At 45.3% G+C, this 144,179-nt stretch overlaps 2 protein-coding genes across 3 annotated transcripts; one reads left to right on the top strand and one right to left on the bottom strand.

The window, feature by feature from the left end:
* Nucleotides 1-84,291: 84,291 nt before the first annotated feature.
* On the top strand, nucleotides 84,292-115,216 carry CCDC90B (coiled-coil domain containing 90B). The gene is made up of 9 exons (XM_073569193.1): nucleotides 84,292-84,496; nucleotides 84,748-84,870; nucleotides 103,586-103,689; nucleotides 105,788-105,889; nucleotides 107,518-107,559; nucleotides 108,335-108,406; nucleotides 109,200-109,253; nucleotides 112,156-112,270; nucleotides 114,911-115,216. Exons 1-9 carry the CDS (start codon nucleotides 84,430-84,432, stop codon nucleotides 114,964-114,966), a joined length of 735 nt encoding a protein of 244 aa, XP_073425294.1. The 5' UTR covers nucleotides 84,292-84,429; the 3' UTR covers nucleotides 114,967-115,216.
* Nucleotides 115,217-115,371: 155 nt separating this feature from the next.
* On the bottom strand, nucleotides 115,372-141,580 carry ANKRD42 (ankyrin repeat domain 42). 2 transcript variants are annotated; one of them, XM_073569191.1, is made up of 12 exons: nucleotides 141,397-141,488; nucleotides 138,454-138,623; nucleotides 137,802-137,909; nucleotides 137,604-137,723; nucleotides 137,355-137,490; nucleotides 124,991-125,191; nucleotides 122,703-122,828; nucleotides 122,496-122,601; nucleotides 122,243-122,412; nucleotides 121,897-122,023; nucleotides 120,303-120,444; nucleotides 115,372-115,650 (listed from the first exon to the last, which is right to left on the bottom strand). In XM_073569191.1, exons 1-12 carry the CDS (start codon nucleotides 141,416-141,418, stop codon nucleotides 115,549-115,551), a joined length of 1,530 nt encoding a protein of 509 aa, XP_073425292.1. In that variant the 5' UTR covers nucleotides 141,419-141,488; the 3' UTR covers nucleotides 115,372-115,548. The 2 variants fall into 2 exon arrangements, with proteins under 2 accessions (XP_073425292.1, XP_073425293.1); XM_073569192.1 differs by lacking the exons at nucleotides 115,372-115,650; nucleotides 120,303-120,444; nucleotides 121,897-122,023; ... (1 more) ...; nucleotides 122,496-122,601; nucleotides 122,703-122,828 and having other exon boundaries at nucleotides 125,107-125,221; nucleotides 141,397-141,580.
* Between the last annotated feature and the right edge of the window lie 2,599 nt (nucleotides 141,581-144,179).

Genomic DNA, 144,179 nt, shown 5'->3' with positions numbered 1-144,179 from the left:
CCTGGCCTTATCTTTACCTCCACTGCTCATATTAACTTTCATTTCTTAATTACATTTCAAACTGAGGAAAGGGCGACTTGAAAACGCTTTGTTATCTTCTTGTAGCCTCCTGCTTTGTGGGCCTCCACTATTTTCATTTTCAGAGTGCTAGGCAGCTGCTTAGTAAAACCCATGGCTGCTGTTTTTTTGGGAAAGCGTTAGAGGAGGCTGGGTTTTTATAAAGCTGTGAAATTTGCATCACCTGGCCTTTCCTAATGATGATAGTGAGCAAGCAGCACTCTTACAGGCCAATTAATGTCCGAACCTTGGTCAAAGTTATCTGAGCACACAAAGTTCCAAGGGTGCCCAAACTTTTGCATTTAACCATTTTCCTTTTTGTCATTTTAAAATGTAAAAAAAATGACAACTTTTTTTGCCTAAAATACAAAGGAAATGTCATGTTTAACTTTTGACCTATTTAAAGACCATTTCATCTTATAATAAATAATCTTTATTTTTATATAGCGGTAACATATACCGCAGCGCTTTACAGTTTGCACACATTATCATCGCTGTCCTCGATGGGAATCACAATCTAAGTTCCCTATCAGTATGTCTTATGAGCATACTTCTTCCAATGAAATGAGTGCAATGCTATTTGGTTTCCACCCGCCATCCTCAGTAATAGGCCGAGGTCACACTAGAGAGGAATACGGACGAGTGAGAGGCGTTAAAAGCACGCATTACACACGGACCAATGATTCTCTATGGGTTTGCTCCCAACAGCCGCATATTTCTCGTCCGTATTCTACGGTCCGTGCCAATCGCAGCATGCGCCCGTAATGCGCCAATGCAAGTCTATGGGTGCGCAAAAAATACGGTTTACACACGGACCACACGTGTGACTTGCGAGAAATACGCAGGTCTTTTGGCTGGTGACAGGAAATGGGCCAATCCATCATCAGGAAGCCTAGACATGCAAATGAGCTCAAAAACCGCTCCAGACATCCAGGAAGTACGCCTCCACGGAGTACAGCAGCGTCATGGCGCCATATTTCCTAAATGTGGAGATGCTCATTGTACTGATGCAGGAGCGTCCCGAACTCTGGGACCAACGTGATGCCCATTATGCCAACCGGGCAAGAAAGGAGGCGTCATGGAGGCGCATATGTCGGCAGATGTTCCATGATTTTGGTGATCGCCCACGTGAGGAGCAGCAGAAACTGAGTAAGTACAAGGCCAAAAAATGATTAAAATTACCTCACATCATAAAATGCATACAGAATCAGCCCCCTCCTGTGCTTCTACTTTTTTCCTCATGAGGCGGTTATATTTTGATGTGACACGTGGTTTGACACTGACGTAATTTTGCCCAGGCCACAAGCTCCTCATCCTCTTAGCCAACCAAGTTATTAAGTGTAGTTACTTGATACGTGAACTATTCTGACCCTGTATATCTGGCCTGGATGCCCCAATTAGATTTGCCACCCTGGGTAGAAAGCACACCCCAGAAGGCCACATGCCTAGACTACTGGTAGCAAATGTGACCGATCAGATATGTAAAATTGATAATATTTCCTGTCACATTGCAGTGGAAGATGTGATGAAACGCTGGCGCAGCATCCGCGATCAGTACAGGTGGGAACGTCAGCAGCGGTCCAGGAGTGGTGATGAGGGCTACGTCAAAAGAAAATACATTTATTATGACCACCTCTCCTTCCTCACCCCTATTCTGGATCTGAGACCGTAAGTAGATACCTCACACCACAATACACAGATACTTTACAGGGTCAAAAATATTAATGTATTTTTGGCTCTGTTCTCTTTCATAACAGAACTCACTCCAACCTTACGGATAGAGGAATGAGCTCAGATACAGAGCCCATAATTGACCCTGTAGGGGATGAGGTGGCTGGCCCATCTTCTCCCCCTACAAGAAGCATGGGTGAAGAATCATCTCAGGAGAACCCATTGCCTGTGCCCCAAACCCCACCACCAGGACCGTCTGCTGCTGCAACATCACCCATACTGGAGGAGCAGGGCAACATGAGCAGCAGCCCAACTGCCCAGATCTGGGGCTCCCCACAGCCTGCTGGAACATCCCGGCGAGGACGAAGAAGGTGCCAGATCCCTGCACAAGATACCAGGACCAATGTGGACACAGGGGTCCTAAATTATCTGGCTAGAGTGAATACAGATGATGGTGAGGAGGCATACTTGTGAAGCCTGGCCCTTTATCTCTGTACCCTTTCCCGTGAGGTGAGGCTCCGTATTCGAGGATGTTTTCAGATCCTGCTTGATGCAAGCACACCCCAGAATACCCCATATGAGCTGTTTGAATATCTGGAGAGGTGGCAGCATTCCCACCGAAATCTAATGTGCATGAGACCACCCACACAGATGCTTGCTCAAGAAGGGTCTGAAGATACTCAAATAGGTGGGCCTACACCTAACCCCCTTCCTCCTCCTACCCAACCTTCACAGCAGCAGCAACATATGTCTGCCTCTAGCCAACCCCACCAATATGGCCACTTTTTCCCATGCAGTGCTGGAGGCTGGTCCCAACCTGGTTGGGGATGACATGGCTATATTGGTGGGTACCAGAGCCACCAAGATGCCCCTCATCATTATTACTCTGGCCAGTACCCCCAACAATCACATGAGGAAGGACACTACCCACATCATGGGCAACAGTATGCCCCCACACAGGGCGATGTTGCTCAAAGTAGCCAGCAGCAACCACAGGCTGCTCTTCCGCCTTCTCCTTCCCCAACTTTCCCCAATTTATAACAGCATAAAAACATGCAAATTGTTTACGCATACTGTACATCAGTGTCCATGAGCGGTCTCATGGCAGGAGATGCCCAGTGTGGTTCAACTGGTGCTCAAAATCCCTATCCAAAGGAAAAAAGAGGTGGTTTCCATCACCAATTTTAGATAAAAAGCCTAAAACTCACATTTCTTAGGAATGTTTGATAATCATATTAATAAACCACCATGACAGCCAAGGCTACCTTACGCGTTTCTGACACATATTACATGTCTGTAAAAAAGACTATATTTCACCAAGCTATACTGGGAAAGTCAAAGGATCAAAACAGACTACTCACTTGATAATACATAGAGAGAGCGTGATGTTCTTGAGGCTGTTCGCCTTGATTCTGGAATATATTTAGCAGGCAAAACAGTGACTACTTGAATAAGGGCAGCACGCCTTTTCTCGGCATTATCAAGTGAGTAGTCTGTTTTGATCCTTTGACTTTCCCAGTATAGCTTGGTGAAATATAGTCTTTTTACAGACATGTAATATGTGTCAGAAACGCGTAAGGTAGCCTTGGCTGTCATGGTGGCTTATTAATATGATTATCAAACATTCCTAAGAAATGTGAGTTGTATCTTTTTTATATAATTTTGTTGATGGAGAACACATCTTTTTTCCTTTGGATTCAAAATGTCTAATGTAGCAAGTTTGTTATAACATTCTGTTTGTTTTGGAAATGTGTGCAAATTTTATACTTCAAAAATGTTCACATCTGCAAAAAGGGCAATTTGGCCCATTGCCCCAGTTATCATATGGCACAAATATGTTTGCCTTTAAAAAAAGAAACAAAAAAAGGCAAAAGTAAAAATTTGTCTACTACAATTTACGTCTCTGTCTCAATTATCAAAAACTGTATCAGCATACTAACATACGCTTAACAATGCCATTAAACAGACATAGAATCAGAAGGGGTAGAAATATATATATTTAGACACACATAAAAGCAAACACTATAACATAGATACAGCATGCTCTTGCCAAGAAGTTTCCCCCTCAGGTGACATAAAGTAATTAGTGAAAATATCACGCACTTTGAGCCCAGAGAGCGGTCTACGTTGAGGGTTGATAGGTGGTCTCACCCTACACACATTGTCCGGCCTATGCACAACACCAGCAGAGGAGGAACAATCATGAATCCTGGTGAAGTTATGAAGAACCACACAGGCTTTCACTACTTCATTTACATTTTGCTCACTCAGCTGAATGGCAGACTGGAGTACCCGCCATTTGGCATAAAGAATGCCAAAGGAACACTTCACCAGTCGCCGAACACGTGATAGGCGCAAGTTAAAAATTCTGCGCCTGTGGTCAAGGTTGCGCCGGGGATATGGCCTCATGACATTGCGTGTTAACTGAAACGCCTCATCTGCCACAAGGACATAAGGGACTGATTCTGGAATGGAGCCTGGTAGCTGGCGTGGTGGTTGTAGATCCAGCTGGTTGGTGCGTAGCCGCCGAGCCATAATGGAAGTATTGAAGACTCGAGAGTCTCCCGTCCTTCCATAGGCCCCAATGTCAACAATTATAAACTTGTATTTAGGGTCTGCCAGAGCCAACAATACAACAGAAAAGTATTGTTTATAATTGAAGAATTGGGAGCCAGAGTTTGGCGGCTTACGCACCCGGATATGTTTGCCATCAAGAGCCCCAATACAATTAGGAAACTGGCATTCCTCCTCAAAGTCCCTTGATATCCTCAACCAGTCTTCCATCCTGGGCTCGGGCATGACGAGTTGATGGAGTCTTGTCCAGATTTCAATACACGTTGACCTGACTATGCCTGAAATGGTAGATCTTCCAATGAGAAACTCATGGTGGAGGGCGGCATAAGACAGGCCAGTGGACAGGAAGCTGAAGAACAACAGAAAAGGAAGATTTTAGAATGCCCAAATTACAAAAACACCAGGTACATACATACCAAACTTGTTAGGAATTCAGAGCGAATAACACACACATCTTTGTTTGCCCAATTACTAAGTGATATTCAGTACATATTACACATAACATTCTGGTCTGTAAGTTGAAACATATGTGGACTAAGATGAGGGCATTAATCTTAGTCCAATAAGCCAAAAATACATACTTTGGCCCACACATTATGAACATAGAGAATATGGTTGTGTAGTACATACCGTATTGTGAGCAAAAGTCGCTCCTCTGCAGATATAGCTTTGCGCATCCTTGTGTCCTGAAAGGTTATCCCAGGGCGCACTGTCTCCAAGAGTCGATCAAATGTTGCAAGGCTCATGCAACAGTATTGGTAGAATTTGACAGGATGCTCCCGCATAGAAGAATAGAGGCGGTGAAAATGACCTCTTGTGAGTCGTTGCCTCAAAAGTGGATGGACCCACATGCGTCTCCTCCTCCGTGGATCCACTATCACTGGGTATGGTTGGCCAAAGAGGCGTGACAAAAGCCAGTTGAAGAGAACCTGCTCAGTTGTGTTGAAACTCAGACTGTTTGCCATGTTGCTCATACAACAGCAACACACCTAGTGAATGCAAGGTCACAAATGGACAGAATGGAGGCAGCCACCTGTTCCTGAGGCAATAAATAGGGTGCAGGCTAATGATTTAAATAGTTAGCAGGCCTCAAAACCGTTAAATGTCCATTTTGCAAGGCTGCGAGAAAATCTCACCATACGGATTGCATACGGATGCCACACGAATTACATACGGATGCTGACATGCGCAAAATACGCGACCACACCTTGCTTACGGATGACCTACGGAGCACTATTTAGGGGTCATTCATCCGTATTACGCATGTAAACTACGGACCGTATTTTTCGTCGGTTAGTGTGACCCCGGCCATAGGATCAGCTACACATCTTGCTACCTATTAACAACTGCTGGATCAATTTACTCTCAGATTGGAATCACTGTATTGCAATGACCAATGCAATATACCAGTCTAATAGTTTGATGTTACCTGAAAAATTATTCCTACCTTTTACAGCAATTTCCCTCCATTTTTACATACAAATTGAGGCTGTTTCGGCCATACTTAATGTAATGTAGAGACCTCCAGTATGTGAATAGAAGTGGATTCCTAGAACTTGTCACCTTGTAAGTCCATCGGGAAATATACAATTAGATGGGGAGAAAATTACTAACCGCAGAAAAAACAGTATAAGGGCTCATACTCACTTGTGAGAGACTCGCACCATTCTCGTCAGAGCCTCTGGCATGAAAACCTGGCACTGCCGCCAGCACTGGCACTGGAGCGTGCGGCGGCGGCATAGAAATACACGTAGCCGCACGCTCCAGTCCGAGTGCCGGTGGCAGTGCCAGGTTTTCATGCGAGATACTCGCATGAGAATGGTACGAGTCTCTCACAAGTGAGTATGAGCCCTAAAGATGACAGTAATATATATAAACCTGGGGCTGTAGAGGAACACAGTGCAGGATTTTTGCACAATCTTTTCTAAAGTTCAAAATTATTATGTTGATTTAGACTTATATTACTATCCTCTTTCGTTCCTTTGCTGCCTTTATAGGGATTCATAAAAGTGTGTTGTAATGGACCTTGTTCACTTAGTATGTTACAAATGCTATGTGTGATTTATCATCTAAAGAGGTGTGTGTATGTGTATACATACAGCGCATGAAATAAGTATTGAATACATCACCATTTTCTAAGTAAACATATTTCTAAACACATATTTGTCATATTTGTCGTTAACAACCCATTGAACCCACAAAGGCAAAGAGATCAAACCACAGATGTCCATAAATTATGTGTAAGAATGTAAAAATGACACAGAAAAAAATATTGAACACAGGAAGAAAGAGAGGTGCTAAAAGCCATGGAAAGCCACGACACCAGCTAAAATCTATTGGTAATTAAAAAGCAATCCTGCTAGTGAAAAATAATATCAGCTGGTTCAACTGATTGCCTAAAAAAAGGTGTCTCATTACCAAGGTGCCACACAAGAAATAGCTCATAATGGGTAAAACAAGTGAGCTGTCTCAAGACCTTCTCAACCTTATTGTTGCAAAACCTACTGATGGCATTGGTGACGGATGACTTCCTAAACTACTGAATGCTCCAGTGAACACTTTTGAGGTCATGATCTGTAAATGGAAAGTAGATAATTTCACTATAAACCAGGTAAGATCAGGTGCTCCTTGCAGGATTTCAGAGTAGTGAAAAGAATTATCAGAAGAGTTGTTCAAGAGCAGTGGAAAACTACAAAATGGACTTGAATCAGCAGATACAATTATCTAATATATAAAGCTCAAAGTGTGTATGTATGTGTGTATGTATGTGTATGTGTGTATGTCCAGGATAGGCATCCGCACCGTCGCAGCTACAGCCACAAAATTTGGCACAGTCACACGTCTGGACCCCGAGAGCGTCCTAAGCTATGTTGTGAGGCGAAAATTTAACCCCGCGCGTTCCAATTCACCAAACAATTTTGCCCCTATCTACATACTGGGGAAAAAGTGTGTACCCGTCAAGCCACGCCCCTCATTATGATGTCATAGTGGTTGCCATGGCGACGCTGATGTCATCATAGGTTGCAAGACCTGCCGCCTCTCATTATGATGTTATAATGGTTGACTATGGGATGGAGGATATGCATGATGGGTATATGGGCATGGGACTATGGGATGGCGGATATGTATGATTGGTATATGGGCATGGGACTATGGGATGGAGGATATTTATGATGGGTATATGGGCACTCGACTATGGGATCGTGGATATGCATGATGGGTATATGGGCACGGGACTATGGGATGGAGGATATGTATGATGGGTATATATGCACGGGACTATGGGATGGAGGATATGTATGATGGGTATATGGGCATGGGACTATTAGATGAAGGATGTATAATGGGTATATGGGCACTCGACTATGGGATCGTGGATATGCATGATGGGTATATGGGCACGGGACTATGTGATGGAGGATAATTATAATTTGCTATAACTAGCCACAGTTAGTTACTATGCCCGGGCAGCGCCGGGCACTTCAGCTAGTTTTAAATAAAATAATAAGTAATGCACTGAACCTCCATGGCCTCTATGCACGCTCACCACACAAGACTCCATTGCTGAATAAAAAGCATGTTCAGGCATGTTTAAAGTTTCCTCCACAACATTTAGACAAGCCTGTGAAATACTGAGACAATATAGTCTGCCTAGATGAGACCAAAATTGAACTCTTTGGATGCCATAATGCACACCATGTTTGGAGGTCAAAAGGGACTACATATCACCCCAAAATCACCATACCAACAGTGAAGTTTGGAGTTGGGAACATCATAGTATGGGGCTGCTTGTCTTTATTACATTTCACTATAGGGTTAGTAATGGGGGTGTAACCTATGTCTAGTCACCTATGTTTTATTGCTGAAATGTTGTGATGCTGTCACATGTGACCGCCATGCCTGTGCCTCTGTGTAAAACCGAAGATGTGAAAAGAAACTTTGTACCTGATGCCTGCTGTATATATGTTTCACCAGTTCCAACAGTAAAGTTCACTTTATTTTTATAAAATGGCTTTTTTTTTTATAAAACATGTCGGCTCATATACACCTTGGCTGGAGCGTATTGGTGGCCCCATAAAGCTCGAGACTTCAAAAAATTCATTCGGGCATGCACGTTATGTGCTCGGGACAGTCTCCCCGAATGGAGGGTGGTGACGGCCGTCGATACACGGCGGCGGTCTCCTAAACCTTCCGCTCCTATTGTCAACAGGGTATCCCTCCTGAAACCTGGTGACCTGACCTCCGCTGATACCATCCATATGTCCCGGTTTTCAGTTTCACCTACTAGGACATCAGGTTCGCTGTTTGGCGAGTCTGAGGTCTGTGCCATTGCCGGGCACAGGCTGGTGGGTCGGAGGCTTCAGGGAGGGGGGGCCCTAGGATGGGGGTAATGTTAGGAATCTGGTTCCTACAATACCTATGCAGGAACACAGATCCTCACATTTGCCACCAGAGGCTAAGTCCTTCGTCCCTTCTTCTGAGCATGCTCATGGGATGAGCTCCCATTGGACTTCAGGAGTCAGGTGCTCAGGTCCTGTTCCTGATTCCATTGGGTATGCTCAGGGCTCTGGAGATTTTCGGCAGGTCCCGAACGCTAGAAAAAGTGCGCATGGCCGTTCCGCCATGCGCTAGTATTTTCATACTGCTGCTGTGTGTATGGTAATGGATGCTTGGACTGGTGGATGACTTATTATGAAACCCCTTCCCTCTGATATTGCGATTGTGTGAGTGATTGGGCAGCCGCCAGTAGCAGCGCTAGCGCCAGTGCGGTCCAGCCATACCTTTTGCAGCAGCTAAGTGTCCTGCATTGCGCCAGCGTCCTTGCAGCGCCTTGCTTGCGGCTCTGTTCACGCCGTGCTGCGGTTGCAGCCTCCCGGGTGTTCGCAGTTGCGACACCTCATACCTTAAGTTTTACGGTAGGTCTAGAGGGGATAGTCCTGGTGTTTAAGGCTATTTCTGTGAGCTTTAATACCGTGTCCACATCGCTGAAGTCTGTGACCCTAAACAGAATCAGCGGTATTTATGTTTTGTTGGCAGTTCTGTGCATATAACAGAGTCTGCTTTAGTGCACTGACTGCAGCTAAAGTCCTGTGCACATCTCTGCCTGAGTGCCCTGCCTCTTTCAGCAGCGGTTTTGTCATCTACCGCACGGTGGACCCCGAGCGGTGAACGCACTTTATTTTAATTTTATTTAGTGCGTTCCACCGCTCATAACAGTAGCCTTCCAGGCGTTCCGTAGACAGACCATGACGCAGGCTCAACACCTCCTGCCTTAGCTGCTATTGTGTTTTTGCCACTACCAGCAGATGCACCACCACCACCATCAGCACCAGCTGGCCCCCCCATGCCCACGTCCGCGGCCTCTTCCACCAAACTTCCAAATTTAGCACAAAATAGACACAAAATAACATCACATATATGGCACTGTATCAGAAGCGTACAGCTCTATTCAGTCAAAGGATAATTGTCAATCTCACACTGAAAACAATGGCAGGCAAACACAAACACATAGAAAACAATTACAAAATACCTTAAAAGGTGTCCCAAAGCCGACAAAATGCTCAGAAGACAAAAATAACATATGGAAAAGGGCAACTACATTTACAAAAGAGGTGGAGGAGTAAAAGGAGGAGGTGGAGGAGACACAGATATAGGCTTGTCATGCCCTTATGAAGTCAAGAAAGGCTGGAATAAAAATGTAAAAAAGAAAACCAAAATCTGAAAATGAACACGATCATATACCGTTGTTCTTCCCACCAATAAATTATGGCAACTGGCGATCGGGCGGCGTTATTCCCACGAACCTCAAAACAGCGTCCATGAAGGCAAAGAGTTTGTTTCTAGGGGCAGTATGGATGCAAAGCTGAACCTTAAAGGAATGTCCAATAGGGCACCACCAGGAGTGGAGCCTGCGGCTTAATTGGACTCCACCCGAGAAACCACAACCATGCCACTTCACAAAAAGATGCACACATTGAAAGCTTTGTCGATTCTGTGTGTGGTGTGGTTTGTCCGTTAGTAGTTGTGCTAGCGATTTGTCCGCTTTATTACGTTAACGAACGAGACTCCGGCATGCCCCCGCGGTACGCGTAAAGCTTACTAGAGGGATACGCGAGGCTATGGCATGCGCGATCGAGTAATAACAGGGTTATCATGGCCTTCCATGTCCGGGGCTACATGCGCGCTACACTGAAAGGACCAGCTTTTGTCGCTTACAGGTGCAGATAACCCGATGAACACCGTCAGTGATGGGGATCTGGGATTCCAATTATTCTCCGCAAACGATGATTTCCCAGTAAGTGCAGGTCAACAGCAATTCCTGATTTCGGCCTAACCACCATTCCAGAAAAAATGCAAAACATTACGTGTCCAAACCACAGGTGCTGTAGCTTGCTTAACAGCTCTGCAGCCATTCTCAGGCCCAGTATGGATTCTACAAGATTCGAGAAAGTTGATAAAGGGTACAGTTACAACGGATAACACGTATATATGTTGCCTAGTTTACACATTAAAAACCTATGTGTATCAATCAAGAGGCAGGCTCAGACGGTCTCAGGCCCAGTATGGATTTGACCAGATTGTACAAAGTTGAGATACGGTACATTATCACTGGATAGCAGTTATATAGAGCATAGTTTAAACATTTAAAATCTCCATGTTCTCTGCATGGATTACACAACAATCTAAAAATTAGAAAAAAGGAAATGTATTTCAAGCGTACACCATGATACACTTTTGGTGGTATTTTTAAATCTTCATTTATATTTCTGTCTCAGTAAGACAGCCCAGACTCTCTGCAATAGGAAATGAGATGCATACAATTATTGACCTAAAGTCTAGTGATTGCAGAAATCTACAAATTACTATTCACGGGAACAACTTCCGTCACAATTCTCAGAGGCGATGCTGACCCTCAAATAATTAGTGTGTGGACACAGCAAAAACCTTTCTTTGTGAAGAAAGTGTTGCTGTATTGCAGCACTGTTGATCCCATCACCGTTACTCATATCCATCCAATTTTGATCACAGCGACAGATGTAAACATGGTGCTCATTGCCTATCATGATCTCTCACGTAACTTTGGAGTGCAAAACACAGAAGCCACAGGCTGAAGGCGATTCAATTGGATTGGCATGAGAGGGAGGGCACATTTAAAAATGTGCGCTGGAATGTCACATGTCTGTGGGTAGGAAAACTGTTAAAGCTGATGAGAAACCACCACTGCATCTCATTGTAAGTCGACGTCCATAAGAAATGGAAGCCATTGATCATCTGAAGCTAGATCCCGGCCAGCGGGACAGGGCATAGCTACGTCTTAACCATCATCTTGTATCAGTTCACCAAATTTGAAGTGGCAGTCCCAGTGATGGATTTGACAGCCCAGACTACACAGCGGAGGAGCAGGGAGAGGAAAACATTGCAAATGCTGGGGCCCTGCCCAAGCAAGGGGGGCCCACTCGTGGAGGTCAGCACTGGCACTGGGCCCCTCATAGTACGGTGGTGTGTCTGATGGCGGGTGTGCACCCCCACCATCAGAGACACTTGATTGCACTATGAGGGACCCTGTGTCAGTCCCGAGCCCACGAGTTGGCCCACCCACCTGTCCAGGGCAACGGCACTCGCACGGTTGCATGCGCTCGGTGGTGACCCCGGCCCAGGAGGAGGAGGTTGCCCAGTTAGGGAGGTTTACAAAATGCCATATGTTGATGTGGGACATTCACCTGCTGCTAAAGGCGAAATTGGTCAAGTCCCAGGAACAGGCGGACCAAAGAAAGCAATTTTTCTGGCAACCTATGTGTCATCAGGGTAAGGTGGGACAAAATCCTTGGAAACCCATGCATGGTTCATTTTAATGAAGGTTAGATCATCCACATATTGGGTCGACAGACGGGTCCTTTTTTCTGTCAGTATTGATCCAGCAGCACTGAAGACTCTTTCCGATAGCACACTTGCAGCTGGGCATGCGAGCTCCTGTAAGGTATATTGTGCCAATTCAGGCCAGGTGTCCAGTTTAACTGCCCAATAGTCAAATGGGAATAACCTGTGAGGGAGAACATCGATATGGGAGGAAAAGTAGTTTGTAACCATACTTGACAAGTGCTGTCTCCTGTCACTTTCAATTGATGCAGTATTACCAGTCGTGTGAGCGGGACTTGAAAAATCCATCCACAGCATGGTCATGAAACCCCTGTCTCCAACGCCACTTCTGATGTGTGCACCACGAACACCTGTTCCAAGTTGCACCCGGCCCCTACGGCTTGTGTGAGAACCTTCACCGCTGCTGTGTGCTGGGAATGCCTCAACCAACCGGTTTACCAGAGTAGCTTGTTTATTAGCCAATATTAGGTCAAGGTTCTCCTGTGGCATGATGTTTTGGAATTTGCCTTTATAGCGTGGATCCAGGATGCTGGCCAACCAGTAGTCATCATCGTTCATCATTTGGGCAATGCGGGAGTCCCTTTTTAGGATCTGCAAGGCATAATCTGACATGAAAATAGGGGGGGAAGCCAGCACTGCTTAAGGTTAGAACGCATAAATTGGAGTGCATATGCACATAATGTCTAGCTGTATTCAAAAATGAGATATTTAGCAAAAAAATTGATCAATTCAATTGAGCCACCCCGCCGCGCCAAGGCAATCTCATATGGGGGGTCCTACTCTATATATTTTTAATAAATGCTGTGCCATTACGGCCTCCTAAATACACTTAGAGCATGACCACATCAAGTGCAAACTGTACCTGAACATTACTGGATCGCTCCCATGAAGCCAGATGAAGCAAGTGCAGATGAAGGCCAACCAGGTCTGAACACAGACATATCAGGAATGGCCTCAATGTGGCCACATGTGGGTCAATGTTCCAGGTGTCAATGATGCACTGCGAGTGCTGGGTGGAAGAGCACTTTCAGGCAAATCCACATCCCTCCAATCACGCTCAAACCCAGTACCAGACCTTGCAAAGCCAATATTTTCTCTTGCCCCACGAGAAGCATCCTCCTTCCCTAAATAATTATCCCCATCATCTTCCTCCTCCTCTTCCTCTTCTTCCTCCACCTCGTCCACGACAGTTCCCTGACCAGACAATGGCTGACTGTCATCAAGGCTTCACTCCTCGTCTTCCTCCTCATCAACCTTGGCTGCAGACGCCTGCTCCTTAATGTGCGTCACAGTTTGCATGAGCAGATGCATAAGTGGGATCCACATGCTTATGAAGGTGTCGTCTGCGCTTACCAGCCGTGTGCATTCCTCAAAACACTGAAGGACTTTACAGAGGTCTTTCAGCTTCGACCACTGCACACCTGTCAACTCCATGTCTGCCCTCAAAGTGCCTGGCCGTGTATCCTCCCACAAATGCATTACGGCCTGCCTTTGTTCGCACAGCCGCTCAACCATGTGCAGGGTGGAGTTCCACCTTGTTGCAGCGTCGATAATTAGGCGGTGCTTGGGAAGGTGGATCAATCGCTGCAGCTTATGCATTCGACTGGAGTGTACCGGCGACCGGCGGATGTGCGAGCACAGTCTTCGAACCTTCTGGAGCAGGCCTGTTAACTCCGAATAATTAGTGAGGAAGCACTGCACCACCAGTTTGAAGGTGTGAGTCAAGCAAGGTATGTGTCTGAGTTTTGAAAGGGCTATGGCTGCCACAAAATTCCGGCTGCTATCACTAACTACCTTGCCTGCCTCAAGATGTAGACTGCCCAGTCAGTTTGTCGCTGAAAGTAGTCGGCCAGTACCTCCGTGGTGTGTCTGTCGCCCAAACACATCATCTGCAACACAGCCTGCTGACGCTTTCCACTAGCTGATCGATAGGGGGACACCTCGTTTGCAACATTGTCAGCTGCGGATGCAGTGCTCTTGCGACTGCGCTCTGTGGACCAGCTTTCGAGGAGGAGGAGGGCCGAACGCCTACAGCCAACTGTTTCCTATACCGTGGGCTAGGCAGCACTGTTCCACCACCGCTGTTCCCTGTGGACCCTGCATACACCACATTAACCCAGTGCGCAGTGATGGGCACGTAACGGCCCTGGCCATGCCTACTGGACCATGCATCAGTTGTGAGGTGCACCTTTCCACTCACTGACTGCTTGAGTGCATGGACAATGCAGTCTTTCACATGAAGGTGGAGGGCTGGGATGGCTTTGCGAGAAAAGAAGTGGCGACTGGGTAGTTGATAGCGTGGTACTACGTAGGCCATTAGTTCGCGGAAAGCTGCGCTTTCAACCAACCGATAGGGCATCATCTACAACGAGATTAGTTTGTCAATGTGGGCGTTCAAACACAGTGTACGCGGATGAGAGGATGAGTACTTTTTTGTCCTACTCATAGTCTCTGTAAGGGTGAGCTGGACTTGAGAGCTGCATATGGTGGAACTAGCGGTGGACATGGCGGACTGAGAGAGGGTTGATGATGGTGATGGAGTTGGTGTTCTTTCTTATGGCCTAGATTCAATCTTTCATTGCAATAACAGTGTGATTCCCTGACTGATTAGCCCTTGCAATGACAACTCAACATTTGCTGCTGACGGTGTGCTAACCGGTGGACTTATAGTGGGGGAAACAATGTTGCGTTGCTGACTACCTTCTTTGGGAGCAGCAGCACATGTGGTACGTGAGTTTTGGTAGTCCGTCCACGCTTGCAAGTGCATGGTGGTTAAATGTCTTAGCATGCAACTGGTATTCAAATTTCTCAGATTTTTCCCTCGGCTAAAGGTCTTTACGCACTTCTTACAGATAACCTTTGCCTGATCATTACGATTTTGTTCAAAAAAGTGCCACACTGCACTCTTCCTACTAGGGAAAACAGTTTGAGGCCTTGCACGCTGTGCTATTTGGACCATCTGGCCAAGTTGTCCAGCAATTTTTGGGGTTTTTGTAACCCGTTTTTGGACTGCTCCGGGCCTGCCAGATAACAACTGTTGCCATGTCGATGCCCTCTGCGGATGCTCCTCGTCCTCTTCTGAGCTATTGGCAGTGGCACACTCTAGCCCCAATGGATGCCAATCTGGGACAACAACTGGGTCATCCATCACCTCCTCTTCAATGTCATGTGCACCTTCCTCTGTGGCACCATGTATGGTGGTATAGTATGCGGGAAGAGGCACCTGAGTTTCATCTGGATCAGATTCTGTCTCAGTACACAGCGAGGACAATGTAGTGCTCTGAGTAAATGTACCAGCAGAATCATCTATCAGTGGCTGTGCATCATTGCACTCCATGTCAGATTCATCTTTGCCTGGGTAATTCACGATTTGACTTGATAACCCAGGCATGGTATGTGAAAGCAGCTCCATGGAGTAATCTGTAGTGTGGCCTGCCGCATCCTTCAATTTTGGTAGGGGTGAAGGACACAAGGAAAGGTGTGGTTCATGACCATGAGCCTCCAATGACGACTCAGTGCTTTTATTTTTTAAAACTTCAGAAGAGTAGGCGATAGAGCTGGAGGCTGAGTCAGCAATGCAAGCCAAAACTTGTTCATGAAGCTCTGGCTTTAGAAGCGGTTTACCTACACAGAGAAAAGGGAGCCTTCAAGGCCTTGTGGAGCCAGATGATGACGCAGCCTCAACACCTCCTGCATTAGGTGCTATTTTGCTTTTGCCACTACCAGCAGATCTAACACCAACACCATCATTACCAGTGACTCTTCCACCACACTTCCTCATTTTTTGGAAAAATGTACCCAAATTTCCACCAACTCTCTGGTACTTTAAAACAAGGTACAAGGTGTATAGAGGACTGTGGAGAATTGGAATGTCTCTACACTTCAGGACACTGTTGGATTCAGTCAAGCCCTGTTTATTTAACACCACAATGTGACCAGCAGAAATTGCCTAGTGTATGACAAACTACAAGGTGTATATAGAATTGGGCAGAACTGGAATCTCCCTAGAGTGTAGGTCTGTAAGAACGGAACAACTCCTCGACTTATCCTTACAGAGTCACACACAGATAGCTTCACTGTGGCCGTGATAACAGCCGTTACACGGTACTGTGTGAGGAGCGTACACCGCTGTACGGTGTGTGAAAAATGAATGCTCAGTAACTCACAAGGACAAAACAATAAAATCTGGATTGCTTTGAAAAAAGCAGTTTGCTCAGCAGTGTGCACACAGCAATGCAGCTACCAGGTGTCCTTAAAAGGCAGCCTATTAATCAACAGAGCTGAGGCACCAAAATATAGCCTCCCCTTGCACTGCACAGTGACTGGTGTGTTGTACAGGCAAAGTCTCTAGCAGCAGAATCAGTTTTTGGTATCTTCTTCCCTGCCTAACGCTCTCCCTACAGAATCACCAGCAGCAGCTCTCCCTATTCTGAGATCAGCAAGAGTAACATGGCGGTTGGCATCCCCACCCTTTTATACCCCTGTGATGCCCCACAAAGCAAGCCAATCACTTGCATGCCCTTCTCCAAGATGGTGGTGACCGCTGCCTATGCCATCACGTTGCCCACAGTGTCCGTTCTTCATGATTGGCTGCAAAAAGGGCGCTCAAGCATCTTTTGAAACGCGACTTTGGTGCTAAAGTCGCCGACCTCGTGGCCGACCTCACGCTAAGGTCGGGTTTCGTTTCATGAAACCCGACTTTGCCGAAAGTCGGCGACTTTTCAATTTTTTCGACCCGTTTCGCTCAACTCTAGTGCAGAGTGTACATTAATGAGAAAAAGAATGAACTTTTTTGAATTTGCCAAATGGCTGCAAAGAAACAAAGAGTGAAAAATATAAAGTGGTCTGAATAATTTCCATACCCACTGTATAGTACACCTACAGAACCCAGCAATTACCGTAACAAAACTTGAAAGCAATTTCCCTAAAAAACAAAAACTCCACAAAAACAGTGTTGGATACCTCCTCCCGTGCTTCTTCCACTTACACTGCCACATCCATCTACACCTCTTCACTTTGGCATCTGCCTCCTGGTTCAAGATAATTATTATTTTTTTTTTTTATTCTCTGTAATTTTAAGTGAAATTGCTATCCACATTTGTTTGCAGCTGTCCTGCTCCTAACCCAATTTTACTTCCTTTTGCAACCCCCAACCACTTTCAACCATCATTTTACAGCAAAAAAGTTCAGGCCTACACTGGCTTATACTGCAAGTGAGCTGGTCTTATTATGCTGGGAAGGGCCCAATAACTATGGTGCTTCACATCCTATTAATTTCAGCTCACAGTTGTCTGCTTTGCCTTTTCTACTTATTACAAATAAGGTGGGACCCTAAATAATAAGAACAGCTCACGACTGTCTGCTTTACATTTGCTGGTTATTAAAAATAGGGGAATCCACATTGTTTTTTTTCATTTATTTATTAACAAATACAGTAAAATACACTCACAAGGAACTGCTCTACTTCTCAACTTGGACTTCTGCCTTTTGGCTTAAGATTTTTTTTAAATATTTTGTTATTTTAAGTAATTTCTCCATCTACATTTGTTTGCAGGGCAATTGTCGTGCTCTTACCCCCATTTTGCCTACTTAAGTGAACCCGTAGCCCTTACTAAAACCATTTTACAGCATCAAAGTTCAGGTCCTCATTGACTAATATGAGGTTCAGGTCCGGGGTCAAGCTTTGGTCAGGTTCTGGTACTCGAACCAAACTTTGGACTAAAGTTTGTCCGAACCCGACAAACCCGCACTCCCATGAGTCCTGCTCATCTTAATATTAACCTACATTATTATATGATGCCATGCATAAAGCAACCCAGGATAATAAATGCTCCCTCCTATTCATCTGACTCCACAGGCTCCATGCACATGAAAACCGCACTTGATGTCTGCATTTAAACATACTGGTTGATGACCGGATCGTGCAGCTTTATATGAAAACCCCTATCTATTATAATGGCTGGACCTGAAATAACAAGTGCTTCTCACCTATTGCGCCCCTCCCAATTCCTTGTAGGTTGTAAGCTTGCGAGCAGGGCCCTCACTTCTCCTGTATTAATAATTAATGACGTGATAGAGTATATGCATAATACAGACCAAGTGAGCATGCCACAAATCCAGCACGCGTTTCGCTTCCGCTTTGACAGGACGTGTGGTGGAGGGGTATCGGCTGGCTAATAAAGTGCGAATACAGCTGCTGCAAATGGGTCATCAGGGAAAACGTCACCTTATTGAGCGCTGCCGCGTGCGCATGGGCATGACATCTGCTGCCGGCCGGCAGCAAGAAGCGCGTCAATGAAGTGCAACAATATCACGGCTCATGATGTGGGACCAGCTAGCCAGTCAGGACAGTGCACAACAATCATGGCCGCCATCTTTACCATTGGAAAAAGAGTTGGTGAAGATATTTTGTGATAATATGGCTGTTGATGACTATGAACAAAGGGGAATAGTGATATTTAATGGGAAGGGGAATTGGGAGAAAGATATTGAGGAAAAAAAGAAAAATGTGACTGTAAGTGATAATGATAGTGAAATAACCTAGTAAAAAGGTAGAAAGGAGAAAAGCTTCTATGTGAATATGAACCGTATTTGCAAATGAATAAAAATGCAATTAAAGTGGAAAACAAAATAGTGAAAAGAAAAAATGTGTAAAGAATGTTGAAAAAAGTCAATGACTGAAAGTGAGAATGATTATTCTCCCAAATGGGAACACATTTCTGTTGTATAAAAGTACATAAAATATAATAAATGTGAGTATGTGAAAAAAAGTGTTCTTTCCTTTTTGAGTTATTTATTTTTCTTCTTTCCTTTTCTTTCTTTTGTATATTCTTATTATATACATTGGGAACGTTTAGTGGATGAGCCCCAATTGTGACATCACTCATGTGTAGCCCCGCCCACCATGATGTCACTATTGGGTTCCAGCTGTGATGTCACGGAATGCTTGGTTCTAACCAGCGATGTTGCAGTGAGACCCTTTGTCTGGAGAAGCTGATTGTGCCGCACACAGTAAGCGATATTCCTCCAGGCTCCAATGCTGTTTAGACTACTTCTAGTTCTCAGCGTGCTATTAGCACCCGCGGAAGGTGCTCCCATCTTTATCCGCAACCCTCGATCACTAGAGCAGATCAGGATTAACGAAGGTAAGCGCATTACCAGATATACTCTGACTACGGGGTTAACCCCTTCCCTTCTGCAGCCAATTTTCGTTTATGGGCTTTTTTTCTCCTCTCCTTCTTCCAAGAGCCATAACTTTCTTCCCTTCATATGGCCGTATGAGGACTTGTTTATCTTTTTGCTGAACGAGTTGTAGTTGTGAATTACATTCTTCATTTTACCATGTAATGTGGAATTGGGGAAAGATGCCGTTTGGCTTCCAGGGTCCAGTCTAATAACACATAGAGGAGACTCCGAGCATTAATACTGTTCTCTCCGGGCTGGATGCACCGACTACTACATGTAGCAGAAGGCGCCCACAAGAGACAGGCGATCAGCAGCTCAGAAATCAGATCTGTCCCTCACATGGAACATTTCACCTCCGGCCCCAGACACTATTAGGATCCATGATTAGGGCCCGGTGTATGAGCGTCAGGCTCCGGGTCATTAGGGGTTCTGTCACTTCTGTGACTGGAGATTTAGATGACGTCACATCATACATGGAATGGGGGATTCTTCATGTGTTACTTGTAATTACAGGTGTCGTCTCCCATCATGTGTTTGTTCCCTATTCCAGAAATATAAAGGAGCAGATCTCTGTTTTGTCCATTATATATTGATATGACATAAAAATAATCCATCATTTTCCACACTAAATTCCCCTCTGTTAATAGTCATACTTGGCTCCTCAGGCCGCCCGGTCCAGGGTTTTGGTTTCCACTTCTGAACACATTCCAGCTCTGGTTACCTGATCACTTATGTTCTTTCTCTTTTTAGAGAATGTCACCATGCCTCCAAAACCATCTGAGGATACAGTCTATAGGATTATTATACCTGCCGCCATTCTCTTCATCCTTGCAGTATTCATGCGTCCCATTGCTATCATCTATGGGTAAGTATAGGAAGTCATGATTTATGGGCTACACAGGAGTCTGTAGAGGAAATGTCACATCTTCAGGTTACTCCAGTAATGGGAATACTTTAGTGTAGGCCTCTTGTGGCTCACACACACGTCACCCTGGAGCTGTGACCTGCGGGTAACTGATGCGCATATATTAGACTTTGTAGGGATTCACGCTCTCAGATAGGCATTAGGTACCATTCACATAGTCAATGCTGTTTGAGTCAAACCGGTGCAGTTTTATTGCTTTCAGAAAATTCCAAGGGATTCCAAACCAAAAACATCCTCTTCTAGGCACAAAGGTGTCAGAGCAAATAATTCATTTAGCAGGGCCCATATGTCAGTGTGAGCTCACCTGAACAGATTACAGTCCGTTCTCCAAAAGCAAACTTCATACATAGAAGAGGCACAATCCCACCAGTCTTGGTATGCCCTTCAGTACGAGTTCCAGCAGCCTCCACTGCCAAACAGAAGGGTTCAACTCCTGGGGACAGTTCACACTATACAGGCTGCAGCTGATGAACGGTTCTCTGCCGCTCCTGCACACAGACTGCTCAGCTTTCCTAGCTGACCCATGCTGTCTCCATTCACAGAGAGATCCCGGCACATCTTCCTCTCAGCTATAGCTCAAATGTTGGCTGAACACTCACTAGTTCCAGTACACTCGACTCTGCTTCATCTAGCAGACAGAAATAGTGAACAGAGGTCCTGGCTGTAGTAAAAAAAAAAAAAGCTAAGTGGGTGCATCTAATCAAATCCTGCAAAGCTCGGACTTAACCCTGTCCTACCTGGCTCTGCTACAACTTGTATATACTTTATTAAAATAACTTGTTGATTGTCCTAGACACCAAAATGACTGACTGGTGATCTCTCTACAGATAGGACTAGATAACATGTTTCATTCTTACATTCTGCAGAATACAGACATGTTTTACTTTGTAATTTACAATGTGATTTTTATTTTTTCATTTTTATAGTTGTCTGAAAAAGAAGAAACCAATGAAAGACGTTGAAAGTCAAAATTGTGCCAATGACTTTAGAGAGAACAACACCAATCTAAATGGTAACTACAGCCGGATGAATCTGCAAAACTGAATCAGAGGGAGAGAGGGCCAAAAAAATTACAACAACTTACACTAAAAAAGACCCTCCTACTATATATAACATTTTTATTCAAAATTATCATAAAAAGGGGGGACTTATAGATATAATAGAGTCACAGGAGGGAAGTGGGCCTGGCCCTAAAGCAGCCTAAAAAAATGCCCCTACCTTTCTGCGGAGGTTCACACCCTAATATTGCGATATGGCGCCCCCGCTCCTTGTCGGCTCTCCCTCCCAGACGCTATTATGCACCAGAAAAGTGTGATGAGGGGACAGTAATAATGAAAACAGTAACAATGTCATTTTCATGTCACAAAAAAAGAGGCCATTAATAAGATGGTTTTTGAGAATCAGCACAAAAAATTTGCATTTGGTCGCGGTTACAAAAGAGGACCAAGTTATCTCAAATAGATAAAAATACTAAAGGGTCATAATCCCAAAAGATGGTGTTAGAATCCTTACTGTTATAGCGATATATAGATGAATACGGCTGATATTACTAGATAGTTTACATTTTCATGTAATACCCCGAGGATTGGGACTATAAAGGGGACAGCGCAATGCAGGATCTAAGCGCAATATTCAAAATAGCACCAGCGCCATTCTAGTCGTCTTCTGAACCATATGACCGCAATTCAGATTCGTCGGCTCACAAAATGTCTTATGTGTGGTTGTGGTAGTGGTTTCCTATGAGACTCAGTGTGAGGTTCCATATACTTATAATGAGAAAGCAACTTCCAGTCCACACATAAGAAAGACATTGTGATAGCACTAGACATAGAGAAGAAACATGATGGAAGCTTTTATTTTAGAAATGTTGATTTCTATGTTCTGTTACAGGAAAACGTGAGGACTACAAACCAATTACCATTGGTGATTCGCCTCATGGACCCGGGAATGAACAGAGAGACGTCCTCACAGGCAACAAGATCTCAGTGCCTGGACCCCCTGATGTAATAATCGATATGAGCGCAGAAGAGGATGAGGTCACCTCCTCTAACAGTAAGTTCTCAGGGCATTCACAAGAAGCATGATGGAAGCTTTTATTTTAGAAATGTTGATTTCTATGTTCTGTTACAGGAAAACGTGAGGACTACAAACCAATTACCATTAGTGATTTGCTTCATGGACCCGGGAATGAACAGAGAGACGTCCTCACAGGCAACAAGATCTCAGTGCCTGGACCCCCTGATGTAATAATCAATATGAGCGCAGAAGAGGATGAGGTCACCTCCTCTAACAGTAAGTTCTCAGGGCATTCACGAGAAACATGATGGAAGCTTTTATTTTAGAAATGTTGATTTCTATGTTCTGTGTTACAGGAAAACATGAGGACAACATACCAATTACCATTAGTGATTTGCTTCATGGACCCGGGAATGAACAGAGAGACGTCCTCACAGGCAACAAGATCTCAGTGCCTGGACCCCCTGATGTAATAATCGATATGAGCCCATATGAGGATGAGGTCACCTCCTCTGACAGTAAGTTCTCAGGGCATTCACGAGAAACATGATGGAAGCTTTTATTTTAGAAATGTTGATTTCTATGTTCTGTGTTACAGGAAAACATGAGGACAACATACCAATTACCATTAGTGATTTGCTTCATGGACCCGGGAATGAACAGAGAGACGTCCTCACAGGCAACAAGATCTCAGTGCCTGGACCCCCTGATGTAATAATCGATATGAGCCCATATGAGGATGAGGTCACCTCCTCTGACAGTAAGTTCTCAGGGCATTCACAAGAAACATGATGGAAGCTTTTATTTTAGAAATGTTGATTTCTATGTTCTGTGTTACAGGAAAACGTGAGGACTACATACCAATTACCATTAGTGATTTGCTTCATGGACCCGGGAATGAACAGAGAGACGTCCTCACAGGCAACAAGATCTCAGTGCCTGGACCCCCTGATGTAATAATCGATAACAGCCCAGATGAGGATGAGGTCACCTCCTCTGACAGTAAGTTCTCCGAGCATTCGTAAAATAGATTTAATAGAAAAACAACCTAATATATAAATTAAAAAATGGTCTTCTATAGGAACTTGTCAGTGAACGAGCCGTTAATATATTGATAGCTATAGAGACTCAGCCCTTCTGTTGTCATAATTCAATGTATCATTCTAGGGGTGATAATATCAGATATCTGTAGAAAACATATTTTGCAGAGCTGACCAGTGACCACATGGAGAGACTTGACAAATCTGGTGCTGTCCCAAGCTGGCATCTCCTTGACTGACAGGTCTCTCCCATATCTTTCATTAGAGTAGATCTGTCCAGCAAGTGCAGCAGCGCAGGGGGAAGCCGACTGGTTGCAGCGTTGGGCCAGTCAGGTCTCACTTTAGTCCCCGGGTGGCTCTTTAAGCTTTGCTTTCTCTGAATTGCAGGAGCTTTTCTCTGGGGATTGGGTCCCTCTTTTCTCAGTCTAATATACTATTTTGAAGTTATAATAACCTGTAAGTGTTAATAATCTTAATCACATAGAATTTTGTATTTTATTAAATCTAATTTCAATATTATGCGTTCCAGGAGAATCTGACATTTTCTGTATATCTGGAGACATTACAATGCTGCACAAGGCCGGTATAGTGGAGGTGAAAGAGTCCAAGATTAATCCGGACTTAGATGGCTACAGACAGACACCTCCGTCTATTCTAAAAGGAAGAAATCCCATGAAAAATAAAAGCAAAGGGAAAAATGTTTCCTTTCAAGAATCGGAGGATCGATATGTTTATATCTATGATTCCGAGTCCTCACAACCTGGACGTCAAATGAGATATTTCCGAAACAAAGAAGGATTCTATAAAAAGAAGTAAGTGTTTTACTATCTCAGCTCAAAGTTTATCAGAAGATCATCTTAGATTTATTTCAAAAGGATTTAGGGTCCTGATTTATCAACTCATTTACCCCAGTATTCTGACATTAAAAAGCTTTGAAATGTCACAACATTTTGGTGAAACTACAGGCTGCGCTAAAATATTGTGGCTTTTGGCATTCTCACGCCATTTTCGCCCAGTTCTGATAAAGTGCCAGAGCTTGGGCAGGTTGGGTGGCGTGGCAGCCTCAGCTCGTCAAATTCATGATGATCGGCGGCATTTGTTAAGCCACGAAACATGTTCCCACCATTGTGATGGGAATAGGTTCATTGATTAAAAGACTGGGGTCTTGGGTGAGGAATTATTACAGCCACTAATAGGGGAGATTTCATGGTATTTAAGGTGCAGTGTACGTGTTCTGCAAATACTGTCTCTTGTTAAATGGTTGACGTGCAATGCTTCATCGCAGTATTCCAGCAGGCCACAGGATTTAACTATTGCTGCCCTGTCCCATTATTTGGATGATTACACTTGATACAGTAAAGAAATGAGTTTTGTAATTTCTTCAGGGCTTTATCTACAGTGCTTAATTCTATTTTCTTTATTTTGAAAAGGAATCCAGCAGGAGGGGACAACTCCACTACAACTCCTTTACATGGTGGCTACCATGTGAGGATCAGGCAACCAGTGATGAAGCAAAACAGACACAGATTCCAGGATTGGTCTCTGCATTCACCCATGGATATGACACTTACCAGCGTTTCTGCAGCCAGACATGTTCACGGTCAAGAGACATACCTGCTGCACAACGGGGTAGATTCCGGGATCGGTCTCTACTCTCACCCATGGATGTGACATTTACTGGACTTTCCGCAGTCAGGTGTGTTCACGGACAAGGGAATTACCTGCTGCATAAAGAGGCAGATTCCAGGCTTGGACTGCTCTCACCTATGGATATGACACTTACCGGACTTTCCACAGTCAGGCATGCTCAATGATAAGTGACTTACCTGCTACATGAAGAGGCAGATTCCAGGATTGGAATGCTCTCACCTATTGATATGACACTTACCGGACTTTCCACAGTCAGATGTGTTCACAGACAAGTGACTTACTTGCTGCATGAAGAGGCAGATTCCAGGCTTGGACTGCTCTCACCTATGGATATAACACTTACCGGACTTTCCACAGTCAGACGTGTTCACAGACAAGTGACTTACTTGCTGCATGAAGAGGCAGATTCCAGGCTTGGACTGCTCTCACCTATGGATATAACACTTACCGGACTTTCCACAGTCAGACGTGTTCACAGACAAGTGACTTACTTGCTGCATGAAGAGGCAGATTCCAGGCTTGGACTGCTCTCACCTATGGATATAACACCTACTGGACTTTCCACAGTCAGACGTGTTCACAGACAAGAGACTTACTTGCTACATGAAGAGACAGATTCCAGGCTTGGACTGCTCTCACCTATTGATATGACACTTACCGGACTTTCCATAGTCAGGCATGCTCACAGATAAGTGACTTACCTGCTACATGAAGAGGCAGATTCCAGGCTTGGACTGCTCTCACCTATGGATATAACACTTACCGGACTTTCCACAGTCAGACGTGTTCACAGACAAGAGACTTAATTGCTACATGAAGAGGCAGATTCCAGGCTTGGACTGCTCTCACCTATGGATATAACACTTACCGGACTTTCCACAGTCAGACGTGTTCACAGACAAGTGACTTACTTGCTGCATGAAGAGGCAGATTCCAGGCTTGGACTGCTCTCACCTATGGATATAACACTTACCGGACTTTCCACAGTCAGACGTGTTCACAGACAAGAGACTTACTTGCTACATGAAGAGACAGATTCCAGGCTTGGACTGCTCTCACCTATTGATATGACACTTACCGGACTTTCCATAGTCAGGCATGCTCACAGATAAGTGACTTACCTGCTACATGAAGAGGCAGATTCCAGGCTTGGACTGCTCTCACCTATTGATATGACACTTACCGGACTTTCCACAGTCAGACGTGTTCACAGACAAGTGACTTACTTGCTGCATGAAGAGGCAGATTTCAGGCTTGGACTGCTCTCACCAATGGATATAAAACTTACCGGACTTTCCACAGTCAGACATGTTCACAGACAAGTGACTTACTTGTTGTATGAAGAGGCAGATTCCAGGCTTGGACTGCTCTCACCTATGGATATGACACTTACCTGACTTTCCACAGTCAGATGTGTTCACAGACAAGTGACTTACTTGCTGCATGAAGAGGCAGATTCCAGGCTTGGACTGCTCTCACCTATTGATATGACATTTACCGGACTTTCCACAGTCAGGCATGTTCAGAGAAGAGTGACTTACTTGCTGCATGAAGAGGCAGATTCCAGACTTGGACTGCTCTCATCCAGTCATATGACATTTACCAGACTTTCAGCAGCCAAGTGTACCCACGACACAGGTGAGGTAACGGCTGTAAGAAGAGGCAGATTCCGGGCTCGGTCTCTGTTCTCACCGATTCACAGCCCAAGGGAAGGGCACTCCTTTAACTTTGGTTCCCTAGAGGTTTCCTCCACTGGGGGTTTTTCCTCTCTTGTTAAAGGACGACTCTTCAGGAGTCAAGGACCCATCATCATCAGGGCCAAATTTAATAACTTAAATAAAGTAATTAATGAAGTCAGCATATACAGTATCATGTATATTTGAGATTTCTTTTATGGATCATTACAATACAGCAGAATATACATAGCACTGGACTACTTTGTATAGTCATTACCATTACACATGGCTGCTGATCATCCCTTTTTATTGCACACATGTAAAATAGGGTACAAGTAGTGTTGTGCGTAAAAACAATATATCCCTTTCTTGACATGCAATCTACATGTATGTCACATGTCTAATGTACTTCTATGGAGAGAGTTCTGGAGCATAGCCCAATTCATATACTTTGGAATATAAAAGTTTGTGCACTCCTGGTCAAAATTACTGTTATAGGGAACAGTTAAGTAAGTTGAAAAGGAAATGATCTCTAAAAGGCCTAAAGTTACACATTACATATTTTCTTTGCATGTTAGGTAAAAAAATATATATTTTCATCATTTACATTTTAAAAATTACAAAATTCTTCCTTGGAAAATTCTTCCAGCTTTGTGAGATTTCTGGATCGTCTTGCATGCACTGCTATTTTGAGGTCTTGCCACAGATTTTCAATAAGGTTCAGATCAGAGTGCTGTGAGGGTCATTGTAAAACTTTCAGCTTCTGCCTTTTGAGATAGTCTATTTTGGATTCTGACATGTGTTTAGGATCATTATCCATTTGTAGAAGCCATCCCCTTTTAACTTCATCCTTTTTACAGATGGTGTAATGTTTCCATTAAGAATTTGCTAAAATTACATTGAATCCATTCATCCCTTTACTTGTAAAATCTTTCCCATGCCATTGGCTGCAACACAACCCCACAGCTTGATTGATCCACGCACATGCTTAACCCCTTTACCCCCAAGGGTGGTTTGCACGTTAATGACCGGGACAATTTTTACAATTCTGACCACTGTCTCTTTATGAGGTAATAACTCTGGAACGCTTCCATGGATCCCGGTGACTCTGACACTGTTTTCTCGTGACATATTGTCCTTCATGTTAGTGGTAAAATTTCATTCATATAACTTGCATTTATTTGTGAAAAAAACAGAAATTTGGCAAAAATTTTGAAAATGTTGCCATTTTCCAAATTTGAATTTTTATGCCCTTAAATCACAGAGATATGGCACACAAAAAACTTAATAAATAAAATTTGCCACATGTTTACTTTACATCAGCACAATTTGGGAACCAAAATATTTCTTGTTAGGAAGTTATAACGGTTAAAAGTTGACCAGCGATTTCTCATTTTTACAACACCATTTTATTTTTATTGACCACATCACATTTGAAGTCACTTTGAGGGGTCTATATGATAGAAAATACCCAAAAGTGACACCATTTTAAAAACTGCACCCCTCAAGGTGCGCAAAACCACATTAAAGAAATTTATTAACCCTTCAAGTGCTTCACAGGAATTTTTTGAATGTTAAAAAAAAAATTGAACATTTAGCTTTTTTTTCACAAAAAAATTACTACAGGTCCAATTTTTTTTTTATTTTACCAAGGGTAACAGGAGAAATTGAACTGCAAACATTATTGTGCAATTTGTTCTGAGTACGATAATACCTGATATGTGGGGGGAAACCACTGTTTCGGTGCATGACAGAGCTCAGAGAAGGGAAGGACTTTTTCAATGCAAACTTGGCTGGAATTCAGATCGGATGCCATGTCACGATTGGAGAGCCCCTGGTGTGCATAAACAGTGGAAACCCCCACAAGTGACCCCATTTTGGAAACTAGACCCCCAAGGAACTTAGCTAGATGTGTGGTGAGAACTTTAAACCCCCAAGGGCTTCACAGAAGTTTATATTATACAGCCGTAAAATTAAAAAATCATATTTTTTCCACAAAAATGATCTTTTCACTCCCAATTTTAATTTTACCAAGGGTAAGCAGCGCCATTTGACTTTTTTGGCTGGAATTGAGATTGGACGCCATGTCGCGTTTGGAAAGCCCCTGATGTGCCTAACCAGTGGAAACCCCACAGAAATGACACCATTTTGGAAACTAGACCCCCCCAAGGAACTTATCTAGATGTGTGGTGAGCACATTGAACCCCTAAGGGCTTCACAGACGTTTATGACGCCTTGGTGTGAAAATAATAAAAATCATATTTTTTCCACAAACATGATCTTTTAGTTCCCAATTTTTTTATTTTCCCAAGGGTAACAGGAGAAATTGGACCCCATACATTGTTGTTCAATTTGTCCTGAGCATGCTGATACCCAATATGTGGGAGAAATCTACTGTATGGGCACACATAGAGGCTTGGAAGGGAGGTAGTGATGTTTGGAATGCAGGCTTTGATTGAATGGTCTGCGGCTGTCATGTCGCGTTTGGAGAGCCCCTGATAAGCCTAAACTGTTGAAACCCCCTACAAGTGACCCCATTTTGGAAACTAGACCCCCAAAGGAACTTATCTTGATGTGTTGTGAGCACTTTGAACCAATAAGTGCTTCACAGAAGTTTATAACTCCCGGGCGTGAAAATAAAAAAATAATTTTTTCCACAAAAATGATATTTTAGTCCCCAATATTTTTATTTTCCCAAGTGTAACAGGAGAAATTGGACCCCAAAAGTTGTTGTGCAATTTGTCCTGAGTAGGCTGATACCCCATATGTGTGGGTAAACCACTGTTTGGGCACATGGCAGAGCTTGGAAGGGAAGGAGCACCATTTGACTTTTTCAACGCAGAATTGGCTGCAGAATTTGGAGAGCCCCTGATGTGCCCAAACAGTGGAAACCCCCAACTCTAACTCCAACCCTAACCCCAACACACCTCTAACCCTAATCTCAGCCCTAACCATAACCCTGTAAAAATAGTTCTTGCATCACCACATTGTGAGGGCTATAATTTTTCCATATTTTGACCCACAGAGTTATGTGAGGTCTTATTTTTTGCGGGACGAGTTGACGTTTTTATTGGTACCATTTTCGGGCACGTGACATTTTTTGATCGCTTTTTATTCCGATTTTTGGGACGCAGAATGAACAAAAACCAGCATTTCAAGAATTTCTTTTGGGGGGTGCGTTTACACTGTTCCGCGTGTGGTAAAATTGATAAAGCGGTTTTATTCTTCGGGTCAGTATGATTACAGCGATACCTCATTTATGTCATTTTTTATGTTTTGGTGCTTTTATGCAATGAAAAGTATTTTATATCAAAAATAATTATTTTTGCATCACTTTATTCTGCGAGCTATAGCTTTTTTATTTTTTCGCTGATAATGCTGTATGGTGGCTAATTTTTTGCGGGACAAGATGACGTTTTCAGCGGTTCCATGATTATTTATATGCGTCTTTTTGATCGCGTGTTATTGCACTTTTTGTTCCGCGATATGATGGTAACGCATGGTTTTTTGCTTTGCTATTTATTTTTATTTTTTAAGGGGTTCACTAAAGGGATTAACTAGTGGGACAGTTTTATAGGACGGGTTGTTTCAGACGTGACGATACTAATTATGTGTACTTTTATTGTTTGTTTTTTTTATTTCCCAAAAATTAATTTATTAGGGAATATTTTTTTTCTAATTTATTTAGGGATTTTTTTATAAATTATTTTTACACTTTTTTTTTTTTACTTTATTGCTTTGTCCCAGGGGGGACATTACTGTGAAGTGTCAGATCGCTGATCTGACATTTAGAACAGCGCTGTGTCAGATCAGCAATCTGACAGCCGCTGCACAGGCTTCCTCACTGCCTGCTTTCAGCAACCACTGAGGAAGCCGCCTCCCTGAAGGCCATATTTGTGCAAGTGTCTTCAGAAAATCCTATGAGCAGTTCTCACTCAAATATTGCTTGGTCTTCCTGGCCTTATCTTTACCTCCACTTCTCATATTAACTTTCATTTCTTAATTACATTTCAAACTGAGGAAAGGGCGACTTGAAAACGCTTTGTTATCTTCTTGTAGCCTCCTGCTTTGTGGGCCTCCACTATTTTCATTTTCAGAGTGCTAGGCAGCTGCTTAGAAAAACCCATGGCGGCTGTGTGGCGGCTCACTGAGTGGGCGGTTTGGCCAATTCACATAAGCGGCAAATCCGGCAAGCTTCGACCATAACAGCCGGCAAGCGTGGGTGATAAGCTTTCTGTTGCAACCATTGCAAAGTCTTTTTATCTCCAAAGTGGGCCCCTTTTTCGTGAGCCTCTCTAGCCAGTTCATGTAGTTGAGTTCCGGGCGTAACCACCTGCCAAACCGTCATTGAGGTTGTTTGGGATGTTATTTTATGGTACAGTAGTCCCTTTCGGATAACCAACCGCTCCCATTGTCGCAGCATCAGCGACAGGTCTTGGGTCAAAGTTTGTCGCTGAGTATCAGTGGGTAATTGGCCAGCGGCGACCCACGTCCGGAAAAGTCCAACTTCCTCGTCTTCTTGTTGTTGTTGTATCCACTTATCCCGAGATTGTTCCAGTATGCCTCTGGGGGTCTCTGAGGAAGATACTTTTGGATTGCCATTTGTGAGCACGGCAGCGGTGAGGGCGTATGGTATTTCTTCTCTTTCTATTTCTTTGTCTCAATTCTGCCCCGGAGTTGTATGTCGAATCCTGGAGAGGGCGTCAGCATGAACATTCTCGGCCCCTCTTTTGTAGATAATCTTATAATTGCATTTTGCCATCCGGTCCACCCATCGCTGTTCCAGAGCCCCCAATTTGGCGTTTTCCAAATGAGCCAGCGGGTTGTTGTCCGTTCGCACCACCACCTCAGAGCCCGCTAGGTACTCTGCAAATCTCTCCGTCATGACCCACACCACTGCGAGGAGCTCGAACTTGAAGGAGCTGTGATTGTCAGGGTTACACTCGGAGTCATGGAGTGAGCGGCTTCCATATGCGATCACCCTCTCCTGGCCGTCTTGTACTTGTGACAACACAGCCCCCAGCCCGTGAAGACTCCAGTCAGTGTGTAGGATAAACGGTTGTGAGAAGTCCGCATAAGCCAACGCTGGAGCATCCGAGAGCGCAGTCTTGAGGTCTCGGAAGGCCTCTTCCTGAGGGCGTTGCCACTGGATTCGTTGCCCATTGGCTCCAGCAGGAGCCCCCTTTAGCAGGTCGTGCAGGGCTCGAGCTCGACGTGCAAAATTCTTTACGAACCGACGGTAATATCCGTCTAACCCCAGAAAAGCCCGCACATCTTTTACCGTCTCGGGGGAAGGCCATTCCTGGATAGCAGCAACTTTCTCCCGGGATGGCCTCACACCCTCTGCCGAAATGACATGACCCAGATACTCAATCTAGGAGCGAAATAGGTGGCAATTCTGAGGCTTCACCTTCAGCCCGTACTTTTGCAGCCGGCTGAGAACCTGCCCCAACCGCTTTAGGTGGTCATCGAATGTGGCGGCATAGACGATGATATCGTCCAGGTAGATCAATGTGGCCTCAAAATTGAGATCTCCCAGACACCGCTCCATCAACCGCTGAAAGGTCCCGGGGGCGTTGGCCAGTCCAAACGGCATCCGATTAAACTCAAATAGTCCCATGGGTAATATGAACGCCGTCTTGGCTCTATCTTCTTCTGACATGGGCACCTGCCAGTACCCACTGGCTAAGTCCAGGGTCAAAAAATATGTTGCCTTCCCCAAGGCGGACAAGGATTCTTCTATGCGGGGCAATGGATACGAGTCTTTAATAGTGCAAGCGTTCAGTTTCCGATAGTCCACACAGAATCGTAGTGTACCATCTTTCTTTCGGACCAACACGATTGGGGCCGCCCAGGGGCTTTGACTTTCCCGTATCACCCCTTTTCGCAGCATCTGGGCCAGCAAAGTTTTCACCTCTTGATAAAGTTGTGGAGGAATTTGTCGATATCGTTCCCGGATAGGGGCCGCTCCTGCTGTGGGAATTTCATGAGTGATGGCAGTGGTACACCCAAAATCTTCTTCATGACTAGCAAATACTTCGTGGTACTGCCCAAGCAATGTCTTTACCTGGGAGAGTTGGGTTGCAGTTAGCCCGGAAAGCTCAGCCCGCATCTGCTCCAGAATATTTTGGCCCTTCTCCTGAGCCGAGACTTCGGTGGCCTGTAGGGTTCGAACCGTGACTTCCCACGGATCCTCCGGGTGGACTCGCAATTGTACCGCAGGAGCTGGCAGCACTTCCTCCAAGGGCCTTACTAGTTTGGCCAGTTCAGTCCGTGCCTTTAGAACGTCTCGATCTTCAAGGTTAACGCAGCATACCAGGACGGTTCCTTTTTGCACGGTAGCCAGGGAACGGGCCACCAGTATGCCAGGAGGCAAGCGCTCCAATTGACACGGCTCCACCTGCACCTCCACGCCCTCCAAAGGTATCGAAGCTCGAATTGGCAGGGCCACCACAGTCTGCCCAGGAGGTAGCACAAGCAGGGGAGCCGCTGACGCGATGACCTTGCCCAGAGCCTTGCCCTCCTGGCAGTCCTGATGCACCCGCGCACCTCGCACCAGCTGTTGGAATACCTGTCCTTGAGCTGCGCGGGAACCCCACTGCTTCAGAATCCTTTGTGTGGGATCATTGAGCAACAGGTTGCCAAACTCTCGTAAAATATTCATGCCTAGGGTGACGGGGTGTCGTTGATCAGCTTCCCCTTGAGTCAGCACCACCCCTCTGCGACCGAGGGGTTTACCACACAACGTCACCTGCACCCACACTACCCCGGCAACCGGGACCTGCAGTTGGTTGGCGGCTATTAGTCTGATCACGGGCCCCCACTGAGGTCTTGCTGCCTCCAGAAAGTTTTGTTGAAAATACGTTGTGGGCATAGTGGTTACTTGTGACCCCGTGTCCACCAAACACCGGACGGCCCAGCCCTCCACTTCTGCCCAAACCACCGGACATCTTGCTACCAAATCTTCGGGACTTCCACCACCCCTAGTTGTGGTTTTCGGCTCCGAGCGGCATCCCCCCAACTCCGGGAGTCCCCCAGCCCGGAGCCCTTTAGTTTAATGGTCGCCGGGGTGGGTATCTCCCACGCCGCGGACACTCTCGGGCGAAGTAAAGTATAGGAGTAACCCCGGCACACTAATAACATGAAAGTAAAGTCTTCTCAACGACAGTCTTTAATTGTTGTGATTTTATTGATTGTGAAAAAAAAGGGTGGTGTTACAATCCAAAAAAGGGTGGTGTTACAATCCAACGTTTCAGCTCTACATCTCGAGCTAGTCCAGCTGCTGGAACAGTACCTATAGTAACTTCCGGCCTCCTCCACACCTGACTAGATTTAGGACACAAGGACGGGAGTCACGTGCTGACCCTACACATCGTGGTTACTATAGGTACTGTTCCAGCAGCTGGACTACAAAGGCAAACCTATACCACTTATACACACACCTCAAAACCAAGGATCTAGTCATATCCCTGATGAAAGCTCGAGATGTAGAGCTGAAACATTGGATTGTAACACCACCCTTTTTTGGATTGTAACACCACCCTTTTTTTTCACAATCAATAAAATCACAACAATTAAAGACTGTCGTTGAGAAGACTTTACTTTCATGTTATTAGTGTGCCGGGGTTACTCCTATACTTTAGTCTTGTTTTTTCCCAGAGCACCTAAGTTGGGGTTTGAGCCTGTCATATCTACTTTATACTCTCGGGCGAAGTGGCCTGGTTCTCCACACTCAAAACACCGGGCCGGTATAGACTGACCACCCCGCGGGGAGTGTGATCCCCAGGGGCCGGGATTAAAGCTTCAACATCACTGACCTCCGCACCTCCCCGTCTAGGGCCATGAGTGCCACTTCGGCTTCCAGGTCAGGGGTCATTGGGTGCATCTGAAAGAGCCCCCGCATCTGCTCCGTCCAGCTCCATAACATAGTATTGGAGCCAGAAAATCTAGGCAGGTTGTTGAGCATGGACCCCAATGACAGGCTGGAACGGGGCCCTCACTATTTGTAGAACTGACGGCCCCACCCTGATCGGGGGTGCCACTGTCAGTGCTCGGAGACTGCATCCTGCCGACTATGCCAAGTGTAGGGTTCGAGCAGGTTCTCAGGATGCAGTGATGAGACATGAGACAGGGTTTGAATTGTATAATCAACTTTTATAGTTTGTAGCCGCTGGGCTATGCTGAACCAGAAAAAGGATAACAACAATGTGTCCTCCCAGGGACTCAAAACAATATAACAATAAAACAATGCTTTTATATTAACTGGGAGCAACCCGGTTAGTCCGGGTGACAAAGGCCACGTATGACCAAACTAAGGGTCCTTATTTTCTATAGCGCACTTAACCTTCCAGGCGTCGCTCGGGTTCGCAGATGCGACCGCTCAGGGATTGCTGATGTGGCTGCCTCGTAATCCTTGATAACCCGGGAGGATTTGGGCTCGACCGACCCTGAAGAATTGGTGCAGGTGGGGCACGACAGGCCCTGAAGAAACTGTGCCGGTGGGGCGCAACAGGCCCTGAAGAAACTGTGCTGGTGGGGCGCAACAGGCCCTGAAGAAACTGTGACAACGTCAGTCAAATCTCTCCTTTTACTGTCCTCCCAGTATCGTTACCTCAGGAACCCTGATGGCGGTCCCCCGGGTACCTGTCCATTCACTGTCTGGGAGTCCTCCTCCCCACATGTGTATACATACAGCGCATGAAATAAGTGTTGAATACATCACCATTTTCCAAGTAAACATATTTCTAAACACATATTTGTCGTTAACAACCCATTGACACCAGAAAGGCAAAGAAATCAAACCACAGATGTCCATTAATTATGTGTAATAATGTAAAAATGGCACAGAAAAAAATATTGAACACAGGAAGAAAGAGAGGTGCTAAAAGCCATGGAAAGCCATGACACCAGCTAAAATCTATCGGTAATTAAAAAGCAATCCTGCTAGTGAAAAATAATATCAGCTGGTTCAACTGATTGCCTCTTTCAGCCTAATGAAGTTCCCTGCCGCGCCCGAGTCCACATAAGCCACCTCCGAGCCACGTCTCTGACCAAAAACCAGCTGAACAGAAAGGGTAAGAGGATGAGAGGAGTGGGACACACCTAGGAAGGCCTCTCTTACCTAGCCTAGGTGGAGGAGTTTCCCGGCCTCTCTGGGCAGGAACGCAAGAAGTGGGACACGTTGCTGGGTCACCCTCCCAGGGCAGTGGGATACTCGGTACCGGGCCGATAACTCAGGGGGAAGGTGTCACAGCAGCGGTGACCCGGTCCGTGGCCCTGGGTGCCAAAGTAAAAGGGAGATTGAATGATGAAATAAAGTTGAATGGTTCGTGACACCACCTGTGGTGTTCGGCAAGGGAGATGTTAAGCCGACGCTGCATGCAGATCCTTTGGGACTGATGGTATGACGCAACAAGGATGTTATAGCTCCCCACAGGTGAAGCTGTAGTCCCAGGGCAGTGTAGATAAACGTTGCGGGAAAGGTGCAGTGGTAGGCACAGGGATGTAGCAGTGCCGGAATGGTAGCAGAAAGGAGGCAAGGACACAACAGGGTGCAGTTTCTTTACCTTTACTTTGGCAAATGCAGTCCAGGGTCCTGATTACAGATGGTACAAGGGCAGGCTAGCCTTGAAGAAATTCAGGGATCTCTCTCTCAGCAGATGGGTTGTGTAGTCTCCTTCCTAGCGCTCACTTGAGGTACATCCAGTACTGAGTTACACTGAAGTTCCTCCTTATTATCGTCTCTCAGAACTCCTCATATGGCAGACAGCTGTAGCCGCTATTTCTCTCTTGGCTCACACCGTGCTGTTGTGCCTCCGAGTCTTAGATGGGAGTCGAGTATTTACAACTTCCTACTCCTCTGGTGTCTGTTGCAGGACCATTAGTGTCCATACAACCATGGAGACCAGGCTCCAGATCATGCGCTGTCTCTGGAGTTGAGCCTTTCCTCTCCCCTCGATCTCCCAGCTCCTTCTCCACGTCTGCACACTTCACCCTCCTCACACTAACTAACTATGCTCCTTCCTGGCCCTCAGAGCGCGCTCCTCCCCGAATCCTGGTTTAGAGCTCCCTCTGCTGGCCTGGAGTGGGAACTGTGTTGCATGTATAGATAACCTGCTGGAGAGACCCTTCCTTGCTTCCAAGCCTGACATCACCCTCCTTGGAGGAAGGCAATGCCACTGTGGCGACCATACCCCTGGGGGCGCCACATTCCCCCCTAGTGCAAGTCAGCACTCCTGGGCTGATGAAAAACATGTGAAACATATAAACAGTATCAACAATTATAAATGTTACAAGATTTGAAAAAGGGAAAAAATTTACAAAAAAACAAAAGCTCCAAAAATAGTCCTATGATGATAAGTTCATTCCTGGGCAAATGGTGAACTATTTACAAGGTTAGTGTTCACACACAGTCCTGTGGCCAAAATGTCCATAAAACAAATGGGAAAAATTCAAAAAGGAAAATTCTTACAGAATATCTGTAGGCACAAAGCTTGAACAGTTGTTGTCATGGGGTCCTTCTCTGGTATCACACAATCAACAGAGCAAGCGAAGAGTGAACAATTCCAAGACCTTTATTCAGGCAAAAATACGAAAAGGTCCATATTCAGTCCACCACACAAAGGATAAGATAGTCCAGAATAAGAATGCAGTCCAGTATCAGGATAAAATGTCCAGGGAAACAAGATTCCAAAACTCTAGCACCAGAGGATAAAATGGGTCCTTCTCTCTCTGAAGTGCTGTCTGTGCATGATCCTGTCCACACCGGAACTGACTTGTCCAGCTGCTGTTCTTCCCCCCACCCCCATTCCTTGTCCAGGGGTAGTCAAACAAGTTGGGGTGGATTCCAGGCCTCCCAGAGGAGAACAAAGGGCCTTAGGGATTAATGCACTACAAGGGGTCATCAAGAGACAGATACAGTGAGGCTGTAGACTTACAATGTAATAAGAAAAACACTATGAAAATAACTGGAATTGTTAAAAATAGGAATATACAAAAAATGATATCCACATAACATATCACACCATCACAACCTCTCCCCCCCATAATAAGTGAGCATGCCATGAAGTCTACACAGACCTCTGGCCTGCTCACTTTAGTCCACATTGCTCAGTTATTTATAGTTCCTTGTACAGTGGCAGGGGTAGGTCGGCCTGGGGAGCCTATGGTTCTTCTTGTCGAGACAGTCCATAGGCGTTCTGGTGTTGGCTTACCCACTTGTATTGGATGGAGAAGCTGTAGGGTTGTAAGAACAAGCTCCACAACAGCAATCTTCCATTGTCCCCTGATATGTGATTCAGCCATGTGAGGGGGTTGTGGTCTGTAACAATTGTAAAGTCTCTGCCATACAAGTGGGGCTGCAATTTTTTTAGCGCCCATACGATGGCAAGGCACTCCTTTTCAATAGTGGCATAGGCAACTTCCCGATCCAGTAGTTTCCGACTGGCAAAAGCAACAGGATGTTCTTCTCTGGCGGCGTTCACTTGGCTAAGTACTGCCCCAATCCCAGAGGTGGATGCATCTGTCTGCACGAGGAACCTGCGTTTATAATCCAGGGCAGCCAAAACAAGAGCAGTGACGAGGGCAGTCTTTAACGCTGAAAAGGCATCCTCGCATGTAGTCGTCCACGTCACATTCCTAGACATGTTCTTGAGGGTCAGGTCGGTTAGGGGCTTGGCCAAGGTGCTGAAGTTAGAAACAAATTTGCGATAGTAACCAGCAGTTCCTAAAAATGCAAGTACCTGCTTTTTAGTCTGGGGTCTACACCAGTTGCTAATGGCTTCCAGCTTGGCAGGCTCAGGCCTTAGTGTCCCACCCCCTACTCTATGCCCGAGGTACTGCACCTCAGCCATCCCTATTTGGCACTTATCAGGGCGAATGGTCAGTCCTGCAGTAAGGATACAGTCCAGCACTATGCCCAAGTGTTTAAGATGCTCCTCCCAGGTTGTGCTAAAAATGGCAATGTCGTCTAAGTAAGCACAGGCAAAGTCCTGACATTGTTGTAACAGTCGATCCACCAGTCTCTGGAAAGTAGCGGGGGCAGTTTTCATCCCAAAGGGCATTCCCAGGAACTCATAAAGCCCAAATGGAGTAATTAAGGCTGAGCGCTCCCGAGCGTCCTCCGTTAGGGGTATCTGCCAGTACCCCTTGCTCAAGTCTAACGTGGTCACAAATTGGGCACTGGCCAGACGATCCAATAGATCATCAATCCTGGGCATGGGATAAGCATCACTCTTGGTGGCATCATTTAGTCGTCTGTAATCAACGCAGAATCGTGTTGTACCATCCTTCTTGGGGACCAGGACGACAGGAGAGGCCCAAGAACTGTGAGATGGCTGAATAACTCCCAGTTGTTTCATCTCCTCCAGTTCATTCTTTATCATGCCTTGAACAGCCTCTGGAACCTGGTAGGCAGCCTGCTGGATGGGGCGTTGTCCGGGGGTTTCCACATGGTGGCTGGTGAGAGTAGTCTTCCCCAGCTTTGAGGAGAAAGCAGCAGCCCTCTGCCTTAGTATGGCGACAATATCGTCCTTTTGTATATCCGATAAATGGGAGCCCAGGGGCACTTTTTCCAGTGATCCTCCCGCTTGGGCAACCTGGAGGAGATCTGGGAGATACTCGGCGGCGGCGGTATCACTAGGGGGGTGGCAGACAGCTAGAACAGGCAGAGATCGGTCGTGGTAGTCTTTCAGCATGTTAATGTGGACGGTTTTCTGTCGTCGACCGCTAGAGTCCAGGGCAATAACATAGTTAGTGTCATTAATTTTCTTGACAACCTGATAAGGGCCTTCCCACACTGCTTGAAGCCTGTTGGCAGGGGAAGCAGTAATCATGAGCACTTGCTGTCCTTCCATAAATTCCCGGTTCCTGGCATTACGGTCATACCAGGTTTTTTTGTCTGGACTGGGCCATTCGCTGATGTTCTTTAGCGAAGGTAGCTAGCTGGGCGAGACGGTCTCTGAGCTCTAGAACATAGGGAACGATGGGCATTCCGGTATCTGAGATGTCTCCCTCCAAATGTTCTTTCAGAAGAGTGAGAGGCCCATGGACCTTCCGGCTAAACAGTAGTTCGAAGGGAGAGAACCCTGTGGACTCTTGGGGAACCTCCCGATAGGAGAAGAGGAGATGTGGCAGGTACTTTTCCCAGTCTTTATCAACGTCAACAAAAGCCCTCAGCATATTTTTTAGGGTTCCATTAAAGTGTTCACATAGTCCGTTGGTCTGCGGGTGGTATGGGGTGGTGCGAATGGCTCGAACACCACAGGTATGCCATAGGGACTGGACCAGATCTGACATGAACTGAGTGCCTTGATCCGACAATATTTCACTAGGAAACCCTACCCGGGTAAAGATGGTAACAAGGGCCTCAGCTACCTTTACTGCTGTAATACTTGACAGGGCCACAACTTCAGGATACCTAGTGGCATAGTCCACCACGGTCAGGATATATTTTTTCCCCGACCTGCTGGGGTGGGCCAGAGGATCTATGATGTCGACGGCTACACGTTGAAATGGTTCCTCAATTATTGGCAGGGATTGCAGGGGTACCTTATGTCGAGCTCCTGGATGCCGCATTCGCTTGCACACATCACAGGTGCGGCAATAATGGGCTACCGACTGCGAGACGCCCGGCCAGTAAAAACTTTGGGTGAGTCTCTTTTCAGTCCTTTTTCTCCCTTGATGCCCAGCCAAGGGGATGTCATGGGCCAGTTGAAGTAGCTGTGCTCTGTACTTCTGAGGAACAATGAGTTGCCTGGTCGTTGCGTCAGGGTTGCCCTGGTCACTGCCCTTTATTACACGATAATACAGTCCGTTTTCTCGAGTGAAGCCATCCCCATTATCTCCCATGTGCCCAGTTTCTGCCTTTCGCCTAAGGGCTGCTAAGGTAGTGTCACCCTCTATTTCTCTCCTAAACTCCTCTCTGTCCCAAGACTCTCCCAATGTAGTAGCAGCAAACGTATTGCTTACCGACTCTGATGCGGTTCGTGGTGGTTGCTCCCCGGTGAGGTCCGGATGATGTAGTACTTGAAGGGCCTGTAGTCGTGTGACTGCTGCCACAAATTGGCACTGTAACTCCCCAATGTCGTTCCCATGGAGGATATCTGCAGGAAGTCCTCCCATAACTCCAATCCAACACAGTTTTTCTCCACAACCATAATCCAAATACACAGAAGCTCGCTGTATATATTTGCGGGCACCGCCCGCCAGGACAATGGGAATTCCCGGACCCTGGTAAATTGCCTCGGGTCGAACCACACGGAGGTCAGCGATAGTCAAGAATGCCCCTGTGTCTCTAAATCCTGACACTTTGTATCCATCAGTCCCTCATAACCAAATGAAGGGCAAAGAAGAGATCCCACAATAAACTTAAATTTAACAAAATTCTAAAAACAATGTGAATAAGCAGCAAGATAGCCATGATAGAGAACACCTAATTGAAAAATAATAAAAAAAATAATAAAAAATGGGCTATAACATTATGCAGGGTATTGCACAGATCCCAACACATGAGTAAAGGATTAATTAATGTAAATCCATTGTAATAAACAATAAACAATGAGGAATTCCAAGTGGAGAATAATCCCCTAATACAATAGTTAAACCACCCTGATTAAATCCATGCTGCATAAGTAAAGTACACCATACACATACTGTCAAACAACCCTAACAATGGTAATTAGCCACAAGAAGAGATAAACCGTTACCAGAGCTCCATTATTAAGGACCATGAATCAGTCCATAAATAAACCCAAATAGGAAAAATAAAGGAGCCAAAATGATATCTACCTGTGGCACAGAATCAAAAGGTGTGCATGGATTTAATCAGGGTGGTTTAACTATTGTATTAGGGGATTATTCTCCACTTGGAATTCCTCATTGTTTATTCTTTATTACAATGGATTTACATTAATTAATCCTTTACTCATGTGTTGGGATCTGTGCAATACCCTGCATAATGTTATAGCCCATTTTTTATTATTTTTCAATTAGGTGCTCTCTATCATGGCTATCTTGCTGCTTATTCACATTGTTTTTAGAATTTTGATAATAAAAATATATACCCTTTAATTTAAGTTTATTGTGGGATCTCTTCTTTGCCCTTCATTTGGTTATGAGGGACTGGTTGGATATATATGGTTGAAGTGCCCTGTTTACTTTTTGGGACTATTGGTTGTTATACTTTGTATCCATCAATAAAGACATCCTGCAGGTGGCGTTGCCGTTGCTCTGAGTAGCTGAAGGACAGAGGCCGGAGTCCGTACACTCCAAGAGGGGTATCTATGGTGCCGTGGTCGGTGGTCCACTCTGGTGGGGGTGGTGGTAGCTCTTCCTCAGGTGTGGTGGAATGTACAAGATGCACTGGACGAGGTGGGGCTGCGTGGGTCTCCCTCCGAATCTTGGAGGGGCAGCCAGACTGCAAATGTCCAGGTTGCCCACACCCATAACATCTCCTCTCTGTGATATCCCCAGATCGTGGTCGGAACTGTTGGGGCCTAGGATTGTGAGGCGTGATTGTCATCGGCTTGTGACTAGGTGGAAGGGCAGATATAACCGGAGAGGGACGGGGAGCGGGAGCAGGCCGTGGTTCATTGTCCAGAAGCCTCCTCCATTGCGGCCGGATAGTAAGGGCTTCATCGGCCAGGGCTGCAGCTCTATCCACGGTACATGGCGTGCGCTCCCGGACCCATTCCCGTACCTCTGCAGGGCACTTGGCAAGAAATTGTTCTATAAGGAACGCCTGTATAACATCTTCCACAGTAAAGGCGTTTTCTGCTTCCAGCCATCTCCGACATGCCTCGGACATCTTATGTGCATACATCCTAAACGATCCCCCTGTGGTGCATGGGAGGTCTCGGAACTTGGCCCTATATGAGTCTGGGGTGATAGCATGGTAATCCAGGATAGTCCGCTTTACAATGTTATAATGCCGGTTCCGCAGTGCATCAATGGTTCGGTAAGCCTCCGCCAAGCTTCCGTTCAGGAGCCCCACTAACAAACGCATCCAGCTAGAGTGGGGCACCTCCATCACAGCACACTGCTGCTCAAAGTCTTTGAAGAACCCCTCCACATCTCCAGAAGCCTCATCAAATGGCTTAAACTCTGTCCGGGTGATCCGTACAGGCTCCCGGATTGTTGGGGTTACACTCCACATTGCGTTACTCCTAGAGTTGAGCGAAACGGGTCGAAAAATTTCAAAAGTTGCCGACTTTTGGCAAAGTCAGGTTTCATGAAACGAAACCCGACCCTAGGATGAGGTCGGCCACGAGGTCGGCGACTTACGCGCCAAAGTCGCGTTTCAAAAGTTTGTTTTGCGCTCTTTTTCAGCCAATCAGGATCCACGGACACTGTGGGCAACGTGATGACATAGACAGGGGTCACCACCATCTTTCAGAAGGGCATGCAAGTGATTGGCTTGCTTTGGTGGGCGGCACAGGGGTTATAAAAGGGCGTGCACGCCGACCGCCATCTTACTTCTGCCGATCTTAGCATAGGGAGAGGTTGCTGATTCTGTAGGGAGAGCGTTAGGCAGGGAAGAAGAAAAAAAAACTGCTTCTGCTGCTAGCGATTTTGCCTGTACAACACACCAGTCACTGTGTGTGCAGTGCAAGGGGAGGCTATATTGTGGTGGATCAGCGGTGTTGGTTGTTAGGCTGCCTTCTAAGGCTTCCTGACAGCTGCATTGCTGTTTACCCACTGCTCTGCAAACTGCTTTTTTAAAAGCAATCTCAATTTTTTTTTTGTCCTGCTGAGGTACTGAGCGTGCATTTTTTCACACCATACAGCGTCAGTGGGCCTCACACAATCCAAAAGTGTCCAGTGTCTACTAGTGTCTGCAGAAATTCAAAATCTCCCTTATCCTGTAGTCACTTTTTTCACACCTGTGCCATCAAGCCTGTGACATAGCGCTCTGATATTCAGTGGGCCTCACACAATCCAAAAGTGTCCAGTGTCCACTAGTGTCTGCAGAAATTCAAAATCTCCCTGATCCTGTAGTCACTTTTTTCACACTTGTGCCATCGAGCCTGTGACATAGCGCTCTGATATTCAGTGGGCCTCACACAATCCAAAAGTGTCCAGTGTCCACTAGTGTCTGCAGAAATTCAAAATCTCCCTTATCCTGTAGTCACTTTTTTCACACCTGTGCTATCGAGCCTGTGACATAGCGCTCTGATATTCAGTGGGCCTCACACAATCCAAAAGTGTCCAGTGTCCACTAGTGTCTGCAGAAATTCAAAATCTCCCTTATCCTGTAGTCACTTTTTTCACACCTGTGCCATCGAGCCTGTGACATAGCGCTCTGATATTCAGTGGGCCTCACACAATCCAAAAGTGTCCAGTGTCCACTAGTGTCTGCAGAAATTCAAAATCTCCCTTATCCTGTAGTCACTTTTTTCACACCTGTGCCATCGAGCCTGTGACATAGCGCTCTGATATTCAGTGGGCCTCACACAATCCAAAAGTGTCCACTAGTGTCTGCACAAATTCAAAATCTCCCTTATCCTGTAGTCACTTTTTTCACACCTGTGCCATCGAGCCTGTGACATAGCGCTCTGATATTCAGTGGGCCTCACACAATCCAAAAGTGTCCGGTGTCCACTAGTGTCTGCAGAAATTCAAAATCTCCCTTATCCTCTAGTGACATTTTTCACACCTGCGACATCGAGCCAGTGACATAGCGCTGTGATATTCAGTGGGCCTCACACAATCCAAAAGTGTCCAGTGTCCACAAGTGTCTGCAGAAATTCAAAATCTCCCCTGTCCTATAGACACCTTGTACCTTGTTTTACATTACTATATAGTTTGTTGGATTTTGTCTACATTTCTACCAAAAATGAGGAAGGCTGGTGGAAGAGGCCGTGGAATTGGGCGGGGGTTGGCAGCTGGTAATGATGGTGTTGGTGGTGGATCTGATGGTAGTGGCAAAAGCAAAATAGGACCGAATGCAGGAGGTGTTGAGCCTGCGTCATCGTCTGGCTCCACAAGGCCTCGAAGGCTTAGTTTTCTAGGAGTTGGCAAACCGCTTTTAAAGCCAGAGCTTCAGGAAAAAGTTTTGTCTTACATTGCTGACTCAGCCTCCAGCTCTATCGCCTCCTCTTCTGAAGTTGTAAAAAATAAAAGCACTGAGTCGTCATTGGAGGCTCATGTTCATGAACCACACCTTTCCTTGTGTCCTTCACCCCAACCAAGATTGAAGGATGACGCAGGCCATACTACTGATTACTCCATGGAGCTGTTTTCACATACCATGCCTGGATTATCAAGTGAAATGGTGAATTACCCAGGCCAAGATGAATCTGACATGGAGTGCACTGATGCACAGCCGCTGATAGATGATTCTGCTGGTACATTCACTCAGAGCACTACATTGTCCTCGCAGTGTACAGAGCCAGATTCTGACTCTGATGAGACTCAGGTGCCCCTTCCCGCACACTATACCACCATACACGGTGACACAGAGGAAGGTGCACATGACATTGAAGAGGAGGTGATGGATGACCCAGTTGTTGACCCAGATTGGCATCCATTGGGGGAAGAGGGTGCTGCTTCCAATAGCTCAGATGAGGAGGAGCATCCACAGCAGACATCGACATCGCAACAGCTGTTATATGGCAGGCCCGGAGCACTCCAAAGACAGGTTCCAAAAATCAAAAGAGTTGCTGGACAGTTTGTCCAGACGGTTAAAAGATCACAGCGTGCTAGGCCGCAAAATGTCTGCCAAAGTAGGAAGAGTGCAGTGTGGCACTTTTTTGAACAAAATCCTCATGATCAGGCCAAGGTTATCTGTAAGAAGTGCGCAAAGACCTTTAGCCGAGGGAAAAATTTGAAAAATTTGAATACCAGTTGCACGCTTAGACATTTAACCAGCATGCACTTGCAAGCGTGGACACAACACCAAACCTCAAGTGCCACATGTGCAACTGATCACAAAGAAGGTAGTCAACAACGCTACATTGTTTCCCCCACTGTAAGCCCACCGGTTAGCACAGCAGCAAATGTTGAGGTGTCGTTGCAAGGCCACAGCAGTCAGGGAATCCCACTGTTATATCAACGAAATACTGAATCTAGGCCATCAGAAAGAACACCAACTCCATCACCATCATCAACCCTCTCTCAGTCCGCCCTGTCCACCACTACTTCCACCATATGCAGCTCTCAAGTCCAGCTCACCCTCCCAGACACTATGAGTAGGTCAAGAAAGTACTCAGTCTCTCATCCGCGTACACTGGGTTTGAACGCCCACATTGCCAAACTAATCTCGTTTGAGATGATGCCCTATCGGTTGGTGGAAAGCGCAGCTTTCCGCGAACTCATGGCTTATGCAGTACCACGCTATGACCTACCCAGTCGCCACTTCTTCTCTCGCAAAGCCATCCCAGCCCTCTACCATCATGTAAAAGACCACATTGTCCATGCACTCAAGCAGTCAGTGAGTGGAAAGGTGCACCTCACAACTGATGCATGGTCCAGTCGGCATGGCCAGGGCCGTTACGTGTCCATCACTGCGCACTGGGTTAATGTGGTGGATGCAGGGTCCACAGGGGACAGCGGTGGTGGGACAGTGCTGCCTAGCCCACGGTCTAGGAAACAGTTGGCTGTAGGCGTTCGACCCTCCTCCTCCTCCTCCAGAAGCGAAAGCTCGTCCACAGAGCGCAGTCGTACGAGCACTCCATCTGCAGCTGCCACTGTTGCACACGAGGTGTCCCCCTATCGAGCAGCTAGTGGAAAGCGTCAGCAGGCTGTGTTGCATATGATGTGTTTGGGCGACAGACACACCGCCGAGGTGCTGGCCGAGTACTTGAAGCGACAAACTGAGTCATGGCTGGGCAGTGTACATCTTGAGGCAAGCAAGGTAGTTAGTGATAACGGCCGTAATTTTGTGGCAGCCATAGCCCTTTCAAAACTCAGCCACATACCTTGCTTGGCTCACACCTTGAACCTGGTGGTGCAGTGCTTCCTCAAAAATTATCCGTAGTTAACAGCCCTGCTCCAGAAGGTGCGAAGACTGTGCGCGCACATCCGCTGGTCGCCTGTACACTCCGTTCGTATGCAGAAGCTGCAGCGATTGCTCCACCTTCCCAACCACCGCCTCATTATCGACATTGCAACAAGGTGGAACTCCACCCTGCACATGGTGGAGCGGCTGTGCGAGCAGAGGCAGGCCATAATGCATTTGTGGGAGGATACACGGCCAGGCACTTTGAGAGCAGACATGGAGTTGACAAGTTGACAGGTGTGCAGTGGTCGAAGCTGAAAGACCTCTGTAAAGTCCTTCAGTGTTTTGAGGAATGCACACGGCTGGTAAGCGCAGACGACGCCATCCTAAGCATGAGCATCCCACTTATGCGTCTGCTCATGCAAACTTTGACGCACCTTAAGGAGCAGGCGTCTGCAGCCAATGTTGATGAGGAGGAAGAGGAGGAGGGAATTCTTGATGACATTCAGCCATTGTCTGCTCAGGGACCTCTCCTGGACGAGGTGGAGGAAGAAGAGGAGGAGGAGGAGGATGATGATGGGGATGATTACTTAGGGGAGGAGGATGCATCTCGTGGGGCAAGTGAAAATGTTGGCGTGGCAAGGTCTGGTACAGGGTTTGTGCGTGACTGGAGGGATGTGGATTTGCCAGAAAGTGCTCCTCCACCCAGCACTCGCAGTGCATCATTGACACCGGGAACATTGGCCCACATGTCAGATTATGCCTTGCAGATCCTAAAAAGGGACTCCCGCATTGCCAAAATGATGAACGATGACGACTACTGGTTGGCCAGCATCCTGGATCCACGCTATAAAGGCAAATTACAAAACATCATGCCACAGGAGGACCTTGACCTAATATTGGCTAATAAACAAGCAACTCTGATAAATCGGTTGCTTGAGGCATTCCCAGCACACAGCAGCGGTGATGGTTCTCACACGAGCCGTACGGGCCGGGGGCAGCTTGGCAGAGGTGTTCATGGTGCACACAGAAGTGGCGTTGGAGACAGGGGTTTCATGACAATGTTGTGGACTGAGTTTTCAAATACCGCTCACACAACTGGTAATACTGCATCGATGGAAAGTGACAGGAGACAGCAGTTGTCAACTATGGTTACAAACTACTTTTCCTCCCATATCGATGTTCTCCTACACAGGTCATTCCCCTTTGACTATTGGGCCGCTAAACTGGACACCTGGCCTGAATTGGCACAATATGACTTACAGGAGCTCGCTTGCCCAGCTGCAAGTGTGCTATCGGAAAGAGTCTTCAGTGCAGCTGGATCAATCCTGACAGAAAAAAGGACCCGTCTGTCAACCCAAAATGTGGATGATCTAACCTTCATTAAAATGAACCATGCATGGGTTTCCAAGGATTTTGTCCCACCTTCCCCTGATGACACATAGGGTGACAGAAAAATGGCTTGCTTTGGTCCACCTCTTCCTGGGACTTGACCTATTTCGCCTTTTGCATCAGCTGAATGTCCAACATCAACATATGCCACTTTCTAAAACTCTCTGTGTTGCCTCCCCCCCCCATGGCCGGGGTCACCACCTTGCGCACGACACCGTGCGAGTGCCGTTGCCCTGGACAGGTGGGTAGGCCGACTCTTGGGCGCGGGCACTGGCACAGGGTCCCTCATAGTGCAATTGTCATGATCTGACAGTTTTAAAATAGACAAAGTGAACTTTTTTTACTTCGTAAAGTTCCAAGGTGTCTTGACTGTCCCCGGTGGTGGTTAGTGGTATTGCACTTTAGGTTTTTTGTGCATGTAATTATGGATCAGGTGTGACACCCTATAAAGGTGTGCTAGGGGTGTGCAATCACTGCCTGTGATATTGTGAGATTGTGTTCACTCTGAGTTTGAGAGCCTGGTGGAAGGATGGAGCTGGAGAGGAGTCCTGCGCAGCTTAGCCAGGGGGGACGTGTTTCAGCTATGGTGTCTGGACGAAGGGCTGGCATGGCGTGGTAGGGTCGCAGCGATGTTGTCGGCGCGAAGTGTCTGCATGGACCGGTGGTGTGGCGACTATGGAGAGTGGCACTCACCATGTGGGACTTGGCTGCTGAGCTGGACTCAAGCATGCTCGACTTCGTGGCAGAAGCTGGACTCATATTGGGGACTCTGTTACTAAGCAGCAGCAACTGGTGGTGGACTCTGCTCCAAGGCTGCACTAAGGTGAAGGATCCTGTTATGGTGATGGATCCAGGTGGAGGAGAAGATGCACTCAGGTGGTGGGCTCTGTTGCTAGGAGCGCACGCAACAGAGCAAAGCTAAGTGGTGTTCCCCCTGTATTGTCTCTTTCCTCATGTGTGTTATTAGTGCAGTGGTGGGATTAGTCTCCGCACCGACCCATTCCCTAGTGAGGGTATAGGGTCAGGGCGAGCAAGGGGTTAAGGTTCGCGTGCGGCGACAGGTGCGGAGCCTGTATAGGGAATGTTAGGAGTGCAGGGACACTGGCTCAGGGGAGCTTAGGAGGTCTCCATGTCCCCATTCCCTATCGCAGGGCCCACCATTGTTAATGTTTCCCAGGTTCCCCCTTATTATTTAAATTCGCCTTACTGGAGGCGGGGTTTCCAGAATTATTGTATAACGTGTAATACCTAAATTCGCCAGGTGGAGGCGGCGTATCCACCTGCACGTTTTATTATTTAAATGCGCCCCACTGGAGGCGGTGTATCCAGGGTCACGTGTGTTATGGGTTCGCCTTGCGGTAACCGCTGCGTCCAGAGACAAGTGATCATGACTTTATCACAGGCCATACACTTTTTTTTTCTGGTGAGCCTTGGCCATGTGGAGACCTATGGTATTTGCTGCCGGGCCTCACTGAGGTGAGTGGGGAGCGGCAAGGTGTGTTAGTGCCGCTGCAGCAGCAGTTATCAGGTTCTGGGGCCTCTGCTCAGCTAACCAGAAAATCAAAAAAAAATGGCGGCTGCGGTCTGGCTAAAAGCCCCCTAGAGTCGCTGCTGGGGAGCGGGACTGGTTCATGCATGCGGGCGCACCCAGGCAGGTGGGAGGAATGGTGCCCCACGGAGCTGCCTGGTATTCCCCGAGGTGAAGGGGTACGCCCCTGTGGTGAGCTGACTGGTGTGATAGTCCGCGGGGTTTATGCCAAATCTTCTATACCATCGAAGAAGCCGCCGTCCTGGTTGTGTGGAGTCGACCAGCGAGTGTATATTTCCTCCATTTCCCGTCCCCTTCTCCTCCTGGTGTGTGCAGCAGGTGTGCTGCAGGGGAGTAGGGACAAATCTCTACCCTCGCCATTAACCAACCCTAGGAGGCGCAGTCCTCATGGTGAAAGGGTTGGAGGGTGGTGTCCCTTGGTGAATAGCGGGGGTGTGAGTGTGGTGACACAGGGGGACACCTCTGTTGTCGAGTCCAGAATGAGTTCACCAAATTTATGACAAACGAATGTGTGCAATAAACGTTCAGGTCCGGACCTGCGTGTGAACGAGCATGTATGGGTGGCCACCAGAAATCATCTTGTGGAAATGTGTTGTGGAGTCTGATCAGCTCTTAACAAACATACACATACATAAACTCGTTCCCCAGGTCGGCGCTGTGGAGATGAGTGGTGCCTCCAAAATGAACATATACTGCCAATACCAGCGGTGCGTTTGTCATAAACCTGAAGTGTCAGGTAGTGGTGGGGTGAACTCAGGATCTGGGCATCCCCGCTGTAGGTGTTTCCCTAATGAGGGGTGGTCTTGAGGGTCCAGAGGCCCCTCATTAAGGAGGGGGTACTGTCATGATCTGACAGTTTTAAAATGGACAAAGTGAACTTTTTTTACTTCGTAAAGTTCCAAGGTGTCTTGACTGTCCCCGGTGGTGGTTAGTGGTATTGCACTTTAGGTTTTTTGTGCACGTAATTATGGATCAGGTGTGACACCCTATAAAGGTGTGCTAGGGGTGTGCAATCACTGCCTGTGATATTGTGAGATTGTGTTCACTCTGAGTTTGAGAGCCTGGTGGAAGGATGGAGCTGGAGAGGAGTCCTGCGCAGCTTAGCCAGGGGGGACGTGTTTCAGCTATGGTGTCTGGACGAAGGGCTGGCATGGCGTGGTGGGGTTGCAGTGATGGTGTCGTCGGGAAGTGTCTGCATGGACTGGTGGAGTGGCGACTATGGAGAGTGGCACTCACCATGTGGGACTTGGCTGCTGAGCTGGACTCAAGCATGCTCGACTTCGTGGCAGAAGCTGGACTCATCTTGGGGACTCTGTTACTAAGCAGCAGCAACTGGTGGTGGACTCTGCTCCAAGGCTGCACTAAGGTGAAGGATCCTGTTATGGTGATGGATCCAGGTGGAGGAGAAGATGCACTCAGGTGGTGGGCTCTGTTGCTAGGAGCGCACGCAACAGAGCAAAGCTAAGTGGTGTTCCCCCTGTATTGTCTCTTTCCTCATGTGTGTTATTAGTGCAGTGGTGGGATTAGTCTCCGCACCGACCCATTCCCTAGTGAGGGTATAGGGTCAGGGCGAGCAAGGGGTTAAGGTTCGCGTGCGGCGACAGGTGTGGAGCCTGTATAGGGAATGTTAGGAGTGCAGGGACACTGGCTCAGGGGAGCTTAGGAGGTCTCCATGTCCCCATTCCCTATCGCAGGGCCCACCATTGTTAATGTTTCCCAGGATCCCCCTTATTATTTAAATTCGCCTTACTGGAGGCGGGGTTTCCAGAATTATTGTATAACGTGTAATACCTAAATTCGCCAGGTGGAGGCGGCGTATCCACCTGCACATTTTATTATTGAAATGCGCCCCACTGGAGGCGGTGTATCCAGGGTCACGTGTGTTATGGGTCCGCCTTGCGGTAACCGCTGCGTCCAGAGACACGTGATCATGACAGCAATCAAGTGTCTCTGACGGTGGTGGTGCACACCCGCCGTCAGACACACCGCCGTACTATGAGGGGCCCAGTGCCAGTACCGACGCCCACGAGTGGGCCCCCCTTGCTTGGGCAGGGCCCCAGCATTTGCAATCTTCACCTCTCCCTGCTCCTCCGCTGTGTAGTCTGGGCCGTCAAATCCATACTGGGCCTAACACCGTCTGAGCCTGCCTCCTGATGTATAGACATATATTTTGAATGTGTACGCTATCCATACATGTTATCCGGGGAAACGGTACCCTTTCTCACCTTTGTGCAATCATGTGCAATCCATACTGGGCCTAACACCGTCTGAGCCTGCCTCCTGATGTATAGACATATATTTTGAATGTGTACACTATCCATACATGTTATCTGGGGATACGGTACCCTTTCTCACCTTTGTGCAATCACGTGTAATCCATACTGGGCCTGAGAACGGCTGGCAAGCTGTTAAGCAAGCTACAGCACCTGTGGTTTGCACACGTAAGTTTTTCATTTTTTCAGGAATGACGGTTAGGCCTAATTCCGGAACTGCGGTTGACCTGCACTTACTGGGAAATCATCGTTCGCGGGTAATAATTGTAATCAGTGATCCCCATCACTAACGTTGTTCAGCGGGTTATCTGCACCTGTAAGCGACAAACGCTGGCCTTTTCAGTGTAGCGCACATGCAGCCACGGACATGTAAAGGCATGACACACCAGTTATTGGCCAATCTCATGTGCCAGAGCCTCACGTGTCCCTCTAGTAAGCCGGACTCGGACCGCGGGGCATGACGGAGTCTCGTTCGTTAACGGAATTAAGCTTGCAATGTGTGCATCTGTTCTGTAGCTGGCATGGTTGAGGTTTCCCAGGTGGAGTCGAATTTAACCGTAGGCTCCACTCCAGGTGGTGCCCTTCTGGACATTCCTTTAAGTTTCAGCTTTGCAACCATACTGCCCACGTAAAACAAACACTTTGCCTTCATGAACGCTGTTTGGAGGGTCATGACTAGAGTTGAGCGATACCGTCCGATACTTCAAAGTATCGTATCGGATGGTATCGGCCGATCTTTAAAAAAAGTATCGGTATCGCCGATTCCGATACCGGAAGTCCCATTCAAGTCTATGGGACTTCCGGTATCGGAATAAGAAAAACCCTTTCCTGCCCTTGTACAGCCTCTCTGGGGTCTGTACGGGCCTTTCGGGGGGCTGTGCCGGCCTGCCAGGGGGTCTGTGCAGGCTCCGGTGGTCTGTGCCGGCCTGCCGGTGGTCTGTGCAGGCTCCGGGGGGTTGTGCCGGCCTGCCGGGGGGCTGTGCCGGCCTGCCGGGGGGCTGTGCAGGCTCCGGGGGGCTGTGCCGGCCTGCCGGGGGGCTGTGCCGGCCTGCCGGGGGGCTGTGCCGGCCTGCCGGTGGTCTGTGCAGGCTCCGGGGGTCTGTGCAGGCATCGTCCGATGGGACTACAAGTCCCATCGGGCGATGCCTGCTACCATGACAGTGATTGACACATTAGCCAATGATGGGACAGTAGTAGTCCCATCATCCGGCTAATGTGTTAAATGTAAAAAAAAAAAAAAAAAAAAAATTACATGCTACATACATACAACATGCATACTACATACATGCTACATTCATACTACATACTACATACATGCTACATTCATACTACATAAATACTACATGCAACATACATACTACATATATACTACATGCATGCTACATACATACTGCATGCTACATACATACCACATATATACTACATACATACTACATGCATGCTACATGCTACATACATAACACATATATACTACATGCATGCTACATACATACCACATATATACTACATACATACTACATGCATGCTACATGCATGCTACATGCTACATACATAACACATATATACTACATGCATGCTACATACATACTACATGCTACATACTACATGCATGCTACATACATACTACATGCTACATACTACATATATACTACATGCATGCTACATACATACTACATGCTACATACATACTACATATATACTACATGCATGCTACATACATACTACATGCTACATACTACATGCATGCTACATACATACTACATGCTACATACTACATATATACTACATGCATGCTACATACATACTACATGCTACATACATACTACATATATACTACATGCATGCTACATACATACTACATGCTACATACATACTACATATATACTACATGCATGCTACATACATACTACATGCTACATACATACTACATATATACTACATTCATACTACATACTACATATATACTACATACATACTACATACATACTACATACATACTACATGCATACCACATATATACTACATACATACAATACATTCATACAATACATACATAGACATACAGTACATATAACATAGAGTAACATACTTACCAATACTTGTCACATTGTTCCCCGAAGCCATTGTCTTTTCCGGGATAAATATTAACATAACAAACCACAAAAATACTCACCCACGATCCGAAGCAGTCCACGAGTGTGTCCCACGACGATCTTGGGTAGAGAACTGCAGCATCAGATGATGCTGCCGTTCTCTACGGGCTGCAGGAATCCAATGACGGAAGGTAGGTATCCTTCCGCACTGTATTCCTCCGCCACTTAAAAAAAAAAAAGTCCCTAGTCTCACTTTATGCCATTGCTGTGTGGGAAATTCCATCGGAATAATGTCCCATCGGACGATGCTTGCACAGACCCCCGGACATCAGCACAGCCCCCCGGCAGGCCGGCACAGCCCCCCGGCAGGCCGGTACAGACCCCCACAGGGTGCACAGACCACCGGCAGGCCGGCACAGCCCCCCGGCAGGCCGGTACAGACCCCGGGCAGTCCACACAGCCCCCCGGCAGGCCGGCACAGCCCCCCGGCAGGCCGGCAGAGACCCCCGGAAGGCCCGAAATGACGGCGCATCATGATGCGCACACACCGCGCATCATGATGACGTCAGGCCGTCAATCAACTGAACTTCCGATTCCGATGCCGAATTCCGATATTGAAAAAATATCGGAAGTCGGTATCGGAATTCCGATACAGCAAGTATCGGCCGATACCCGATACTTGCGGTATCGGAATGCTCAACACTAGTCATGACTCGTGGGAATAACGCCGCCCAATCAGTTAACCTGCTAGAGAGATCCTTCGTTGCTCCCAAGCATGACATCACACTCCCTAGGAGGAAGGTAATGCCACTGTGGCGACCGTACTCCTGGGGGCGACACAAGTGCACTGATGCCCAGCCACTGCTCGATGAATCTGCTGGTACATTGACCCAGACCAATACATTCCCCTCGCACGCTACACGGCCTGAATCTGACCCTGATGAAACTCAGGTTACCCTTCCCATATACAGTTCCATCTTACACGGTGACAAAGAGGAAGCTGCAGATGAAAGTGCAGGTTCGGCCCACCCGCCATCAGACACACCACTGTACTATCAGGGGCCCTGTGCCAGTGCCGTCGCCAACGAGTGGGCCCCCACTGCTTGCTCAGGATCACAGCACTTGCAAAGTTGAAATACTGTGCAGTGAGATGGAAGATGGGGACGACGAGGAGTCCAGACAAGTACAGGGATTCCCTAGCGAGGAGACTTATTTGATTGTTTTCAATGTTGGGACAGCAATTTTTGGGGAGCACGTTACTCTGGAGAATGATAGATGGGGCCCACCATACACTGGAACATTCCAAAGGTGGACATCAGACACTGGAGCAGCATTTACAGGGCCCATTATACACTAGAGCATTAGAAATGGGGCCCATTATGTTTGGAGCATTATTTGGGCCCATAAGACAGTGGAGCTTCATCCATGGGGACCAACATATACTGTAGCATTATGTGGAGCTCATCATATACTGTTTCAAACATTATATGGGACCAATGATTCTGTATGGAGAAATAGATGGGCCTCGTCATGAGATGTAAAAAGTGAAGTATTTTTCATTGTACTATACCGCTATTTCTCTGCCGTATCGGAGCATGATGAGTTGTGGTATGTGTTAAAGGGGCGCTCTTTCGCCCAGGTCACATGAAAACCTGCAGCCAGCCCTCCCCCCCCGCAACTTTAGCCAAATAACCCCCATTTTTCAGTGCGTAACTTGTATTATGAAGTAAATTAAGGTTGACAAGCTTAAGTAAGAAGAATTGATGCTTTTGGCATTCAAATGGGCACTGTAGGTGTGTTTCCTGTCCTCCTCTCACTGCCGACTTTTATTCCCCATTGACTTACATTGGGTTTCGTGTTTCGGGACGACCCCGACTTTTCACTATAATCGGCCGATCTTGCTCGACCCGACTTTTGGAAAAGTCGGGTTTCACGAAACGAAACTCGACCCTAAAAAACCAAAAGTCGCTCAACTCTAAGTTACTCCCTTTTTCAAGCTCCATTGCTTCCTGTCTCCGCTGTGCTCGGCGGGCAGCCTCCTCCTTGTACTCCAAAGAGACGCCGGGGGCCCAGAACCGCCATCTCTTCTTCATACCACACCAACCACTGGCTTTTCTGGATGGGGATCCCTGTCTCCAGTGCTCGTCCTTCAGAAATCTGGGAGGAGGTGTCCGGGCTAGCGCCCACCAGTAGATCGATTAAGGCCTCTTTAGTCAGTCCCTGGTAGATCAGGCAAAGGTCTCTGGCTCTCTCCTGTAAACTGCATACAGTCCAGTTTCTGTACTCACTCTGTGGGTGGTTCTCCATTGGGTGACGCTCTGTTGATCCCACTGCTGCCACCAGTTGTCACGGGGTCCTTCTCTGGTATCACACAATCAACAGAGCAAGCGAAGAGTGAACAATTCCAAGACCTATATTCAGGCAAAAATACGAAAAGGTCCATATTCAGTCCACCACACAAAGGATAAGATAGTCCAGAATAAGAATGCAGTCCAGTATCAGGATAAAATGTCCAGGGAAACGAGATTCCAAAACACTCTAGCACCAGAGGATAAAATGGGTCCTTCTCTCTCTGAAGTGCTGTCTGTGCATGATCCTGTCCACACCGGAACTGACTTGTCCAGCTGCTGTTCTTCCCCCCACCCCCTTCCTTGTCCAGGGGTAGTCAAACAAGTTGGGGCGGTTTCCAGGCCTCCCAGAGGAGAACAAAGGGCCTTAGGGATTAATGCACTTCAGGGGGTCATGAAGAGACAGATACAGTGAGGCTGTAGACTTACAATGTAATAAGAAAAACACTATGAAAATAACTGGAATTGTTAAAAATAAGAATATACAAAAAATGATTTCCACATAACATATCACACCATCACAGCTGTATTTTTTGGGGGCACTGTGGATATCGCTGTTATTATGGGGACAATGTGGATATCGCTGTTATTATGGGGACACTGTGGATATCACTGTTATTATGGGGGCACTGTGGTTATCGCTGTTATTATGGGGGACACTGTGGATATAGCTGTTATTATGGGGGCACTGTGGATATCACTGTTATTATGGGAGCACTGTGGATGTCACTGTTATTATGGGGACACTGTGGATATCGCGGTTATTATGGGGGCACTGTGGATATCACTATTATAATGGGGACACTGTGGATATCGCTGTTATTATGGGGACACTGTGGATATCGCTGTTATTATGGGGGCACTGTGGATATCGCTGTTATTATGGGGGCACTGTGGATATCGCTGTTATTATGGGGACACTGTGGATATCGCTGTTATTATGGGGGCACTGTGGATATCGCTGTTATTATGGGGGCACTGTGGATATCGCTGTTATTATGGGAAACTGTGGATATCGCTGTTATTATGGGGACACTATGAATATCGCTGTTATTATGGGGGCACTGTGGATATCACTGTTATTATGGGGGGCACTGTGGATATCACTGTTATTATGGGGGCACTGTGGATATCGCTGTTATTATGGGGACACTGTGGATATCACCGTTATTATGGGGGCACTGTGGATATCGCTGTTATTATGGGACACTGTGGATATCGCTGTTATTATGGGGGCACTGTGGATATCGCTGTTATTATGGGTCACTGTGGATATCGTTGTTATTATGGGGGACACTGTGGATATCGCTGTTATTATGGGGGACACTGTGGATATCATTGTTATTATTGGGGCACTGAGGATATCGCTGTTATTATGGGGGCACTGTGGATATCGCTGTTATTATGGGGGACACTGTGGATATCACCGTTATTATGGGGGCACTGTGGATATCGCTGTTATTATGGGGGCACTGTGGATATCGCTGTTATTATGGGGGCACTGTGGATATCGCTGTTATTATGGGGACACTGTGGATATCACTGTTATTATGGGGACACTGTGGATATCACTGTTATTATGGGGCACACTGTGGATATCGGTGTTATTATGGGGGCACTGTGGACATCGCTGTAGTTTTTGGGGGCACTGTGGATATCGCTGTTATTATGGGGGCACTGTGGATATCACTGTTATTATGGGGACACTGTGGATATCGCTGTTAATATGGGACACGGTGGATATCGCTGTTATTATGGGGGCACTGTGGATATCTCTGTTATTATGGGGGCACTCTGGATATCGCTGTTATTATGGGGGACACTGTGGATATCGCTGTTATTATGGGGACACTGTGGATATCACTGTTATTATGGGGACACTGTGGATATCGCTGTTATAATGGGGGCACTGTGGATATCTCTGTTATTATGGGACACTGTGGATGTCGCTGTTATTATGGGGGCACTGTGGATATCGCTGTTATTATGGGGACACTGTGGATATCGCTGTTATTATGGGGACACTGTGGATATCGCTGTTGTTATGGGGGCACTGTGGATATCGCTGTTATTATGGGGGCACTGTGGATATCGCTGTTATTATGGGGACACTGTGGATGTTGCTGTTATTATGGGGGCACTGTGGATATCGCTGTTATTATGGGGACACTGTGGATGTTGCTGTTATTATGGGGGCACTGTGGATATCGCTGTTATTATGGGGGCACTGTGGATATCGCTGTTATTATGGGGGCACTGTGGATATCACTGTTATTATGGGGGCACTGTTGATATCGCTGTTATTATGGGGACACTGTGGATATCGCTGTTATTATGGGGACACTGTGGATATCGCTGTTATTATGGGGGCACTGTGGATATCGCTGTTATTATGGGGGCACTGTGGATATCGCTGTTATTATGGGGACACTGTGGATGTTGCTGTTATTATGGGGGCACTGTGGATATCGCTGTTATTATGGGGACACTGTGGATGTTGCTGTTATTATGGGGGCACTGTGGATATCGCTGTTATTATGGGGGCACTGTGGATATCGCTGTTATTATGGGGGCACTGTGGATATCACTGTTATTATGGGGGCACTGTTGATATCGCTGTTATTATGGGGACACTGTGGATATCGCTGTTATTATGGGGGCACTGTGGATATCGCTGTTATTATGGGGGCACTGTGGATATCGCTGTTATTATGGGGACACTGTGGATATCGCTGTTATTATGGGGACACTGTGGATATCGCTGTTATTATGGGGGCACTGTGGATATCGCTGTTATTATGGGGGCACTGTGGATATCGCTGTTATTATGGGGACACTGTGGATATCGCTGTTATTATGGGGACACTGTGGATGTTGCTGTTATTATGGGGGCACTGTGGATATCGCTGTTATTATGGAGACACTGTGGATATCGCTGTTATTATGGGGGCACTGTGGATATCGCTGTTATTATGGGGACACTGTGGATGTTGCTGTTATTATGGGGGCACTGTGGATATCACTGTTATTATGGGGACACTGTGGATATCGCTGTTATTATGGGGGCACTGTGGATATCACTGTTATTATGGGGACACTGTGGATGTTGCTGTTATTATGGAGACACTGTGGATATCGCTGTTATTATGGGGGCACTGTGGATATCGCTGTTATTATGGGGACACTGTGGATGTTGCTGTTATTATGGAGACACTGTGGATATCGCTGTTATTATGGGGGCACTGTGGATATCACTGTTATTATGGGGACACTGTGGATATCACTGTTATTATGGGGACACTGTGGATATCGCTGTTATTATGGGGGCACTGTGGATATGGCTGTTATTATGGGACACTGTGGATATCTCTGTTATTATGGGGGCACTGTGGATATCGCTGTTATTATGGGGACACTGTGGATATCGCTGTTATTATGGGACACTGTGGATATCTCTGTTATTATGGGGGCACTGTGGATATCACTGTTATTATGGGGGCACTGTGGATATCGCTGTTATTATGGGGACACTGGATATCGCTGTTATTATGGGGACACTGTGGATATCGCTGTTATTATGGAGACACTGTGGATATCGCTGTTATTATGGGGGCACTGTGGATATCGCTGTTATTATGGAGACACTGTGGATATCGCTGTTATTATGGGGGCACTGTGGATATCGCTGTTATTATGGGGACACTGTGGATATCGCTGTTATTATGGGGCACTGTGGATATCACTGTTATTATGGGGGCACTGTGGATATCGCTGTTATTATGGGGGCACTGTGGATATCGCTGTTATTATGGGGACACTGTGGATATCTCTGTTATTATGGGGACACTGTGGATATCGCTGTTATTATGGGGACACTGTGGATATCACTGTTATTATGGGGACGCTGTGGATATCGCTGTTATTATGGGACACTGTGGATATCACTGTTATTATGGGGGCACTGTGGATGTCGCTGTTATTATGGGGCACTGGATATCACTGTTATTATGGGGGCACTGTGGATATCGCTGTTATTATGGGGACACTGTGGATATTGCTGTTATTATGGGGGTACTGTGGATATCTCTGCTATTATGGGGCACTGGATATCACTGTTATTATGGGGGCACTGTGGATATCGCTATTATTATGGGGGCACTGTGGATATCGCTGTTATTATGGGGGCACTGTGGATGTCGCTGTTATTATGGGGCACTGGATATCACTGTTATTATGGGGGCACTGTGGATGTCGCTGTTATTATGGGGCACTGGATATCACTGTTATTATGGGGGCACTGTGGATATCGCTGTTATTATGGGGGCACTGTGGATATCTCTGTTATTATGGGGGCACTGTGGATATCGCTGTTATTATGGGGACATTGTGGATATCGCTGTTATTATGGAGACACTGTGGATATCGCTGTTATTATGGGGGCACTGTGGATATCGCTGTTATTATGGAGACGCTGTGGATATCGCTGTTATTATGGGGGGCACTGTGGATATCACTGTTATTATGGGGGCACTGTGGATATCGCTGTTATTATGGGGACATTGTGGATATCGCTGTTATTATGGAGACACTGTGGATATCGCTGTTATTATGGGGGCACTGTGGATATCGCTGTTATTATGGAGACGCTGTGGATATCGCTGTTATTATGGGGGGCACTGTGGATATCGCTGTTATTATGGGGACACTGTGGATATCGCTGTTATTATGGGGCACTGTGGATATCACTGTTATTATGGGGGCACTGTGGATATCGCTGTTATTATGGGGGCACTGTGGATATCGCTGTTATAATGGGGGCACTGTGGATATCTCTGTTATTATGGGGACACTGTGGATATCGCTGTTATTATGGGGACACTGTGGATATCGCTGTTATTATGGGGACGCTGTGGATATCGCTGTTATTATGGGGCACTGTGGATATCGCTGTTATTATGGGGGCACTGTGGATATCGCTGTTATAATGGGGGCACTGTGGATATCGCTGTTATTATGGGGGCACTGTGGATATCACTGTTATTATGGGGGCACTGTGGATATCGCTGTTATTATGGGGACATTGTGGATATCGCTGTTATTATGGAGACACTGTGGATATCGCTGTTATTATGGGGGCACTGTGGATATCGCTGTTATTATGGGGACGCTGTGGATATCGCTGTTATTATGGGGCACTGTGGATATCGCTGTTATTATGGGGGCACTGTGGATATCGCTGTTAATATGGGACACGGTGGATATCGCTGTTATTATGGGGGCACTGTGGATATCTCTGTTATTATGGGGGCACTCTGGATATCGCTGTTATTATGGGGGACACTGTGGATATCGCTGTTATTATGGGGACACTGTGGATATCACTGTTATTATGGGGACACTGTGGATATCGCTGTTATTATGGGGGCACTGTGGATATCGCTGTTATTATGGGACACTGTGGATGTCGCTGTTATTATGGGGGCACTGTGGATATCGCTGTTATTATGGGGACACTGTGGATATCGCTGTTATTATGGGGACACTGTGGATATCGCTGTTGTTATGGGGGCACTGTGGATATCGCTGTTATTATGGGGGCACTGTGGATATCGCTGTTATTATGGGGACACTGTGGATGTTGCTGTTATTATGGGGGCACTGTGGATATCGCTGTTATTATGGGGACACTGTGGATGTTGCTGTTATTATGGGGGCACTGTGGATATCGCTGTTATTATGGGGGCACTGTGGATATCGCTGTTATTATGGGGGCACTGTGGATATCACTGTTATTATGGGGGCACTGTTGATATCGCTGTTATTATGGGGACACTGTGGATATCGCTGTTATTATGGGGACACTGTGGATATCGCTGTTATTATGGGGGCACTGTGGATATCGCTGTTATTATGGGGGCACTGTGGATATCGCTGTTATTATGGGGACACTGTGGATGTTGCTGTTATTATGGGGGCACTGTGGATATCGCTGTTATTATGGGGACACTGTGGATGTTGCTGTTATTATGGGGGCACTGTGGATATCGCTGTTATTATGGGGGCACTGTGGATATCGCTGTTATTATGGGGGCACTGTGGATATCACTGTTATTATGGGGGCACTGTTGATATCGCTGTTATTATGGGGACACTGTGGATATCGCTGTTATTATGGGGGCACTGTGGATATCGCTGTTATTATGGGGGCACTGTGGATATCGCTGTTATTATGGGGACACTGTGGATATCGCTGTTATTATGGGGACACTGTGGATATCGCTGTTATTATGGGGGCACTGTGGATATCGCTGTTATTATGGGGGCACTGTGGATATCGCTGTTATTATGGGGACACTGTGGATATCGCTGTTATTATGGGGACACTGTGGATGTTGCTGTTATTATGGGGGCACTGTGGATATCGCTGTTATTATGGAGACACTGTGGATATCGCTGTTATTATGGGGGCACTGTGGATATCGCTGTTATTATGGGGACACTGTGGATGTTGCTGTTATTATGGGGGCACTGTGGATATCACTGTTATTATGGGGACACTGTGGATATCGCTGTTATTATGGGGGCACTGTGGATATCACTGTTATTATGGGGACACTGTGGATGTTGCTGTTATTATGGAGACACTGTGGATATCGCTGTTATTATGGGGGCACTGTGGATATCGCTGTTATTATGGGGACACTGTGGATGTTGCTGTTATTATGGAGACACTGTGGATATCGCTGTTATTATGGGGGCACTGTGGATATCACTGTTATTATGGGGACACTGTGGATATCACTGTTATTATGGGGACACTGTGGATATCGCTGTTATTATGGGGGCACTGTGGATATGGCTGTTATTATGGGACACTGTGGATATCTCTGTTATTATGGGGGCACTGTGGATATCGCTGTTATTATGGGGACACTGTGGATATCGCTGTTATTATGGGACACTGTGGATATCTCTGTTATTATGGGGGCACTGTGGATATCACTGTTATTATGGGGGCACTGTGGATATCGCTGTTATTATGGGGACACTGGATATCGCTGTTATTATGGGGACACTGTGGATATCGCTGTTATTATGGAGACACTGTGGATATCGCTGTTATTATGGGGGCACTGTGGATATCGCTGTTATTATGGAGACACTGTGGATATCGCTGTTATTATGGGGGCACTGTGGATATCGCTGTTATTATGGGGACACTGTGGATATCGCTGTTATTATGGGGCACTGTGGATATCACTGTTATTATGGGGGCACTGTGGATATCGCTGTTATTATGGGGGCACTGTGGATATCGCTGTTATTATGGGGACACTGTGGATATCTCTGTTATTATGGGGACACTGTGGATATCGCTGTTATTATGGGGACACTGTGGATATCACTGTTATTATGGGGACGCTGTGGATATCGCTGTTATTATGGGACACTGTGGATATCACTGTTATTATGGGGGCACTGTGGATGTCGCTGTTATTATGGGGCACTGGATATCACTGTTATTATGGGGGCACTGTGGATATCGCTGTTATTATGGGGACACTGTGGATATTGCTGTTATTATGGGGGTACTGTGGATATCTCTGCTATTATGGGGCACTGGATATCACTGTTATTATGGGGGCACTGTGGATATCGCTATTATTATGGGGGCACTGTGGATATCGCTGTTATTATGGGGGCACTGTGGATGTCGCTGTTATTATGGGGCACTGGATATCACTGTTATTATGGGGGCACTGTGGATGTCGCTGTTATTATGGGGCACTGGATATCACTGTTATTATGGGGGCACTGTGGATATCGCTGTTATTATGGGGGCACTGTGGATATCTCTGTTATTATGGGGGCACTGTGGATATCGCTGTTATTATGGGGACATTGTGGATATCGCTGTTATTATGGAGACACTGTGGATATCGCTGTTATTATGGGGGCACTGTGGATATCGCTGTTATTATGGAGACGCTGTGGATATCGCTGTTATTATGGGGGGCACTGTGGATATCACTGTTATTATGGGGGCACTGTGGATATCGCTGTTATTATGGGGACATTGTGGATATCGCTGTTATTATGGAGACACTGTGGATATCGCTGTTATTATGGGGGCACTGTGGATATCGCTGTTATTATGGAGACGCTGTGGATATCGCTGTTATTATGGGGGGCACTGTGGATATCGCTGTTATTATGGGGACACTGTGGATATCGCTGTTATTATGGGGCACTGTGGATATCACTGTTATTATGGGGGCACTGTGGATATCGCTGTTATTATGGGGGCACTGTGGATATCGCTGTTATAATGGGGGCACTGTGGATATCTCTGTTATTATGGGGACACTGTGGATATCGCTGTTATTATGGGGACACTGTGGATATCGCTGTTATTATGGGGACGCTGTGGATATCGCTGTTATTATGGGGCACTGTGGATATCGCTGTTATTATGGGGGCACTGTGGATATCGCTGTTATAATGGGGGCACTGTGGATATCGCTGTTATTATGGGGGCACTGTGGATATCACTGTTATTATGGGGGCACTGTGGATATCGCTGTTATTATGGGGACATTGTGGATATCGCTGTTATTATGGAGACACTGTGGATATCGCTGTTATTATGGGGGCACTGTGGATATCGCTGTTATTATGGGGACGCTGTGGATATCGCTGTTATTATGGGGCACTGTGGATATCGCTGTTATTATGGGGGCACTGTGGATATCGCTGTTATAATGGGGGCACTGTGGATATCGCTGTTATTATGGGGGCACTGTGGATATCACTGTTATTATGGGGGCACTGTGGATATCGCTGTTATTATGGGGACATTGTGGATATCGCTGTTATAATGGGGGCACTGTGGATATCGCTGTTATTATGGGGGGCACTGTGGATATCGCTGTTATTATGGGGACACTGTGGATATCGCTGTTATTATGGGGCACTGTGGATATCACTGTTATTATGGGGGCACTGTGGATATCGCTGTTATTATGGGGGCACTGTGGATATCGCTGTTATAATGGGGGCACTGTGGATATCTCTGTTATTATGGGGACACTGTGGATATCGCTGTTATTATGGGGACACTGTGGATATCGCTGTTATTATGGGGACGCTGTGGATATCGCTGTTATTATGGGGCACTGTGGATATCGCTGTTATTATGGGGGCACTGTGGATATCTCTGCTATTATGGGGCACTGGATATCACTGTTATTATGGGGGCACTGTGGATATCGCTGTTATTATGGGGCACTGGATATCACTGTTATTATGGGGGCACTGTGGATATCGCTGTTATTATGGGGGCACTGTGGATATCTCTGTTATTATGGGGCACTGGATATCACTGTTATTATGGGGGCACTGTGGATATCGCTGTTATTATGGGGGCACTGTGGATGTCGCTGTTATTATGGGGCACTGGATATCAGTGTTATTATGGGGGCACTGTGGATGTCGCTGTTATTATGGGGCACTGGATATCACTGTTATTATGGTGGCACTGTGGATATCGCTGTTATTATGGGGGCACTGTGGATATCTCTGTTATTATGGGGCACTGGATATCACTGTTATTATGGGGGCACTGTGGATATCGCTGTTATTATGGGGGCACTGTGGATATCGCTGTTATTATGGGGGCACTGTGGATAGCGCTGTTATTATGGGGGCACTGTGGATGTCGCTGTTATTATGGGGGCACTGTGGATATCACTGTTATTATGGGGGCACTGTGGATATCGCTGTTATTATGGGGACACTGTGGATATCACTGTTATTATGGGGACACTGTGGATGTCGCTGTTATTATGGGGCACAGGATATCACTGTTATTATGGGGGCACTGTGGATATCGCTGTTATTATGGGGCACTGGATATCACTGTTATTATGGGGGCACTGTGGATATCGCTGTTATTATGGGGGCACTGTGGATGTCGCTGTTATTATGGGGCACAGGATATCACTGTTATTATGGGGGCACTGTGGATATCGCTGTTATTATGGGGCACAGGATATCGCTGTTATTATGGGGGCACTGTGGATATCACTGTTATTATGGGGGCACTGTGGATATCGCTGTTATTATGGGGGCACTGTGGATATCACTGTTATTATGGGGACACTGTGGATATCGCTGTTATTATGGGGACACTGTGGATATCACTGTTATTATGGGGACACTGTGGATATCACTGTTATTATGGGGACACTGTGGATATCACTGTTATTATGGGGACACTGTGGATATCGCTGTTATTATGGGGGCACTGTGGATATCTCTGTTATTATGGGGACACTGTGGATATCGCTGTTATTATGGGGACACTGTGGATATCGCTGTTATTATGGGGACGCTGTGGATATCGCTGTTATTATGGGACACTGTGGATATCGCTGTTATTATGGGGCACTGGATATCACTGTTATTATGGGGGCACTGTGGATATCGCTGTTATTATGGGGCACTGTGGATATCGCTGTTATTATGGGGGCACTGTGGATATCTCTGTTATTATGGGGCACTGGATATCACTGTTATTATGGGGGCACTGTGGATATCGCTGTTATTATGGGGCACTGGATATCACTGTTATTATGGGGGCACTGTGGATATCGCTGTTATTATGGGGGCACTGTGGATATCTCTGTTATTATGGGGCACTGGATATCACTGTTATTATGGGGGCACTGTGGATATCGCTGTTATTATGGGGGCACTGTGGATGTCGCTGTTATTATGGGGCACAGGATATCACTGTTATTATGGGGGCACTGTGGATATCGCTGTTATTATGGGGCACTGGATATCACTGTTATTATGGGGCACTGTGGATATCGCTGTTATTATGGGGGCACTGTGGATGTCGCTGTTATTATGGGGCACAGGATATCACTGTTATTATGGGGGGCACTGTGGATATCGCTGTTATTATGGGGCACAGGATATCGCTGTTAATATGGGAGCACTGTGGATATCACTGTTATTATGGGGGCACTGTGGATATCACTGTTATTATGGGGGCACTGTGGATATCGCTGTTATTATGGGGCACTGTGGATATCGCTGTTATTATGGGGACACTGTGGATATCACTGTTATTATGGGGACACTGTGGATGTCGCTGTTATTATGGGGCACAGGATATCACTGTTATTATGGGGGCACTGTGGATATCGCTGTTATTATGGGGCACTGGATATCACTGTTATTATGGGGGCACTGTGGATATCGCTGTTATTATGGGGGCACTGTGGATGTCGCTGTTATTATGGGGCACAGGATATCACTGTTATTATGGGGGCACTGTGGATATCGCTGTTATTATGGGGCACAGGATATCGCTGTTATTATGGGGGCACTGTGGATATCACTGTTATTATGGGGGCACTGTGGATATCGCTGTTATTATGGGGGCACTGTGGATATCACTGTTATTATGGGGACACTGTGGATATCGCTGTTATTATGGGGGCACTGTGGATATCTCTGTTATTATGGGGACACTGTGGATATCGCTGTTATTATGGGGACACTGTGGATATCGCTGTTATTATGGGGACGCTGTGGATATCGCTGTTATTATGGGACACTGTGGATATCGCTGTTATTATGGGGGCACTGTGGATATCACTGTTATTATGGGGGCACTGTGGATATCGCTGTTATTATGGGGACACTGTGGATATCGCTGTTATTATGGGGCACTGTGGATATCGCTGTTATTATGGGGGCACTGTGGATATCTCTGTTATTATGGGGCACTGGATATCACTGTTATTATGGGGGCACTGTGGATATCGCTGTTATTATGGGACACTGTGGATATCACTGTTATTATGGGGGCACTGTGGATATCACTGTTATTATGGGGGCACTGTGGATATCGCTGTTATTATGGGGACACTGTGGATATCGCTGTTATTATGGGGGCACTGTGGATATCACTGTTATTATGGGGGCACTGTGGATATCGCTGTTATTATGGGGACGCTGTGGATATCGCTGTTATTATGGGACACTGTGGATATCACTGTTATTATGGGGGCACTGTGGATATCACTGTTATTATGGGGGCACTGTGGATATCGCTGTTATTATGGGGACACTGTGGATATCGCTGTTATTATGGGGCACTGTGGATATCGCTGTTATTATGGGGGCACTGTGGATATCTCTGTTATTATGGGGCACTGGATATCACTGTTATTATGGGGGCACTGTGGATATCGCTGTTATTATGGGGCACTGGATATCACTGTTATTATGGGGGCACTGTGGATATCGCTGTTATTATGGGGGCACTGTGGATATCTCTGTTATTATGGGAGCACTGTGGATATCACTGTTATTATGGGGGCACTGTGGATATCGCTGTTATTATGGGGGCACTGTGGATGTCGCTGTTATTATGGGGCACAGGATATCACTGTTATTATGGGGGCACTGTGGATATCGCTGTTATTATGGGGCACTGGATATCACTGTTATTATGGGGCACTGTGGATATCGCTGTTATTATGGGGGCACTGTGGATGTCGCTGTTATTATGGGGCACAGGATATCACTGTTATTATGGGGGGCACTGTGGATATCGCTGTTATTATGGGGCACAGGATATCGCTGTTAATATGGGAGCACTGTGGATATCACTGTTATTATGGGGGCACTGTGGATATCACTGTTATTATGGGGGCACTGTGGATATCGCTGTTATTATGGGGCACTGTGGATATCGCTGTTATTATGGGGACACTGTGGATATCGCTGTTATTATGGGGGCACTGTGGATATCGCTGTTATTATGGGGACACTGTGGATATCGCTGTTATTATGGGACACTGTGGATATCACTGTTATTATGGGGGCACTGTGGATATCGCTGTTATTATGGGGACACTGTGGATGTCGCTGTTATTATGGGGACACTGTGGATATCACTGTTATTATGGGGCACTGGATATCACTGTTATTATGGGGGCACTGTGGATATCACTGTTATTATGGGGGCACTGTGGATATCGCTGTTATTATGGGGGCACTGTGGATATCTCTGTTATTATGGGGCACTGGATATCACTGTTATTATGGGGGCACTGTGGATATCGCTGTTATTATGGGGGCACTGTGGATGTCGCTGTTATTATGGGGCACAGGATATCACTGTTATTATGGGGGCACTGTGGATATCACTGTTATTATGGGGGCACTGTGGATATCACTGTTATTATGGGGCACTGGATATCACTGTTATTATGGGGCACTGTGGATATCGCTGTTATTATGGGGGCACTGTGGATGTCGCTGTTATTATGGGGCACAGGATATCACTGTTATTATGGGGGCACTGTGGATATCGCTGTTATTATGGGGCACTGGATATCACTGTTATTATGGGGCACTGTGGATATCGCTGTTATTATGGGGGCACTGTGGATGTCGCTGTTATTATGGGGCACAGGATATCACTGTTATTATGGGGGCACTGTGGATATCGCTGTTATTATGGGGCACAGGATATCGCTGTTATTATGGGAGCACTGTGGATATCACTGTTATTATGGGGGCACTGTGGATATCGCTGTTATTATGGGGCACTGTGGATATCGCTGTTATTATGGGGACACTGTGGATATCGCTGCTATTATGGGGGGCACTGTGGATATCGCTGTTATTATGGGGACACTGTGGATATCGCTGTTATTATGGGACACTGTGGATATCACTGTTATTATGGGGGCACTGTGGATATCGCTGTTATTATGGGGCACTTGATATCACTGTTATTATGGGGGCACTGTGGATATCTCTGTTATTATGGGGACACTGTGGATATCGCTGTTATTATGGGGACACTGTGGATATCGCTGTTATTATGGGGACACTGGATATCGCTGTTATTATGGGGACACTGTGCATATCGCTGTTATTATGGGGCACTGGATATCACTGTTATTATGGGGGCACTGTGGATATCGCTGTTATTATGGGGGCACTGTGGATATCACTGTTATTATTAGGGGGACACTGTGGATATCGCTGTTATTAAGGGGGCACTGTGGATATCGCTGTTATTATGGGGACACTGTGGATATCGCTGTTATTATGGGGGCACTGTGGATATCGCTGTTATTATGGGGGCACTGTGGATATCGCTGTTATTATGGGGGCACTGTGGATATCACTGTTATTATGGGGGCACTGTGGATATCACTGTTATTATGGGGGCACTGTGGATATCACTGTTATTATGGGGGCACTGTGGATATCACTGTTATTATGGGGGCACTGTGGATATCGCTGTTATTATGGGGGCACTGTGGATATCACTGTCATTATGGGGACACTGTAGATATCACTGTTATTATGGGGACACTTTGGATATCACTGTTATTATTAGGGGGACACTGTGGATATCGCTGTTATTATGGGGGCACTGTGGATATTGCTGTTATTATGGGGCACTGTGGATATCGCTGTTATTATGGGGGCACTGTGGATATCGCTGTTATTATGGGGACACTGTGGATATCGCTGTTATTATGGGGACACTGTGGAAATCGCTGTTATTATGGGGACACTGTGGATATCACTGTTATTATTAGGGGGACACTGTGGATATCGCTGTTATTATGGAGGTACTGTGGATATCGCTGTTATTATGGGGGCACTGTGGATATTGCTGTTATTATGGAGGCACTGTGGATATCGCTGTTATGGGGGCACTGTGGATGTCGCTGTTATTATGGGGGCACTGTGGATATCTCTGTTATTATGGGGGCACTGTGGATATCTCTGTTATTATGGGGGCACTGTGGATATCGCTGTTATTATGGGGGCACTGTGGATGTCGCTGTTATTATGGGGACACTGTGGATGTCGCTGTTATTATGGGGACACTGTGGATATATCTGTTATTATGGGGGCACTGTGGATGTCGCTGTTATTATGGGGGCACTGTGGATATTGCTGTTATTATGGGAACACTGTGGATATCTCTGTTATTATGGGGGCACTGTGGATATCTCTGTTATTATGGGGGCACTGTGGATATCTCTGTTATTATGGGGGCACTGTGGATATCTCTGTTATTATGGGGGCACTGTGGATATCTCTGTTATTATGGGGGCACTGTGGATATCGCTGTTGTTATGGGGACACTGTGGATATCGCTGTTATTATGGGGACACTGTGGATATCACTGTTATTATGGGGGCACTGTGGATATCGCTGTTATTATGGGGCACTGTGGATATCACTGTTATTATGGGGGCACTGTGGATATCGCTGTTATTATGGGGACACTGTGGATATCGCTGTTATTATGGGGACACTGTGGATATCGCTGTTATTATGGGGACACTGGATATCGCTTTTATTATGGGGACACTGTGGATATCGCTGTTATTATGGGGGTACTGTGGATATCACTGTTATTATTAGGGGGACACTGTGGATATCGCTGTTATTATGGGGGCACTGTGGATATCGCTGTTATTATGGGGGCACTGTGGATATCACTGTTATTATTAGGGGGACACTGTGGATATCGCTGTTATTATGGGGGCACTGTGGATATCGCTGTTATTATGGGGACACTGTGGATATCGCTGTTATTATGGGGGCACTGTGGATATCACTGTTATTATGGGGGCACTGTGGATATCGCTATTATTATGAGGGCACTGTGGATATCGCTGTTATTATGGGGGCACTGTGGATATCACTGTCATTATGGGGGCACTGTGGATATCGCTGTTATTATGAGGGCACTGTGGATATCGCTGTTATTATGGGGACACTGTGGATATCACTGTCATTATGGGGACACTGTAGATATCACTGTTATTATTAGGGGGACACTGTGGATATCGCTGTTATTATGGGGGCACTGTGGATATCACTGTTATTATGGGGGCACTGTGGATATCACTGTTATTATGAGGGCACTGTGGATATCGCTGTTATTATGGGGGCACTGTGGATATCACTGTTATTATGGGGGCACTGTGGATATCGCTGTTATTATGGGGACACTGTGGATATCGCTGTTATTATGAGGGCACTGTGGATATCGCTGTTATTATGGGGACACTGTGGATATCACTGTCATTATGGGGACACTGTAGATATCACTGTTATTATGGGGACACTTTGGATATCACTGTTATTATTAGGGGGACACTGTGGATATCGCTGTTATTATGGGGGCACTGTGGATATTGCTGTTATTATGGGGCACTGTGGATATCGCTGTTATTATGGGGGCACTGTGGATATCGCTGTTATTATGGGGACACTGTGGATATCGCTGTTATTATGGGGACACTGTGGAAATCGCTGTTATTATGGGGGCACTGTGGATATCGCTGTTATTATGGGGACACTGTGGAAATCGCTGTTATTATGGGGACACTGTGGATATCGCTGTTATTATGGGGGCACTGTGGATATTTCTGTTATTATGGAGGTACTGTGTATATCGCTGTTATTATGGGGGCACTGTGGATATTGCTGTTATTATGGAGGCACTGTGGATATCGCTGTTATGGGGGCACTGTGGATGTCGCTGTTATTATGGGGGCACTGTGGATATCTCTGTTATTATGGGGGCACTGTGGATATCTCTGTTATTATGGGGGCACTGTGGATATCTCTGTTATTTTGGGGGCACTGTGGATGTCGCTGATATTATGGGGGCACTGTGGATATTGCTGTTATTATGGGAACACTGTGGATATCTCTGTTATTATGGGGGCACTGTGGATATCTCTGTTATTATGGGGGCACTGTGGATATCTCTGTTATTATGGGGGCACTGTGGATATCGCTGTTGTTATGGGGACACTGTGGATATCGCTGTTATTATGGGGACACTGTGGATATCACTGTTATTATGGGGGCACTGTGGATATCGCTGTTATTATGGGGCACTGTGGATATCACTGTTATTATGGGGGCACTGTGGATATCGCTGTTATTATGGGGACACTGTGGATATCGCTGTTATTATGGGGACACTGTGGATATCGCTGTTATTATGGGGACACTGGATATCGCTGTTATTATGGGGACACTGTGGATATCGCTGTTATTATGGGGGCACTGTGGATATCACTGTTATTATGGGTGCACTGTGGATATCGCTGTTATTATGGGGGCACTGTGGATATCACTGTTATTATTAGGGGGACACTGTGGATATCGCTGTTATTATGGGGGCACTGTGGATATCGCTGTTATTATGGGGACACTGTGGATATCGCTGTTATTATGGGGGCACTGTGGATATCACTGTTATTATGGGGGCACTGTGGATATCGCTGTTATTATGAGGGCACTGTGGATATCGCTGTTATTATGGGGCACTGTGGGGCACTGTGGATATCGCTGTTATTATGGGGGCACTGTGGATATCACTGTTATTATGGGGACACTGTGGATGTCGCTGTTATTATGGGGAGCACTGTGGATATCACTGTTATTATGGGGGCACTGTGGATATCGCTGTTATTATGGGGACACTGGATGTCGCTGTTATTATGGGGACACTGTGGATATCGCTGTTATTATGGGGGCACTGTGGATGTCGCTGTTATTATGGGGGCACTGTGGATGTCGCTGTTATTATGGGGGCACTGTGGATGTCTCTGTTATTATGGGGAGCACTGTGGATATCGCTGTTATTATGGGGACACTGTGGATGTCGCTGTTATTATGGGGACACTGTGGATATCGCTGTTATTATGGGGGCACTGTGGATGTCGCTGTTATTATGGGGGCACTGTGGATGTCGCTGTTATTATGGGGGCACTGTGGATGTCGCTGTTATTATGGGGGCACTGTGGATATCACTGTTATTATGGGGACACTGTGGATATCACTGTTATTATGGGGGCACTGTGGATATCGCTGTTATTATGGGGGCACTGTGGATATCGCTGTTATGGGGGCACTGTGGATATCGCTGTTATTATGGGGACACTGTGGATATCACTGTTATTATGGGGGCACTGTGGATATCGCTGTTATTATGGGGAGCACTGTGGATATCGCTGTTATTATGGGGGCACTGTGGATATCGCTGTTATTATGGGGAGCACTGTGGATATCACTGTTATTATGGGGACACTGTGGATGTCTCTGTTATTATGGGGGCACTGTGGATGTCGCTGTTATTATGGGGGCACTGTGGATATCGCTGTTATTATGGGGGCACTGTGGATATCACTGTTATTATGGGGAGCACTGTGGATATCGCTGTTATTATGGGGACACTGTGGATATCAGTTATTATGGGGGCACTGTGGATATCGCTGTTATTATGGGGAGCACTGTGGATATCGCTGTTATTATGGGGGCACTGTGGATATCGCTGTTATTATGGGGACACTGTGGATGTCTCTGTTATTATGGGGGCACTGTGGATGTCGCTGTTATTATGGGGGCACTGTGGATATCACTGTTATTATGGGGAGCACTGTGGATATCGCTGTTATTATGGGGACACTGTGGATATCACTGTTATTATGGGGGCACTGTGGATATCGCTGTTATTATGGGGAGCACTGTGGATATCGCTGTTATTATGGGGGCACTGTGGATATCACTGTTATTATGGGGGCACTGTGGATGTCTCTGTTATTATGGGGGCACTGTGGATATCACTGTTATTATGGGGAGCACTGTGGATATCGCTGTTATTATGGGGGCACTGTGGATATCACTGTTATTATGGGGGCACTGTGGATATCGCTGTTATTATGGGGACACTGTGGATATCACTGCTATTATGGGAGCACTGTGGATATCACTGTTATTATGGGGGCACTGTGGATATCACTGTTATTATGGGGGCACTGTGGATATCACTGTTATTATGGGGGCACTGTGGATATCGCTGTTATTATGGGGACACTGTGGATATCACTGCTATTATGGGAGCACTGTGGATATCACTGTTATTATGGGGGCACTGTGGATATCGCTGTTATTATGGGGGCACTGTGGATATCACTGTTATTATGGGACACTGTGGATATCACTGTTATTATGGGACACTGTGGATATCGCTGCTATTATGGGGCACTGTGGATATCGCTGTTATTATGGGGGCACTGTGGATATCGCTGTTATTATGGGGGCACTGTGGATATCGCTGTTATTATGGGGGCACTGTGGATATCGCTGTTATTATGGGGACACTGTGGATATCGCTGTTATTATGGGGGCACTGTGGATGTCGCTGTTATTATGGGGGCACTGTGGATGTCGCTGTTATTATGGGGGCACTGTGGATGTCGCTGTTATTATGGGGGCACTGTGGATGTCGCTGTTATTATGGGGAGCACTGTGGATATCGCTGTTATTATGGGGGTACTGTGGATATGTCTGTTATTATGGGGACACTGTGGATGTCGCTGTTATTATGGGGGCACTGTGGATATCGCTGTTATTATGGGGGCACTGTGGATGTCGCTGTTATTATGGGGGCACTGTGGATGTCGCTGTTATTATGGGGGCACTGTGGATGTCGCTGTTATTATGGGGAGCACTGTGGATATCGCTGTTATTATGGGGGTACTGTGGATATGTCTGTTATTATGGGGACACTGTGGATGTCGCTGTTATTATGGAGGCACTGTGGATGTCGCTGTTATTATGGGGGCACTGTGGATGTCGCTGTTATTATGAGGACACTGTGGATATCGCTGTTATTATGGGGACACTGTGGATATCGCTGTTATTATGGTGGCACTGTGGATATCACTGTTATTATGGGGACACTGTGGATATCGCTGTTATTATGGGGGTACTGTGGATATGTCTGTTATTATGGGGACACTGTGGATGTCGCTGTTATTATGGGGGCACTGTGGATATCGCTGTTATTATGGGGAGCACTGTGGATATCGCTGTTATTATGGGGGCACTGTGGATATTACTGTTATTATGGGGGCACTGTGGATGTCGCTGTTATTATGGGGGCACTGTGGATGTCGCTGTTATTATGGGGGCACTGTGGATGTCGCTGTTATTATGAGGACACTGTGGATATCGCTGTTATTATGGGGACACTGTGGATATCGCTGTTATTATGGTGGCACTGTGGATATCACTGTTATTATGGGGGCACTGTGGATGTCGCTGTTATTATGGGGGCACTGTGGATGTCGCTGTTATTATGGGGACACTGTGGATGTCTCTGTTATTATGGGGGCACTGTGGATGTCGCTGTTATTATGGGGGCACTGTGGATATCTCTGTTATTATGGGGGCACTGTGGATATCGCTGTTATTATGGGGGCACTGTGGATGTCGCTGTTATTATGGGGGCACTGTGGATATCTCTGTTATTATGGGGACACTGTGGATGTCGCTGTTATTATGGGGGCACTGTGCATATCTCTGTTATTATGGGGACACTGTGGATATCGCTGTTATTATGAGGGCACTGTGGATGTCGCTGTTATTATGGGGGCACTGTGGATATCTCTGTTATTATGGGGGCACTGTGGATATCACTGTTATTATGGGGGCACTGTGGATATCTCTGTTATTATGGGGGCACTGTGGATATCGCAGCGCTGTTATTATGGGGGTACTGTGGATATCACTGTTATTATGGGGACACTGTGGATGTTGCTGTTATTATGGGGGCACTATGGATGTTGCTGTTATTATGGGGGCACTGTGGATGTTGCTGTTATTATGGGGACACTGTGGATGTCGCTATTATTATGGGGGCACTGTGGATATCACCGTTATTATGGGGGCACTGTGGATATCACTGTTATTATGGGGGCACTGTGGATGTTGCTGTTATTATGGGGGCACTGTGGATGTTGCTGTTATTATGGGGGCACTGTGGATGTCGCTGTTATTATGGGGACACTGTGGATGTCGCTGTTATTATGGGGACACTGTGGATGTCGCTGTTATTATGGGGACACTGTGGATGTCGCTGTTATTATGGGGGCACTGTGGATATCGCTGTTATTATGGGGGCACTGTGGATATCGCTGATATTATGGGGGCACTGTGGATATCACTGTTATTATGGGGGCACTGTGGATATCACTGTTATTATGGGGGCACTGTGGATATCGCTGTTATTATGGGGGCACTGTGGATATCGCTGTTATTATGGGGCACTGTGGATATCGCTGTTATTATGGGGGCACTGTGGATATCGCTGTTATTATGGGGACACTGTGGATGTCGCTGTTATTATGGGGGCACTGTGGATATCGCTGTTATTATGGGGGCACTGTGGATGTCGCTGTTATTATGGGGGCACTGTGGATATCGCTGTTATTATGGGGGCACTGTGGATGTCGCTGTTATTATGGGGGCACTGTGGATGTCGCTGTTATTATGGGGACACTGTGGATGTCGCTGTTATTATGGGGGCACTGTGCATATCTCTGTTATTATGGGGACACTGTGGATATCGCTGTTATTATGAGGGCACTGTGGATGTCGCTGTTATTATGGGGGCACTGTGGATATCTCTGTTATTATGGGGACACTGTGGAAATCGCTGTTATTATGGGGACACTGTGGATATCGCTGTTATTATGGGGGCACTGTGGATGTCGCTGTTATTATGGGGGCACTGTGGATATCGCTGTTATTATGGGGGCACTGTGGATGTCGCTGTTATTATGTGGGCACTGTGGATATCGCTGTTATTATGGGGGCACTGTGGATGTTGCTGTTATTATGGGGGCACTGTGGATATCGCTGTTATTATGTGGGCACTGTGGATGTTGCTGTTATTATGGGGGCACTGTGGATGTTGCTGTTATTATGGGGGCACTGTGGATGTTGCTGTTATTATGGGGGCACTGTGGATATCGCTGTTATTATGGGGGCACTGTGGATATCTCTGTTATTATGTGGGCACTGTGGATGTCGCTGTTATTATGGGGGCACTGTGAATATCGCTGTTATTATGGGGGCACTGTGGATATCGCTGTTATTCTGGGGACACTGTGGATGTCGCTGTTATTATGTGGGCACTGTGGATATCGCTGTTATTATGTGGGCACTGTGGATGTTGCTGTTATTATGGGGGCACTGTGGATGTTGCTGTTATTATGGGGGCACTGTGGATATCGCTGTTATTATGGGGGCACTGTGGATATCTCTGTTATTATGTGGGCACTGTGGATGTCGCTGTTATTATGGGGGCACTGTGGATATCGCTGTTATTATGGGGGCACTGTGGATATCGCTGTTATTATGGGGACACTGTGGATGTCGCTGTTATTATGTGGGCACTGTGGATATCGCTGTTATTATGGGGGCACTGTGGATGTTGCTGTTATTATGGGGGCACTGTGGATGTTGCTGTTATTATGGGGACACTGTGGATGTCGCTGTTATTATGTGGGCACTGTGGATATCACTGTTATTATGGGGGCACTGTGGATGTTGCTGTTATTATGGGGGCACTGTGGATATCACTGTTATTATGGGGGCACTGTGGATATCTCTGTTATTATGTGGGCACTGTGGATGTCGCTGTTATTATGGGGGCACTGTGGATGTCGCTGTTATTATGGGGACACTGTGGATGTCGCTGTTATTATGTGGGCACTGTGGATGTCGCTGTTATTATGGGGACACTGTGGATGTCGCTGTTATTATGTGGGCACTGTGGATGTTGCTGTTATTATGGGGGCACTGTGGATGTTGCTGTTATTATGGGGGCACTGTGGATGTTGCTGTTATTATGGGGGCACTGTGGATGTCGCTGTTATTATGGGGGCACTGTGGATGTCGCTGTTATTATGGAGACACTGTGGATATCGCTGTGGATGTTGCTGTTATTATGGGGGCACTGTGGATGTTGCTGTTATTATGGGGACACTGTGGATGTTGCTGTTATTATGGGGGCACTGTGGATGTTGCTGTTATTATGGGGGCACTGTGGATGTTGCTGTTATTATGGGGGCACTGTGGATGTTGCTGTTATTATGGGGGCACTGTGGATGTTGCTGTTATTATGGGGGCACTGTGGATGTTGCTGTTATTATGGGGACACTGTGGATGTTGCTGTTATTATGGGGGCACTGTGGATGTTGCTGTTATTATGGGGGCACTGTGGATGTTGCTGTTATTATGGGGGCACTGTGGATGTTGCTGTTATTATGGGGACACTGTGGATGTTGCTGTTATTATGGGGGCACTGTGGATGTTGCTGTTATTATGGGGGCACTGTGGATGTTGCTGTTATTATGGAGGCACTGTGGATGTTGCTGTTATTATGGGGGCACTGTGGATGTTGCTGTTATTATGGGGGCACTGTGGATGTTGCTGTTATTATGGAGGCACTGTGGATGTTGCTGTTATTATGGGGGCACTGTGGATGTTGCTGTTATTATGGGGGCACTGTGGATGTTGCTGTTATTATGGGGGCACTGTGGATGTTGCTGTTATTATGGAGGCACTGTGGATGTTGCTGTTATTATGGGGGCACTGTGGATGTTGCTGTTATTATGGGGGCACTGTGGATGTTGCTGTTATTATGGGGGCACTGTGGATGTCGCTGTTATTATGGAGGCACTGTGGATGTCGCTGTTATTATGGGGGCACTGTGGATGTCGCTGTTATTATGGGGGCACTGTGGATGTCGCTGTTATTATGGAGGCACTGTGGATGTCGCTGTTATTATGGGGGCACTGTGGATGTCGCTGTTATTATGGGGGCACTGTGGATGTCGCTGTTATTATGGGGGCACTGTGGATGTTGCTGTTATTATGGGGGCACTGTGGATGTTGCTGTTATTATGGGGGCACTGTGGATGTTGCTGTTATTATGGAGGCACTGTGGATGTTGCTGTTATTATGGGGGCACTGTGGATGTTGCTGTTATTATGGGGGCACTGTGGATGTCGCTGTTATTATGGAGGCACTGTGGATGTTGCTGTTATTATGGGGGCACTGTGGATGTCGCTGTTATTATGGGGGCACTGTGGATGTTGCTGTTATTATGGAGGCACTGTGGATGTCGCTGTTATTATGGGGACACTGTGGATGTTGCTGTTATTATGGGGGCACTGTGGATGTTGCTGTTATTATGGGGGCACTGTGGATGTTGCTGTTATTATGGAGGCACTGTGGATGTTGCTGTTATTATGGGGGCACTGTGGATGTTGCTGTTATTATGGGGGCACTGTGGATGTTGCTGTTATTATGGGGGCACTGTGGATGTCGCTGTTATTATGGGGGCACTGTGGATGTCGCTGTTATTATGGGGGCACTGTGGATGTCGCTGTTATTATGGGGGCACTGTGGATGTCGCTGTTATTATGGGGGCACTGTGGATGTCGCTGTTATTATGGGGGCACTGTGGATATCGCTGTTATTATGGGGACACTGTGGATGTTGCTGTTATTATGGGGGCACTGTGGATGTTGCTGTTATTATGGGGGCACTGTGGATGTTGCTGTTATTATGGGGGCACTGTGGATGTTGCTGTTATTATGGGGACACTGTGGATATCGCTGTTATTATGGGGGCACTGTGGATGTTGCTGTTATTATGGGGGCACTGTGGATGTTGCTGTTATTATGGGGGCACTGTGGATATCGCTGTTATTATGGGGGCACTGTGGATGTTGCTGTTATTATGGGGGCACTGTGGATGTTGCTGTTATTATGGGGGCACTGTGGATGTTGCTGTTATTATGGGGGCACTGTGGATATCACTGTTATTATGGGGACACTGTGGATATCACTGTTATTATGGGGGCACTGTGGATATTGCTGTTATTATGGGGGCACTGTGGATGTTGCTGTTATTATGGGGGCACTGTGGATGTTGCTGTTATTATGGGGGCACTGTGGATATCGCTGTTATTATGGGGGCACTGTGGATATTGCTGTTATTATGGGGGCACTGTGGATATCACTGTTATTATGGGGGCACTGTGGATATCGCTGTTATTATGGGGGCACTGTGGATATTGCTGTTATTATGGGGGCACTGTGGATGTTGCTGTTATTATGGGGGCACTGTGGATATCGCTGTTATTATGGGGGCACTGTGGATGTTGCTGTTATTATGGGGGCACTGTGGATGTTGCTGTTATTATGGGGGCACTGTGGATATCACTGTTATTATGGGGACACTGTGGATATCACTGTTATTATGGGGGCACTGTGGATATCACTGTTATTATGGGGGCACTGTGGATGTTGCTGTTATTATGGGGGCACTGTGGATATTGCTGTTATTATGGGGGCACTGTGGATGTTGCTGTTATTATGGGGGCACTGTGGATATCACTGTTATTATGGGGACACTGTGGATATCACTGTTATTATGGGGACACTGTGGATATCACTGTTATTATGGGGGCACTGTGGATATCACTGTTATTATGGGGGCACTGTGGATGTCACTGTTATTATGGGGGCACTGTGGATATCACTGTTATTATGGGGGCACTGTGGATATCACTGTTATTATGGGGGCACTGTGGATATCACTGTTATTATGGGGGCACTGTGGATGTCACTGTTATTATGGGGACACTGTGGATATCACTGTTATTATGGGGGCACTGTGGATATTGCTGTTATTATGGGGGCACTGTGGATGTTGCTGTTATTATGGGGGCACTGTGGATGTTGCTGTTATTATGGGGGCACTGTGGATATCGCTGTTATTATGGGGGCACTGTGGATATTGCTGTTATTATGGGGGCACTGTGGATATCACTGTTATTATGGGGGCACTGTGGATATCGCTGTTATTATGGGGGCACTGTGGATATTGCTGTTATTATGGGGGCACTGTGGATGTTGCTGTTATTATGGGGGCACTGTGGATATCGCTGTTATTATGGGGGCACTGTGGATGTTGCTGTTATTATGGGGGCACTGTGGATGTTGCTGTTATTATGGGGGCACTGTGGATATCACTGTTATTATGGGGACACTGTGGATATCACTGTTATTATGGGGGCACTGTGGATATCACTGTTATTATGGGGGCACTGTGGATGTTGCTGTTATTATGGGGGCACTGTGGATATTGCTGTTATTATGGGGGCACTGTGGATGTTGCTGTTATTATGGGGGCACTGTGGATATCACTGTTATTATGGGGACACTGTGGATATCACTGTTATTATGGGGGCACTGTGGATGTCACTGTTATTATGGGGGCACTGTGGATATCACTGTTATTATGGGGGCACTGTGGATATCGCTGTTATTATGGGGACACTGTGGATATCGCTGTTATTATGGGGGCACTGTGGATATCGCTGTTATTATGGGGGCACTGTGGATATCACTGTTATTATGGGGGCACTGTGGATATTGCTGTTATTATGGGGGCACTGTGGATGTTGCTGTTATTATGGGGGCACTGTGGATATCACTGTTATTATGGGGACACTGTGGATATCACTGTTATTATGGGGGCACTGTGGATGTCACTGTTATTATGGGGGCACTGTGGATATCACTGTTATTATGGGGGCACTGTGGATATCGCTGTTATTATGGGGACACTGTGGATATCGCTGTTATTATGGGGACACTGTGGATATCGCTGTTATTATGGGGGCACTGTGGATATCACTGTTATTATGGGGGCACTGTGGATATCACTGTTATTATGGGGGCACTGTGGATATCACTGTTATTATGGGGGCACTGTGGATATCACTGTTATTATGGGGACACTGTGGATATCACTGTTATTATGGGGGCACTGTGGATATTGCTGTTATTATGGGGGCACTGTGGATGTTGCTGTTATTATGGGGGCACTGTGGATATCACTGTTATTATGGGGGCACTGTGGATATCACTGTTATTATGGGGGCACTGTGGATATCACTGTTATTATGGGGGCACTGTGGATATCACTATTATTATGGGGACACTGTGGATATCACTGTTATTATGGGGGCACTGTGGATATTGCTGTTATTATGGGGGCACTGTGGATGTTGCTGTTATTATGGGGGCACTGTGGATATCACCGTTATTATGGGGGCACTGTGGATATCACTGTTATTATGGGGGCACTGTGGATATCACTATTATTATGGGGACACTGTGGATATCACTGTTATTATGGGGGCACTGTGGATATTGCTGTTATTATGGGGGCACTGTGGATATCACTGTTATTATGGGGGCACTGTGGATATCACTGTTATTATGGGGACACTGTGGATATCACTGTTATTATGGGGGCACTGTGGATATCACTGTTATTATGGGGGCACTGTGGATGTCACTGTTATTATGGGGGCACTGTGGATATCACTGTTATTATGGGGGCACTGTGGATATCACTGTTATTATGGGGGCACTGTGGATATCACTGTTATTATGGGGACACTGTGGATATCACTGTTATTATGGGGGCACTGTGGATATCACTGTTATTATGGGGGCACTGTGGATATCACTGTTATTATGGGGGCACTGTGGATATCACTGTTATTATGGGGGCACTGTGGATATCACTGTTATTATGGGGGCACTGTGGATATCACTGTTATTATGGGGGCACTGTGGATATCACTGTTATTATGGGGACACTGTGGATATCACTGTTATTATGGGGGCACTGTGGATATTGCTGTTATTATGGGGGCACTGTGGATGTTGCTGTTATTATGGGGGCACTGTGGATATCACTGTTATTATGGGGGCACTGTGGATGTTGCTGTTATTATGGGGGCACTGTGGATGTTGCTGTTATTATGGGGGCACTGTGGATGTTGCTGTTATTATGGGGGCACTGTGGATATTGCTGTTATTATGGGGGCACTGTGGATATCGCTGTTATTATGGGGGCACTGTGGATGACACGGTTTCCCATCTACAGCAGTTGGACGGTTTTCAAGTCTGACTGACGTTCCCGGATAATGAAGGCGGGTTATCGCCTGTCACGTGCCTATTCTGCAGAGACAACCTCCGTTACCATAGCTCCATGTAATCAGGGCTACTTCCGGTTAGCGACTCCTATCACTTTGGAAAAACTATTAGCCCCACAATGCAAAGCGCCGCTCCGGAAGTGACGCACGGGAAGCGCAACCTCTGCCCGGATTGGAGGGCGGTGATACGGAGGAGCTGTCAGTGAGTGCGGAGGATGAGAGGGGCATTGTGCAGGTGGACGGGCCGTCGGCTCACAGCAGCACGGAGGAGCTGCAGCAGGGGTAAGGAGGCCGCGGGCCAGAAGTTGATTTAAAATAACTTTATTAGCAGCACGACGTTCGCTCCACAGTCTGCTCTTCCTGCTATAGGTTACCATCAGTGTCATCATATGGGCGAGAGGTGACTGCCCCTCTGTAACATCAGCTCACTGCTCGTCTGAAATACTCTGTGCTGCTGTGCTAGAAAATAGTTTCTAGGAGACGTCTCATTCCTGAGTGCTGCAGTTACAGTGATGTCTCTGTTTCTTTTAAAGGCTTTGGATCTTCTTCGTCCATTCTCTCTAATTATGATGTCAGACAGGTGGAGATCACCACATCCGAGCAAAGGAGGCTGACGTTCGACACACACGCGCTGGTGCGAGAGCTGGAGACCCACGGTGAGCTGCTAACATTACTTATCCTGTATTATACTCCAGAGCTGCACTCACTATTCTGCTGGTGCAGTCACTGTGTACATACATTACATTACTGATCCTGAGTTACATCCTGTATTATACTCCAGAGCTGCACTCACTATTCTGCTGGTGCAGTCACTGTGTACATACATTACTGATCCTGAGTTACATCCTGTATTATACTCCAGAGCTGCACTCACTATTCTGCTGGTGCAGTCACTGTGTACATACATTACATTACTGATCCTGAGTTACATCCTGTATTATACCCCAGAGCTGCACTCACTATTCTGCTGGTGCAGTCACTGTGTACATACATTACATTACTGATCCTGAGTTACATCCTGTATTATACCCCAGAGCTGCACTCACTATTCTGCTGGTGCAGTCACTGTGTACATACATTACATTACTGATCCTGAGTTACATCCTGTATTATACTCCAGAGCTGCACTCACTATTCTGCTGGTGCAGTCACTGTGTACATACATTACATTACCGATCCTGAGTTACATCCTTTATTATACTCCAGAGCTGCACTCACTATTCTGCTGGTGCAGTCACTGTGTACATACATTACATTACTGATCCTGAGTTACATCCTGTATTATACTCCAGAGCTGCACTCACTATTCTGCTGGTGCAGTCACTGTGTACATACATTACTGATCCTGAGTTACATCCTGTATTATACTCCAGAGCTGCACTCACTATTCTGCTGGTGCAGTCACTGTGTACATACATTACATTACTGATCCTGAGTTACATCCTGTATTATACCCCAGAGCTGCACTCACTATTCTGCTGGTGCAGTCACTGTGTACATACATTACATTACTGATCCTGAGTTACATCCTGTATTATACCCCAGAGCTGCACTCACTATTCTGCTGGTGCAGTCACTCTGTACATACATTACTGATCCTGAGTTACATCCTGTATTATACCCCAGAGCTGCACTCACTATTCTGCTGGTGCAGTCACTGTGTACATACATTACATTACTGATCCTGAGTTACATCCTGTATTATACTCCAGAGCTGCACTCACTATTCTGCTGGTGCAGTCACTCTGTACATACATTACTGATCCTGAGTTACATCCTGTATTATACCCCAGAGCTGCACTCACTATTCTGCTGGTGCAGTCACTGTGTACATACATTACATTACTGATCCTGAGTTACATCCTGTATTATACCCCAGAGCTGCACTCACTATTCTGCTGGTGCAGTCACTCTGTACATACATTACTGATCCTGAGTTACATCCTGTATTATACTCCAGAGCTGCACTCACTATTCTGCTGGTGCAGTCACTCTGAACATACATTACTGATCCTGAGTTACATCCTGTATTATACCCCAGAGCTGCACTCACTATTCTGCTGGTGCAGTCACTGTGTACATACATTACATTACTGATCCTGAGTTACATCCTGTATTATACTCCAGAGCTGCACTCACTATTCTGCTGGTGCAGTCACTGTGTACATACATTACATTACTGATCCTGAGTTACATCCTGTATTATACCCCAGAGCTGCACTCACTATTCTGCTGGTGCAGTCACTGTGTACATACATTACATTACTGATCCTGAGTTACATCCTGTATTATACTCCAGAGCTGCACTCACTATTCTGCTGGTGCAGTCACTCTGTACATACATTACTGATCCTGAGTTACATCCTGTATTATACCCCAGAGCTGCACTCACTATTCTGCTGGTGCAGTCACTGTGTACATACATTACATTACTGATCCTGAGTTACATCCTGTATTATACTCCAGAGCTGCACTCACTATTCTGCTGGTGCAGTCACTCTGTACATACATTACTGATCCTGAGTTACATCCTGTATTATACTCCAGAGCTGCACTCACTATTCTGCTGGTGCAGACACTGTGTACATACATTACATTACTGATCCTGAATTACATCCTGTATTATACCCCAGAGCTGCACTCTCTATTCTGCTGGTGCAGTCACTGTGTACATACAATACTGATCCTGACTTACATCCTGTATTATACTCCAGAGCTGCACTCACTATTCTGCTGGTGCAGTCACTCTGTACATACATTACTGATCCTGAGTTACATCCTGTATTATACTCCAGAGCTGCACTCACTATTCTGCTGGTGCAGACACTGTGTACATACATTACATTACTGATCCTGAATTACATCCTGTATTATACCCCAGAGCTGCACTCACTATTCTGCTGGTGCAGTCACTGTGTACATACAATACTGATCCTGACTTACATCCTGTATTATACTCCAGAGCTGCACTCACTATTCTGCTGCTGCAGTCACTGTGTACATACATTACATTACTGATCCTGAGTTACATCCTGTATTATACTCCAGAGCTGCACTCACTATTCTGCTGGTGCAGACACTGTGTACAGTGTACATACATTACATTACTGATCCTGAGTTACATCCTGTATTATACCCCAGAGCTGCACTCACTATTCTGCTGGTGCAGTCACTGTGTACATACATTACTGATCCTGAGTTACGTCCTGTATTATACTCCAGAGCTGCACTCACTATTCTGCTGGTGCAGTCACTGTGTACATACATCACATTACTGATCCTGAGTTATATCCTGTATTATACGCCAGAGCTGCACTCACTATTCTGCTGGTGCAGTCACTGTGTACATACATTACTGATCCTGAGTTACGTCCTGTATTATTCTCCAGAGCTGCACTCACTATTCTGCTGGTGCAGTCACTGTGTACATACATTACATTACTGATCCTGAGTTACATCCTGTATTATGCTCCAGAGCTGCACTCACTATTCTGCTGGTGCAGTCACTGTGTACATATATTACATTACTGATCCTGAGTTACATCCTGTATTATGCTCCAGAGCTGCACTCACTATTCTGCTGGTGCAGTCACTGTGTATATACATTACATTACTGATCCTGAGTTACATCCTGTATAATACCCCAGAGCTGCACTCACTATTCTGCTGGTGCAGACACTGTGTGTACATACATTACATTACTGATCCTGAGCTACATGCTGTATTATACTCCAGAGCTGCACTCACTATTCTGCTGGTGCAGTCACTGTGTACATACATTACTGATCCTGAGTTACATCCTGTATTATACCCCAGAGCTGCACTCACTATTCGGCTGGTGCAGTCACTGTGTACATACATTACTGATCCTGAGTTACCTCCTGTATTATACCCCAGAGCTGCACTCACTATTCGGCTGGTGCAGTCACTGTGTACATACATTACTGATCCTGAGTTACCTCCTGTATTATACCCCAGAGCTGCACTCACTATTCTGCTGGTGCAGTCACTGTGTATATACATTACATTACTGATCCTGAGTTACATCCTGTATTATGCTCCAGAGCTGCACTCACTATTCTGCTGGTGCAGTCACTGTGTACATACAGGATGTAACTCAGGATCAGTAATGTATTATACCCCAGAGCTGCACTCACTATTCTGCTGGTGCAGTCACTGTGTACATACATTACATTACTGATCCTGAGTTACATCCTGTACTATACCCCAGAGCTGCACTCACTATTCTGCTGGTGCAGTCACTGTGTACATACATTACATTACTGATCCCGAGTTACATCCTGTATTATACTCCAGAGCTGCACTCACTATTCTGCTGGTGCAGTCACTGTGTACATACATTACATTACTGATCCTGAGTTACATCCTGTATTATACCCCAGAGCTGCACTCACTATTCGGCTGGTGCAGTCACTGTGTACATACATTACTGATCCTGAGTTACATCCTGTATTATGCTCCAGAGCTGCACTCACTATTCTGCTGGTGCAGTCACTGTGTACATACAGGATGTAACTCAGGATCAGTAATGTATTATACCCCAGAGCTGCACTCACTATTCTGCTGGTGCAGTCACTGTGTACATACATTACATTACTGATCCTGAGTTACATCCTGTATAATACCCCAGAGCTGCACTCACTATTCTGCTGGTGCAGACACTGTGTGTACATACATTACATTACTGATCCTGAGCTACATGCTGTATTATACTCCAGAGCTGCACTCACTATTCTGCTGGTGCAGTCACTGTGTACATACATTACTGATCCTGAGTTACATCCTGTATTATACCCCAGAGCTGCACTCACTATTCGGCTGGTGCAGTCACTGTGTACATACATTACTGATCCTGAGTTACATCCTGTATTATGCTCCAGAGCTGCACTCACTATTCTGCTGGTGCAGTCACTGTGTACATACAGGATGTAACTCAGGATCAGTAATGTATTATACCCCAGAGCTGCACTCACTATTCTGCTGGTGCAGTCACTGTGTACATACATTACATTACTGATCCTGAGTTACATCCTGTATTATACCCCAGAGCTGCACTCACTATTCTGCTGGTGCAGTCACTGTGTACATACATTACATTACTGATCCTGAGTTACATCCTGTATTATACCCCAGAGCTGCACTCACTATTCTGCTGGTGCAGACACTGTGTATATACATTACATTACTGATCCCGAGTTACATCCTGTATTATACTCCAGAGCTGCACTCACTATTCTGCTGGTGCAGTCACTGTGTACATACATTACATTACTGATCCTGAGTTACATCCTGTATTATACCCCAGAGCTGCACTCACTATTCTGCTGGTGCAGACACTGTGTATATACATTACATTACTGATCCCGAGTTACATCCTGTATTATACTCCAGAGCTGCACTCACTATTCTGCTGGTGCAGTCACTGTGTACATACATTACATTACTGATCCTGAGTTACATCCTGTATTATACCCCTGAGCTGCACTCACTATTCTGCTGGTGCAGTCACTGTGTACATTCATTACATTACTGATCCTGAGTTACATCCTGTATTATATCCCAGAGCTGCACTCACTATTCTGCTGGTGCAGTCACTGTGTATATATATATTACATTACTGATCCTGAGTTACATCCTGTATTATATCCCAGAGCTGCACTCACTATTCTGCTGGTGCAGTCACTGTGTATATATATATTACATTACTGATCCTGAGTTACATCCTGTATTATACCCCAGAGCTGCACTCACTATTCTGCTGGTGCAGTCACTGTGTACATACATTACTGATCCTGAGTTACATCCTGTATTATACTCCAGAGCTGCACTCACTATTCTGCTGGTGCAGTCACTGTGTACATACATTACATTACTGATCCTGAGTTACATCCTGTATTATACTCCAGAGCTGCACTCACTATTCTGCTGGTGCAGTCACTGTGTACATACATTACATTACTGATCCTGAGTTACATCCTGTATTATACTCCAGAGCTGCACTCACTATTCTGCTGGTGCAGTCACTGTGTATATATATATTACATTACTGATCCTGAGTTACATCCTGTATTATACCCCAGAGCTGCACTCACTATTCTGCTGGTGCAATCACTGTGTACATACATTACTGATCCTGAGTTAGGCTAGTTTCACACTAGTGTTTTTGAGCTCAGCGACGGCCTGCGCACGGCCGCCGCTAAGCCCCGCCTCCGCCGGTAGCTCCGCCTACCGGCGCATGGCGCTGCATGCGCCCTCCGTCCCCTATCTTTATCACTGGGGGCGCAGGCCGTGCGCAGTATGCGTTTGCTGCAGTTTGGTTGCGCCGGCGCACCGTCAAAAAGGCGCATGCGCCGCCAAACGCATACTGCGCACGGCCTGCGCCCCCAGTGATAAAGATAGGGGACGGAGGGCGCATGCAGCGTCATGCGCCGGTAGGCGGAGCTACCGGCGGAGGTGCGGCAGGGGCGGGGCTTAGCGGCGGCCGTGCGCAAGCCGTCGCTGCGCTCAAAAACGCTAGTGTGAAACTAGCCTTACCTCCTGTATGTACACAGTGACTGCACCAGCAGAATAGTGAGTGCAGCTCTGGGGTATAATACAGGATGTAACTCCGGATCAGTAATGTAATGTATGTACACAGTGACTGCACCAGCAGAATAGTGAGTGCAGCTCTTGGGTATAATTCAAGTAACTCAGGATCAGTAATGTAATGTATGTACACATGTATTATACCCCAGAGCTGCACTCACTATTCTGCTGGTGCAGTCACTGTGTACATACATTACTGATCCTGAGTTACATCCTGTATTATACTCCAGAGCTGCACTCACTATTCTGCTGGTGCAGTCACTGTGTACATACATTACTGATCCTGAGTTACATCCTGTATTATACCCCAGAGCTGCACTCACTATTCGGCTGGTGCAGTCACTGTGTACATACATTACTGATCCTGAGTTACATCCTGTATTATGCTCCAGAGCTGCACTCACTATTCTGCTGGTGCAGTCACTGTGTACATACAGGATGTAACTCAGGATCAGTAATGTATTATACCCCAGAGCTGCACTCACTATTCTGCTGGTGCAGTCACTGTGTACATACATTACATTACTGATCCTGAGTTACATCCTGTATTATACCCCAGAGCTGCACTCACTATTCTGCTGGTGCAGACACTGTGTATATACATTACATTACTGATCCTGAGTTACATCCTGTATTATACTCCAGAGCTGCACTCACTATTCTGCTGGTGCAGTCACTGTGTACATACATTACTGATCCTGAGTTACATCCTGTATTATACTCCAGAGCTGCAATCACTATTCTGCTGGTGCAGTCACTGTGTACATACATTACATTACTGATCCTGAGTTACATCCTGTATTATACCCCAGAGCTGCACTCACTATTCTGCTGGTGCAGTCACTGTGTACATACATTACTGATCCTGAGTTACATCCTGTATTATACTCCAGAGCTGCACTCACTATTCTGCTGGTGCAGTCACTGTGTACATACATTACATTACCGATCCTGAGTTACATCCTGTATTATACCCCAGAGCTGCACTCACTATTCTGCTGGTGCAGTCACTGTGTACATACATTACATTACTGATCCTGAGTTACATCCTGTATTATACCCCAGAGCTGCACTCACTATTCTGCTGGTGCAGTCACTCTGTACATACATTACTGATCCTGAGTTACATCCTGTATTATACCCCAGAGCTGCACTCACTATTCTGCTGGTGCAGTCACTGTGTACTTACATTACATTACTGATCCTGAGTTACATCCTGTATTATACTCCAGAGCTGCACTCACTATTCTGCTGGTGCAGTCACTCTGTACATACATTACTGATCCTGAGTTACATCCTGTATTATACCCCAGAGCTGCACTCACTATTCTGCTGGTGCAGTCACTGTGTACATACATTACATTACTGATCCTGAGTTACATCCTGTATTATACCCCAGAGCTGCACTCACTATTCTGCTGGTGCAGTCACTCTGTACATACATTACTGATCCTGAGTTACATCCTGTATTATACTCCAGAGCTGCACTCACTATTCTGCTGGTGCAGTCACTCTGAACATACATTACTGATCCTGAGTTACATCCTGTATTATACCCCAGAGCTGCACTCACTATTCTGCTGGTGCAGTCACTGTGTACATACATTACATTACTGATCCTGAGTTACATCCTGTATTATACTCCAGAGCTGCACTCACTATTCTGCTGGTGCAGTCACTGTGTACATACATTACATTACTGATCCTGAGTTACATCCTGTATTATACCCCAGAGCTGCACTCACTATTCTGCTGGTGCAGTCACTGTGTACATACATTACATTACTGATCCTGAGTTACATCCTGTATTATACTCCAGAGCTGCACTCACTATTCTGCTGGTGCAGTCACTCTGTACATACATTACTGATCCTGAGTTACATCCTGTATTATACCCCAGAGCTGCACTCACTATTCTGCTGGTGCAGTCACTGTGTACATACATTACATTACTGATCCTGAGTTACATCCTGTATTATACTCCAGAGCTGCACTCACTATTCTGCTGGTGCAGTCACTCTGTACATACATTACTGATCCTGAGTTACATCCTGTATTATACTCCAGAGCTGCACTCACTATTCTGCTGGTGCAGACACTGTGTACATACATTACATTACTGATCCTGAATTACATCCTGTATTATACCCCAGAGCTGCACTCTCTATTCTGCTGGTGCAGTCACTGTGTACATACAATACTGATCCTGACTTACATCCTGTATTATACTCCAGAGCTGCACTCACTATTCTGCTGGTGCAGTCACTCTGTACATACATTACTGATCCTGAGTTACATCCTGTATTATACTCCAGAGCTGCACTCACTATTCTGCTGGTGCAGACACTGTGTACATACATTACATTACTGATCCTGAATTACATCCTGTATTATACCCCAGAGCTGCACTCACTATTCTGCTGGTGCAGTCACTGTGTACATACAATACTGATCCTGACTTACATCCTGTATTATACTCCAGAGCTGCACTCACTATTCTGCTGCTGCAGTCACTGTGTACATACATTACATTACTGATCCTGAGTTACATCCTGTATTATACTCCAGAGCTGCACTCACTATTCTGCTGGTGCAGACACTGTGTACAGTGTACATACATTACATTACTGATCCTGAGTTACATCCTGTATTATACCCCAGAGCTGCACTCACTATTCTGCTGGTGCAGTCACTGTGTACATACATTACTGATCCTGAGTTACGTCCTGTATTATACTCCAGAGCTGCACTCACTATTCTGCTGGTGCAGTCACTGTGTACATACATTACTGATCCTGAGTTACGTCCTGTATTATTCTCCAGAGCTGCACTCACTATTCTGCTGGTGCAGTCACTGTGTACATACATTACATTACTGATCCTGAGTTACATCCTGTATTATGCTCCAGAGCTGCACTCACTATTCTGCTGGTGCAGTCACTGTGTACATATATTACATTACTGATCCTGAGTTACATCCTGTATTATGCTCCAGAGCTGCACTCACTATTCTGCTGGTGCAGTCACTGTGTATATACATTACATTACTGATCCTGAGTTACATCCTGTATAATACCCCAGAGCTGCACTCACTATTCTGCTGGTGCAGACACTGTGTGTACATACATTACATTACTGATCCTGAGTTACGTCCTGTATTATTCTCCAGAGCTGCACTCACTATTCTGCTGGTGCAGTCACTGTGTACATACATTACTGATCCTGAGTTACATCCTGTATTATACCCCAGAGCTGCACTCACTATTCGGCTGGTGCAGTCACTGTGTACATACATTACTGATCCTGAGTTACCTCCTGTATTATACCCCAGAGCTGCACTCACTATTCGGCTGGTGCAGTCACTGTGTACATACATTACTGATCCTGAGTTACCTCCTGTATTATACCCCAGAGCTGCACTCACTATTCTGCTGGTGCAGTCACTGTGTATATACATTACATTACTGATCCTGAGTTACATCCTGTATTATGCTCCAGAGCTGCACTCACTATTCTGCTGGTGCAGTCACTGTGTACATACAGGATGTAACTCAGGATCAGTAATGTATTATACCCCAGAGCTGCACTCACTATTCTGCTGGTGCAGTCACTGTGTACATACATTACATTACTGATCCTGAGTTACATCCTGTACTATACCCCAGAGCTGCACTCACTATTCTGCTGGTGCAGTCACTGTGTACATACATTACATTACTGATCCCGAGTTACATCCTGTATTATACTCCAGAGCTGCACTCACTATTCTGCTGGTGCAGTCACTGTGTACATACATTACATTACTGATCCTGAGTTACATCCTGTATTATACCCCAGAGCTGCACTCACTATTCGGCTGGTGCAGTCACTGTGTACATACATTACTGATCCTGAGTTACATCCTGTATTATGCTCCAGAGCTGCACTCACTATTCTGCTGGTGCAGTCACTGTGTACATACAGGATGTAACTCAGGATCAGTAATGTATTATACCCCAGAGCTGCACTCACTATTCTGCTGGTGCAGTCACTGTGTACATACATTACATTACTGATCCTGAGTTACATCCTGTATAATACCCCAGAGCTGCACTCACTATTCTGCTGGTGCAGACACTGTGTGTACATACATTACATTACTGATCCTGAGCTACATGCTGTATTATACTCCAGAGCTGCACTCACTATTCTGCTGGTGCAGTCACTGTGTACATACATTACTGATCCTGAGTTACATCCTGTATTATACCCCAGAGCTGCACTCACTATTCGGCTGGTGCAGTCACTGTGTACATACATTACTGATCCTGAGTTACATCCTGTATTATGCTCCAGAGCTGCACTCACTATTCTGCTGGTGCAGTCACTGTGTACATACAGGATGTAACTCAGGATCAGTAATGTATTATACCCCAGAGCTGCACTCACTATTCTGCTGGTGCAGTCACTGTGTACATACATTACATTACTGATCCTGAGTTACATCCTGTATTATACCCCAGAGCTGCACTCACTATTCTGCTGGTGCAGTCACTGTGTACATACATTACATTACTGATCCTGAGTTACATCCTGTATTATACCCCAGAGCTGCACTCACTATTCTGCTGGTGCAGACACTGTGTATATACATTACATTACTGATCCCGAGTTACATCCTGTATTATACTCCAGAGCTGCACTCACTATTCTGCTGGTGCAGTCACTGTGTACATACATTACATTACTGATCCTGAGTTACATCCTGTATTATACCCCAGAGCTGCACTCACTATTCTGCTGGTGCAGACACTGTGTATATACATTACATTACTGATCCCGAGTTACATCCTGTATTATACTCCAGAGCTGCACTCACTATTCTGCTGGTGCAGTCACTGTGTACATACATTACATTACTGATCCTGAGTTACATCCTGTATTATACCCCTGAGCTGCACTCACTATTCTGCTGGTGCAGTCACTGTGTACATTCATTACATTACTGATCCTGAGTTACATCCTGTATTATATCCCAGAGCTGCACTCACTATTCTGCTGGTGCAGTCACTGTGTATATATATATTACATTACTGATCCTGAGTTACATCCTGTATTATATCCCAGAGCTGCACTCACTATTCTGCTGGTGCAGTCACTGTGTATATATATATTACATTACTGATCCTGAGTTACATCCTGTATTATACCCCAGAGCTGCACTCACTATTCTGCTGGTGCAGTCACTGTGTACATACATTACTGATCCTGAGTTACATCCTGTATTATACTCCAGAGCTGCACTCACTATTCTGCTGGTGCAGTCACTGTGTACATACATTACATTACTGATCCTGAGTTACATCCTGTATTATACTCCAGAGCTGCACTCACTATTCTGCTGGTGCAGTCACTGTGTACATACATTACATTACTGATCCTGAGTTACATCCTGTATTATACTCCAGAGCTGCACTCACTATTCTGCTGGTGCAGTCACTGTGTATATATATATTACATTACTGATCCTGAGTTACATCCTGTATTATACCCCAGAGCTGCACTCACTATTCTGCTGGTGCAATCACTGTGTACATACATTACTGATCCTGAGTTAGGCTAGTTTCACACTAGTGTTTTTGAGCTCAGCGACGGCCTGCGCACGGCCGCCGCTAAGCCCCGCCTCCGCCGGTAGCTCCGCCTACCGGCGCATGGCGCTGCATGCGCCCTCCGTCCCCTATCTTTATCACTGGGGGCGCAGGCCGTGCGCAGTATGCGTTTGCTGCAGTTTGGTTGCGCCGGCGCACCGTCAAAAAGGCGCATGCGCCGCCAAACGCATACTGCGCACGGCCTGCGCCCCCAGTGATAAAGATAGGGGACGGAGGGCGCATGCAGCGTCATGCGCCGGTAGGCGGAGCTACCGGCGGAGGTGCGGCAGGGGCGGGGCTTAGCGGCGGCCGTGCGCAAGCCGTCGCTGCGCTCAAAAACGCTAGTGTGAAACTAGCCTTACCTCCTGTATGTACACAGTGACTGCACCAGCAGAATAGTGAGTGCAGCTCTGGGGTATAATACAGGATGTAACTCAGGATCAGTAATGTAATGTATGTACACAGTGACTGCACCAGCAGAATAGTGAGTGCAGCTCTTGGGTATAATTCAAGTAACTCAGGATCAGTAATGTAATGTATGTACACATGTATTATACCCCAGAGCTGCACTCACTATTCTGCTGGTGCAGTCACTGTGTACATACATTACTGATCCTGAGTTACATCCTGTATTATACTCCAGAGCTGCACTCACTATTCTGCTGGTGCAGTCACTGTGTACATACATTACTGATCCTGAGTTACATCCTGTATTATACCCCAGAGCTGCACTCACTATTCGGCTGGTGCAGTCACTGTGTACATACATTACTGATCCTGAGTTACATCCTGTATTATGCTCCAGAGCTGCACTCACTATTCTGCTGGTGCAGTCACTGTGTACATACAGGATGTAACTCAGGATCAGTAATGTATTATACCCCAGAGCTGCACTCACTATTCTGCTGGTGCAGTCACTGTGTACATACATTACATTACTGATCCTGAGTTACATCCTGTATTATACCCCAGAGCTGCACTCACTATTCTGCTGGTGCAGACACTGTGTATATACATTACATTACTGATCCCGAGTTACATCCTGTATTATACTCCAGAGCTGCACTCACTATTCTGCTGGTGCAGTCACTGTGTACATACATTACATTACTGATCCTGAGTTACATCCTGTATTATACCCCAGAGCTGCACTCACTATTCTGCTGGTGCAGACACTGTGTATATACATTACATTACTGATCCCGAGTTACATCCTGTATTATACTCCAGAGCTGCACTCACTATTCTGCTGGTGCAGTCACTGTGTACATACATTACATTACTGATCCTGAGTTACATCCTGTATTATATCCCAGAGCTGCACTCACTATTCTGCTGGTGCAGTCACTGTGTATATATATATTACATTACTGATCCTGAGTTACATCCTGTATTATATCCCAGAGCTGCACTCACTATTCTGCTGGTGCAGTCACTGTGTATATATATATTACATTACTGATCCTGAGTTACATCCTGTATTATATCCCAGAGCTGCACTCACTATTCTGCTGGTGCAGTCACTGTGTACATACATTACATTACTGATCCTGAGTTACATCCTGTATTATACCCCAGAGCTGCACTCACTATTCTGCTGGTGCAGTCACTGTGTACATACATTACTGATCCTGAGTTACATCCTGTATTATACTCCAGAGCTGCACTCACTATTCTGCTGGTGCAGTCACTGTGTACATACATTACATTACTGATCCTGAGTTACATCCTGTATTATACTCCAGAGCTGCACTCACTATTCTGCTGGTGCAGTCACTGTGTATATATATATTACATTACTGATCCTGAGTTACATCCTGTATTATACCCCAGAGCTGCACTCACTATTCTGCTGGTGCAATCACTGTGTACATACATTACTGATCCTGAGTTAGGCTAGTTTCACACTAGTGTTTTTGAGCTCAGCGACGGCCTGCGCACGGCCGCCGCTAAGCCCCGCCTCCGCCGGTAGCTCCGCCTACCGGCGCATGGCGCTGCATGCGCCCTCCGTCCCCTATCTTTATCACTGGGGGCGCAGGCCGTGCGCAGTATGCGTTTGCTGCAGTTTGGTTGCGCCGGCGCACCGTCAAAAAGGCGCATGCGCCGCCAAACGCATACTGCGCACGGCCTGCGCCCCCAGTGATAAAGATAGGGGACGGAGGGCGCATGCAGCGTCATGCGCCGGTAGGCGGAGCTACCGGCGGAGGTGCGGCAGGGGCGGGGCTTAGCGGCGGCCGTGCGCAAGCCGTCGCTGCGCTCAAAAACGCTAGTGTGAAACTAGCCTTACCTCCTGTATGTACACAGTGACTGCACCAGCAGAATAGTGAGTGCAGCTCTGGGGTATAATACAGGATGTAACTCAGGATCAGTAATGTAATGTATGTACACAGTGACTGCACCAGCAGAATAGTGAGTGCAGCTCTGGGGTATAATACAGGATGTAACTCAGGATCAGTAATGTAATGTATGTACACAGTGACTGCACCAGCAGAATAGTGAGTGCAGCTCTTGGGTATAATTCAAGTAACTCAGGATCAGTAATGTAATGTATGTACATCCTGTATTATACCCCAGAGCTGCACTCACTATTCTGCTGGTGCAGTCACTGTGTACACACATTACTGATCCTGACTTTCCCTGCACTGGTTTGGTATTGCTATAATCGTACAGACCTGGAGAATCTTTGTTCTGGGTAATTGTCACCGTACAATGAACGCTGTAAAAACAAAACCCCAAAAAACACTTGTCAGGACAGATTTTATTCCGGAATGCATGGGCCGGTCCGTGCTGTGACCTGCATTGATCGGATTAGATCAGATCACAGGTCCGGTTGCTGCTGTGGCAGATGGATCGATCCGTCATTGCGCCTTTACATATACAGGGACAAGGTGACAGCAAGGACGCGCTGATACTGTCAGCAGACGCCGCCGCCCGCTCTGACAGCGTGCATTGTTACATGGCGCCATGCACTCTGTTATCTCTTGTACGGGGAAGAGCCGGGTTTATCTGCTGCCACATTTGCATCAAAATGGTATTTTTTAAAGACAAAGTGGAAGCAGTAAGGCTACGTGTGCACTAGGGTGACCGCAAAAAATCGATGTCGGAATTTTGTCCGTCTGGACCCCACAAAACGATTCCCCTTTCCAGATATTGAGATAGCCAAAATTTGAGCTCGATCAAACGACGTTAACCCGTGCCGCTCGTCGCTCAAAGTTTGAAAAAATCCAAATTGAGGTTTTTTAAGATTTAGGTATTTTGCATAGTCTGTTAGACTATAAAGAATGTGACAACAACATTGCAGAAATAGCCCTGACCAAATTTTCGAACCATTTGTGGTATTTGAATGCAGAGTTGGTGGGATTATCGTTTTTTGATCCCACCATTACAGACAATGAAAAGTGGTTAATGGCTAATAAATTGCTCAGTAGCACAGATGAACCATCAGAGCACGCTAGGGTTGTAAATCCAAAAGTTAGCAAAGAAAAATTAAAAGAGGTAGGAAGTAACCGACTTTAACGACCTTCTGACAAAAGATGAAGAACAAAAGCAATATGTCCTGCAAGTTGTAAGCAAATGCCGAGCATTATATTCTGACGTTTCAAAACTACTTTAACAAAAGCTCTAGAATAGATTAGATAACTATGTAAAATTATCAACTCATGTAGGTTAGCGTGCTCTGATGGTTCATCTGTGCTACTGAGCAATTTATTAGCCATTAACAACTTTTCATTGTCTGTAATGGTGGGATCAAAAAACGATAATCCCACCAACTCTGCATTCAAATACCACAAATGGTTCGAGAATTTGGTCAGGGCTATTTCTGCAATGTTGTTGTCACATTCTTTATAGTCTAACAGACTATGCAAAATACCTAAATCTTAAAAAACCTCAATTTGGATTTTTTTCAAACTTTGAGCGACGAGCGGCACGGGTTAACGTCGTTTGATCGAGCTCAAATTTTGGCTATCTCAATATCTGGAAAGGGGAATCGTTTTGTGGGGTCCAGACGAACAAGATTCTGACATTTTTTCCCCCCCATATGAGATCCGGTCACCCTAGTGCGCACGTTGAGTATCTGCTTGCAGAAATTTCTGTAAGGTTTTTGCATCTCTTGGCAGCAAAAAACGCGCTTTTTGCCGCATTTTTTGGTGCGTTTTTGTATGCGGCTATTAACTTTTTTTTTTTTTTTTTTTTATGCTGTAGTATCAGAGTAATGGGATTAGGGCTTGGTCAGCAGCTGCCATTTACACCTTTATGAAAAGTTGTAAACCCGACGCCCTCATTACTAAGCCCATAAGTAAGCTCAAACACAGACACACATTGTCACCAGCCTTTGTAGGAGTGTTACCCGGATGAACCTACATAGGCTGTAACCAGACAGCAACTGTTAATTTAAAGAGAAAGGAAATTGCATGGTTGGGGGGGGGGTAGATGTCACCTTTGTATTGTTAGGTGACATCAAGCCCAAAGGTTAGTAATGGAGAAGCTTCTATAAAACGCAACCATTACTAACCCCATATTATAAAAACGCTGACACCCAGAATAAAGTCCTTTAATTGAAATAATGACACAGACACCTTTATTGAATCTAAGTTAGACCATACTCACCGGACTCCTCATCCACCGAAGTCAAAGTCTCCTGCAATAAAAATAAAATAAAAAACCACAATATTCCTCAACTTTTCGCAGAGAAGATAATCCATAATGTTCAAAGTCGATCCTGATCTTTTTGAGAGGAGTCACCTCAGTGATGTGACTGCTCTCAAAGACAGCCAGTGATACACTGCGGGAGTGATTACCTCCTGTCAGTGTATCACTGAGCAGCCCTGAGAGGGTTCACCGAAGTTCATCAGCTGATCCATCCCGGTGATCTCCCTTATGGCACCACTGCTGCCTGAGAAAGTTGTCTCACAGTGGTGGTGCTGTAAGTGAGAGAACCGGAGCTGATCAGCTGATGAACTCCGGTGAACTCTCTGAGGGCAGCTCAGTGATATACTGACAGGAGGTAATCTCTCCCGCTGTGTATCACCGGCAGCAGGGTAGAGCGATCACATCTCCCAGTGTGACTGTTCTACATATCAGCTCGCTGTGGGACACTTGGGATTACGTGGACAACAGTGGACAGATGAGTATATGGTGGTTGGTTTTTTTTTTTTTTGTTTAGCTTTTTTTTTTCTAGGAGATGAGGGCATCGGGGATTTGGTGTTAGGTGAGTATAATGTTTTTTTAATTTGAATATGTATGTATGTGTGAGCACAGGCGCCGGCTGATGAGAGACTACATTTCCCATTAGCTGCTCCTGCCATCACTGTTATTATTGACAGCTGATGTTGGCTGATAGGAAGAGCAGTCTCATCAGCCTATGCCTGCTGACCTGTAGTAAGCTTTTTACAGCAGGTCACAGCTGCTGGGTCTCGCTGACATCTGACAGCTTGACCCCCGCAGTGCTCTGACCGACGGTCTTACCGGCATTATTTTTTTTTTTAGGTGCATGTGTGGGTGTCCTTCTTGGTGTTTTATAGATGTATGTACGGGTGCTGTTATTTGTTTTGGGTTTTTTTTTAGGTGCTTGTGTGGGTGTACTTGTTGTTTTGTGGGTAAATATACTTGTTTCCTTGGTTTATGTATGAGGGTGTATGTATGGGTGTGTTATTGGTGCATGCATAAGTGTCCTTGGTGTTTTTGGGTATATGTATGGTTTTCCTTTCTGTTCTGCGGGTGTATGTATTGGCGACCTTCTTGGTGCTTGTATGAGATTTTGTGACCTTTTGTGAGTTGCTCTGAATTGGTAAAGTAATATAAGTATGTTCATGTAAGAATCGTGTACTGTAAATTTTTGTGCTATTTATCCATGCAGGCATGAATGTGAATCATGTGTTGGATGGTGCGTGTATGAATGCATTCACTGTGTGTTATACTCGTAGTTTGTGTTGGTGCATTGTGTGTGTACATTCAACCGGGATGTAATGACCGGCCCCGGTATCCTAATCTGGGCTCCACAGGCATACTGTACATATGGCGGCTGAGTTTGGGTTAGAGAATCTGCTGCTAAAAAAACTTTAAAAAAACAAACCACCATATACTCATCTGTCCACCGTTGTCCACGTAATCCCAAATGTCCCACAGCGAGCTGATATGTAGAACAGTCACACTGGGAGATGTGAGCGCTCTACCCGGCCCCGCGATTAGTGCTGCAGGAATCTGCATGTATTATGGGGGCATGTATGGGCTTATTGTGAATGTGATTGATTTATGGGTACATGTGTAAGGGCATTTTGTGGCTGCCTGTATGAGTGCGTTAGGGTCTGTGCACACGGTGCGGATTTGCCGCTGTGGATCTGCAGCAGAACTGCAGGTGATGTACAGTACCATTATGGCCTATGTAAAAAAAGAAAACGCTGTGCACATGCTGCGTTTTTTTCCGTGCGGTTTTTGTGCGGGAAAAAAAAGCAGCATGTGACTTCTTTTGTGCGGTTTTGCTGCTGTTTTCCACCTGCTCCATTCTACAAATCCGCAGGTGGAAAACCGCACAAAAACCGCAGTAAAACCGCAAAATAAAGGAAGAAAAATGCAGGTCTTTTGACCTGCGGATTTAGTAATATCCGCGGGAGGATCCGCACCGTGTGCACATAGCCTTACGCGACTGTGCCACATTGTTACCTGTCTGTGTATTAGCATTTGGGTGCGGTATGAGGATATTTTGGTTCTGAATTTTCATGTTTAAATTTGTACAAAACTACTCAACAGTTTCAGATCCTCTGAACGCTGCCGCCCACATTTCCCCCAGCCGTAATCTACCTGTAACACAGCTGTAGAGTCACATCACTGAATAAGGGAAATGTTATTTATGCAACTTTCTAATATAAAGGATATAATCGCTCTAAGGGTGCAGCTTCAGTTACGTTTTTTCTTTACTACGGTAGTACTTTTTTCTAACCTCTAGGGGTCAGTATTTTTGCAATTCCCCATATGTAGGAGATTCACAGAGTGGCACAAAGTGCTGACCTATGGAGCTGTGACACCCTTCCTTATATAATGTCGCCCTGTACTAAAAGTTGCACCAAACCATGGATTCTCCCTCCAGCAATCACTGAACACCTGAAGATCGCCAAACATAATGACGTTTTTTATTTTAAAGGATTCAATAAAGAGCAGTCCGAGGTGGTAGTGACAGCGCTGGCATCATTAACCAATGCAAGCCTGGACTCTGTGTACAAGGATATGGTGACCCGAGCTCAACAGGTAAAGACGCCCATCCAAGACGGCATCATATGGTGTGATATAATGGTTTCCATCTCTTATACAAAGAAACATTATTATAGTAGTTATATTCTTGTACATAGGGAGCAGTAATATAGTAGTTATATTCTTGTACATGGGCAGTATTATAGTAGTTATATTCTTGTACATGGGCAGTATTATAGTAGTTATATTCTTGTACATGGGCAGTATTATAGTAGTTATATTCTTGTACATAGGGGCAGTATTATAGTAGTTATATTCTTGTACATAGGGGGCAGTATTATAGTAGTTATATTCTTGTACATAGGGGCAGTATTAAAGTAGTTATATTCTTGTACATGGGCAGTATTATAGTAGTTATATTCTTGTACATAGGGGCAGTATTATAGTAGTTATATTCTTGCACATAGAGCAGTATTATAGTAGTTATATTCTTGAACATAGGGGCAGTATTATAGTAGTTATATTCTTGCACATAGAGCAGTATTATAGTAGTTATATTCTTGAACATAGGGGCAGTATTATAGTAGTTATATTCTTGTACATGGGGCAGTATTATAGTAGTTATATTCTTGTACATGGGGCAGTATTATAGTAGTTATATTCTTGTACATAGGGGCAGTATTATAGTAGTTATATTCTTGTACATTGGAGCAGTATTATAGTAGTTATATTCTTGTACATAGGGGCAGTATTATAGTAGTTATATTCCTGTACATAGGAGCAGTATTATAGTAGTTATATTCCTGTACATAGGAGCAGTATTATAGTAGTTATATTCCTGTACATAGGAGCAGTATTATAGTAGTTATATTCTTGTACATGGGGCAGTATTATAGTAGTTATATTCCTGTACATAGGGGCAGTATTATAGTAGTTATATTCTTGTACATAGGGGCAGTATTATAGTAGTTACATTCTTGTACATAGGGTGCAGTATTATAGTAGTTATATTCTTGTACATAGGGGGCAGTACTATAGTAGTTATATTCTTGTACATAGGGGCAGTATTATAGTAGTTATATTCTTGTACATAGGAGCAGTATTATAGCAGTTATATTCTTGTACATAGGAGCAGTATTATAGTAGTTATATTCCTGTACATAGGGGGCAGTATTATAGTAGTTATATTCTTGTACATAGGGGGCAGTATTATAGTAGTTATATTCTTGTATATAGGGGCAGTATTATAGTAGTTATATTCTGGTATATAGGGGCAGTATTATAGTAGTTATATTCTTGTATATAGGGAGCAGTATTATAGTAGTTATATTCTTGTACATAGAGGGCAGTATTATAGTAGTTATATTCTTGTACATAGGGGCAGTATTATAGTAGTTATATTCTTGTACATAGGAGCAGTATTATAGTAGTTATATTCTGGTATATAGGGGCAGTATTATAGTAGTTATATTCTGGTATATAGGGGCAGCTTTTGCTGTCACTGTTATCTTTGTTGTTCTTTGCCTTTTGAGCTGTGTTTCTGAGTGAAGAGACGGTATTATTCAGGTCTTTTACTCCCGATTCCAGGAGAGTCTTACATATTTTATAAGGCGCAGAATAAATACTGATCCGCTCTCCTTGATTATCCGCCGCTGTCGTCCATTATTCGTCCATATCAGATGATGCTGCGTGTAAACAGATTGAACGTCGCATCAAATTTGTGACAGATTTTTTATTTTTTTTGTCAGCCCTATGTGATTAATCCTCGCACGTTGTGATATTTTATGATCGCAGCATAATGGATTCTGTCATTGTATTTGGCCGCCTGTCACACATCCGTCACACCATAAAGAAATGCACTGTTTTTGTAAAGCATTAAAGTCAGACCACACAGGGCGCAATGTCTCATGATTTCTTTAAAGACGCTGGGAAATCCTGTTGTGGGGTCTGTAGATGCCGTCTGGGGTCTGTTTATAGGGTGGAGAACCATGTCACGGTCAGATCATGGGTTTTGGCCACAATTTTTTTTTTTTCTTTGCAAAATCAAGGCTTTTAGGTTGACAAATATTCGTGAAAATTTTGGCAAAATTTTTTACAATAGGCATAAATGTTTATTCCCTTTAAACCACGCTCTCGTTTTTTTTTTTCCCTGCAGGAAATCACCCTCCAGCAGATCATGGCGCACCTGGACTCCATACGGAAAGACATGGTGATTCTGGAGAAAAGTGAATTTGCAACGCTAAGGGCGGAGAATGAGGTAGTATGGAAGACGTGAACATGTATTAGTCAGCGGGAGGTCAGAAAGGCTGGAGACAGACATTAACTTTGGCTGGAATCAAGTGTACTTGTTCTGTACTTATTAATGGCAGCCGGTCAGATAGTTAAAGGGAATTTAGTAGTAAAAAAAAAAATTACCTATTTTTCTAAATCATGTTGCCTTACGTGTATTTAAAAAATAATATATTATATATAATATATTGAATAGAAATATATAACCGCTCATTAGATGCTTCAGTACAAAATACAATATCCGTCTGTCCATTGCTGCTAATGTTCATGTGCATTTCCTGAAATAACAGGAAGTTGGTGTCTAGAAAAAGCCCCAGTGGCCAGTGTGAGAACTGCAAGGTTTTTCATTTTTTTTTTTTTTATTTCTAATAAAGATTATGACATAGGAAAAAAACTTTAAGGCTATGTGCACACGTTGCGGATTCTGCTGCGTTTCTGCAGCGGTTTTGGCCCTGCGGAAACGCAGCAGTTCCGCTGACATGGTACAGTACAATGAAACCCTATGGGGTTTCAAAAACGCTGTGCTCACAGTGCGGTTACAAACCGCAGCATGTCCATTGTTTGTGCGGTTTCCGCAGTGGTTTCACACCTTTAACATAGTAGAGGTGTGAAACCGCAGACCAAACCTCAGGTCACTTTACCTGCGGTTCCGCGCAGAAAAACCTGCAGCAGAATCTGCAACGTGTGCACATAGCCTTAGTTAAAAAATGGGGAAGAAGGTGATTTAAACAGTAATTTTCTGATGATGCATTCCCTTTTAAATGATTGATACTCTGCATCTGGAGCTGTCACCTGCTGTAAATGTATTTTATTTTTACCTTGTGTAAATGCCGCCGTTCTCATGAATCTGGCGATGTTTTTCTTTTGCTCCTGCGCCTCTCCGTTCCTGAGATACGGCCATCTATGTATTTATGTAAAAGCTAGTCGTTTAACACAAGTGGGTGCGGTCCTCGACGCTTCTTTGGGGGTGTTTTCTTGAGAACCACACCCACTTTGCTAAGAAGACTAGTGAAAAAAGGGCCATATCTCAGGAACCGAGAGGCACAGGAACAAAAGGAAAGTGACGCTGGATTCAGGAGAACAGCGGCATTTATATCAGTTTGGAAAAAACATGTGTTTATGACCGGTGACCAGTTCCCTTTAAGTTACTTCTTACCCCATCACCCTTATGTAATGTTATGGAAATATGTAAATCACGGCGTGGTATTGGGCTTTTTTTTTTTTTTTTACCTTTTGGAATAGACTCAACGTCTCTGTCTGACATTTCACTAAAGTCCAGGATCGTGAGGGGGCACATAATTATGTGACATTGTCTGTTTAGGATGGTAATGAGACTTTCTGCTCTTTATGGTAATGTCACCAAATACCAAGGCGCACAATCCCCGGCGTCACTGTAGGAGGTTTGTATAGAGGACTACTGAGGATTGAAGGTCGGGTGTCACAAGGTCCTATAAACGAGAGCACCGGAAGGAATGTCCCAGCGGGACTGGGGGGGAGATTTGCATTTTGCAGAGATGATCTATAGGGGTTCACATACTTTTTATAGGTTATGTTGGAGGTGAAGGTTTATCTAGATTCTATCTTTTTGCATTTTAGAAAATGAAGATTGAAATCGGTCATGTGAGACAGCATCTGCAGGTGAGCGATGGCCGACACGTCACATGGGACGCGGATTTCTTTGTCTGTCTTGTACTGATTGGTAAATTAGCGCCACATGTGCCGGTTATAGCATTTGTCTCCAGTCAACTCCAGAGCTGCATTAAAAAACTGATGGGCTACTCACCCCCGGTGTATAACGTCCGCCTCACCCCCGGTGAATAGTATCCAGCCTCCAGTCTATAACATCCGATCCCTTGTTCCTAATAACTAATACCCCATATCTATTTATCTTTTTGCACTTTTTATCATTTTTGCAGGATGCAGCTAGAACCCTCCATGTTGGCTTGGTTTTCCTGTGTGATGCATGTATATAGTGCGGAGCAGCCCGCCTGCTAATACTATGGGCGTCATTAATAGGCTGTTCAGACACTTTGCACCACACTGACCTGTGTGACTGATGTCCTATGCAAACCCTATTTGTCTGCATTTTTCCCACTAGGCAGCCAGACCCTCTTGGGTTACTGTCTGTTCTCATCAGTGGGTTGCACCTGGGCTGCCCCAGCCTTTATCAGTGGAGGTCTGCTGCATCCGGCCAGTGCATTAGTCAGGGTTTGGTGAGTCTACCTTTCAAATGTGCTTTTTTTTTTTTTTTGTTTGTTTTCCTAACAGTTTGGGGTTCGCCCTTCTCTGTCCCCCATGACTGTGCACAAGGAAAGCCCCCTGCTGTGATGTGGAGGGGGCACAAGACTCTTCTCCATACGGTGTGTACTGTATATTACTCACGCTCTATATTTTATATTGTTTGGAATTTAAGAATGAAACAAATCAGATCCGCGCAGACACGAAGCTGGACATCAACCTGGAGAGGAGCCGCCTCACCGACATGGTAAGAGCCTGCAGATGGTGCTGTGCTGCCACCTGCTGGCCGATACGTGGAAGTGACAACCTGCAGAAGTGCTGCCTGTAATGGGCAGATAAGAAAGACAATAGAGGGGGAAGCAGCTGTGTGATGTAGGACGCTGACGCTTGGGGTACGGGATAATGACGCTTGGGGTACGGGATAATGACGCTTGGGGTACGGGATAATGACGCTTGGGGTACGGGATAATGACCCTGACACTCGGGGGTGCAGGATAATGACCCTGACACTCGGGGTACAGGATAATGACCCTGACACTCGGGGGTGCAGGATAATGACCCTGACACTCGGGGGTGCAGGATATTGGCGCTGACACTCGGGGTGCAGGATAATGACCCTGACACTCGGGGGTGCAGGATATTGGCGCTGACACTCGGGGGTGCAGGATATTGGCGCTGACACTCGGGGGTGCAGGATAATGGCGCTGACACTCGGGGGTGCAGGATAATGGCGCTGACACTCGGGGGTGCAGGATAATGACCCTGACACTCGGGGGTGCAGGATAATGACCCTGACACTCGGGGGTGCAGGATAATGACCCTGACACTCGGGGGTGCAGGATAATGACCCTGACACTCGGGGGTGCAGGATAATGACCCTGACACTCGGGGGTGCAGGATAATGACCCTGACACTCGGGGGTGCAGGATAATGACCCTGACACTCGGGGGTGCAGGATAATGACAACTAACAGCCCCCTGGATCGTGTCGGTGGCACCCTTCACCCTGACGCCTCTTCTTTCTGTTGATTCTTTCTGCAGTTCACAGAACAAGAGAAGAAGCTGATGGAGGCGAGCACCGAATTCCATAAAAAGGTGACGCTGTGCGATAACCCGGTGATTTATGCCCCATACCGTCTGTACCTGTAGAATATAAGGTGCTTGTAGACGGCGCCCCCTGCAGATCGGCCCTGACATGTCACCGCCCTCAGTCACACCAGTTCTTACCTCCTCCTTGGCAAACAGTCATTAAAACCTTTCTCTGGGGTCTCTGCTGTCCCCATCCTGCTGGCACCGTACATCAGTCCTGAGCACCCGGCGATGGTGCACACATCTCGCCGGGTATCTGGTGACGCCTTCATCGCCTCTCGCCTGCTGATGTGGAGGGAATTGGTGACGGAGAACCACTTTTAAGGTTGTGATTTTCGTTCAAGATTTTTCAAAAGTTGCAATGGCGCAGGGAGAACGGCCGCTACTTGCTCACTGAGCCCCCCGCTCTACCAACACCATCGCTCCCGTAATCTTCACTGCAGGATCGGTGATGTCCATCTACATCATGTGACCACTAAGCCAGTGATTGGTTGCAGCGGTCATGCGAATGATGGAAGGGACATCACCACTGCAGGAATGGCCGAGACCACCAGGGCGGTGGCAACAGCAGGGGACTCGAGGTCAGTGGTGGCCATTTCTTTATTTTGTATCGTCCCCCATTATATGGCGACTGCTGGAGATTATTTACTGCCTGAGTGAATGTGGAGGAGGTGAGCTGTGACATCACTTATTGTGAATGGTGGATCCTGTGTATCTAGTATACAGTTGTGCTCAAAAGTTTACATACCCCGGCAGAATTTTTGCTTTCTTGGCCTTTTTTCAGAGAATATGAATGATAACACCAAATCTTTTTCTCCGCTCATGGTTAGTGGTTGGGTGAAGCCATTTATTGTCAGACTACTGTGTTTTCTCTGTTTCAGTCATAATGACAACCCAAAACATCCAAATGACTCTGAGTAAAAGTTTACATACCCTGATGATTTTGGCCTGATAACATTCACAGAAGTTAATACAAATGGGTTTGAATGGCTACTAAAGGTAACATCCTCACCTGTGACCTGTTAGCTATTATGCACACACACTGATTACAAGCAGAGTGAGTTTCTGGGATCCAGACAGACTCTTGCATCTTTCATCCAGCCACTGATGATTCTGGATTGTGAGTCATGGGGAAAGCCAAAGAATTGTCAACAGATCTACAGAAAAAGGTATTTGAACTGTATAAAACAGGAAAGGGATACAGAAATATATCCAAGGAATTGATCATGCCAGTCAGCAGCGTTCAACCTGTGGTTAACAAATGGAAAATCATGGGCTCTGTAAAAACAAAACCACGGTCAGGTAGACCAACAAAAATTGTCCACAACTGCCAGGAAAATTGTTCGAGATGCAGAGAAAAACCCACAAATAACATCAGCTGAAATAACTGGACTCTCTGATAACTAGCGGTGTGGCTGTTTCAAGATGCACAATAAGAAGGCACTTGAAGAAAAATGGTCTGCATGGTCGAGTCGCCAGAAGAAAGTCATTACTGTGCAAATGCCACAAAGTATCTCACCTACAATACGCAAAACAGCACAGAGACAAGCCTCAAAACTTCTGGAACAAGGTAATTTGGAGTGATGAGACCAAAATTGAACCATAAATGTTACATGTGGAGAGAGGTCAACAAGGCGTTTGATGAAAGCAACACCATTCCTACTGCAAAGCATAGAGGTGGATCGCTGATGTTCAAGGGAATATGTGAGCTACAAAGGCACAGGAAACTTGGTCAAAGTTGAAGGGGAGATGAATGCAGAACATGATTGCAAATTTGCCTCCAGTATTTGCTGATAATCAGCCCGGAAGCTGCGCATGGGACGTACTTGGACGTTCCAACATGACAGCGATCAAAAACACAAGGCCAAGTCAACCTGTCATTGGCTCCAGCAGAGCAAAGTGAAGGTTCTGGAGTGGCCATCTCAGTCTCCTGACCTCAATGTCATTGAGCCACTCTGGGGACATCTCAAGCGCGCAGTTCATGCTAGACAGCCCAGGAATTTACAGGAACTGGAGGCTTTTTGCCAAGAAGAGTGGGCAACTTTACCATCTGAGAAAATAAAGAACCTCATCCACAGCTACCACAAAAGACTTCAAGCTGTCATTGATGTTAGAGGGGGCAATACACAGTATTAAGAAATGGGGTATGTGAACTTTTGATCAGGGTCATTTGGATGTTTAGGGGTGTCATTATGATGTAGTAAGAGAAAACACAGTAGTCTGACAATAAATGGCTTCACCCAACCCAACCCAATGAGTGGAGAAAAAGGTTTGGTGTTATCTTTCATATTCTCTGAAAAAAGGCCAAGAAAGCAAAAATTCTGCCGGGGTATGTAAACTTTTGAGCACAACTGTATATAGAGATGTTATCAGTCATTGTACAGGAGGAGGAGGTGAGCTGTGACATCAGCTATTGTAAATGGTGGATCCTGTGTTATCAGTCAGTGTAATCATGTCTGTAATGATAGTGAATCTGCTGAGATGTGTTTAGTACAGCAAAGGTAGTATGAGACTATTATAACTAGCGGCCAGTGTGAAATTGAAAGAGGTGTGTGTGTCTTCTGTGAAGTGACCGCTCCAGTTTATCAGCGGACGCTGATTTGTTGCAGCAGTCACATGCCATAACATGGTGGAGTATCCACCAGGAATCATTACGTCATACAGAGGAGCGGCGCTGTGTGGGGAGGTATATACTCTTTTTGTTATGTGAGGGACGGGTAAGAATAGAACCCCCAGTAGTGGTGGACAACCCCTTTAACATAGCAATCTGATTTTGGGTTATTTTCTGATGACGCCTTCCCTTTAATCTGTAGTCACTAGAGACCATGTTATGGTACATAGCGGCGCTCTCTGGTGTATCGGGCCGGTCTGCTGCTTCTCGTGTCCTGAACGTGTCTTTCCCCTGTAGAACATGTCCACGGACGGCGCCATCACGGAAATCAATAAGAAGATAGATATCGATATCGCCTCCCTGAAGACACTGATGGAGTCACATAAGCTGGACACCATCCGCTACTTGGCCGGTGAGTATCACATCTCTGTGATTGGACCATTGGCGCTCGGCATGGCTCCTTTATGCTTGTGTCCATATGACAACACTTGCTGCGCTGTGTTGTAGAACCCTTTCCATCACGGCTAATTTTCCTTTTTAGCGCTTTCATTTCTATCCCCCCCCCCCCTCCTTCCACGAGTCGTAACTTTTTTTTTTTTTTCCTGTTCACATAGCCATACGAGTAGGGATGAGCGGCCCCCGGGGAAGTTCTGGTGCCCTACACAAACTTTATTCCATAGTTCGGTTCGGAACCCCAATAAACACAAATGAAGGCCCGAACTTTTCAGTTGCAAAAAAAAATTCTCTCTCTCTCTCCCTCCATTGGATGGAATTCCCACAATAGATCTCAATATTTTAAAGGCCGCTGTCAGAAATTGCCAGAATTATTAATATTTGCCAAATGCCAGAATAATGAGAGAGAAGAGAATGTTTTCAGGCATTTTTATTACTTACTGCAAAGTCAAAAGTTTCCATACACTAAGATTACTATGCATTTAAACAATTTTGGACTGCCCATATGATGATGTGTTTGGAAGCTTCTGATCTGAGTTAATTAGATGCATAACATATTTCCCATAAGTGATGGGGGCATTGCTATAGAATCACTGCGCTGAGAAACATGTGATGGTGTCTCCGCAGTGTTGGATGTTGATCTCCATGAGTTCATTCATCCTCATTTTTCACTGAGTTAATTAGAGACACACCTGTGGATGTATTTTAATGCACACCTGAAACACACTGCTTCTTTGTGTAGCATCATGGGAAAATCTGAAGAAATTGGCCAAGATATCAGAAAGAGAATTGAGGACTTGCACAAGTCTGGCTGATCCTTGGGTACAATCACAAGATACCTGAAGGTGCCTCGTTCATCTGTACTAACAATTATATGCAAGTACAAACAAGATGGGAATGTTCAGCCATCATACTGCTCAGGAAGGAGATGGATTCTGTGTCCCAGAGATGGATGTGCTTTGGTCCGACATGTGCATATCAACCCAAGGACAAAAGCAAAAGACCTTGTGAAGATGATGTCGGAAGCTGGTAAGTTTGTGTCAGTATCCACAGTGAGACAAATACTGTAACATGGGCTGAAAGGCCACTCTGCCAGGAAGAAGTCATTACTCCAAAAGAAAAATAAAAAGCCAGATTAATGTTTGCAAATGCACACAGGAACAAAGACCTTCATTTTTGGAGACATGTCCTGTGGTCTGATGAAACTAAAATTGAACTTTCTGGGCATAATGACCATTGTTACGTTTGGAGAAAAAAGGGAGAAGCTTGGAAGCCTAAGAACACCATCCCAACTGTGAAACATGGGGGTGGCAGCATCATGTTGTGGGGTTGTTTTGCTGCAGGAAGGACTGGTGCACTTCACAAAATATATGGCATCATCAGTAAAGAAGATGATGTGGCAATACTGAAGCAACATCTCAAGGCATCAGCCAGGAAGTTAAAGCTTGGGCAGAAATGGGTCTTCCAAATGGACAATGACCCGAAGCATACTGCCAAAATGGTAACAATGCTTCAGGATAACAAAGTCAAAGTCTTGGAGCGGCCATCACAAAGCCCTGATCTCAATCCTACTGAAAATTTATGGGCAAAGCTGAAAAGGCCGGTGCGAGCAAGGCGACCTACAAACCTGGATCAGTTACACCAGTTTTGTCAGGAGGAATGGGCCCAAATTCTGACCAGCTATTGTGAGAAGCTTGTGGAAGGAGATCCCAAACGTCTAACCCAAGTCATTCAGTGTAAGGGCAATGGTACCAAATACTAATGAAATGGATGGAAACTTCTGACTTTGCAGTAAGTAATAAAAATGCCTTAAAACATTCTCTCTCATTATTCTGGCATTTGGCAAATATTAATAATTATGATAATCCTAATTGACCTAAAACGGGAAAGGTTTATTCTGATTTCATGTCAGATATTGAGAAAAACATGCAGAGGTGTCTTCTTATAGAGAGCTGTGTGTGTGTGTGTATATGTATATATATATATATAATATATCATCATTTCTCCTTGCGGAGAATGACATGCTAAGCATGTCAAGGTGAGGAGACTTAAAGCCGCAATGCTCCTCTGGGAAATATGCTAATTATGCAAATTGTCTCTTCAGAGAGGAAGAGGACTAGAACTCTAGTGCCACCTATTGGAGGTAGCAATCCTAAAAGTCAATGTTGACCCTTTAACGAGCCTAGTTACATGACTTAGGATAAAAGCCAAGCCAGAATCTCCATTTGCAGACACTGTGTTTCGGGGTACTGCCCCTCATCAGTGCAAAGTGGGAGATCTGGTTTGGGACCAGATCTCCCACTTTGCACTGATGAGGGGCAGTACCCCGAAACAGTGTCTGCAAATGGAGATTCTGGCTTGGCTTTTATCCTAAGTCATGTAACTAGGCTCGTTAAAGGGTCAACATTGACTTTTAGGATTGCTACCTCCAATAGGTGGCACTAGAGTTCTAGTCCTCTTCCTCTCTGAAGAGACAATTTGCATAATTAGTATATATATAGCGCCACGTTATCGGCTACAGTTCACATGTAGATATCGGTGCGCTCAGTTCTCCATTACTTCTTGCTTTTCATATTATTTCCTCCCTGTCTCGTTCCAGCCTCCGTCTTCACCTGCCTGGCGATCGCTCTGGGATTTTACAGACTCTGGAAGTAGTGAAGACTCACCGGCATTTGATTGGCAGCAGCTGGCTCTCATCCTCTCCCCGCTGCCGCCAGTCGCCGTCAGCTCCCCATGGGCAGGACTTGTAGCCGTTCAGGGCTATGCCGCTTCTCGTTATCCGCTCACGCACAGTTCATCATTTCTCGGACCGGACTGAATGTTTCCCTAAGTGCCTTTTCTACGCGTTTTGTCCCCTGAAATGTATTTCTGGTTTTATATTGTTCTATTAAACCTGTTGGCCGCCGCCGTCGCTGCTGGTTCAGTGTCTGCGCTCCGCTCGTTGGCTGTGATCAGGTCAGACTTGCGAGTGTCGTGCTTTTCACAAGAACAACCACCACTGGGTGGCCCAGTCCTCACGCAGCTTTATTAACAGAAAAATACAAAAAAATTACAAGTCTAAAAAATACAAAGAAAGTTTTAATTGTTTTGTTTTTTTTCTTCTTACAAAGTTCAGCCACTAAACAGGTAATACAAAAATATTCAATTTTGGCATAAAATCCAGAAAAGTCTGATTTTTCTATAGACAATCCAGGGGTCAGGTGACCAGCGAAGGTCTAACTCCCAGCATGCATTGTGTTACTTCTCCGCTCCTCTCTTCACAAACACGCCGCCGGGGTTTTGCTGCGGAGCCGCTTTCTTCTTCACGCTTTTCTTCTCCTTGTACGCGTCGGACAGTTTCTGGAGAAAGGAGAAGTCATGTCAGGAAATATTTGGGTTAAGAATATTGGTTTCTTGTAAACACAGTGCCACAGCTTTCTTCAGGTCGTGTGTGGTACTGCAGCCTGCGCTGACTGGAGGCAATACCTCTACAACCTGTGCAGATTAAACAGAATTTCCCCTTTCAAATTTTTTTTTTTTTTTTGTACTAGTTTTTAACCTGGCCTTGTTAAAAATACTAAAATCAGCATGCACTCACCCTCCCCAGGTCTGATGCTGCATCTCCACTCCTGCTCAGGGGAGGGTGAGTGCATGATGATTTCAGTATTTATAACAAGGCCAGGATGAATTGGGTAAAACTCCTTTCACTTTTTGATCACGTTTTTACCGCTGGATGGAGCTTCATCTTCCTGATCTACAGCAGCAAATCTGCACAGGAAAAAAAAAAAAAAAAGAGTGAAATGATAAAATGCTGGATGCCTGAAGCCACCACTAGAGGGAGCTCACTGCACACCGTGCACAGAATACGCCATTACATAGTGTGCTGTGGGCTCCCCCTAGTGGTGGCTGCAGACAGCTGCGAGAGATTTGGAGCTCTAAGAGGAAGCAAAATGTGTCCATGCTGTAAGGAACGAGCCTTGTGCAGGGGTGTACCAGATTTAACTGCAGACCAATAGGCCTCTATAAGACCTGTGAATTGGGGGGGGGGGGGTGCTAAGTGGAACCGCTTCCTAACTCTCATGATCTGTAATTACAATTTCAACGGTATCTGTCTGCATCCTATGGACACCGTGGAACAGAATGGTGCAGGAGGGATCCGTCAGCTCCCGGCTTCATCACACTGCCTGTGCGTCTCAGTGAATAATCACATCAGGCACAATGACGTCATTACATCACACCTCCATTGTTGGAAATGTAGGTGGGGGTCCCAATAGTGTGCTGGGGACATGGGGGGTCTTTATATTGAGTGGAGGATGGCGAGGGTTATAATGCTTTGTGTGTGCACCCTCAAACTACATGTGACTGTAGAGGACATCATACTGTGTATAAGGATAAGGAGGTGTGGGGCCTCCATGCTACACAGTGGGTACGGAAAGTAATCAGACCCCTTTACATTTTTCACTCTTTGTTTCATTGCAGCCATTTGGTAAATTCAAAAAAGTTCATTTTTTTTTTTCTCATTAATGTACACTCTGCACCCCATCTTCACTGAAAAAAAATCAGAAATGTAGAAATTTTTTTGCAAATTTATAATAAAAAGAAAAACATATCACATGGTCGTAAGTATTCAGACCCTTTGCTCAGACACTCATATCTACAGTAAGGCTAAGTGCACATGTACCGGAACTCTCGTGGAAATTACCTCCGGAATTCCATTCCGCGGGAAAATCACATTTTAAATTCCCGCGATTTTCCCGCGGAAAAACTAGCATTTTGCAAGCGTAATTAGCTTGCAAAATGCTAGCGCTTTCCAAGCGATCCGTAGCATCGCTTGAAGAACTGATTGACAGGTTGGTCACACTGGTCAAACATAGTGTTTGACCAGTGTGACCAACTTTTAACTACTGAGGACGCCAATGCAGCATCAGTAGTAAAAGATAGAATGTAAAAAATGGTGTTATTCTCACCTTCCGACGTCCCGCGCATCCGTTCCCAGTAATCCTTTGCGAAAATGCCCGCGATGACGTCCGGTCTCGCGGGATCGCGATGTCGCGCGACTTCGCGATCCCGCAAGAACGGACGCCATCGCGGGCATTTTCGCAAAGGCTTACTGGGACCGGGAGCGTGGAGAGAGGCGAGAATGCTGTGCGGGACGCCGGAAGGTAAGAATAACAATATTTTTTATTTTAAATTCTATTTTTTTTACAGGGATATGGTACCCAAAGCCCGGAGGACAGTCTCCTCTCCTCCGGACCGTGGGTACCATCCGCAATTGTTCTGCTTACTTTCCGCATGGTGTGCACAGCCACATGCGGAAAGTAAGCGGAACAATGCATTCCTATGGGTGCGGGATCGCCGCGATTCCACAAATTAATGAGCATGCTGCGTTTTTTACCGCGAAGCGATTCCGCCGCGGTAAAAACCGCAGCATTAGCACAGCATTGCGGAATCCCATAGGAATGCATGGGATGCTTATTTTTCGCGTTTTCGTGGCAAAATCGCACGGTTAAAACCGCCGCGGAAACGCGAAAAAAACGCCACGTGTGAGCTCAGCCTAAGTCACACGCTGTCCATTTCCTTGTGATCCTCCTTGAGATGGTACTACTTCATTGGCGTCCAGCTGTGTTTAATTACACTGATAGGACTTGATTTGTAAAGGCGCATACCTGTCTATATAAGACCTCACAGTGCATGTCAGACCAAATGAGAATCATGAGGTCAAAGGAACTGGCCAAGGAGCTCAGAGACAGAATTGTGGAGGCCACAGATCTGGCCAAGGTTACAAAAGAATATCTGCAATACTCAAGGTTCCTAAGAACACAGTGGCCTCCATAATCCTTAAATGGAAGAAGTTTGGGACCACCAAAAGTCTTCCTAGACCTGGCCGTCCAGCCAAACTGAGCAATCGTGGGAGAAGAGCCTTGGTGAGAGAAGTAAAGAAGAACCCCAAGATCACTGTGGCTGAGCTCCAGAGATGCAGTAGGGAGATGGGAGAAAGTTCCACAAAGTCAACTATCACTGCAACCCTCCACCAGTAGGGCCTTTATGGCAGAGTGGCCCGACAGAAGCCTCTCCTCAGTGCCAGACATAAGAAAGGCAGAGTTTACAAAAAAACACATGAAGGACTCCCAGACTATGAGAAATAAGATTCTCTGGTCTGATGAGACAAAGACCTTTTTGGTGATAATTCTAAGTGGTATGTGTGGAGAAAACCAGGCACTGCTCATCACCTGCCCAATACAATCCCAACAGTGAAACATGGTGGTGACAGCATCATGCTATGGGGATGTTTTTCAGCTGCAGGAACAGGATGACTGGTTGTAATTGAAGGGAACATGAATGTGGCTACGTATAAAGATATCCTGGATGAAAACCTCTTCCAGAGTGCTCTGGACCTCAGATTTGGCCGAAGGTTCACCTTCCAACAAGACAATGACCCTAAGCACACAGCTAAAATAACAAAGGAGTGGCTTCAGAACAACTCTGTGACCATTCTTGACTGGCCCAGCCAGAGCCCTGACCTAAACCCAATTGAGCATCTCTGGAGAAATCTGAAAATGGCTGTCCACCAACGTTCACCATCCAACCTGATGGAACTGGAGAGGATCTGCCAAGAAGAATGGCAGAGGATCCCCAAATCCAGGGGTGAGAGACTTGTTGCATCATTCCCAAAAAGACTCATGGCTGTACTAGCTCAAAAGATGCTTCTACTCAATACTGAGCAAAGGGGCTGAATACTTATGACCATGTGAGATTTCAGTTTTCCTTTTTTTAATATATTTGCAAAAATTTCTACATTTCTGTTTTTTGCAGTCATGATGTGGTGCAGAGTGTATATTAACGAGAAAAAAATAAACTTTTTTGAATTTACCAAATGGCTGCAATGAAACAAAGAGTGAAAAATGTAAAGGGGGTCTGAATACTTTCCGTGCCCACTGTATATAGGGGAGCTGTGGCGCATCAATTCTATATATAGCAGAGCTGTGGGGCCTCCTTGCTATGTATAGGGGGTGGGGAAGCCATCATACTGTGTGGGGGGCACTTTAGGGGCATCATGCTGTGGGAGAAATGATACTGTGTTGGGGTAACTGGTGGCATTATACTTGACTGGAGGCACTGTGGTGTCATAATGTGCTATAGGGGGCACTATACTCTATGATGGCCATGAAAGGGTTATAATAGTGGGTGAGAACACTAAGGGGCTTCAGTATGGGCATAATTAGTTTACCTGCCTTAATACATGACCCCCTCCCCGATTTTTTTGACATGGGGCTCCATGATTTCTATGTATATGAACCGGCTCCTTGTCTTCTACATACCTGTATAATATGATGCAGATATGCATGAGTTATACGATATTATGTAATTACAGGGTATCGCCACCCTCTCACACCACTATTCATATAATGGGTCATTACGAACACACAGCAAAAGTTTTAAGCCACGCCCGATTGTCGAATTAACTAAAATACCTTCCCTGAATAGTCAGTAACCAAGGCTCTACCGCCTCATCCGAGGTCCCGCTCGATGCTTTCTGCCCCCTAACACCTGGAAGGTAAGTCCCATCCATCACTTCCCATGGACGTAGTCCCGTCTCGCGGCTACGACGCTGTAGCTCGCGCCATTTACGTCAATGGGAAATAAAAAGAAACTGCTCCAGATAAAGCCGCCATTTACTGCTGTAACTTTCCCCTTTGTAGTCACTTGGTTGCCCCATTTCCCATCTCGTTGCCCCCATTTCAATTCCTTCACCAACGTCACATCTGTGACTAAATCCCTGCCATAAAAGCAGCTTTAATCCTTTCCTTAAATACTTTGTGCTGCTGAGGGGGATCTGTTCGGGGGACCCTGCTCTGTCCACTATGAGCCGTTTAGGAGGCCACAGACAGTTACAGATCATCGCGGGACCGACGCAAGCGGCTCCTAAAATACTCTGTGCTGCTGGTGAAGAAATATGACAGTCTTCCTGTCATAAGACGATTCTAGCGCTCTATGGGGTATGAACCGCTCACGCTGGGTCTGGAAGGAGGTTTCGTCTGCTGCAGGCAGCTGCTGAGCTGAGAGATCTGCACCCGGTATTCATCAAGCTGGACTTCCATCTTCTCCCGGCGCAGACGCTCGTACTCCAGCTGTGCCTCCAAATCTCTGATCACCCTACGGAGAAAATCAGGCCTTAAAAGGGGTATTCCCATCTCCAAAATCCTATCCCAATACGTAGTAGGTGTAGTAATAATATTAGCAAATGCCTCCGATTAGAAATGCAGTATAGTTCTGATTAGCTATAATGCATGTGCAGGGTATTGCGGTAGCTCAGGTATCTAGCATTAGACCACTAACAACTCACTATATGGGTGATAGTAACCAAGGATACACTACCGTGTAAAAGTTTAGGGTCACTTAGAAATTTCCTTATTTTTGAAGGAAAAGCACAGTTTTTTCCAATGAATCTAACATTAAATGAGTCAGAAATACACTCTATACATTGTTAATGTGGTAAATGACTATTCTATCTGCAAACGTCTGGTTTGTATGGCTATATCTTCATAGGTGTATAGAGGCCCATTTCCAACAACCATCACTCCAGTGTTCTTATGGTACTTTGTGTTTGCTAACTGTGTAAGAAGGCTAATGGATGGTTAGAATACCCTTGAAAACCCTTGTGCAAGTATGTTAGCACAGCTGAAAACAGTTTGGCTGATTAGAGAAGCTATAAACCTGACCTTCCTTTGAGCTAGTTGAGAATCTGGAGCATTACATTTGTTGCTTCCATTAAACTCTCAAAATGGCCAGAAAAAAAGAACTTTCATGTGAAACTCGACAGTCTATTCTTGTTCGTAGAAATGAACACTATTCCATGCGAGAAATTGCCAAAAAACTGAAGATTTCCTACAACGGTGTGTACTACTCCCTTCAGAGGAGAGCACAAACAGGCTCTAACCAGAGAAGAAAGAGAAGTGGGAGGCCCCGCTGCATAACTGAGCAACAAGACAAGTACATTAGAGTCTGTAGTTTGAGAAATCGACGCCTCACAGGTCCTCAACTGGCAGCTTCATTAAATAGTTCCCTCAAAACGCCAGTGTCCACGTCTACAGTGAAGAGGCGACTCCGGGGTGCTGGCCTTCAGGGCAGAGAGGCAAAGAAAAAGCCATATCTGAGACTGGTTAATTCCGCTTTAAGTTATATGTCACTGCCGGACCGTGAGAGACCACATAATGTGGTTGGGAAACCCGATTCTCCAGGTCAGTACAATTATAGAGATAAATATTTTTTTTTTTATACCGATTTCCCTTATTTTGCAACAATTTCAACGGTAAAATACAAAAAAAAAGTTGGTATGAGTTGCCAATTACTGGGACCATTTTTTTTTTCTTTTCCAGCAAATAAGCCATGAGAGGTTATTTTATGGGGGGGGAGCAGTATGATTTATTGATCACTTCTTACTGCTATCCGCCCCCTATTCAAATCAATAGGGGATGTGCAGTACCCGGCCGCGGCCACTATGCAGCTGATGGCGTGTGCGGCTCCAATCAGACACTGATCACCTATCCCAAGGATGGGCCATCAATGTTAAAGTCCTGGACAATCCCTTTAATGCTAAACCTTTACTTCTCAGATTCTTTCTGCTCCTTTTTCCTCCGATTGTCTTCTTCCAGGATGCCACCCAGATGCTTGAAATTGCTTTTTGCGATCTCCAGCAACTTCTCGAGTTCTTTCATCTTGTCGTGGGCTCTCGCTGGAAGAAAGACAATAGAACACTGATCTTTAATACTCTACACAAAGCTGTTCCAAAATACTCGACCACCGACTTCCAGTCTGTGTCTCTCCAGCTAGTTTGAGAACTACAACTCCAAGCATGCACATTTTGGAGACCCTAGTTTTGAGGTCAGCACCAGTCCAGGAAGAAGACCTCCAACCCGCTCCCTACGTCTTCCCCCTATTTTTCTCTACGTACCGCGGGACTTTTTCTTTTCACTGGCACTCAGGGTTATGTCTTCTTGTTGATCGGTGCTTCCTTCTACGCCGTGTCTCTCGAAAAACAAGGGGTCGTCTTCGCCTAACTCCTCCTCTGAATCTTCATCGGCTCTGCCCCCGAAGAGCTTTACCGCAGTTGCATGAGCGGACCTGTCACCGACACATGGAAACAGGTCAACAGCGAGTAGTCCAGGTCAGAATCCAAGACGGCACATGGGAAATTACCCTACTACCTTTTCGCAACATCTTTTGGGGTCTCCCCAGCCTCAGTGGTGATGTTGTAGTCCGCCCCCATTTCCAGCAGCCACTGTATACACTCCACCTGACCATGACTCGCGGCTGAGGAGCACAACACCCGGTTACATCACATGTATCGCCTCGTAGAATTGTAAGACGTTCCCTAATAGACGGGCTTGTCCCATTTTTTTCAGAATTCTCACCTTTGTGTAAGGGAGTGAAGCCTTTATCATCTCGCTCGTTAATGTTAATTATTCCACTCTCTACCAGTTTTCGAAGAGTTAACAGATCACCTTTATAGGCAGCGACGTGAGCAGGGAACGCCAAATCTAACAAAGACAAGAATAACCATAATTAAAACAATAGACAGACAGATCGATCATTGCCTTGTTGGAATGTGAACCTTCGTCCCAGTCTCAAATCACTGACAAACTGAAACAACTTTTGCTCAAAAATATCCCTGTATTTCACATCATGCATCTTCCCTTCAACTCGGACTATTGTCCCTGTCCCTGATGCCGAAAAACATCCCCACAGCATGATACTGCCACCATCATGTTTCACTGTAGGAATGATGTTCTAGGGGGTGATGAGCTGTGTTGATCTGGTGCCGACATAGCTTTTACCTCGGTGGCCAAAAAGTTAAATTTTGGTCTCCTCTAACCACAGCACCTTCCTCCATATATTTGGGGAGTCTACCATGCGTCTTTTGGCAAACTTAAAACGAGCCTTACAAAAATTGTAAGTAAAGGCTTTTTCTGCCCACTATTTCATGTAGGCCACCTCTATGAAGTGCACGGCTTATTGTGTTCGTATGGACAGATTCTCCAGTCCTCTGCTTGCGAACTCTGCAGTGCCATCAGGGTTTCCTTTGGTCTCTGTGTTGCCTCTCTAATTAATGCCCTCCTTGCCTGGGCTGAGAGTTTAGGTGGACACCCTCTCTTGGCAGGTTTGTTGTGGTATGATGTTCTTTCTATGTGGTGATAATGGATTTGATGGTGTTTCGGTGGGAGGGGGTTACCTGAGATTGGAATATTTTTTTTTTTTATAACTCAACCCCGACTTGTACTTCTCAACAACTTTGTCCCTGACTTGTTTGGAGATCTCATTGGTCTTCATGGTGTTGTTGGAACATTTCCTTGGTCTTCATGGCGTTTGGAAATCTCCTTGGTCTTCATGGTGTTGCTTAGAGATCTCCTTGGTCTTCATGGTGGTGTATGGAAATCTCCTTGGTCTTCATGGTGTTTGAAAATATCCTTTGTTCTCATGGTGTTGCTTAGAGATCTCCTTGGTCTTCATGGTGGTGTATGGAAATCTCCTTGGTCTTCATGGTGTTTGAAAATATCCTTTGTTCTCATGGTGTTGCTTAGAGATCTCCTTGGTCTTCATGGTGGTGTATGGGAAATCTCCTTGGTCTTCATGGTGTTTGAAAATATCCTTTGTTCTCATGGTGTTGCTTAGAGATCTCCTTGGTCTTCATGGTGGTGTTTGGAGATCTCCTTGGTCTTGAAGGTTGTGTTTAGAGATCTCCTTGGTCTTCATGGTGTTGTTTAGAGATCACCTTGGTCTTCATGGTGGTGTTTGGAGATCTCATTGGTCTTCATGGTGGTGTTTGGAGCTCTTCTTGGTCTTCATGGTGTTGCTTGGAGATCTCCTTGGTCTTCATGGTGGTGTTTGGAGCTCTCCTTGGTCTTCATGGTGGTGTTTGGAGCTCTCCTTGGTCTTCATGGTGGTGTTTGGAGATCTCCTTGGTCTTCATTGTGTTGCTTGGAGATCTGCTTTGTCTTTATGGTGGTGCTTGGAGATGTCCTTGGTCTTCATGGTAGTGTTTGGAGATCTCTTGGTCTTCATGGTGTTTGGTTAGTGGTGCCTCTTGTTAATGGTGTTGCAGCCCCTGTTGCCTTGTAGAAAAGGTAAAGTATATATACTGACAGATGTGAGTGACACTTAGAGACACACAAGGGGATGTACAGTCAATAAGAATGGGACTTATGAAGGGAATTGATTGCACCTGAAATTTTTAAGGGCTTTATAGCAAAAGGGGTGAATACATATGCACATGACAATTTTTAGTTATTTGATCCCATAAATGTATTTTCTGTCTATATTTTTCTTAGATCACTTCACCAACTTAGACTATTTAGTGCTGATGCATCACACACAAATTGGATTACAAAAATATAGGTTGTAATGTAAAAAACAGGTAAAAAGCTAAGGGGGTGAATACTTTCGCAAGCCACTGTAGATTGATAAATAGAATCTGACACAAGCAAATGTAAGCTTCTGTCTGCCACTAGGGGGAGCTCACTGAAGACAAATACAATATTCAACCCTATGAAGGCTGTGTCTATCTGTGTGCAGTGAGCTCCCCCTAGGGGTGATCATTTGCAGCTACGGCTATAGGAAGTGAGAAGGAAAAGTTCTATACCACTAAACTACAGCACAGATTTCATGAGAATTGGTAGAAAACTCGGCTCTTTGGTATACTCACTCTCCATCTCCTCTGGATGATCCCTCTCGTACTCTACACCGTCTATATACTGAATGATTTTCTCCTTATAAAATCTTCTTGCCAGGTCCTTTGGGTTGTCTCCCTTATTGTTTCTTGCCTCCAGTGCACAGGTGAAGCTGGGGAGCTTACTGAGCAGAAATTTTAAGCAATGCAGATGTCCCTCCATGGCGGCTAAATGCACTTATAATAGCATAATAGACAAAAAAAATCCTGTAATATATATTATACAGCATCAATATAGTAGTTATATTCTTGTACATGGGAGCAGTATTATAGTAGATATATTCTTGTACATAGGAGCAGTATTATAGTAGTTATATTCTTGTACATAGGAGCAGTATTATAGTAGTTATATTCTTGTACGTAGGGGCAGTATTATAGTAGTTATATTCTTGTACATAGGAGCAGTATTATAGTAGTTATATTCTTGTACATAGGGGCAGTATTATAGTAGTTATATTCTTGTACATAGGAGGCAGTATTATAGTAGTTATATTCTTGTACATAGGAGGCAGTATTATAGTAGTTATATTCTTGTACATAGGGAGCAGTATTATAGTAGTTATATTCTTGTACATAGGGGCAGTATTATAGTAATTATATTCTTGTACATAGGAGCAGTATTATAGTAATTATATTCTTGTACATAGGGGCAGTATTATAGTAGATATATTCTTGTACATAAGATCATTATTATAGTAGTTATATTCTTGTACATAGGGGCAGTATTATAGTAGATATATTCTTGTACATAGGAGCAGTATTATAGTAGTTATATTCTTGTACATAAGATCATTATTATAGTAGTTATATTCTTGTACATAGGGGCAGTATTATAGTAGATATATTCTTGTACATAGGAGCAGTATTATAGTAGTTATATTCTTGTATATAGGGGGCAGTATTATAGTAGTTATATTCCTGTACATAGGGGGCAGTATTATAGTAGTTATATTCTTGTACATAGGAGCAGTATTATAGTAGTTATATTCTTGTACATAGGGGGCAGTATTATAGTAGTTATATTCTTGTATATAGGAGCAGTATTATAGTAGTTATATTCTTGTACATAGGGGGCAGTATTATAGTAGTTATATTCTTGTACATAGGAGCAGTATTATAGTAGTTATATTCCTATACATAGGAGCAGTATTATAGTAGTTATATTCTTGTACATAGGAGCAGTATTATAGTAGTTATACTCTTGTATATAGGGGGCAGTATTATAGTAGTTATATTCTTGTACATAGGGGCAGTATTATAGTAGTTATATTCTTGTACACAGGGGGCAGTATTATAGTAGTTATATTCTTGTACATAGGAGCAGTATTATAGTAGTTATATTCTTGTACATAGGAGCAGTATTATAGTAGTTATACTCTTGTATATAGGGGGCAGTATTATAGTAGTTATATTCTTGTACATAGGGGCAGTATTATAGTAGTTATATTCTTGTACACAGGGGGCAGTATTATAGTAGTTATATTCTTGTACATAGGGGCAGTATTATAGTAGTTATATTCTTGTACATAGGGGGCAATTTTTATTATAAACCAAACATAAATACAATTATAATAAAACAAAAATCATCCAGTATTACAAAACACAAATCACTTAGGTTATATACTGTATATACAGCACTGCATAATCAGATCATATTCATAAATAAATTAAAGTGTCCACACCTGGGGATGGAAAAAGAAAGTTAAAAAAAAAAAAAAAATTATCATATTTTCTAACTGAATTTTACGTTTCTCCATAAAGTTATGTTTCCTGGACTCCTTCCAACTTCCAGTGATTTTATCCACCGGAGTTCTGACATAACCTGATTGGCGGCAGCGGTGTGATAGAACGGCTCATTGTGCAGTGACACCCAGGTTCTCATATGCCAGTGATAGTATTTGATGACACTGATTATGATGTACATCGTCTATCTGTCGATGTTACTTAAGGTACTGTCACACTTAGCGATGTACCAGCGATCCCGATCAGCAATATGACGCGGTCAGGATCGCTGGTACATCGCTAAGTGGTCGCTAGTGAGCTGCCACACAGATCTCACTAGCGACATCGCTGGGGACGGGGATCGCTACTTACCTGTCACACCAGGCAATCCTGCGTCCTCCCGCCCGGCTCCACGCGTCGCTCGTCCTCACAGCAGGAAGCGCCACAGGAAGCTGACGACGAGAAACAGTCCTGAACGTTCTCGCGCGATCAGCGATAACCAGCGGGGGAGCCGGTCGCTGGTAAGTATCAGACACAGCGATATCGCTAGCAATATCGCTATAACGTCACTAGTTATAGCGATATTGCTAGCGATATCTCTTAGTGTGACATGCCCTTAACAGTGGAGGGGACACCATAGATTATGTCGGGATACTTTAGAGTCCGCAGTCTGGGGATTTTCAGATTATCTGACACTTCCTCCCAGATCTTCCTCCCTCCCCAGCAATCACATATAAAGTGCTCCATAGTCTCCTCCTGCTGACAACCAAGGGGACAATTCTGATCAGAGACACACAGATGTTTCAGGTTCCCTCTGACAAAGAGCCGACTATGCAGTGAAAGCCAAGTGACATCAAACAGTTTAGGAGGTAGCCATTTCCCGTTTAGGAACCTAAGGCTTTCCTGCAGGGTGGTGGTGACACAGTCTCTCAGGGCCAGTGGAGAGTAGAAGAAAGTCCCACATACACGAGCATACAGATCTTTCCTCGTATTACTCTCAATGTAGGACTTCTCCAGTCCCCACCTCCTAACACACTTCAGACCATAGTCCAGATACTGGGGGAGGTGGTCACCTGTCCATCTCCTCCTCTTGAGACTGCCGCCTCGCACCCAAGATTCTGCAAAAGGCAATATCCAGTACCTGATACTATTTACCCACAGGGAGCTACTGTTTGAGTCCATGTTCCCAAAATTCACCTTTAGAAACAAGGAGTCAAAGAAAACCCTTGGATTCAACATATCCAGCCCACCCTCTCTCCGCCGTAGGTACGTTATTCCCCTCTTTATTAGGTTCAACCTATTCCCCCACAAGAGCTGGAAGAACAGGCTGAAGAGCCTCGCAGAGAAGGATTCTGGCAAAGGGAAAATGACAGAGACATACAAGAAAATGGGGACCAGGTACGTCTTCAACATTGTGACCCTTTCTCTGTAGGTCAGCCTCCAGTTCTTCCATCGCTGAACCTTTGCATTTCCGGTTTCCAATTTCTCCTCCCAATTTAGCGTGGCATTATCATCCCTCCCAAATTTAACCCCTAGGATCTTAATATGGGTGGAGGCTTTGGAAAACTGTGGCAGATCAAAGCTGGGCTCAGTATCTAATGTCCACAGAGCTTGACTCTTTTCAAGGTTGACAAGAGACCCGGAGGCCTCTGAGTAGCTTCTGATGGACGCAGATAACATCTGCACCTCACGAGGATTGGAGATCACCAGCGTCACATCGTCCGCATAGGCAACAACATTCAGAGGCGGGCAGTGGGGGACCGGCACCCCCTGAAAATCGCACTCCTGCAGTGACCTCAGAAACGGATCTAGGGCAAAAACATACAGGAGCGGACTCAGTGGGCAGCCCTGTCTCACCCCTGCCCCAACTCCAAAAGTGTCACCCTGCCAACCATTAATCAGAGGAAAGCTCACCGCCTCTCTGTACAACATCTTCAGCCAATCCACAAATTGTCCCGGAATACCGTACTTTGACAAAGTGGCCCACAGATAGTCATGATCAATCCTGTCAAAGGCTTTAGCCTGGTCCAGACTAACAACATATCTCCCACACCGCAGAGCTTTACATCTCTCAAACATCTCTCGTATCGAGATGACTGCTCCAGAGATGTTCCGCCCTTTTACTGTGCCAAACTGAGAGCCTGCCAACAGTGCCGGGGACAAACAGACTAATCTAGAAAATAGGATCTTTGCTAGAATCTTCCTGTCCACATTCAAGAGGGCAATCGGCCTCCAGTTCTTGATGTCGCTCGGCTCTTTACCTTTAGACAGCAGAATTAACGAGGACACTCTCATGGATGGAGGCATCAGGTGATTTTCTAGACAATTCCTATACACATCCACGAGAATTGGAGCCAGGAGGTCTCTGAATTTCTTATAATATTTTGCCGTTATACCATCTGGACCTGGTGCCTTCTTCAGATATAACTTATCAATAGCCTCCTTAACTTCCTCCACCGTTAATTCTGCTGTCAAAGGAGAAAAGTCCAGATCATTAGTATCAGGCACTGGAGTTGCCTCCAAGAATTGAGCCATCTTATCATTATCCAAAACTTTCCTCTGAAACAAGTCAGCATAGTAAGATCTCACCACCTCCAGGATACCCTCCCGTGAATCCTGCAATACACCCTGGGAGTCGGTGAGACCCGTGACCATTTTTTTGGCCACCCGCTCCCTGCAATTCTCAAAGGGATCAGGGGCCCCTAAGGACCCATAATCCCGTTCAAGAACCAGGGAGGTATACCTGCTATACTGATACTGCTTTATCTCAGATTTCAGCCGGTCGATCTTCACTTTGTCATCCCCGCCCGCCGAATACAGTGACTCCAATTCTTTGCGCAGCTTTAGGTACTGGCTGTATTTATTCCTCCCTTTATTAACTGACAGTCTCTTTAAGAGGGATCTGATATCCTCCTTGACGTCCTCCCACCAGTCGGTCATGTTGTCATAGAAGTCAACCCTGTCTAGATGAAGCTGGATAAGGTAGTGAACACGGCTCTGAACATAGGCATCATCCAGGAGACTGGAATTGAGCTTCCACAACCCTCTACCAATGTCCGGACGGTTAGAGGAACCCAAAGAGAAGCACAAGGCAAGGTGATCAGAGTAAGGGACGACCTTCTCACTCAGGGCGCCGACAGCCTCAGTAGGACTGACAAAAGCAAAATCTATCCTACTGCTCCTGTTGGAACATGAATATGTGAATTTTGGCTGTCGCCCACCCCGTGTGAAAACGTCGGTCAATCCTGCCTGCATTATGACGTTATGTAGGACCTTACCGTCCCTGGTCACTGCCCTGCCTGAGGAGCTGTCACCTGATGTCATTATGGCATTAAAGTCCCCCGCCATCACCACTGGAAGAGAAGTGAAGAGGTAAGACTTGACGTCATTAAACAGCTGGATCCTGTCAGTCACTGTCTGTGGCCCATAGATGTTAATAAGTCGGAGTCGCCTCCCATGGATAGTGACTTCCAAGACCAGACATCTTCCCATGGCCACCTCCGTCATCCTATGCACAGTCACATCATTGGTGTTAAACAGGACAGCGACCCCGGCGTAAGGCTCTACAGCCAGTGACCAGAAAGAAGGACCGGACCGCCATTCCCTCTCAGCCTCTCTCATAAGCCCCAGAGATGTCAGTCGTGTCTCCTGCAGGAAGATGACATCTGTGTCCAGATATTTGAGATGTTCGTACACCACGTGTCTAGTTCTCCTCAGCTTAATGCTATTCACATTGCTCGAGGTCACTGTCAATGAGAACCCCGCCATCACAACACAATATAGAAGGAGCAGAGTAACAGCCATCATCATGAGTCAGAGATGTTCTGTCCACCACTGGTGTCCATGTCAGACTCTACCTGAGGGTCCACAGATAAGGGCTTCCGCTTTGGCGGGGGATGGTCCTCTATGTCCCTGTCACACTCAGCCTCAACTTTCCTCAACTCTTCCTCATAATCGTCACCATTGGAGTCAGATAAAACTCCATACCTGTTGGACACGACCATCACTCCTGCAGAATTCTGAACCTTCTTACTAGCAGTCTGACCAGTGTCATATTCTGCCTCAGGTTTACGGGAGGATGTGTTCTTTTTCTTCCTTTTATTATTATTAAGGTTCCAGTCATCAGATACAGACAGCGATGCTGAAGGGGGGGCTATCTGAGGCTGCTGGACCTGATGGACGACCTCCATGTTCCCCTCTGCACCCTGCTTCTCTGGTGCTGCCTGAGTGGACTCCTGGTGGGCATCTGAGCTGGTCAACATCTCTCCTGACATTAAATACTCCTCCTCATGTGTCCCTGCCACCACATCCTCATCCTCCTGAGCCTCTGCCCCTGCCATCACTAACTCATCAGGGAAGACTCTGCAGATGTTGTGCCAGGCATCTGGACAGTCCCTGTGAGGGTGGCCCATCCTACCACAGAGGTTGCACCTGACGTCCCGGCAGTCTGCAGCGACATGGCCGATTGCCCCACACAGACTGCACTTCACCACAGTACAGGCGTTAGCCAGATGACCTTTCCCACCACATTTGAAGCACTTTCTGGGTTGCCCGGGATAATAACACCTTCCCTTCTCCCTCCCAATGAAGAAGGAGTTGGGTAAGTGGTCAGTGATGTTATCACATTGTCGTAATTTTACCAAGACCCGCCACCCCATTGTCCAGATACCATCCTCATCTCTGACCTTGGTGAGTCCAGAGACGAGGTCACAGTGTCTCCGGAGCCACACCTCGATGTCCTGTGGAGGAACGGCCTCATTCCAGAAGGTGATGTTTACTGTGACAGTGTCCGGCCTGGAGATAGGAACCAACACAAACTTATTCCAGCCCTCAGCATCTCTGAACTTGGGGTAATTGGCCCAGAATCTATCCTGCCGGGTCACACTGGGCTGACTGACAGGGAGAGGGCCTGCAGCAGGGGGCGCTGTCACACCTTGTGGACTAGATGGCAAAGGGGGATAGTCACACATATCATGCACATTATCATAAGCAGCATCATTATTATCAGACAGTGCGACGTCCAATACAGAATGTGAAACCCCTCCAACCCCCGACCCCATGGGCACAGCATCCCCAGCCACAGTCTGTGCTTCAGCCTCAGCCTCATCAGCACAGTCTCACAAACACTGTCCTGCTCCTGTGTGGGGCATTCTGGGACCTGTGGTGCCTCTGCTGGAGTCTGCAGTGTGTGCTCCTGTTCACACTCGGCTGTCTCATCAGCACAAACAGTCTCACATATACTGTCCTGCTCCTGTGTGGGGCATTCTGGGACCTGTGGTGCCTCTGCTGCAGTCTGAAGTGCATGCTCCTGTTCACACTGAGCTGCCTGCTGCTGCAGTTGTTTCCCCTCCTGGAAGCAGAAGCGGGCAGCCTGTAGCACTGGCCGTGTCCGCTGCTGGGGGGTCCCGTCCTGAACATCAGGGGTCCTGGCCTCTACAGCACAGTCCTGCTTATAGGAGGCGAACCGCTCGCGGTTCCTGTAGGTCTCTGCCAGGGGCCCCATGCTCTCCAGCACAGATTCAGTGTCCTGCACAACACTCGCCAGCTGTACACCCAGTGTGTTCAGTCTCAGGTCATACGCGTCATTACTGGCAGGATTAGTGGTCTTTAGACTATAGATGAAGTCTACCTCCATTTGCAGCGCTTTTTTTTGCTGCTGTAACTCACCCAGTTTTCGGACAAGTCCTGGTATCTCATCCGCTAGCTGCAGCTCGGGTGCACGCGCCGGCTCCACAGGTTTAGTCCTGACCACGGGTACAGGGGTTTTGAAGACAGTCTTGTGCGGGTCCAGCACGGATGGTTTTGTGGCCCCTTGGCTGGATGCAGGCTCCGCAGCAGGTTTATCGCTGCCACCTGACTGTGACCGTGTGCGTCCTGACCGCGCCATACTGCCATGCTGCTGTAGGTTCTCCTGCATTGTCTGCCTTTCCAAAGACGTCCGTCTCTGCCTGGGAGCTGGAGAGCTGGTCTGCACAGCTGGGGCCGATCTCACCTGTGCACCTGGCAGGAGCTGCTTACTGACTGGGGAGCAACAAGACTTCACATTCTGCTGGTTTCCATCACTCACCAACACTTTTCCTTCTTGTTTCTTTGCTGGAACTGGAGAAGGTTTTCCTCCCAAAACTTTAGTCAAAGCCTTTTCCTCCTTCACAGAACTGCTGCAGCTTTGACTCGCTGCATTCACTGGTCTCACAGCGGCTTTGGGATTAACATTCCGATTAGTAGAAGCCTGAGAGGCTAGTCCCAGTGTAGGCCGGGAAGCCTGGGCCTTGCCAGGGGAGCTTCCCCGCCCAGGGTGGCCCCTCCCCGGGCTTGCTCCAGACATGAGGAGAACCACTGACACACAACCTCACAGCTAGGAGGCAGTATTATAGTAGTTATATTCTTGTACGCAGGAGCAGTGTTATAGTAGTTATATTCTTGTACATAGGGGGCAGTATTACAGTAGTTATATTCTTGTACATAGGGTCAGTATTATAGTAGTTATATTCTTGTACATAGGAGCAGTATTATAGTAGTTATATTCTTGTACATAGGTGCAGTATTACAGTAGTTATATTCTTGCACATAGGAGCAGTATTATAGTACTGTAGTTACATTCTTGTACATAGGGGGCAGTATTATAGTAGTTATATTCTTGTACATAGGGGCAGTATTACAGTAGTTATATTCTTGTACATAGGGTCAGTATTATAGTAGTTATATTCTTGTACATAGGAGCAGTATTATAGTAGTTATATTCTTGTACATAGGTGCAGTATTACAGTAGTTATATTCTTGCACATAGGAGCAGTATTATAGTACTGTAGTTACATTCTTGTACATAGGGGGCAGTATTATAGTAGTTATATTCTTGTACATAGGGTCAGTATTATAGTAGTTATATTCTTGTACATAGGAGCAGTATTATAGTAGTTATATTCTTGTACATAGGGTCGGTATTATAGTAGTTATATTCTTGTACATAGGAGCAGTATTATAGTAGTTATATTCTTGTATATAGTGTCAGTATTATAGTAGTTATATTCTTGTATATAGGGGCAGTGTTATAGTAGTTATATTCTTGTACATAGGGGCAGTATTATAGTAGTTATATTCTTGTACATAGGGGCAGTATTATAGTAGTTATATTCTTGTACATAGGGGCAGTATTATAGTAGTTATATTCTTGTACATAGGGAGCAGTATTATAGTAGTTATATTCTTGTACATAGGGTCGGTATTATAGTAGTTATATTCTTGTACATAGGAGCAGTATTATAGTAGTTATATTCTTGTATATAGTGTCAGTATTATAGTAGTTATATTCTTGTATATAGGGGCAGTGTTATAGTAGTTATATTCTTGTACATAGGGGCAGTATTATAGTAGTTATATTCTTGTACATAGGGGCAGTATTATAGTAGTTATATTCTTGTACATAGGGGCAGTATTATAGTAGTTATATTCTTGTATATAGGGGCAGTGTTATAGTAGTTATATTCTTGTACATAGGGGCAGTAGTATAGTAGTTATATTCTTGTATATAGGGGCAGTGTTATAGTAGTTATATTCTTGTACATAGGGGCAGTAGTATAGTAGTTATATTCTTGTATATAGGGGCAGTATTATAATAGTTATATTCCTGTACATAGGGTCAGTATTATAGTAGTTATATTCTTGTACATAGGAGCAGTATTATAGTAGTTATATTCTTGTACATAGGGGCAGTATTATAGTAGTTATATTCTTGTACATAGGGTCGGTATTATAGTAGTTATATTCTTGTACATAGGAGCGGTATTATAGTAGTTATATTCTTGTATATAGTGTCAGTATTATAGTAGTTATATTCTTGTATATAGGGGCAGTGTTATAGTAGTTATATTCTTGTACATAGGGGCAGTATTATAGTAGTTATATTCTTGTACATGGGGCAGTATTATAGTAGTTATATTCTTGTACATAGGGGAAGTATTATAGTAGTTATATTCTTGTACATAGGGGCAGTATTATAGTAGTTATATTCTTGTATATAGGGGCAGTGTTATAGTAGTTATATTCTTGTACATAGGGGCAGTATTATAGTAGTTATATTCTTGTATATAGGGGCAGTATTATAGTAGTTATATTCTTGTACATAGGAGCAGTATTATAGTAGTTATATTCTTGTACATAGGAGCAGTATTATAGTAGTTATATTCTTGTACATAGGGAGCAGTATTATAGTAGTTATATTCTTGTACATAGGGTCAGTATTATAGTAGTTATATTCTTGTACATAGGAGCAGTATTATAGTAGTTATATTCTTGTATATAGTGTCAGTATTATAGTAGTTATATTCTTGTACATAGGGGCAGTGTTATAGTAGTTATATTCTTGTACATAGGGGCAGTGTTATAGTAGTTATATTCTTGTACATAGGGGCAGTATTATAGAGGTATATTCTTGTATATAGTGTCAGTATTATAGTAGTTATATTCTTGTACATAGGGGCAGCGTTATAGTAGTTATATTCTTGTACATAGGGGCAGTATTATAGTAGTTATATTCTTGTACATAGGAGCAGTATTATAGTAGTTATATTCTTGTACATAGGAGCAGTATTATAGTAATTATATTCTTGTACATAGGAGCAGTATTATAGTAGTTATATTCTTGTATATAGTGTCAGTATTATAGTAGTTATATTCTTGTACATAGGGGCAGTGTTATAGTAGTTATATTCTTGTACATAGGGGCAGTATTATAGTAGTTATATTCTTTACATAGGGAGCAGTATTATAGTAGTTATATTCTTGTACATAGGAGCAGTATTATAGTAGTTATATTCTTGTATATAGTGTCAGTATTATAGTAGTTATATTCTTGTTCATAGGGGCAGTGTTATAGTAGTTATATTCTTGTACATAGGGGCAGTATTATAGTAGTTATATTCTTGTACATAGGAGCAGTATTATAGTAATTATATTCTTGTACATAGGAGCAGTATTATAGTAGTTATATTCTTGTATATAGTGTCAGTATTATAGTAGTTATATTCTTGTATATAGTGTCAGTATTATAGTAGTTATATTCTTGTACATAGGGGCAGTGTTATAGTAGTTATATTCTTGTACATAGGGGCAGTATTATAGTAGTTATATTCTTGTACATGGGGGCAGTGTTATAGTAGTTATATTCTTGTACATAGGGGCAGTGTTATAGTAGTTATATTCTTGTACATAGGGGCAGTATTATAGTAGTTATATTCTTGTATATAGTGTCAGTATTATAGTAGTTATATTCTTGTTCATAGGGGCAGTGTTATAGTAGTTATATTCTTGTACATAGGGGCAGTATTATAGTAGTTATATTCTTGTACATAGGAGCAGTATTATAGTAATTTTATTCTTGTACATAGGAGCAGTATTATAGTAGTTATATTCTTGTATATAGTGTCAGTATTATAGTAGTTATATTCTTGTATATAGTGTCAGTATTATTGTAGTTATATTCTTGTACATAGGGGCAGTGTTATAGTAGTTATATTCTTGTACATAGGGGCAGTGTTATAGTAGTTATATTCTTGTACATAGGGGCAGTATTATAGTAGTTATATTCTTGTATATAGTGTCAGTATTATAGTAGTTATATTCTTGTTCATAGGGGCAGTATTATAGTAGTTATATTCTTGTACATGGGGGCAGTGTTATAGTAGTTATATTCTTGTACATAGGGGCAGTGTTATAGTAGTTATATTCTTGTACATAGGGGCAGTATTATAGTAGTTATATTCTTGTATATAGTGTCAGTATTATAGTAGTTATATTCTTGTTCATAGGGGCAGTGTTATAGTAGTTATATTCTTGTACATAGGGGCAGTATTATAGTAGTTATATTCTTGTACATAGGAGCAGTATTATAGTAATTATATTCTTGTACATAGGAGCAGTATTATAGTAGTTATATTCTTGTATATAGTGTCAGTATTATAGTAGTTATATTCTTGTATATAGTGTCAGTATTATAGTAGTTATATTCTTGTACATAGGGGCAGTGTTATAGTAGTTATATTCTTGTACATAGGGGCAGTATTATAGTAGTTATATTCTTGTACATAGGGAGCAGTATTATAGTAGTTATATTCTTGTACATAGGAGCAGTATTATAGTAGTTATATTCTTGTACATAGGAGCAGTATTATAGTAATTATATTCTTGTATATAGTGTCAGTATTATAGTAGTTATATTCTTGTACATAGGGGCAGTGTTATAGTAGTTATATTCTTGTACATAGGGAGCAGTATTATAGTAGTTATATTCTTGTACATAGGAGCAGTATTATAGTAGTTATATTCTTGTATATAGGGGCAGTATTATAGTAGTTATATTCTTGTACATAGGGGCAGTAATATAGTAGTTATATTCTTGTACATAGGGGCAGTATTATAGTAGTTATATTCTAGTACATAGGAGCAGTATTATAGTAGTTATATTCTTGTACATAGGAGCAGTATTATAGTAGTTATATTCTTGTACATAGGGGCAGTATTATAGTAGTTATATTCTTGTACATAGGAGCAGTATTATAGTAGTTATATTCTTGTATATAGAGGCAGTATTATATGTTAGACATGAATTTAATAATAGATCTACCTGGTGAGTTTCCATCATGATCAATTTCTTCCATGGAAGCACCCCATCTAACAAGAAGCTGTAAACAGCCGAGTCGGCCATGAAATGCAGCATAATGAACTGGTGTCCATCCTTTAATATCTGCGCTGCCTGTATCCTGTAATGAATATAACCTTAATTATATAGACTAATCCCATCATACTTTGACATCTTCCACAACACATGAAGACCGTCTGCCACGAAATAATGGGTATTTTAGCCTGTGCTCACCGCTACACTGCGCAGAATGGTCTGTAGGGTGAATGAGTGCCCATGGGAAGCAGCCAGGTGTGATGGGGAGCACTGCCGGTCATCTTTAGCTGATAGGTTTGCTCCACTGAGAATCAAGGCCTGTGATCAAGAGCAAGACATGGACATATGTGACAGATAATAGACAGATAAATAAACAGGTAGATGTTTGCTGTGGACCTGCATGCAGGCATCTTGTCCTTTTATAGCAGCTAAATGAGCTGCCGTCCATCCTCTGCTGGTGACATTAGTGATATCGGCCCCGTGCCACAGTAACCAGTGAAGACACTGCAAGATAATAGACAAACTGGTGATTAACATGATCATAAAGGCACAGTAATCCTCTGTCCTTGAATATCGAGGAATATTTAATAGGTAAAGAGAATTATTCCTATTAATCACTTTTTTTTCTTGATACAGAGCTCAAAATCCTCCACATGAACATAACTAATACAATCCTGGCTTCCTGCAGTCACCACTAGAGGGAGCTCACAGCATGCTGTTTCTCTATGGAGCTCAATTGTAATCCTGTATGCAGAGAGTTCCCTCTAGTGGCAGTGAGAAAGCAATGCGCCCCATTTAACCTTTTAGAGTCCTGGATCTGAGAGAAACCAGGACCAAAATTCCAGTGCAATTAACCCAGTCCTGCCTTTTACGTGAATGTACGGGTGTGGGTGTACAGAGCAGGCAGGTATCATACAGCAAGCATCTGCTCTGCTTAACCAGTAAAGTGCCAAGTGGAGCCAGTCACACAGCCGTTCCAGTGCGCCCCCAAAATTAACCTCTCGCTGTCAGTGACTGAAAACAATCTAGGTGGTCATAGGTCCGTTACCTCCAGACTCCCAGAATGGGCCGCCCAGTGCAGGGGTGTAAACCTATGGTCGGGATCCATGTCGTTCACACCGGTCCCGTCCTTCACGATGGCGGCCAGCTCTTCGACATGTCCGCACCTCACCGCCTCATGTATGCTGCCGTGATCCCTCCTCCTCATCTGCAGCGCGGCTACAGCAGACGGTCACAGCAAACACACGGGTTACTTAGGGTTACGGCATCTTAAAGGGGTTGTCAGGATTCTTAACCCCTTCACGACACACAAAATGCAGATACGTCATACGTCGCATTTTTTTCCTGGCAGACGAAGGCGGATTTAAGCATAACAAACTTTGCATGGCTCTCGTAAGACAGGTAACAAAAAAGAAAAACAAAAAAATTTCCCAGTGGTAAAGGGGTTAAATGTGCTGCTCAGCATATCCAACCTATATTACTGGGAGACACACAGATCTCACATCCAGCCTATATTACCAGGAGAGACACACAGGACTCACATCCAGCCTATATTACCAGGAGAGATACACAGGACTCACATCCAGCCTATATTATCAGGAGAGACACACAGGACTCACATCCAGGCTCTATTACTGGGAGAGACACCCAGACCTCACATCCAGCCTGTATTACTGGGAGAGACACCCAGACCTCACATCCAGCCTATATTACTGGGAGAGACACACAGAGCTCACATCCAGCCTATATTACTGGGAGAGACACCCAGACCTCACATCCAGCCTATATTACTGGGAGAGACACCCAGACCTCACATCCAGCCTATATTACTGGGAGAGACACCCAGACCTCACATCCAGCCTATATTACTGGGAGAGACACCCAGACCTCACATCCAGCCTATATTACTGGGAGAGACACCCAGACCTCACATCCAGCCTATATTACTGGGAGAGACACCCAGACCTCACATCCAGGCTCTATTACTGGGAGAGACACCCAGACCTCACATCCAGCCTATATTACTGGGAGAGACACCCAAACCTCACATCCAGCCTATATTACTGGGAAAGAAACCCAGACCTCACATCCAGCCTATATTACTGGGACAGACACCCAGACCTCACATCCAGCCTATATTACTGGGACAGACACCCAGACCTCACATCCAACCTATATTACTGGGAGAGACACCCAGATCTCACATCCAGCCTATATTACTGGGAGAGACACCCAGACCTCACATCCAGCCTATATTACTGGGAGAGACACCCAGACCTCACATCCAGCCTATATTACTGGGAGAGACACCCAGACCTCACATCCAGCCTATATTACTGGGAGAGACACATAGAGCTCACATCCAGCCTATATTACTGGGAGAGACACAGACCTCACATCCAGCCTATATTACTGAGAGAGACACACAGACCTTACATCCAGCCTATATTACTGGGAGAGACACAGACCTCACATCCAGCCTATATTACTGGGAGAGACACCCAGACCTCACATCCAGACTATATTACTGGGAGAGACACCCAGACCTCACATCCAGCCTATATTACCGGGAGAGACATACAAACCTCACATCCAGCCTATATTACTGGGAGAGACACACAGACCTCACATCCAGCCTATATTACTGGGAGAGACACCCAGACCTCACATCCAGCCTATATTACTGGGAGAGACACCCAGACCTCACATCCAGCCTATATTACCGGGAGAGACATACATACCTCACATCCAGCCTATATTACTGGGAGAGACACAGACCTCACATCCAGCCTATATTACTGGGAGAGACACAGACCTCACATCCAGCCTATATTACTGGGAGAGACACACAGACCTCACATCCAGCCTATATTACTGGGAGAGACACAGACCTCACATCCAGCCTATATTATCGGGAGAGACACACAGACCTCACATCCAGCCTATATTACTGGGAGAGACACACAGACCTCACATCCAGCCTATATTACCGGGAGAGACATACATACCTCACATCCAGCCTATATTACTGGGAGAGACACAGACCTCACATCCAGCCTATATTACTGGGAGAGACACAGACCTCACATCCAGCCTATATTATCGGGAGAGACACCCAGACCTCACATCCAGCCTATATTACTGGGAGAGACACCCAGACCTCACATCCAGCCTATATTACCGGGAGAGACATACATACCTCACATCCAGCCTATATTACTGGGAGAGACACAGACCTCACATCCAGCCTATATTACTGGGAGAGACACAGACCTCACATCCAGCCTATATTACTGGGAGAGACACACAGACCTCACATCCAGCCTATATTACTGGGAGAGACACAGACCTCACATCCAGCCTATATTATCGGGAGAGACACACAGACCTCACATCCAGCCTATATTACTGGGAGAGACACACAGACCTCACACCCAGCCTATATTACTGGGAGAGACACCCAGACCTCACATCCAGCCTATATTACCGGGAGAGACATACAAACCTCACATCCAGCCTATATTACTGGGAGAGATACTCCAGCAGGAAAAATAAAATGTGAAATGTGAATCAGGCTACAATCTGCATAAACCAGGGGGTGTGAAAAATAAATAAAGGCATAAAGATAACAGACTGAAGCTCGGTGCAGAGTTATTTCCCCGTGTCGATGGCGTCCATTGCCTTTATATCTGGGAAATCCCACTGACACTCATCTACAAATGACAATAAATAATATAAATCAAGTCAGAAACTTTTTGCGAGCCGGGTCTCATATTAAAGGGGATTTCTGCAGTGAAACAACCCCATTAAGAAAAAAAACAGGAGTGAAGGCTCCACACCCAGGGTATTTTACTTTTCCCCACTTTTTTGCTGCATCCATCTAAAATAAGGCTGTAAACCAGGGCAAAAAAGTGGAAATAAAGACAGTTAATGTCGCCGAAAAGGGGTGGGCCCGCTGGCACTTGTGGTTCTCCAGCATTAGGCCTCTCACCTTCTGAGGACACCGCCGGCATGTTTCAGTTTCTGTAAATTATCAATTTGACGATTTTACCAGCAACTTCCGGGACGCGATGTGGTTCCTATGGAAACTGCAGGGGAAATGTGACGTCACTTCCGCTGTGACGTTCACATTACGGAAGGACACCATCTTGGAAGCTGGCAGAGCGGCTGCGCAGATCTCAGGCTTCCAGTCTGTTGCGACCTTGATCGTAAAGGGCATCTGGCAGCCGCCACAGGCAAAGACGGATGGAGGGTCGGGCCGAGAGGCAGCAGTCTGTGTGATGGTGCAGGGAATGCTGGGATTTGTAGTTTATAGTATACCGAGGATAAAATGTCGCACTCAGGCCATAGGGGGCGCTGTTGGGCTTGTCTTATCTATAGATATGTGTGTATATATATATATATAATTATATATATATAATTTTTTATTATTATTTACTTTAGGCTTTTAGAAAACCTAAAAGAGACAACTTTTTTTTAACTTGTATTTTTGGCCTAAAAAAAATCATTTTTGTAATTTGGGATTATTAAAAACATGTTTTTTTTACACAGTTTACCGTCTATTATCCATTGCTGGCCACGGGATGAGTTAACTGAGGATCCATCAGCGAGCTCCTTGTTACCGGGAGTGTGTGGCTCTTTTTTTCCGGGGTTCCTCTCGGTGGAATTATGAGCACAAACCGAATGAAAGGATAAACAGAGCCTGGGAAAGGGGCAATATATATATATATTTTATGAAATCCACTTGCAAAAATCATTTTCTGCATGCATTAAAATATTATAAAGTAAGGCTAAGTGCACACATAGCGGAACTCACGCGGACGTTACCACGGGAATTCCGGAATTCCATTCCGCGGGAAAATCGCTTTTTAAATTCCCGCGATTTTCCCGCTGAAAAACTAGTGATTTTTAAGCGTAATTAGCTTGCAGAATGCTAGTATTTTCCAAGCGATCTGTAGCATCGCTTGGAGAACTGATTGACAGGTTGGTCACACTCGTCATACACAGTGTTTGACGAGTGTGACCAACTTTTTACTATTGAGGCCGCCAATGCAGCATCAGTAGTAAAAGATCTAATGTTAAAAATAATAAAAAATATTAAAAAATCGGGTTATATTCACCTTCCGAAGTCCCGCGCAGCCTTCCCGGGCCTCCGCGATGCTCCGGCCGGTCCCGTTCCCAGTGATGCATTGCGGCAATGACCTTTGATGACGTCGCATCTCGTGAGATCGCTACGTGAGCGTGAGAAGTGAAGTCAGCAAAGGTCATCGCAATGCATCACTGGGAACGGGACCTGCCAGGATCATCGCTGAAGCCTGGGGACGCTGCGCGGGACGTCGGAAGGTGAAGATTTTTATATTTTAAATTCTATTTTTTACAGGGATATGGTACCCAGAGGACAGTCTCCTCTCCTCCGGACCGTGGGTACCATCCGCAATTGTTCTGCTTACTTTCCGCACGGTGTGCACAGCCACATACGGAAAGGAAGCAGAACAATGCATTCCTATGGGTGCAGGATCGCCGCGATTCCGCAACATAATGAGCATGCTGCGGTTTTTACCGCGAAGCGATTCCGCCACGGTAAAAACCGCAGCATCAGCACAGCATTGCGGAATCCCATAGGAATGCATGGGATGATTATTTTTCGCGGCAAAATCAAAAACCGCCGCGGAAACGCGAAAAAAACGCCACGTGTGAACTCAGCCTAAGTGGTGAAAAACAAAAATCTAAAGTTTGTAAAACACAATATATACCAAGATGGCGCCATTTTCCAATACCCGTAGCGTCTCCTTTCTTTCATGGTCTGGGGTTGGGTGTGGGCTTATTTTTTGGGCACTGAGCTGCCATTTATATCGATACCATTTTGGTGCAGATACGATCTTTAGATCGCCCGTTATTGCATTTTATTGCAATGTCACGGCGACCAAAATAACATAATTCTGGCGTTTTAGCGATCAGATTCATTATTCTTATATATTGATAGATCGGGCGATTGTGAAAGTGACGATACCAAATATGTGTATTTTTTTTATATTTTTTCATTGTTTTTATTTTGAATGGAGCGATGGGGGCAATTTGAACTTTTATATTTTTAAAACCTTTTTAAAACTTTTTTTTTTAGGACTTTTCACTTGCTGCGATCATCTGATCGCCTGTTGTACACAGAGCAGAGCTTCAGGGTATGTGCACACGTTGCGGATTTGGCTGCGGATCTGCAGCAGTTTTCCATGCGGTGTACAGTACCATGTAAACCAAACACCGCTGTTCACATGCTGTAGAAAATTCCGCGTGGAAACGCAGCAGTTTATTTCCCGCAGTTTGTCAATTCTTTGTGCGGATTCCGCAGCGTTTTTACACCCATTCCATTATAGGAATCCGCAGGTGTAAAAACGCAGGCGAAATCCGCACAAAATCCACAGAAAACCCACAGGGAATCCACAGGTAAAATGCAGGTCATTTTACCTGCAGATTCCACGATGAAAAATCCGCAGACGAATCCGCGATGTGTGCACATACCCTCAGCCTGAGTGAGGGATGAGGGATGCAGCTGGCACCTCGACTCCAATGCCTGTGATTAGGTAAAGTTCTTGCCATAAGGGCAGTTTCACACTTCATTGTCTCCGGTACGTGTAGTGACAGTTTTCTCACGTACCGGAGACACTGACACACGTAGACACATTCGAATGAATGTGTCTATGCAGATGTCAGCGTGTTTTCACGGACCGTGTGACCGTGTGCAAAACACACTGACATGTCCGTTTTTGTGCAACAGCA

Source organism: Dendrobates tinctorius, unplaced genomic scaffold, assembly GCF_039654945.1.
Source record: "Dendrobates tinctorius isolate UK_male_01 unplaced genomic scaffold, ASM3965494v1 ptg000023l, whole genome shotgun sequence".
Lineage (NCBI taxonomy): Eukaryota > Metazoa > Chordata > Amphibia > Anura > Dendrobatidae > Dendrobates > Dendrobates tinctorius.
Note: the sequence above shows the minus strand (reverse complement) of the source record. Positions and strands in the feature narration are given on the sequence as shown.

Coding starts and splice junctions, on each gene's coding strand:
- CCDC90B (XM_073569193.1), top strand. CDS start 84,430: ATGAGAGGGGCATTGTGCAGGTGGACGGGCCGTCGGCTCACAGCAGCA. Junction 84,497..84,747: donor ACGGAGGAGCTGCAGCAGGG/GTAAGGAGGCCG, acceptor TTTCTTTTAAAG/GCTTTGGATCTTCTTCGTCC. Junction 112,271..114,910: donor CACCATCCGCTACTTGGCCG/GTGAGTATCACA, acceptor GTCTCGTTCCAG/CCTCCGTCTTCACCTGCCTG.
- ANKRD42 (XM_073569191.1), bottom strand. CDS start 141,418: ATGCCGGCGGTGTCCTCAGAAG. Junction 137,910..138,453: donor CCCATTCTGGGAGTCTGGAG/GTAACGGACCTA, acceptor ATTATCTTGCAG/TGTCTTCACTGGTTACTGTG. Junction 122,829..124,990: donor TCATCCAGAGGAGATGGAGA/GTGAGTATACCA, acceptor TGTCTTTGTTAG/ATTTGGCGTTCCCTGCTCAC.